The sequence below is a fragment of the Microcaecilia unicolor genome, chromosome 3 (assembly GCF_901765095.1).
Source record: "Microcaecilia unicolor chromosome 3, aMicUni1.1, whole genome shotgun sequence".
Lineage (NCBI taxonomy): Eukaryota > Metazoa > Chordata > Amphibia > Gymnophiona > Siphonopidae > Microcaecilia > Microcaecilia unicolor.
Genome location: NC_044033.1, coordinates 199,574,350 through 199,716,394, shown reverse-complemented (window position 1 = coordinate 199,716,394; position 142,045 = coordinate 199,574,350). Strand labels below are relative to the sequence as shown.

The 142,045-nt window shown below is 46.7% G+C and overlaps 4 protein-coding genes across 6 annotated transcripts in view; 3 read left to right on the top strand and 1 right to left on the bottom strand.

Moving 5' to 3' along the window:
- LOC115466075 (complement C3-like) overlaps nt 1–59,230 on the top strand; it is a 65,403-nt gene extending 6,173 nt beyond the window's left edge. For both annotated transcript variants that reach the window (XM_030197088.1, XM_030197090.1), the window contains exons 7-41: nt 994–1,081; nt 1,904–2,006; nt 5,915–6,032; nt 6,126–6,241; nt 8,027–8,185; nt 13,315–13,530; nt 14,320–14,523; nt 15,294–15,458; nt 15,644–15,773; nt 17,234–17,305; nt 24,406–24,594; nt 25,548–25,662; nt 27,388–27,476; nt 27,780–27,919; nt 31,183–31,395; nt 31,487–31,538; nt 31,814–31,900; nt 32,875–33,078; nt 34,020–34,077; nt 36,826–36,985; nt 39,170–39,265; nt 40,720–40,873; nt 41,151–41,320; nt 41,511–41,669; nt 42,234–42,293; nt 45,772–45,862; nt 47,917–47,974; nt 50,916–51,003; nt 53,649–53,735; nt 55,992–56,097; nt 57,198–57,287; nt 57,829–57,915; nt 58,150–58,233; nt 58,374–58,515; nt 58,976–59,230. In XM_030197088.1, the coding sequence (XP_030052948.1) occupies nt 994–1,081; nt 1,904–2,006; nt 5,915–6,032; nt 6,126–6,241; nt 8,027–8,185; nt 13,315–13,530; nt 14,320–14,523; nt 15,294–15,458; nt 15,644–15,773; nt 17,234–17,305; nt 24,406–24,594; nt 25,548–25,662; nt 27,388–27,476; nt 27,780–27,919; nt 31,183–31,395; nt 31,487–31,538; nt 31,814–31,900; nt 32,875–33,078; nt 34,020–34,077; nt 36,826–36,985; nt 39,170–39,265; nt 40,720–40,873; nt 41,151–41,320; nt 41,511–41,669; nt 42,234–42,293; nt 45,772–45,862; nt 47,917–47,974; nt 50,916–51,003; nt 53,649–53,735; nt 55,992–56,097; nt 57,198–57,287; nt 57,829–57,915; nt 58,150–58,233; nt 58,374–58,515; nt 58,976–59,117 (4,292 nt within the window). In that variant the 3' untranslated portion in view covers nt 59,118–59,230. The remainder of the gene's footprint in view (nt 1–993; nt 1,082–1,903; nt 2,007–5,914; nt 6,033–6,125; nt 6,242–8,026; nt 8,186–13,314; nt 13,531–14,319; nt 14,524–15,293; nt 15,459–15,643; nt 15,774–17,233; nt 17,306–24,405; nt 24,595–25,547; nt 25,663–27,387; nt 27,477–27,779; nt 27,920–31,182; nt 31,396–31,486; nt 31,539–31,813; nt 31,901–32,874; nt 33,079–34,019; nt 34,078–36,825; nt 36,986–39,169; nt 39,266–40,719; nt 40,874–41,150; nt 41,321–41,510; nt 41,670–42,233; nt 42,294–45,771; nt 45,863–47,916; nt 47,975–50,915; nt 51,004–53,648; nt 53,736–55,991; nt 56,098–57,197; nt 57,288–57,828; nt 57,916–58,149; nt 58,234–58,373; nt 58,516–58,975) is intronic.
- A 5,777-nt stretch (nt 59,231–65,007) lies between these two features.
- On the top strand, nt 65,008–86,833 carry SHFL (shiftless antiviral inhibitor of ribosomal frameshifting). The gene is made up of 9 exons (XM_030197094.1): nt 65,008–65,149; nt 68,259–68,400; nt 69,487–69,536; nt 69,932–69,973; nt 77,455–77,493; nt 79,686–79,841; nt 80,878–80,981; nt 85,884–86,032; nt 86,129–86,833. The coding sequence occupies exons 1-9, from the start codon at nt 65,120–65,122 to the stop codon at nt 86,350–86,352; spliced, it is 936 nt and encodes a 311-aa protein (XP_030052954.1). The 5' UTR covers nt 65,008–65,119; the 3' UTR covers nt 86,353–86,833.
- Nucleotides 86,834–90,776: 3,943 nt separating this feature from the next.
- ANGPTL6 (angiopoietin like 6) lies at nt 90,777–117,350 on the bottom strand. The gene is made up of 6 exons (XM_030197093.1): nt 116,522–117,350; nt 99,629–100,220; nt 98,749–98,944; nt 94,204–94,400; nt 92,745–93,015; nt 90,777–92,172 (listed from the first exon to the last, which is right to left on the bottom strand). Exons 2-6 carry the CDS (start codon nt 100,199–100,201, stop codon nt 92,096–92,098), a joined length of 1,314 nt encoding a protein of 437 aa, XP_030052953.1. The 5' UTR covers nt 100,202–100,220; nt 116,522–117,350; the 3' UTR covers nt 90,777–92,095.
- Nucleotides 117,351–119,048: 1,698 nt separating this feature from the next.
- Nucleotides 119,049–140,338, top strand: LOC115466076 (suppressor of SWI4 1 homolog). Of its 2 annotated transcripts, XM_030197092.1 has the most exons (13): nt 119,049–119,131; nt 126,902–127,072; nt 128,050–128,151; nt 129,990–130,040; nt 130,303–130,473; nt 130,610–130,686; nt 130,890–130,997; nt 136,856–136,979; nt 137,961–138,039; nt 138,304–138,433; nt 138,753–138,913; nt 139,340–139,582; nt 139,619–140,338. In XM_030197092.1, the coding sequence occupies exons 1-13, from the start codon at nt 119,114–119,116 to the stop codon at nt 139,750–139,752; spliced, it is 1,569 nt and encodes a 522-aa protein (XP_030052952.1). In that variant the 5' UTR covers nt 119,049–119,113; the 3' UTR covers nt 139,753–140,338. The 2 variants fall into 2 exon arrangements, with proteins under 2 accessions (XP_030052952.1, XP_030052951.1); XM_030197091.1 differs by having other exon boundaries at nt 139,340–140,338.
- Nucleotides 140,339–142,045: the final 1,707 nt, after the last annotated feature.

Sequence of the window (142,045 nt, the reverse complement as noted above, 5' to 3'; positions counted from 1 at the left end):
CCTGACTGGTTCTGTGGGGTCACCAGAGATCCAAATTAAACTAGGACTGCTGCTGAGCAACTCACCAGCACCAGAGCCCCATGCAAAACCATGTAAAGCTGAACATTGGATCTTTGTCAGAGCATGAATACAGCACAGACAGCTGCAGAGCAGATCTTCATCAGGGGCCCCATGGAGGTGTCACACTGATACATCTACAACATGAAAGCAGTACAGATAGCTGAAAAGTCCTGTACCAAGTGTCACATTAATACAGAGGTTCTCAACTCAGTCCTCGGGACGCATTCAGCCAGTTGGGTTTTCATGCAATGAATGTGCATGAGATTAATTTGCATGCGCTACCTCCATTGTATGCAAATCTATCTCATGCATATTCATTGTGAGTATCCTGAAAATCCGACTGGCTAGGTGTGTCCTGAAGACTGTATTGAGAACCACTGCACTCATATTAGGTAAAGCATGAACACAGCACAGATGACTGAAGGGGGAAGATAGACATAGTGAAAGGCATGTACAGGGTTCACAGGTTTTCAGGATATCCACAATGAATATGCACGAGATAAATTTGTATACGCTTCCTTCATTGTATGCAAATCTATCACAAGCATATTCATTGTGGATATCTTGAAAACTAGACTGGTTGGACGTGTCCCAAGGACTGGGATGAGAACCCCTGATATAGAGAGAGGGTGGAGAACTAGGGATAAGACTGATGGAGGGGCGCAGTAGAGCCAGGACAGTGAATGTTTTCAGTGGTGGCGAAGGTGCTCTGCCAAATGGGTTTGGTACACGTTCAAGCCAATCCAATCCTGGTTTTCCCTCCCCAGACCCCAGTGCATGCTGGGAGATGTAGTCCCAGTTTTCATTAGCAGTGCTCAGATTACAAATCCCAACATGCACTGGGGTAAAAGCAGACCCTGATGACCTTTGGAAAAAGGAAAGGGGGGGAACTGGAAGTGCTGTTAAAGATTCTGTTCCCCCTTTTCATTTCAGTCCTCCCCACCTTTGAAGTGATGCTGAAACCAGCAAAGAAGTTTTTTTACATCAGCGATCCAGAACTTACCATTGAGATCAGCGCAAAGTGAGTTGGGTGATAGAGCAGAGGGCAGCTGCAACCCAGGAGATCAGATATCTAATATCGCTGTGCCACATCCCCACCTCCGCCTCATTTGAAATGAACATAAGAACATAAAAGTAGCCATACTGGGTCAGACCAATGGTCCATCTAGCCCAGTATCCTGTTTTCCAAACACTGGCCAAACCAGGTCACAAGTACCTGGCAGAAACCCAATTGGCGGCAACATTCCAGAACCCCAAAGAGCAACAAGGTTCTGGAATCCCCAAGAATAGCAAGATTCCATGTAGAACCCCAAAGAATAGCAACATTCCATGCTACCAATCCCAGGGCAAGCAGTTGCTTCCCATGTCTGTCTCAATAGCAGACTATGGACTTTTCCTTCAGGAATTTGTCCAAACCTTTTTAAAACCCAGATACGCTAACCGCTGTTACCACCTCCTCCTGCAAAGAGTTCCAGAGCTTAACTATTCGTTGACTGAAAATATATTTCCTTCTATTTATTTAAAAAGTATTTCCATGTAGCTTCCTTGAGTGTCCCCTAGTCTTTGTACTTTTGGAACAAGTATAAAATCGATTTACTTCTACTTGTTCTACACCATTCAGGATTTTGTGATTCCTCCAACTTAATCCTAGTCTAGGGAGAGCTGGGAGGACCAGATCTGGTCTGTGTCTAGAAGCCCCTGGAGCCGGCTGATCATCCTGGGTGGGGGGCAAAGGGCAGCTGTGTACAGAGAGGATATTCCCTTCCCGTTCTTGTATTTCTCACATTGTTTCGTATTTCTCTCTCCCTTCCACTTACCCACCCCCCCCTGTGCCATGTGTTAGATATGTATACAACAAACCAGTTGATGGATACGCCATTGCGATATTCGGGATTGTGAAGGACCCTGAAAGGGTGACCCTGGAGGAGTCACTTACCAGGACTGAGGTGAGTGACAGCGGGCATAGGTTAGAGTCCCCGGCAATCCCCTCTCCCAATCTCCTCTATCAACCCAGTCCTCAGCCACACCCAGCCAGTCAGGTTTTCAGGATATCCACAATGAATATGCGTGAGATAGATTTGCATACAGTGGAGGTAGTACATGCAAATTTATCTCGAGGATATCCTGAAAATCTGGCTGGCTGGCTGGCTGGCTGGCTGGCTGGTGTCCCGAGGACTGGGTTGAGTACCCCTGCTCTATGGTCAGGCAGCCATCAGTTGATGCAAAGCATTTAGCATAAAGGATGATGGGGAGGGAGGGTTTTTTTTTCTCAGAACTGCCACTACCCTTCAATTTAACCATAAACCTTTCCCACCCCTACCCTCATCCTGTACAGTGAAGCTGAGGGATGAAACTGAGGCCCTGGTTCCCACTCGGTGGAATCCCTTTGCTGCTAGTTGACCACCTTGGGTGACGCCGTGATTCATGGACCCTAAAATAAAAGTGTCCCAGAAGCGATGACTTATAGCAGTGGCTCCCAGGCCTTTTCTGGGGGAACCCTGGGCCAGTCAGGTTTTCTGGATATCCTCACTGAATATGCATGAGATAAATTTGCATACACAACAATCTCATGAATATTCATTGCAAACTTCCTGAAAACGTGAATGCCTGGGAGCCACTGACGTTAAGTTTAATGAAAGTATATAAGTATTGCCATATTGAGACAGACCAAAGGTCCATCAAGCCCAGCATCCTGTTTCCAACAGTGGCCAATCCAGGTCACAAATACCTGGTAAGATCCCAAAAAAGTTCAATACATTTTATGCTGCTTATCCCAGAAATAGTGAATTTTCCCCGTCCAATTTAATAATGGTCTATGGACTTTTCCTTTAGGATGCTGCCCAAACCTTTTTTAAAGTCTGCTAAGCTCACTGCCTTTACCACATTCTCTGGCAACGAATTCCAGAGTATAATCACACGTTGAGTGAAGAAAACGTTTCTCCGATTCATTTTAAACTTACTACTTTGTAGCTTCATCGCATGCCCCCTTGTCCTAGTATTTTTGGAAAGCGTAAACAGTCTAATATACACCGTCACTGCCCCTCAGCCAGGGCCCCCTACCCGGCAATAAATACCTTCTCCGTCACAATAAATGCCTTTCTTCAGAGTGAGACCCAAAAGGATAGCTCCTAAACTGTAGACCCACATTTTAAACCATTGCCAGTCATGTGCGTGGTACCTTCGTTCTTCTCCCCTCATACCTCTCCCATGTACCCACTAGTGGCCAGGGCATCATACATCCACACCAGGATTTCTTTAGCCCACCCCCAGTATGCCTCTTGGTTTAATTGTTCAGAAAGCATGCACACAGCCACCTCTGGGTTGTAGGAGATGTTCTAGCACATTCTGGCACTTGGCAGCTGGGGTGGGATGGAGAGGATTTTCTCAATGAGTGAAAAGTGTGCCGGTGGGCTTGTTTTGCACTGGTGGCTTTTGCTAAGCTGGGCAGCTGGGTTTTCTTTGCTGAAATTTACAAATAAAACGTTGTAACTTCACTATAACTTTTCATGATATTGCCCTTCCTGCTTTAATTGCATGATGTACTCCTGTCATTGTTTTGTATGATGATTTCATTTGAAATTTTGTCATTCTTGCCTTCTGTTGAGCAATTATTTTTCATGTATTTTTATTTGGCTTACAGCAAGTTCTGATCTTTACTTTCTTTTTTCAGGCTGATTTTTTATCAGTTTATATTTGTTTTCTATTTATTTATTTATTTGTTGTCTTATATTTTTTTGTTACTAGGAGGAAAAGGCTTCTGATGCTCGGTATGCTTATTTACATTAGCTTATCGCTTTGTAAGCTGCCGAGCCGACTTTTTCATCAGCCTAAAAACCTCCAGGGGCAAAAGTTTTTAATTTATATTCTGGCTTTGCACTCCATTTCACTTCAAACGTGTACTACTACTGTTTCTGAACTTCACATATATCAGGGGCAGCACCGGTACTTATCTTTTTATGTAGTGCTATCTGTGTTGGTTTGCTTAACAGAGCGCCTCCGTTTTGTTTGCTTCTTCAGTAGACAATCCACACTGCACTATTTCTGCCGTGCCCCCTTCACTTTTTCCGTCTATCTTTTGCCCCTGGAGGTTTTTAGGCTGATGAAGAAGTCGACCCGGCAGCTTACAAAGCGATAAGCTAATGTAAATAAGCATACTGAGCATCAGAAGCCTTTTCCTCCTAGAAACAAAAAATATAATATAACAAAACAAAACAAATAAATACAAAAATAAAAAACAAATATAAACCAATAAAAATCAGCCTGAAAAAAGAAAGTAAAGAACAGAACTTGTAAGCCAAATAGCCCCTACCTGTTACACTTCTGGTGCTAAGTGCTGAGACCTCCAACCCCCCCCCCCCAAAACCCCACTCTACCCACATCTAGGTGCCCCCCTTCACCCATAAGGACTACGGTAGTGGTGTAGAGTTGTGGGGAGTGGGTTTTGGGGGGGATTTGGGGGGCTCAGCACCCAAGGTAAGGGAGTTATGCACCTGGGAGGTATTTGTATATATTTTTTTAATTTTTAGAAGTGCCCCTAGGGTGCCCGGTTGGTGTCCTGGCATGTCAGGGGGACCAGTGCATTACAAATGCTGGCTCCTCCCACGACCAAATGCTTTGGATGTCACCAGGTTGGAGATCGCCAGCATTTTTTTCCATTATCGCTGAAAAACAAAACCAGCCATCTCAAACCCGGCGAACTTTGGCATTTGGCCGGGCTAAACCGTATTATCGAAAAAAAGATGGCCGGCCATCTTTTTCGATAATACGGTTCCAGCCAGTTGTAGCGCCGCCGCCAAAATAGATTGCCAGCGATCTATTTTGCCAGCGACATTCAATTATGCTCCTCTATGTTACTCTTTCATGGTTACCATGGAGACCAGGACAGAAATGAAACAGTGTAAATAGCCTCCAAAAAGCTCAAGATGAATAAATAAAACTTCTCACAGAAACATGGAGCCAATAGCACTAGGCTAGACTCTATAACAAACTCCTTTGTAAAGATGCTGGAAGAAGGAATACCCTACACCCTATCTATTTACCAATACTTCTTTACTGTATTTGTCACTGTAACGGTACCCCTACATTGTATTTGTTGACACCAGAGTCTGTAACCACCTCTCCAGAACTATGTAAGCCACTTTGAGCCTACTAATAAGTGGGAAAAGGTGGGATACAAATGTAACAAATAAATAAATAAATTTGAGTCCATGTTTTTCTGTTTAAATTATATATAACCCTACAACAAGCTGAAGAACCTCTATCAACAATCCTCCTGCAAGTAAAAAAAAATCTTTTTTTAATTTTGTTTTATTTTATTTTGTTGCTGGGAGGAAAAACCTCAAATGTCCTTAGCTGGCGGCAATCAAACAAGCTTAATGTCAGCACATCTTGGACTATGGTCATAACCTCTTTTGATCCTCCCGCAAATATTCAAATGTACTCTTTTGTTATGTTATTTTTATAATATAATATTCTCTCAAAACACCAGTACTTGGCTCAATTCCAGATCAGACATTTGGTGCATTCTTCCTTAAATTATATTATAGCACTTAGCTTAAAACTCATGTCCCCATGAGCAAGCGATATCACTGAAGTGAGTCTATGGTATTTAAATTATATATATAAAACTTCTTCTTCAATAATTTAATGCAATAGAAGTTTCACTTAGCTTTGCTAAGAGAAACAATTGACTTCCCAACTTTAGCTCTACGCAGTTTCTCCATTTCACTTTACGCCACTTCTTCAGAAATAAATAAATACAAGGTGCGTACGTACAGCAGACTGAGTTCGTATATTTTTATAAAATTAATAAAAATGTTTGAACTGTAAATTTACATTTTTGTGTGCGCGTTAGATTAAAAATGGCCAAGGTTTCCTGAAATTAGCCGGCAACATGCTGCAACAAGCCTTCCTGAACAGCGAGGAGCTCCTGGGAGCCTCCATCTTTGTCAATGTGACTGTCTTCTCATCAGGTGAGTGACAATCCCCGCTGGGTACCACTGTCTGCATCCTGCGTGGTGTTTGCTATAAACTGACTCTGGCTCTTTCTTCCATCCCCCTCCCAGGAGGTGACATGGTTCAGGCAGAGAGATCTGGGATTCACATTGTCACCACCCCTTACAAGGTTTCTTTCACCAGGACGCCTCACTTCTTCAAGCCTGGCATGACTTTTAATTTCATGGTAACGTATCAGTCAGACATTTTTGAACCTCCCCCGTCCATCCATGCTTTAACATCAAACGCTCCTGTCTCTAAAGACCCTCTGCTGAAGAGAAGCAGCCTGGTGCCTTGTAAAAATCATTTGTGCTGTTCTCAAAGAATCGATCATGTGCTTGGCAGGAAGGTTGAACGTTGCCAAAGCTGGTGGTAGCGTTGGGTATCTGGGACCAGAGTCTTCATGGTTCTGTGACTCTGTTCCTTTTACTAGGCCGCATAGACGCCTATGCATGCCCAATACACACCAAAATGGAGTTTACCACCCAACTACCGCGTGGCTCTTGCGGTAATTTCATTTTTGGTGCACGTCCAATACACATGTCTGAAAAATGACCCCCTCTGCCTTCTCAGCTCATGTTAGTTCTGCACTGGGATAGATGGACTCTGGGTGGGATTGGAACTTGGGTCTGGTACAGTGTTCGAACCATTAGCCACGGCTACGGTGACATCCGATTAGTATTGGGGTGTTCCTAATTTATCCTCACTTAGGGTTAGTGTTATCTTTTTAACTTATGGGGAAGAGGGAAGTTGGAGGGTGTGTTTAATTGAACTTCGTGGTATCCTGGATTGTTTGTTGTTTAGGAAGGCTTTAACAACCTTCCTATTTGAAAAGTATTTTGGATTATGAGATATAAATCGTACTGATTCATTTTGAAACCCGCTCTGACTCCTGTTGGAAATTTGCGGGATAGAAAAGCTGGGAAGGGAATGGGCAGGTGGGACAGAGAAGGGCACCTGTTGGACAATGTCTTCTTGACCTGTATCTACCGAACTGCAGGCAAACCCCTTCAAAACCCGCATGGCAGGATCTGTGCTCTAGAACAGCGGTAGTACCTCTTCCCTCAGGGCTGGTGCAAGGTTACTGGGTGCCACAGACAAATCTTCAGTCTTGAGCCCCCACCCAAAGACCCCAAATTACCTCCCAGCAGTAGGGGGTGACTCTGGCACAGCGCTAAGTCCTTTAACACAGCCTCCCTCCTATCCCCCCCCCCATTCTTTTCCTAGTATCCTCCATTATCTCTCCCCCACCCCAGAAACATACCCCCAATTGTCTCTCTCCTCTACCCCATGCTCCCTCTGTTTCTCCCTCCCCCATCCTCAGACCAGTACCACTGTTGTGCAAGTCACTTTTCCACATGAACAAAGGTTTTGCTCCCTCCCTCCCATCCTATCCTTATCCCTCACCAGCTACAACCTCCTCCACTTCTCCTTTCCCAGCTCACACCCCTATGCCTCCTTCCCCAACCCCATTCCTCCTCCTGAAACTCCCCACTGCACCCCCAACTCCTTTCCTTTCCCAACCTCCACCCTGCTACGTCTCCCTCGGCATTTGCCCATTGCCCTCTCTGCCTCCTACCTCCCTGCCCATTGCTACTGTGGCCTCCCTCCTCTCCTCTCCTCTCCACTATTCTTCCTCCCTTTAATGCCAACACCATGAGGACTTTCATAACTCATTTTCCACATGCACCACTCCCTCGTTGGCAGACAAGGACTGTGGATCCCTGCCAGTTACGCTGCTCTGCCTGACAACCCCATTGGCAGGTGTCCAATGCAATGTGGTTTTGCTGCCCAGCCCCCACCCCCTTTCAAATTCTGATGCTGTAGGCCATTGCCTGGTTTTCCAAATGGTAAAAAGCAAGGCTCTTCCAAACCTCCCCAACATCACCATCACCTGTCTGCAGCTCCAATCTCCAATTTAGTTTAATTTTCAGGCTCATATTCTGCCTCCTTCCTCCCCCCACCCATTCAGGTTTATATCACCAACCCCGACGAGTCCCCGGCAGATAGAGTCCAGATCGAGGGGGACACCAGCGCCAGCTCCGAAAAGTTCAGCGGCGTCTCCAATGAGGAAGGAATAGTGCTCGTCTTCATCAACACAGGCGGAAAGGACAAAAATATGACCATAAGGGTACGTAAGAAGCCACTCATCCAGCAGTCCTACACGCAAGCTACCTAGAGATCTGCATCTGTTAGCACGTATTCAGTTCATTAATGCACACACAATTGATTTAGTGGCCACTGGTCTACAAATTAATATGCATGTGATCTCAAATCAATTCTTGCATACTGCTAATATCGCCTTTCCAGGGTTCAGTGCGGTTTACATTCTAGGTGAGACCAAAGTCAATAATGTTAGTGTGAGGTATGAAAACAGTTAAAGGCCATTGGATTAATGCATGAGACCAAAAACTTTATAGGAAAGGACAATGGATAATACTAGGAAGTAGAAATCATGATGGATTATTATGACACAGTCTTTGGGAAGAGAAAGGTTTCTAGCTTCTTCCTGAAGTTGAGGCACCTGTTTTCTGTTCTGATGGGAATAGGTAGAGAGTTCCATAATTTTACTCCAAGTACAGGGAATAGAAAGCTGAAAATCTGCTGATTTCGAATTGATTCTGATTGATTTCCACATGTTAAAAAGTTCTAGTGTGGGTTTAAAAATATTTTTGGTGGGTTTTTTGTTTAATTGTTTCATAGTGGTGTGTTTTGCATTTTATTATGCCAAGCAAAAAAAGTACAACGGATCTCCGAGATTGGGCTGACAAACTTTATTGAAGGACCCGATACAGGCCATGTTTCAGTGTAACACCTGTGTCAGGAGCCTATTAGAAACAATATAAAAAAAAACTTATAAAACTTGTGAAAAGATAAATCAAAATAACCAAAATATATGTGAACTAATATGTGATATAAAATTAGAATAATGTAATGTTTTTTAGCTTTTACTTTTTTTATTAGTATTATTAAGTTTAAATTGAATTTATAAGCACCAATTTGAAAAGAAAAGCACAAAATAGAATATCAAAATATTTCGATGCCAGAGAATGTGGTAAAAGCAGTTAGCTTTGCGAGGTTTAAAAAAGGTTTGGCTAGCTTCCAAAAAGAAAAGTCCATAAGCCATTATTAAGATGGACTTGGGGAAAATCCACTGCTTATTTCTAGGATAAGCAGTATAAAATGTTTTGTACTTTTTTTGGATCTTGCCAGGTACTTGTGACCTGGATTGGCCACTGTTGGAAACAGGATGTTGGGCTTGATGGAACTTCAGCCTGTCCCAGTATGGCAATACTTAAGTACGTATGTACTAAAGTAACAAATATCAATCAAGAAATAATCATGTGCTACTTAGGACATAATAAAAGAGGAAGAAGTGGAGAAAAGTACATAAATACTACAAAACTTTTTTTGTAAGTCTAAAGTGTCTCCACATGATCATTTTAAGTTTACATATATTTTATTATTTTAAATTTATCTTTTCATGAGTTTTATAAGTTTATCTATAGACGTGGAGGGGCATAATCGAACGGGGTGCCCAAGTTTTCCTGAGGGCGTCCTCGCAGGACTTCCTGGCGAAGGGGCGGGGAAACCTGTATTATCGAAACAAGATGGGCGGCCATCTTTCGTTTTGATAATACGGTCAGGGACGCCCAAATTTCCACATTTAGGTTGACCTTATAGATGGTCGTCCCTAGAGATGGTTGTCCCCGATTTTCGGCGATAATGGAACCCAAGGATGCCCATCTCAGAAACGACCAAATCCAAGCCCTTTGGTCATGGGAGGAGCCAGCATTCGTAGTGCATTGGTCCCCCTCACATGCCAGGACACCAACCGGGCACCCTAGGGGGCACTGCAGTGGACTTCAGAAAAAGCTCCCAGGTGCATAGCTCCCTTACCTTTTGTGCTGAGCCCCCTAAAACCCACTCCCCACAACTGTACACCACTACCATAGCCCTTTGGGATGAAGGGGGGCACCTACATGTGGGTACAGTGGGTTTGAGGTGGGTTTTGGAGGGCTCACATTTACCACCACAAGTGTAACAGGTAGGGGGGGGTGGGCCTGGGTCTGCCTACCTGAAGTGCACTGCAGTACCCACTAAAACTGCTCCAGGGACCTGCTGTCGTGGAGCTGGGTATGATATTTGAGGCTGGCATAGAGGCTGGAAAAAATATTTAAAAAATTTTTTTTTTAGGGAGGGAGGGGGTTAGTGACCACTGCGGGAGTAGGGGGAGGTCATCCTCGATTCCCTCCGGTGGTCATCTGGTCATTTAGGGCACATTTTTGTGGCTTGGTCGTAAAAAAAAAAAGGACCAAGTAAAGTCGGCCAAGTGTTCGTCAGAGACGCCCTTCTTTTTTCCATTATTGGCCAAGGACGCCCATGTGTTTAGCATGCCCCAGTCCCGCCTTCGCTATGTTTCCGACACCCCCCTGTGAACTTTGGTCGTCCCCGCAACAGAAAGCAGTTGAGGGCACCCAAAATCAGCTTTCGATTATGCCAATTTGGGGGACCCTGGGAGAAGGACGCCCATCTCCCAATTTGTGTCAAAAATGGGTGCCCTTCTCTTTTGAAAATGAGCCCATTAGGGTTCCTTTTCCAAAGCAGTGCTACCGATTAGCGTGCGCTGAATGCGAAGAGGCCCATTCAGCGCACTAAACAGTAGCACCGTTTCATAAAAGGAGTCCATGTATTTTTATATTTTTTAATATATTTTTAATATTGTTTCTAATAGACCCCCGACACAGGCGTTATGCCGAAACACAGCCCATGTCGGGTCCATCAATAAAGTTTGGATGCCAGCCCAGTCTTGGAGGCCCGTTGAGCTGCTTTTGCTTGGCTTGTTTTCTTGTGCTTCGGATTCCCTCTTTCCTGTTTGCCTTGTAGTTTATTAAGAACATTTTATTGTGATCCACCCAGAAATGTAACAATAAATATACTGACAGATTTCAACAAAACAAAAAAAAATGAATGAACATTGGAGGGAAAAAGCAGAGTTTTCCAAAAACGAGCAGAAAATATTTGGCCATGCACATCCTGAACGTTACTAGATTGTTTATGTTATGTTTCAACAATTTTTATTAATGACATCCCAGAAAGCACACATACATAATATTTTGCATCAACCGTCGTAGAAAGAAGATTAGCTTCAACAATGACATAATTAAACATGTTGTCATCAATCTTTTTACTTTTTTCCCCTCTCCCCCCTTCCCTCCCACTCTCAGATGTTCAATATTTACCTTGATGACATATTAACCGAATCAATCTTATTCCACCTTTTAAAGGTGCAAATATTCAAAACTTGACATAACTCCCCACACATCCATGTGCCGCATTCCGTCAGCAAACTTTTAACATTTTTATCCCCTTCCCATCCCTATCCTTCCCTCCTCCCTCCCCGTTCCCCCACCCTCCCCACTTCTCTCCGTATACCTCGTACTTCCTCTCTGCCTACCTGAACTTAGCTTCTGATAGTTAGATTGTTTATGTTAATATTGTAAATTGATTTGGGCATTCAATTTAAGCAGAAAGGCTGCAGAGAAAGGGTCAATATTCAGCCCCCAGTAATCAGTGGGGGGATTTTAAGTTCTGACCGCCATGGGCTGAAGTAGACTTGGATATCCAGTGCCAGGCTTTGCCCAGCTACCCAGCACTGAATGGGATTATCATGGCTGACAGAAGTTATGCAGGTCAAGTTCATATTCTGTGCAGAACGTTCCAGTTAATTGCCACTGAATATCAGCGTTTTGGCCAAGGGGAGTGATTTAACCTGGCAGGAGCCTCCCCCTGCCCAATTAAATTGCTCTGAATATTGACCGGTAAGTTTTAAATATTTCTGCATCAAAGCATCATCCAGACACCCTTTAGGGTTACCCAACCAACAAAGAATGGAACGAATACCGTGGACTACTCAATTGCTCTGGCAACCCCCTCCCTTCCCCTCCCCCCCCCCCCCCCCACACACACACACAATATCGCCATAGTAATAAAAAAACATTGTTTTTAAATGTTGACAGTTGTTTAATTATTAACTGTTTGTTTTTTATAAAGGAAAAAAGACACCTCAGCAGTCAACAGCTAACCTTGTGTATGGTCAACTGATTTTTGTACTGATTTCTTTTTCATTTGTTGGTCTAAAAACCTCCTCATTTTTTCTATATGGTGTGCTGAATCATTATATATTAATGAATTCAAGTTTGGTTATCAAAAAACAAGCATTCTTAAAAAATTAACAACAATTACATTTTTTTATAAAATTTTTATTACCAAAAGTCGGAATTGGTTTTTTTGTTGACCCTTTAAGGTTACCAGATTGCTCCAGGTCATGGAGGACAGATTGAGATTGAGCCCTCTGTGATCAAGACAGAGGATCTCTAATTAGAAAATGAATGCTATAAAAAAAAAACACAACTTAAAGGGTTGCATATGTACTTGTATGCCAAGTGGTGCTTAGATGGCAACTCTGGCTGCATCAACTAAGACCGGTGATGGGCTGGCTTGTACGGTCTGAGTTCCCCCCCCCCCCCGCATATAGCAATCCAGTTTGGAATGGGCTGAAGAGGACTTTGACGGAGACTCCAGTAATTTGAAACGTGAGGATAGTGACAAGCAGATTTTTACGGTCTGTGTCCCGCAAACGACAAGACGGATTTGGGTAGGCTTTGTCGGCAACTCTAGTAGTTGGAAGAGAAGGACAGAGCCGGGCGGACTTCTACGGTCTGTGTCCCAGGAACACCAAAGGAAGACCATGATCAAGTATATAAAATCATGTTCATTGCTGATTTAATCTTGAATTAATAATGAATATGACTTTTGGGCAGATTGGATGGACCATTCAGGTCTTTATCTGCCATCACTTACTATGTTACTATTATGAGCCAGTCTGGGTTTTACTTTCACTGCTCTCATGGAAGTAAAACTGGCTAAATCTGTCTTCATGACCTGGAGCCATCTGGTAACTTCTTTGTGTCTGATGCCCCCACCCCCTAGTCAGATTCCTTCTTTTATTTTCTCTTTTGCATGCTTAGAGTTTAGGGGAGAAGGGATGTCTCTTTCCGCCATTTTTTTTACTTGGATAATTTGGGATTTTAGCTCCATCAGTGACACTTTCTAAAGCAATTACTCCTCTTTGTATTAGCCCAGACTAGGGGTTGATGATTGTGGTGCTGGAATCTAGATCCATATCTTTGGAGATAATCATCATCTTTTTGTTTTTTTACACTTTGTTTTCTTTGAAATGAACCTGGTTGGGTACAGGTCAGGACCAAGGACCCCAGCCTCCAGGAGAACCAGCAGGCCGAGGCTAGTTTAGTGGTGAAAGCCTACACGCCGCAATCAAGCAGCTCCGGCAATTACTTGCACATCGGGGTCGAGTCAATGGACACCAAACTGGACAACTTGCTGAGGCTCAACCTGCACACGAAAAATGCAGAGCAAGCAGTGAGGGAGAAGATAAAATACATAACCATCCTGGTAAGCCCAGGAGCCAGGCCCTGGTGGTTGGGATCTAAGCTAAGCCAGGCCAGTTTCCGTGGTGATCCATGGACTCTCTGTTCTGGCGGCCATTTTCTGTGCTTCTTCTCTTCAAGAAAACTTCAGGGCATACACAACGCTGTACAGATACACATAACAGCCCCTGCTCTGTGCAGTGTACAGTCTAGTCAAGGCAAATAGAGAACACGAATAAGTGTTTGGGGAGAATTGAGGAAAATTATGTAAAATCTCAAGGCTGGTTAATAATGATTTATCTGGAGATAAGGACCAATTTATCTCATTGAACAAAACAGAAAAAATTGAATGTCTGCCCCACAAAACAATCTGTATATGGAAAATGGCAAATGGGGTGGGTAGGTGAGAGGCAGGGCAGGTGAGTTTCCAGATTAACATCTGCTTCCTGGTAAGTAATGCATTTCCAAGAGAGTAGTGTTCACACACTGTGATAGGCCACCAGAAGCCTAGTTGTTTTAATATATAGGCCATTCTTGGCACATATGTGGAAAGTTGAACTCCATGGCACATGGTACCTGTTCTGGTTTTTAAAGACTCCTCTGTCCTCCCACCATAAACATAGGCCTCAGTGCTTGCAAAAAAAAGAACTACAATTCCCAGCATGCACTTGGAACCAGGGCTGGCTTGGCCTGTCTCAGATGACCTGGAATTACTTAATAAGTCCAACAGACACTGCACAGATGCCCGTGCTGATAATTATTTTGATGTACAGGCTAACCCTTACCAGGTGTCCTTCCCTCCTTCCTCCACCAGCTGCTTAGCAAGGGGAGACTCGTCCAGCAGAAGATACAAACCAGGGAGCCTCAGAGTGAGCTGACCTCCATGTCGATTCAGGTGACACCAGACCTACTGCCAGCTTTCCGGATTGTGGCCTACTACTTCCTATCACTGACCACCCACACAGAGGTCGTGGCGGACTCCATCTGGATCCACGTGACTGAGAGCTGCATGGGTACAGTAAGTGTGGGGGTACAGGTAGGGTTACCATATGGCTCCAGAAAAAAGAGGACAGATTGAGCCAGTCCGGATTTTACTTCCATTGAAAGCAACGGAAGTAAAATACAGACTGGCTCTGTCCTCCTTTTTCTGGAGCCATATGGTAACCCTAGGTACAGGAGGAGACTTAGGGGTTAGAGTGCTGTATTCTCAGGAGGCATCCTAGATTTCAAAACTCACTTCTGCCACTGACACTGTGTGACCTCATGGGTGAGTCACTTTATCCACCTGTGTCTCAGTTCTAATCCTTGGCTCTGTCACTGACTCTCTGTGTATAACCTCAGTAGTATGTCATTTTATGTCTCTGTCCTTTAATTCTAATCCCAGCTCTGTCACTGACTCTCTGTGTGCAGCCTCAAGGTGAATTACTTTCTCTCCCTGAACTTCAGTTATAATCCTTGGCTCCGCCACTGACTGTGCGAGACCTCAGGATGAGTCACTGTATCTCCCTGTGCCTCAGTTCTAATCCCCGGCTCTGTCACCTACTTTCTGTGTGTGATCTCAGGGAGAGTCACTGTATCTCTATGTACCTAATCCCCGGCTCCGTCAATGTCTGTGTGTGATCTCAGAGTGAGTCACTTTACCTCTTTGTGCCTCAGTTCTAATCCCTGGTCCCGTCACTGTTTCTGTGTGTACAATGCTGGAAGGGGATGAAAGAATCCAGTACTGGCTCAGCGGGTTCCTGGTAACCAGCAATTGTCCTGTTTAAAGCATCTCCTTCTACTTGACAGCTGAAGGTCAGCGCAGTGAACGAGTTAGAGCAAGGGAAGATCTACAAACCGCAGGAGAAGTATAACCTGGTAGTCACCGGTGACCTGAATGCAATCGTGGGTCTGGTGGCTGTGGACAGAGCCATTTTCGTCCTCAATGAGAAAAACAGGTTTTCCCAAAAGAAGGTACAGTGACATATCTCCTCCAGTTACCTGCTGAGCACTGCAAAGCATCTGTGGCGGCAGCAGTGACAGCGGCGACAATCACACTGTCCCGTGGGCAGGGGAATCCTCTGGATTTTTGTTTCTGTGAGATCATGGCGGTTTCCTGAGTCTCAACCTGCTTCCTTTCCTGTCTTTTCCCCGCACAGGTGTGGGCTACCATAGCGAAGAGCGACATTGGCTGCAGCCCGGGAAGCGGTGCCGACAGCCTTGGGGTATTCAGAGACGCGGGTCTCGATGTGGTATCCAACTTGGGCTTTCAGACCCAGGCGAGGAAAGGTAGAATCAGAGAAGTGCTCTGCGAGAGTTCACCAACAGAATAAAACAACAAAAAAGCAAGGGTGACAAAGAGAAATCCCAAAGGTTGAATTCCAATTGAATGTTTTATTGCGTTGAAAGAAAGAAAGACTCTACATGAATTCATGTTTCGGCCAAACTTCATCAGGAGTCCGATCTCACGACTTGGCATCAAATAAAGTGGTGCTAAACATGCGAATACACCTTCATAGAGTTACAGCAAAATGAGTAGAAAGAAATATGGCACGAGCATCCAAGCTGACCGTGTTTCTTGAGATAAGCTTGGTTGCTCTTTACATATTTTTCCTACTCATTTTGCCGTATCTCTATGAAGGTGTATTCGCATGTTTAGCACCACTTTATTTGATGCCAAGTCGTGAGATCAGAGCAGTGGCGTTCCTAGGGGCGCTGACACCCGGGGCGGTTGCCGATGCGCCCCACCACCTGGGTGCAGCGTGAACCCCCTCGTCACCCCCCCACCCTGGCGAAAGAACCCCCCCACCGGGTGCACGCCGCTGGGGGGGGGTGCCGCGCGCCGGTCAGCTTCGTTGTTTCCATGCTCCCTCTGACCCGGAACAGGAAGTAACCTGTTCCGGGGCAGAGGGAGCATGGAAACAACGAAGCTGACCGGCGCGCAGCACCCCCCCCCAGCGGCGTGCACCCGGGGCGGGCCGCACCCACCCCCCCCACCCCCCCACCCCCCCCTTAGTACGCCACTGGATCAGAGTCCTGATGAAGTTTGGCCGAAACATGAATTCATGTAGAGTCTTTCTTTCTTTCAACACAATAAAGCATTCAATTGGAATTCAACTTTTGGGACTTCTCTTTGCCATCTTTGCTTTTTTTGTTGTTTTTTCCGTTGGTGTTATGCAAAAGCTTTTTTCTTCTTCTGCTTGCCTCGAGAGTTCACCCCATCAAATAATAAGTCAGAAATTGTGGTGGTCATAGCTCTAATTGTAGGAGAGGCTCACTCTGGGGGGTCTTCTCCTTAGGCGCGCTGGTGTTTTTAGCGCGCGTTAAAAATAGGCACGCATTAAACACCAAAGACACCCATAGGAATACACTGGCATCTTTAGCATTTAGTGCACGCTTATTTTTAGCATGTGCTAAAAACGCCAGCGCGCCTTAGTAAAAGACTGCCTCTATCTCCCTGTGGTGTGTGAATGCAGAACATCCCTTTTATACTCCACATGCTATAAGTGGGGTAATACCAGCTTTTCAAACATCCACAAAAAATCCAGGTATCAGTCCATCCATCCATCCATCCCAGAGCTGGCTGAACATCCTTTTCCTAAGCGACATTCAATTCGGGGTGCAGGGGGGGAGACGAACATCATTAATTCCCAGCCAGACTCTTTAATTACTTCACAATGTTATGTTAACATATAGCCCTCAAATGGTCTCTTTGGGTGACGGGAACTCTATCCTTTTCTCATTTCCAGAGTTGACCTGCCCTCAGCCACCCATGCGCAAACGGCGAAGCTTCACCATAGTGCAACGAAAACTTCACAAAGGTAGCCAGACAGTACTGCGCCCTCTCCTTGTCCCTGGTCTGATTTCTCTCTTTTTCTTTGACATAGCTTTTGGTGTTTTGAGGTGTCGCTGTTCTGTTTGTGATCAGAATTCTCCACAAGCAGAATCCTGGGGCCTAAAAAGTGAATGCAGCACAGACAACTGAAGCAAGCTGTCAGGGAAGGGGAGTGGAATGCCCTGAGACATCAAGTTAAAAATATGCTCCTTAGTCCACAAAATCATTCAAGGAGATGCACCAGCCTACATGTCAGACCTGATAAACTTACCACCCAGGAATGCCAAAAGATCATCCCACACATTCCTCAATCTGCACTACCCTAACTGCAAAGGTCTAAAATACAAATTCCTCCACGACCCTCCAGACCGGTCAAGACGCGTGGGTTATGTCCTCCTACCAGCAGAGGGAGACTGAGAAACACTGAGCTTTTGAATACTGTATATATAACCTGTGCAGAACATCCACTAGCCAGTATTTTCTCAGTCTCAGCAGAGGTAGATGGACAGCCTGTGCAGTCTTCAATAGTCTGGTGAGGTAGTTTGACTATTCGGTTAAGGGGATTTTCTCTTATTGCCAAATTTATTGGTTTTGACTATTCCCTGTACGTGTGTTAAAAAAAAAAAAAGTGCTTCGGGGCCCTGGGTCCGGTGGGGCCCAGTTTTTCCCCCTGGGGTGTTACACCTGTGTTCAGGTCCCTCCCCCTGTGCTGCTCTCTATGGAGATTCTGGCAGCTTTGTGCCTCGGCTGCTTTTATAATATTGTAGCCTTGAGTGCCCCCCACTTCTCAGCTGCCAAATTGGGTTGATGTCTCATTAAGAGCTATCTGAGGCTATATCTATCTAGGAACGGATGGCAGGTTCGATTACTGTTGGTAACGAGAGAGAGAGCAGTGCGAGTGATTGTTGTGGGGAAGCGGTGAGTGAGAAGTTTTGACGCCACTTCGCACAGCGTGTTGTGAGCTTTGGAGTTATGGCAGGCAAACTCCTCCGGTGTCGCGCGTGTTCGCGCCAAGGAGTAGAATCTCCGGGAGGTCAGTGCCGGTTGTGCGGTGAACCGAAGCAGGCCTCGCCGATGGCGGCGCCCCCGGTGTTGGTTGCGGAGGTTCCAGCTATTTCGGGGGGTGTCGGGGGCGGCAGGAGCGCCGGCAGGGACGGCGTCAGCGAATTTAGTTTTGGCGGAAACGTCCGCCATTTTGGATACCGCGCGTCCCGCGGAATCAGCTGTTTTTGGCCCTGCTGCTCCTGTGTCGGCTCCGAATGTGGTGCCTGAGGGTACAGGAGGCGTTGGTTTTCCTCCGGAGTTTGTTTGGACCCTCTATCAAGCCTGGAAGTCGGGACCCCCACCTTTAGGGGAGGGGACTAGTTCAGCACTGGCTAAGAGGCCTCGGTTTGAGTGGGACGACGAGGAGGGAGTCTCTCCTGTAGGATCCGAAGGTGCTTTTAGTGATATAGGGGATCCTGAGGGGTTTGAGGGCTCTCAGGATCCGGAGTTGGTGGTTCCTGGGGAGGATCCTTCTGTAGTGAGGATTTTTCACAGGGAGGAGCTTGTGGAGCTCATTGAGCAGGTCTCTTCCACTCTTAAGTTTGAACAGCCAGAGGCGGCTTTGGGGGAGGCTAGACAGGTGGATCCCTTGGTTAAGGGAATTCAGCGGCAGGCTAGGTCCTTTCCCATGAATAAGGACCTCCGGGATATGGTGTTTCAAGAGTGGCATTCGCCGGATTCTCCCTGTAAAGTGTCAAAAGCGATGTCAAGACTTTATCCGCTCCCACAGGAAGATAGAGATTCCTTTAAGGCACCCACAGTAGATGCTGTGGTGACAGCAGTTACAAAAGCCACGGCTATTCCGGTGGACGGGGGGACCGCTCTCCGTGACCCCCAGGATAGGAGGCTTGAGTCCTTTCTCAAGCAGAGTTTCGATTTGTCGGCCCTGGCCCTGCAGGCCTCGGTTTGTGGGGGGCTGGTTGCGCGGGCGTGTTTCCGATGGGCCGAGAAGCTTCTTGATGATTCGGTGGAGGTTGTGACCTCGGGGGTGCAGGAATTAGCCAAATTGGAGATGGGATCGTCTTTTTTGTCTGATGCGCTTTATGATTTGCTCCGTGCCTCAGCCAAGAATATGGCTATGCTGGTGGGGGCACGTAGGGCCCTTTGGTTGCGAGATTGGGTCGCGGACGAGGCCTCTAAAGCCAAGCTTTGTTCGCTTCCTTTTAAGGGGTCCATGCTTTTTGGTGAGGATTCGGATAAGTTGGTGCGTGGTCTCAGCGATGCCAAGGCCCCTCGTCTTCCGGATTTTCATCCCAAGGCAGCTTCCAGGGGTACTTCCTCCCGAGGTCGGTTTAAGGAGGCTCGTCGGTATAGGCCCGGGAGGACTAGTGGGTCCTTTAGAGGTCGGTTCTTCCAGCGCACCCAGTCCTTTCGTGGGAATCGGCGCAGAGGGCGTGATTTTTCCGCAGGAGGACAGGTTTCGGGGCATAATTCACAATGAAGGTGTGCGGGCCCAGTCTCTGGTTCGGGTAGGGGCTCGGCTGAGTCTGTTTTACCAGGACTGGGCCCAAATCACATCGGATCAGTGGGTTCTCGAGGTGGTGCGAGATGGATACGCTCTGGAGTTCGACAGCTCGCCTCCCGAAAGGTTCCTGGAGTCCCCTTGTCATTCGAGGCTCAAGCGGGCAGCAGTGCGGGACACTCTGGCTCGCCTGATCAGTCTGGGGGCGGTGGTACCTGTTCCCGCTGCTCAGCGCCGCTTGGGCTGCTATTCAATCTATTTTGTGGTCCCAAAGAAGGAGGATGCCTTTCGGCCTATCTTAGATCTGAAGGCAGTCAATGCAGCTCTCAGAGTCCCCTCTTTTCGCATGGAGACGTTGAGGTCGGTCATTGTCGCGGTGCAGGAAGGGGAGTTTCTCACGTCTTTGGATTTGATGGAGGCTTATCTGCACATCCCCATTCGGGCCGCTCATCAGCGTTTTCTGCGCTTTGCAGTGTTAGGGAAGCATTTTCAGTTTTGTGCTCTGCCTTTCGGATTAGCAACGGCTCCTCAAACATTTTCCAAGATCATGGTTGTAGTGGCGGCGGCCTTGCGGAAGCAGGGTATTCTGGTGCACCCGTATCTGGACGATTGGTTGATTCGGGCCAAGTCCCAGTCAAAGAGCGAGGTGGCCACTGCTCGAGTGGTTCCGTTTCTTCAGTCTCTGGGCTGGGTAGTGAACTTCGGCAAGAGTCACCTGGTGCCGTCGCAGTCGCTGGAGTATCTGGGAGTTCGTTTCGACACCAGGAACGGTCGAGTCTTCCTGCCGGGCTCTCGGATTCACAAGTTGCAGGGTCAGATTCGTCGATTTCTGGCGGAATCGGCTCCGAAGGCCCGGGAGTATCTACAAGTCCTGGGGTTGATGGCTGCCACCATAGAGGTAGTGCCATGGGCCCGGGCGCACATGCGCCAGTTGCAGTCAGCTCTTCTCAGTCGGTGGTCGCCTCTGTCTCCGGAGTTGGACATGCGCCTTCAGCTGTAGGTAATCCCGCGCCTCAGTCTCCGGTGGTGGTTAGATCCATGCAATCTGGAAAAGGGAATGCCGTTGGAGGCCCCGCAGTGGGTGGTCCTCGTCACAGACGCCAGTCTCCAGGGCTGGGGAGCTCATTGTCTCGGGCAGGTAGCTCAAGGTCGCTGGTCTCGGATAGAAGCGCAGTGGTCCATCAATTGTTTGGAAACTCGGGCCATTCGGTTGGCGCTACAGATGTTTCAGAGTCTACTGGTGTGGAAAGCAGTCCGGGTGATCTGCGACAACACCACCGCCGTGGCTTATGTCAACCGTCAGGGGGGCACAAAGAGTCAGGCGGTCGCGGAGGAGGCGGCGCTGTTGTGCCAATGGGCGGAGGTTCATCTTCTAGTGCTATCCGCGGCACATGTGGCTGGAGTAGACAACGTGGAGGCAGATTACCTAAGCAGGCATTCGCTAGACCCCGGAGAGTGGTCTCTGCATCGGTCGGTGTTCAATCGCATTGTGTCGGTCTGGGGAATTCCCATGATGGATCTCATGGCAATGGCCCGCAATGCTCAGGTTCAGAGGTTTTTCAGTCGTCGGAGGGATCCTCGAGCGGATGGCATAGATGCGCTCCTGATGCCTTGGCCTCTGGAGTTGCTGTATGTTTTTCCTCCATGGCCGTTAGTCAGTTGCGTGGTTCAGCGCATAGCTCGGCATCCCGGACAAGTGATTTTGATAGCCCCAAATTGGCCGCGTCGGCCATGGTACGGCGATCTGGTTCGGTTGGCAGTAGTGGATCCTCTGCCGTTGTCAGATGCAGTGGTGTTGTGTCAGGGACCGATAGTTATGCCAGATCAGGATCGGTTCTCGCTTACGGCCTGGCTCTTGAGAGGCACAGGTTAAGGAAGAAAGGTTTTTCGGCCAGAGTTATCGATACGATGTTGAGTTCGCGTAGGCAGTCCACTTCGTTGGCGTATGTCCGGGTCTGGAGAGTTTTTGAGCATTGGTATGCAGGTAGACAGGTTCTGCCCTTTCGAGCGTCGGTGACGGATGTATTGGAGTTTTTGCAGGATGGTATGGACAGGGGTCTGGCCTTGTCTTCCTTGAAGGTACAGGTGGCGGCTTTGTCGTGTTTTCGTGGGAAGATCCAGGGGAAGTCGTTAGCTTCTACTTCTGATGTTGTTCGGTTTTTGAAGGGTGTTAAGTTACTACGACCGCCCCGGCGATGGATGGTGCCTCCATGGGATTTGAATCTCGTTTTGGATGCTTTGGTGAGGCCGCCGTTTGAGCCCTTGGTTTCTGTTTCGGATAAGGATCTTTCCCTAAAGACGGTGTTCTTGGTGGCCATTACTTCAGCTCGGAGGGTGTCGGAACTTCAGGCATTGTCTTGTAGAGACCCCTTTTTGTCTTTTTCCAAAGAGAAGGTTTCGTTGCGCCCGGTGCCGTCCTTTTTGCCCAAGGTGGTTTCAGAGTTCCATGTGAATCAAATTATTTCCTTGCCAGTTTTGGGGCACTTGGCAGGGGATGCGGAACAGCGTCGACTGGCCAAGTTAGATGTGCGAAGAGTCTTGCGCTGTTATATTTCCAGAACTCGGCACTATAGACTTTCTGACCGTTTGTTTGTTCTTCATGGTGGGGCAAGAAAGGGCGCGGCAGCTTCCAAAGCTACGATAGCTAGATGGTTGAAGGAATCGATTGCCTCTGCTTATTTGCTGAAGGGTCGCGTGGTCCCTAAGGAGTTTTTGGCTCATTCTACCAGGGGAGTGGCGATCTCTTGGGCGGAGAGTAGTATGATTCCTCCGTTAGATATTTGTCGCGCGGCAGTTTGGTTGTCATTGCATTCCTTTGTTAAACACTATAGGATTGATGTGCATGCCAAGGAAGAGGCAGGCTTTGGGGCTGCAGTGTTGACCTCTGGCCTTCGTGGACCCCGCCCTTAGGATCTTTACTGCTTTGGAACGTCCCACGCGTCTTGACTGGTCTGAAGGGTCGTGGAGGAAGGTGAAATTAGATCTTACCTGCTAATTTTCTTTCCTCTAGACCCTCCAGACCGGTCAAGGCCCGCCCGTCTGTACTTCAGGCCAGGAGGTCTGTTTGGTCTGTTTTGTCGGTTGTTCTCTATTGGCAGCTGTTGAGTGTGGTTTCTATGGTTTCAGACTCTGGTTTTACCAGTTTTGTTGGTATGAGTCTGGTCAGGTGTGACCGTGTTTGATAGTCCACCTGTGGAAGCACACACGATAAAAGGGACACAGTGAAAGAAATGAAGAGAGTGTCCAGTTGGCAGTGACCACGTACAGGGTTTGTTCGTTGTAGTTGGTGTTTTTGTTTTCTCTGCTTTGTCAGGGTTATACTGGCTAGTGGATGTACTGCACAGGTTATATATACAGTATTCAAAAGCTCAGTGTTTCTCAGTCTCCCTCTGCTGTTAGGAGGACATAACCCACGCGTCTTGACCGGTCTGGAGGGTCTAGAGGAAAGAAAATTAGCAGGTAAGATCTAATTTCACCCTAATGCACGCGTCAAACTTTACCTACTTGAGCACACAGCTATGGAACACATTGCCGCGTAACCTAAAAACGATCTACAAACTAATTAACTTCCGCAAACTGCTGAAGACCCAACTCTTTAACAAGGCATACCACAAAGATCAACCAATGTGAACACACACAATTCCTCCACATCAGTGGCGTAGGAAGGGGGGGGGCAGTGGGGAGGTCCGTCCCGGGTGCACGCCGCCGGGGGGGGGTGTCGTCTCCGTTGGTTCCTTGCTCCCTCTGCCCCGGAACAGGTTACTTCCTGTTCCAGGGCAGAGAGAGCAAGGAACCAATGGAGCCGACGCAGCTCCCAGCGACGTGGACTCGGAGGCGGATCGGCCCTCCCGCCTGCCCCTCGCTTCTAAAGTAAGTAACAATGCGCTCCGGGGGGGAGGGGGCGCGCCGAGGGGGGGGGCGCTGTGCTGCACCCGGGGGGGGTGCGCAGCGGCGACCCGCCCCGGGTGTCAGCCGCCCTCGCTACGGCACTGCTCCACATATATTCAAAACTGTCTTATAATATCTGCTTGTTATGCTATTATCTTGCTTTATTATAATCATATTACCCAAGATTCCTCTGTAATACTAAATGTCTATTTTCTAATGTCTTCTATTTTTCAAGATGTATTGTAAGCCACATTGAGCCTGCAAAAAGGTGGGAAAATGTGGGATACAAATGCAATAAATAAACAAATAAATAAATATAGAGCAAACAGCTGAAGAGAGCTCAGGAGAGAGAACAGCAGAACCGAAAGACATCTAAGCATAAATACAGCACAACTGAAGCGAGACCTCAGGGAGAAGGAGACATCAGGATAGAAGACAGCAGCGTTCAGAGACACCCAGAGTATAAAAACAGCACAGACAGCTGAAAAGAGCCCTCAAGAAGAAGACAGAAGCATCCAGAAATACCAGAGTATGAAAACAACACAGACATCTGAAGCACAAACTCAGAAGAGAAGACAGCAACACCTGGAGACACCCAGACTTTGCATACAGCACGGACAACAGAAATAAAACTTAATGGATGACACAGCCACACGCTTGCTAAATTTTTCTACTTTCTTTATTTTTTTCAGTACATGAGTTCCCTCCTGAACTGCAGAAATGCTGTAAGGCTGGGCTCCAGGAGAGCCCCATGGGGCTATCGTGTGAGGAACGGGCAGTCCACGTCCTACTGGGGGAGTGTGTCCTTGTCTTCCTGAACTGCTGCCGAGAGGCAGAAAAGATGAGTCAGGAGGCTCGAGAGAACCTGGAACACTCCAGAGGTGAGCATCAGGAAGGTCCACCTTAAGAAATGGAATGGCGTAGCTACGTGGGGCCAGGGGGGCCTGGGCCCCCGTAGATTTGGCCCTGGCCCCCCCCCCCTCTCGCCGCCAACCTGCCGTCGCCTGCCTTTGCTGGCGGGGGACCCCAACCCCTGCCAGCCCAGGTCCTCTTCTTCTCGCTAAAGGCTTCCTTCTGTTTCTGACGTCCTGCACGTACAACGATCTGCAAGGCTTCGTTCTGTGAGGACCTGGGCTGGTGGGGTTGGGGTCCACTGCCAGCAAAGGCAGGCGACGGCGGGTTGGCGGCGGGAGGGGGGGTCGAGAGGGTCAGCGGCAGGGGGGGGCAAAGTCGGCAATGGCGAGGGGGGGGGTCGGCAGTGCCGGGGGGGGGGGGCTAAAATGTGCCCCTCATCTGGGGCTCTGGACCCCCCTCCCGCCAAAGTCTGGCTACACCCCCCATGGAAAGGGAAAGGGGATGGGATTTGATATATCCTCCTTTCTGTGGTTACAATGAAAGCAGTTTACATATTATATACAGGCATTTATTTTCTACATGGGGCACTGGAAGGGTTAAGTGACTTGGCCAGAGTCACAAGGAGCTGCAGTGGGAATCAAGCCCAGTTCTGCTGGTTCTCAAGGATGCAGCACTAACCACTAGACTACTCCTCTATATAAAATTTTGTAGTAAAACAAATCTGAAACAAACTGAAAATAGCATTCCAAATCATGGAAAGCTGCAAAAACTCCAAAATGAATCAAAACCTTTTTGCCTGAGAGAGGAGAGTGGGGTGGTACCTCCTCTGGTATTTTCAGCTGCTACAGTTTGTTGAAATCTCCTCTGGTATTTTCAGCCATTGAGCCCTCTCTCTAGAGGCTGCATTGGTGCTGTTTTGTTTCTAGAGGTAGCTGCGCATTTTGCCCGTGGAATTCTTAAGCTCTCCCTTCTCTTTCAGCTGAGGAAGAGTGTGAAGACTGCGCTGCTGATGACGTGGTGATCAGAAGTTACTTCCCAGAGAGCTGGCTGTGGGATAAGATTACTCTAGAAGAAGTAGTGGACCAAAAGTTGGGGTACTAAACAATTTTCAGCCTGTGACCTTTCTCTGTCTGCTCTCCTTTGATCTTATTTCTCAGTCTCCTTTCTTTTCAGTCTTAAAATTGTCATAGACCCTCCAATAATCAGTCCATAGTGGTCACAGTTTTAAAGCCACTGAATCGGAGCCGGATATTTATTGTCCAGGCTCTGTCTGGGCATTGGCATTTAATATCTAGGTCGGCTGTGGACCTGCCAATACTTAGTGCCAAAAGGTAGACCTGCTTTTTGTGCCATCCTATCGGTGTTGTTCAGTGGCATAGCTAGCATACTTGACACCCGGGGCTGACCTATTTTTAACACACACCCCCCCCCCCCATGAAAAAATTATTTTTAGCAATAATCTCTTCTGCCGACGATACCGGTGGCTCGGCGGGGGTGGATTGTAATAATAGTGCAGCACTGCAGCTGGAAGCAGAAGGCTCACGGCTGCACTGAAGACGGCGGTTGGCCACGAGCTGGGATGAAGAGAAGAACCAGGCACTGGGCAGCCACCTGTAGGAGACGTCACAGCTGCAGGAAGGGCGCACTGGCATGATTGGCACACAGGGTGCCGCAGGGGGAGGAAGACGTTTAGTGCAGATGGGCTGGAGGCGGAGCAAACTTCCTTGGGTGGGAGAGAGGAGCCGTACGGTGGGAGGAGACAATGCAGTGAGGGAGGCAGTGAACAGCAGCACGTGGCGGAAGTGGAAGGTGTGCGCCGGTGCCGCGGAATAACTGAGGGGAAGGGAACTCAACTTGGGGGAGGCAGGCCACTCCAAACAAGAACTGACGGCGGGACGAAGATAGGACACTGCGTGCGACACCCCCCTACCGGTTGCACCCGGGGTGGACTGCCCCCACCGCCCCGCCCTTGCTACACCACTGGTGTTGTTCGATTTGTAGGAACACTGGTGGCTGCATAACTGCTGGATCCTCCCTGACTGTACGCACGGACCACCTCAGCCCTAACCGCGCAGTGCTGAGGTGGTCGGCAAGGATATTCAGTGCTACCGTGTGGTTGCGTGCCGCTGAATATCTGGGGACAGTCCCCTGAGCGGGTTTAAGTGGGCAGGAGCCTCTCTCTGTGATTTTCCACTAAAGAGGAATTAACGATGTGCACTTTAATTCCGTTATTAAGAGTTTCGCTCCTCGAGTCTCACTCTTCAGGTTTATACGTATGTGTGATGTCTGCACAGCCCTCTGATAAAGACACGCTCGTATTCATGCTTTACGTGTTTCACTATGATGCCCGCATGAAGACCTGCTCTCCAGCTGTCCCTGCAGTATTTATATCGTACATGTGTCACTGTGTTGCCTGCAAGGGACTGATGAAGATCTGCTGTATTCTTGCTTTATACATATCGATGCAATGCTGGCATCACCCATTCTTCTTCTGTCCATGCCGTATTCATATTTTATAGGTATCACAGTGAGACCTGATGCTGATCTGCTCTTCAAGTGTGTGTGTTTGTGCATGTGCTGTGCATTTGTTTGCATATGTGCATGTGTGTGTGTGCATGCATATGTGCATTCTGAATGCATGTGTGTGTGTGTGCATGTGTGTGTACGTGTGTGCACGTACGCAGAAATCCTTGTTATCTGTGCTCAGGTAAGGAAGACCCGCTGCTCTGCTGCTGTAATGGTGAAAGTACAGTGGCAAAGCCCAGCTGTTAACTATGGATGGATTTCTGTTTTTCTGTCCCCGACCCCATCCTGTTTAGGCTCGGAAGACGTGTCTTGGAAAGCAGACCACTCCCGGACTCCATCACCACTTGGGAAGTGCTTGCTGTCAGCATCAAGACCGGCAGAGGTAACCCCCCTCTCCCCAGCCTCTGGGCTCCCATTCAAGGTTCCAGTTTAGCCCAAAGATGCTGGCCGAATCCTTGACGGCCTCACATTCTAGCTGTTGAGGTCCAGCCCAAATATACGAATGTGCTCACCTGTCGGAAAAGTCAGATTTCACGCTTTACAGACTGCTGTACTCCCACAATTTCTCTTCTCAGCAGTTCTTTCTGGGTATCGGCTCTGCTGTGGGAGCCCAGGATGGTTCCACACGTGTGTGTGTCTGTCTCTGTCTGTCAATAAGTCTGTCTCCCTCATCCACTCCTTCCAGGTCTCTGCGTCTCCAAGCCTTACAAGTTAATGGTGGCGAAAGACTTCTTCGTAGACCTCCGCCTGCCTTACTCCGTGGTCCGTAATGAACAGGTGCAGATCAGGGCTGTGCTGTACAACTATGGCAGCATTGACATCAAGGTGCGAAGAGGTTTTTAAATCCAGAGATATTATGCCGGAGTGAATGGGGTGGACTGAGGGGGAGCTGTTTATCCTGTTGTATGATTACTGTTCTACTACTACTATGACTCCTGAGACCAGGTGCCTTAGTCCTGATTTTACACCACCCCCATCTCCTCCCCCTATGCATGCAGTGGACTTAAATTAAGACAGGGATCAACCTATCTGTCCCATGTGACATCCTGAGGCCCAATAATGGCATCAGCCCTAGAAAGTATGTAAAAAAAAAAAAAAAAAAAAGAAAGAAAGAAACTAGAATCCAACACATCCTGACCTTTTATAATCTATTTCCTCTCTGCAGTATAAGAAAGAAAAACTATAATTTTTAACTTGATTTCATCCCTAACACAGAATGAAGGTTATACATTGCGCTGGGGGAATTTAGACAAGAATAAGACAGAGTGTAATATAAGCAAGGGAAGTTATTCATGTTTAAAGGGTTTGATAATAATTGGAACGTATTACTATTTCTGGGGATCATCTAGTAACGGTTAGCATGTGCTTAACCCTGCCCTGCGGCAGATGACAGGTATTATTACGTGCTAGCCATTAATAAATGACTTCTATTTGTTTCGGGAAATTTATAGTTTAAAATATTATGAGGTCGATATTCAAAAGGGTTAAAACCCCCTGAGCTGGCCATCTGGAAATATTCAGTGGCACTTAAGGGGGTGGTCACTTCTGAATATTACCTGAAACCACTTGGGCGCTGTCCAGTTAGTACCTGGGAGGTCCGTGGGCGGAGCAGGCACTTAACTGGTTAGCAGCAATATTCAGGGGCCAATGCACAAAAGTCCCCGTAAAAAACCCGTTGCTTTTAGATCCCCGAGTCTGAAATAGTGAGCGATGCTCAAAGGAAAACTCAAGCAAATGAGCTGCTTGCAATTACAGCGAGCAGCTCGGTAAGGAAAAAGCTAGCGCGTGCGCAGAGACAGTCACTCGCTAAGCTTGGATGCTATGAGCATGCCCAGAAGTGTGTGCTATGGACGCACCTCCGCGGCATTCCACGGCTACTACACATGGCTTTCATACACACATTAAGCCACCCGGGTAGTTAAAGTTTTTTTTTCTGGGGTTCCACACCAACTTTCACGCTCTGGGGAGGGGGAGGGGGTTATTGTTTATATGTGAGTGTATGAAAGGTGTGTGTGTAGCTTTTTTTCTAAAGTGTGGATGCCGTGGGTGGGCCTCAACAACATGTTTTGTTCCAAGACAACTTCTTCACACCCCTGTTACATGCGACACACACACACACACACACACACATGCAAATACTGCAGCAGACTGCTCCAAGAAGCCGCTGTCATGCTACGACAGCTCCTGGCCTGCCATTAAAATTTCCTCGTAAAAGGTAGGCGCTCCTTTCTGTGCATCGCTCGGAATGCACATTTAAATACTAATCAGCTCGTTGTAATAATTTTGCATACGATTCTCGGCTTGCTACCGCGAACGTTAAAAAATCTTGCAAAACTCCTTTGTGCATTTCTCGCTGAATACTGTGCTCGCTAATCCAGCTAGAATCGGTCAAATTTGCACGTTGCTGGCACGGTAAGTTTTGTGCATTGGGCTCTCAGATCATTAACTGGTTAAGTAAGCCGATGATGTTAGGACAGCTAAAATGTTCTCCCAACTTCCTCCACTGAGCTAACTGAGCAACGGTTTGAATATCAGACAGTACCCAGTTAACTTCTGGGTGATCGGTGACCCCAGTATTCAACGCTGGAAACCGGGCATGGCCCAGTGCCAACAATCCAGGCTTAATTCAGCCTGTGGCTGCAGTGTCGTTCCTTGGCTGGCTGCCACCCGGAGTGAATCGCCATTTCCCCCCCCCCCTGGTGCAGCGTGTCCCCCCAGCGCATCACCTCCAAGCCCCTCCCTCCGGTGCATTCTTCCTACTTGTTGGGAGCAGCCGCATGGCTGTTGGCTCCGCTGGTTTCCTGCTTCCTCTGCTATTACTTCCTGTTCCGGGGCAGAGGGAGCAGGGAACCAGCGGAGCCGACAGCCACACGGCTGCTCCCTGCACCCCTCCTGCTGCGTGCACCTAAGGCGGACTGCATCCACCACCCCGCCCTCATTACGCTACTGTGTGGCTGTCAGTGGGCTGCCAGTTTGAACACACTGAGTAATGTTACCTCAATTTTGGCGATATTGTGAAACACAGCGAAATTGTTAAGAACCCCTGATGAAGCCGTTGGTGAAACAGAGATCCCTGTTGGGAGTCATAGGTGCTGCTGTTTCCTTAAAACAGAGAATCATGGGACTTATTAATGGGCTTTGAAATTATGGAAGCTGCCGATTAATGACTGTTTTGTCACGGTAGTGATGTGAGTTTAAAGCCATGATTATGAATATGGTAGCACATTATTATTATATGAGAATGACTAAAAATGACAAATAATGAAGATGTATGTTGTGCTGGTTTAATATGAAAATAAGGGGAGTTTTTAATAGGACCCATGATTACAAAGGAGCCTTTAAGCATTAAGCAGACTCGTATAAAACTTTTTAGTAAAGTGAAGTCATTGCATGTGGCCATATGAGGTCCTTTTCTCCCCTATAACAAAGACATCTTTGATTCTTATTCCACACATATTGTTTACGGTCAGTGGGTTCAAATCACTGCCAGCCCCTGTATTTCCTGTGCTTACATGTGTCCATGGGTAGGCTTCAGGGGACCAGGGGGTCATCCTTTTTCTTGCTATGACTCTTATGGTGAAATGATTTAACTACTCAAGTGTGAGACACTCCTGATGATTTTACGGGTATATCAACAAGCCCTAAACACCTACCCTTTTCGGTAGATAATTCGATCAGTTTTGAAACTTTAAATCTAATGATCTGCCTTGGTATTGTTGGGAGAAGACCGAGGAAGGGGGACTTGACCAGAGGCAATGGCTCTCTGGTTGTGTTATTTTTGATTACATTGTTAGAATGATTTGGTAATTTCTTTGATTTGGAATGTCTGTCATTGACATCATTATTTATTTATTTGTTACATTTGTACCCCACATTTTCCCACCTATTTGCAGGCTCAAGTATGTTTTATTACTTACGAACGTTTGATCGTGACCCATGGGAAATACATGTTTAAATAAATAAATCAATGGGATCGCTTTTGTGGAATCCATTTATTTCTTTTGCGCTGTTTTATTTAGATGGTTATATCTTTGGCACAGTTCTCAACAAAGCATGAGATCAAATTAAAGTTGTCATTATCATTCCAGGTCATGGTCTTTTTTCCTTACAATGACAAAGTCTGTGCTGCAGCTGCGAAGGGTAAGCGGTACCGCATGGATGTCGTGATCCCAACAGCCTCCTCTGTCATGGTCCCCTATGTGCTGGTCCCCCTGGAGGTGGGTGTGATTAACATTGAGGTGCAAGCATTTGTGATGGGAATGTTCGTCACTGACGGTGTCAGGAAGCCGCTCCTGGTGGTGGTGAGTAACCCCGTTATTCAGTGCATGAGACCCCTCACTAGCCCCGCCCTTCATAATGTCTTTCTCCCTACTGTTTCCTATGCCATCACAGCCAGAAGGCCAGATCCAGAGGGTCTCCAAAAGCTATGTTCTGCAACCCAAGGGTGAGTCAAAATCCATTTGTGGCTAGCGAGCTTCGAGAGCCATGCGGCTGGCTTTAGAAATCTTTTACTGGTGACGGGGATTCCATGCGTATCACTTCATGATGGGGATGCAGACATTATGTATCGATTAATACCCTGTTCGGGAGCTGGGTGTCTTTCCCACGTCCCTAACTTGTCCCCGATGGGGCATTTGTCGTCTCGATCCCTGTCTCTGCATAATTATTGCTGTGCCATTCCCTGTGGCTCTAGAGAGCATTTCTGGCTAATTGTTTCAGATGGACCACAGGCATTCCAGATTTTGGGCTGGCAAAAGGAGGACCTCATCCCAGATACGGAGCCCACCAACTATTTCAGCTTTCAAGGTATGGGGTGAAACAGCTGTTAACATGTGGGCAAACGCTTTCTTGTATTTGCTTTTCTTACGTTTTGATAGACACACAATTCTGAGGACCAGAAATCGTCATAGATACAACCTACAGATACTAAATTATACCTTCATAGGTATATGAACCACAGCTCATTATTCACATTGGTTAATAGATTTGAGATCTCTATCCAATCTTTATAGACCACTCCTTACCATACGCCTTTACTTATAGACCATAGTTTTAGTTCTTTTATATGTTATTATTTTTATCTATATATGTACATTATGATGATATTTATGTGTATATATATATAATATATATATAAATATATATGTAAATGCCATTGTTTTATAAGCCTTTGTTTTTTTATATAGACACATTAATATACACATATGCAAATGTCATTCTTAGATATTGACTACTTGCTTTTATTTGATTTTATTATTTTTTTATATATGGATGTATGTTATTTATGAGATATATGTGTGTACAACTGCCATTTTTAGATGTTTTTTCCATGTGTTTCCATTAGTGTTAATACGTTTGATCTAGACATCAACAGCTGTCTCTTTCCTATAAAGTTTGATTAGTATTTATGCTTGTTGCTATGCCAATGATTTATACAATGTATATGTGCTGTATTGTCTAGGGACTCCTGAGGCAGGCCTGAGCAGCCGAAACACGACTCGTGTCGAGTCCAGTTTTTAGCAATTAAGTTTTGATGTGAACTCTTTGAGTCCATTAGAGGTTGTTGTTGTCATCATCCTTCTTGTCTCCTTCACTGTGCCTCTTTGCTTTGCTTGACCTGTGTGAAGGCTTCTTGTTCTTCTGTATTTGTCACGGCAAACCGTGAATACAAGCTGTACCTGCTTTCTAGTGCCCATGTGTGTGTCTGTGAGTGCACTGCTTGCCCTGTAGCTGCCCATCCTCTACTTGCCCTAACACTGTTTAGGGTGTGTATTTGGTAGGTGATATCCTGGGAGAGACTCTGCTGGGGACCCTGAGCAGCTCTTCCCTCGAAAACTTGATTCGTGTCCCCTCCGGCTGTCCTGAGCAAAACATGATCAAAACCTCTCCCAATGTGATCGTGACCCACTATCTGGATGACACCCGGCAGTGGCACCTCGTGGGCGTGGAGCGACGCAGTGAGGCCATCAAAAACATCAATAATGGTGAGTTGGCAAGAAAACACACTCTCACCAAGGGGGTGCAGAAAACCATAGGCTTCCGACACAGTGCAGTGGGAGGTGGGAGAGCATCTGAGCCAAAACCCAAAGCAATGGAAGCAGAAAAAATTTTTCATTTCTGATACCACTGTGGCACAAATTTTGCTTTCACTCTTTAACTATGCTATCATTCAGGGGTATAGTTATCAACATGGGCTACTGTTAAGAAGAGTTGTTTTACTGTTAACCCCCGTTATTAGTAACTAGGTCTCATTGCATAAAATAGGAGCTGTGCTAAAATAGCATGAGTTACTGGTAAAATAACCTATCTTAATGGTAGCCCACATTGATAAATTCTTCCCTTAGTGTGAAGAGTTTCAGTCTGGTAACCAGATCTGATATTGTTACATCAATAAAGCCTCATTCCACCAATAAGAGCCAACCTCTTCAGTGATGCCACAATGGCTTGATTGCCCTATATGGCTTTCTGATATTGTGATGTCATAAGGCCTCATTCCACCAATAAGAGCCAACCTCATCAGTGATGTCACAATGGCTTGATTGCCCGATACTTGGCTCACTTCTGATATTGTGATTTCATAAGGCCTCATTCCACCAATAAGAGAGAGCCAACCTCATCAGTGATGTCACAATGACTTGATTGTCCTAGGCTCACACGATTTTGATTTCTAGAGACATTTCTTTTTTATTTAAGGGCAGAAGTTATCAATGTGAGTTGCCATTAAGACGTGTTATTTTGTTTTTAACCCCAGTTATTAGTAACTAGGTCTCATTGCATAAAATGCAATCTGTGCTAAAATAGCATGAGTTTGTGTTAAAATAACACATCTTAACAGTAACCTGCGTTGATAATTCCCCCCCTTAAGGTATAAACTCTGAATCATATGTTTAACTTGAAATATTCACTTTACATTTCTGTCTTATAGGAATCACCACGCAGCTAACACACCGGAAATCTGACCATTCTTACCAAGGAAGCACCTGGTACTCTCCTGCCTTTGTTTGCTTGTTTATTTATTGGGATTTAATAACCGCCTTTATGAAGAATTCTTAGTTTGATTAATTAAGGTTGAATTTTGAATTTCTGACACAGAACTAGCTTACCAGTTAAGTTTTGGGCAAGTGGACCCTTTACCCCTCCATATCTCCCAGAAGTTTGATAGTTGAGGGTGGGTAAAATACACAGAACCATAACTATCAGCTGAAATGAAAGCAGATAGCTGAGATGAGGGAAGGGAAGAGAAGAATGGAAGAGCAAACGGGAGAGATTATTAGTCATGGGCTTATCTGAAGATATTCAGGATACGTAGGAGGAAGAAGAGAAGCCACCAAGCACAGATGCCCCATGGCCACCAACATCCACCCATCAAACCATTTACATTCACCCCCCTCTGTTAAGCTTTCACGTCCTTATTCAGTTTGTTCCTACTCCTGCTCCCACCACTCTCTACAGGAAAATGTTTTTCATATATTTCTTTTGTGGGGGGGGGGGGGAGGGTAGTTGAGGTTTTTCTGATCCTGTAATCTACCCATGCACCCTTCCCCAGCTCTGGCATGGTTACCAGGCATGGGATTTAAGCCTACCTGTTACAATGTCATTCTGATTTTTGATCAATTAATCAGTCTACCTACATGGCCCTGGCAACTCTAACTTCACTGTGTTACTTCCCCATTTAAATGAATAGAGAAAAGTGAAGGAAAGACAGGAGGATAGTCCCTTTCCCTATGCGTCCTTCTGTCTGTCCTACCCTTATCCCTTATTGGTCCTGTCTGTCCGTCCTGATTTAGATTGTAAGCTCTTTTGAGCAGGGACTGTCTTTTCTTCATGTTCAATTGTGAAGCGCTGCGTACGACTGGTAGCGCTATAGAAATGATTTATAGTAGTAGTAGTAGTAGGATTGTGAGAGGCCTCTGCAAACCATATCAGCCCTTAATATTATCCAGAATGGGATCTTGCAATCCTGCGGAGAGTCTAATTCATTCCAGAACCTTGTTTGGCTCCTAAAAAACAGTGCTTTATAACTAATGTTGGGTTAATTAGATACTAGTAAAAAAGGCCCGTTTCTGTCAGAAATGAAGTGTATGTTTGAGAGAGAGAGTGTGTGTGAGAGATGTAGAGTGTGATAGACAGAGAGTGTGTCAGAGACAGTGTATGTGATAGATAGAGAGTGAGTGAGAGTGAGTGTGCACCCCCTCCCCCTCCCTTTATGGTCTGAGGCCCCCCCTTCCACCCCCACCTTTCTGGTCTTAGGACCCCCCCACCTTTCTGGTCTTAGGACCCCCCTCACCCCCCCTGCAGCCACCCATGTCCAGCGACCCTCCTCTCCCCTGCTCCCCTCCAGCTACCCGTCCTGCAACCCTCCTCTCCCCCTGCCCCCTTGCAGCCACCCATGTCCAGCACTGACCCTCCTCTCCCCCTGCCCCCCATGCCCAGCGTCCCTGCTCTCCCCCTGCCCCCCCCCGTAGCCACCTATGTCCACCGACCCCCCCCTGCAGCCACCCATGCCCAGCGACCCTGCTCTCCCCCTGCCCCCCCTCCAGCCACCCAGGTCCAGCGACCCTGCTCTCTCACCTGCCCCTCCTTCATCCACCCAGGTTGTGTTTAACGAAATCTTCAGGGCAGGCAGGAAAGATCCACGTTCCTGCCTGCCCGCTGCTGGCGCTGGCGCTGCTGATGCTCCTCCAATGCCGGATCGCTGTTGAAAATGGCAGTCTCGCGAGACTTCTGTTGAAGTCTTGGAGGCTGCCCTTGTAAGTATCGGCGGCCATACATGGGTGGCTGGAGGGGGGGCAGGGGGAGAGCAGGGTTGCCGCTGGACATGGGTGGCTGCAAGGGGGCAGGGGGAGAGGAAGGTCTTAGGACATGGGTGGCTGGAGGGGGGCAGGGGAGAGGAGGGTCGCTGGACATGGGTGGCTGCAGGGGGGCAGGGGGAGATGTGCTTTGGGTGGGGGGAGGGGGGTGTTTGATGTGCTTGGAGGGGGTTCATGTGCTGGGGGGGCTTGGGTGATGCGCCGAGGGGGGGGGTTCTTTGTTTCCGCACTTGTAGTTTTTTGATGTGCCGCTCCCTGCCACTTGCTCCGAAGTGGCAGGGAGCGGCGCACTGACAGCTGATTCTCAGGCAGCTGTCTTGCCTTGGAATCAGCTGTGAGTGGCGTCATCCTGGCTACGGAGCCTTGCTCAGCAACTCCAGGAGCCACGGACACAGGCAGTCCCACATTAGTGGGTGGTGAGAATTATTATATAGGATAAGATTGGGTGCCAGTGTGCCAGCCCATCTGCCAATCTGAAGCTACAAAGCAGTAAATTTAAAATGAATCGAAGAAAATATTTCTTCACTCAACTGGAATTCGTTGCCAGAGAATGTGGTAAAAGCAGTTAGCTTAACGGAGTTTAAAAAAAGGTTTGAATAACTTCCTAAAAGAAAAGTCCAAAAGCCATTATTAAGATGGACTTGGGGAAAATTCGCAGCATAAAGTGTATTGTACTGTTTTGGGATCTTGCCAGGTGCTTGTAGGCCACTGTTGGAAACAGGATGCTGGACTTGATGGACCTTCAGTCTGTCCCAGTATGGCAAAACTTATGTACTTATGGCATGAACAGGCTAGGATGCAGGGATGTGTTGGGCCACTCTGGGCCTCCAGGTGATCAAGAACTTACTGCCATGTCCTCAGAAACTGATAGGGAAGTTTGGTTTCTTCTCCCTCTTCCCACCCTCCACTGTGGTGAGGCAGGTTAACCGCCTACGTGGTAAAGATCTGTGCCATGGCCAACTCCCTGGTGTTCATTGACACTGTGAAGCTGTGCGAGTCTGCACGCTGGCTGCTGATGAAGCAACAGAAACTGGATGGGCTCTTCCAGGAGGATGGTGTTGTGTACTCGAAACCAATGCAGGTACCGTTGCTTGTGTGGTGCTGTCTGTCAAGGAGTTGGCATGGCTCTTAATGGGTGTAACACATGCCCTTTGTTTTTTTGTTACACATAAAATAACCGGGGGTTTTGTTAATTGGAGGGGGGGAGTTTGGGGAAGATAGAAGTTACTATGAACCCCCAAGGAACTGTGCATCCCTCATACCACAGGACCAGGCCACGGTGGGTAGTGTTTAGCATAGAGCTGTTTGGTTTTGCAGATCAGCCAGCTTTATATATATAACGTATTCCCTTATTTATGATCTAGTAGGGCAATTAGCTAGCTTTTGTCTTCTTGGCCTTCTCAGGGACAATAGACAGGCTTGCTTAGCCCTAATAATAGGCCATAAATTTTAACAGGTGTCTGTTTGATTCAAACAGGCCCTAAACAAAACTCAGAGATTCTCAGTGAAGGACAATTATGAGTGATAAGTATTCGAGGGAGGGAGGTTGCAAAGGGCAAATGATGGATAATTGGGAAAAATACCAAAGAAGCAGAATTATGTGAAGGTGATAGAGGTCAGAGTTGAAGAATACCAGATAAGTAAGAGAAAAAATATAAGGCATTAAGTGACTGGACAAAAATTAAGCTTCAGTATTCTGGCTAAGCACATCTTGTACGAGTCAGATTCTGATAACTTCCAAAGGAAACAGAGAGAGAGAGAGAGATTTTGTTTTCCTTATACTGAAATTTGGACTGATATAAATAAGAATGCAATTTTCTGTAATTGGGATAAAAGAATTTTTATTGTAACCATTTATTTACTCTAATAAATTTTAGCATTATTATAAAAGAGAAAAACTAAGCTCTGGAGTGATTTTCCTTTGTCAGAAAGGCTTTCTTTTCTGAAGTTGTTCAGCTCCCCTCCCCCCTTTAGAGGCAAGAGGGGGTGGGCTAAACCCTGATGAAACTGGCAAGGGAAAAAGTTTTCACATACTAAATATGTCATACTAATGGAGGAAAAAGCCTCAACAGACTCCTGTACCTTAGACTCATAGGCTCATCAATTCACGGAGTGCTTGCTGTCATCATTGGGACAAGAAACCTCCACCAGTTATTGAAATATTGAAAGTTCACAAAACAAAAAAATTGATCTTTTGCAGGTGCACAGTATCTTCACACTATCTACGGCCAACAATGGCCGAAGTTTCATCTACTTCGTCAGGGTCTGTTCAACTCACTTCACTTCTATGGCTTGCCTCTGCATTTTTTTTGTTTTGTGACCTTTCAATATTTCAATAATTGGTGGAGGTTTTTTGTGCCAATGACGAAAGCAAGCACTCCGTGAATTTATGGGCCTATCAGCCTAATGTATAGGAGTCTGTTGAGGCTTTTTCCTCCATTAGTATGACATATTTAGTATGTGTAATGCAGTAAGCTACATTTTCATTTCAGCTAATCCAATAGTAGAGAGGAGTTTTGTTGTATAGCTCTTAAATTTGATCAAGGAAAAATATTTATCATAGTGTAGATACTGTAACATAGTAACACAGTAGATGACAGCAGATAAAGCCCAGCAGTCACAATCATTATCAGCTCATGATTAAACCAACTCTGAATGATTTAAAGAACGAGAAAATTATTATGGATAGAACATCATTCCTTGTCTCCAATGAGACTTAAAACCTGCTGCAGCCTGGCTCACCTCTCTCCTTTGGGCTGGAAGTGAATGTAACCCGCGCTCTCCTCTCTGGATGAGACATATCCCTTCTACAAGGATTTTTTCAGCTAGAAGAGCCATCAGGACGAGAGCCAAATGGGAAGGTGTTGGCTCCCTGATGAGAGCTGGATAGGAAATACTGAGCAAGGTCATGTGCTATGGATGCCAGATGTGTCATAGCTTGAGGGAGCATGCTGAAGAAAGAGGACCTGTAGGATGTATCCCTGATGAAAACAGATGGAAGGAGTCAGGGAAGAGCCCATTGGCTCTCAAATAAGGAAGAAGGGAGAAGACAGGGTGTAAAAGATGGGTCCCTGATGAGAACCAGATAAAGACAGGGGACATGTGACATTCAGATGACCTCATCATATTCTTCAGAGTAGCAGATTTCAAGGTCCATATGATGCCCATCTGCTCCTCCCTAAAGCAGAAATTGCGGGTGCTGGGCAAATGTTTACACATGTTACTGACATTTTTTTTCTCTATTTTCACATCTCCCTCCCTCCAGGGTGGGTACCCAGGATCGGAGCAGGATGCCTCCCTCACTGCCTTTGTGCTGATAGCTCTGAAGGAAGTGGAGCCCATCTGTGGAAACCAAATCGAGGTAACGGAATGCTCCCTCCCCCATCCTCTATCCGTGCCCTTCTGCACTTCAAGTCTAAAAGTAACCTTAAGTGTCCAGGTGACACCACCTGCTTTCCCCATCCACCATGAACAGCTCTCACTGCACCACCCCCCACCTGTGATTTGCTGCAGATCTGATGAGGTGACAGTGAGGAGGTTAATTGGGAGTGACTCCCCCCCCCCCCCCCCCCACCCCCCGAAGATCTAGTCCTGGGGTTTCCTCCATGGCTACTTGACTTGTTATTTTTTTATTCTCCTTTTTCTTTCGTCTTTTGGAGGAGTAGCCTAGTGGTTAGTGCAGCGGACTTTGATCCTGGGCAAGTCACTTAACCCTCCATTGCCCCAGGTACAAATAAGGGCCTGTATATACTATCAGGGGCATTATTGAAAGAGAAGGGCGCCCATCTTCCGAGACAAATCAGGAGATGGGCGTCCTTCTCTCAGGGTCGCCCAAATCGGCATAATCGAAAGCCAATTTTGGGCGCCCTCAACTGCAGTCCATCGCAGGGACGACCAAAGTTCACGGGGGCATGTTGGAGGCGTAGCAAAGGCAGTACTGGGGCGTGCTTAAGAGATGGGCGTCCTCAGCCGATAATGGAAAAAAGAAGGGCGTCCCTGACGAGCATTTGGTCGACTTTACTTGGTCAATTTTTTTTTCACGACCAAACCTCAAAAAGGTGTGCCAAACTGACCAGATGACTACCGGAAGGAATCGGGGATGACCTCCCCTTACTCCCCTAGTGGTCACCAACCCCCTCCCACCCTAAAATATATTTTTTAATTTTTTGCCAGCCTCTATGCCAGCCTCAAATGTCATACCCAGCTCCATGACAGCAGTATGCAGGTCCCTGGAGCAGTTTTATTGGGTGCACCACAAACCCACTGTACCCACATCTAGGTGCCCCCTTCATCCCTAAGGGCTATGGTAGTGTTGTACAGTTGTGGGGAGTGGGTTTTGGGGGGGCTCAGCAGCTGGGAGCAATTTGTGAAGTACACTGCAGTGCCCCCTAGGGTGCCCGGTTGATGTTCTGGCATGTCAGGGGGATCAGTGCACTACGAATGCTGGCTCCTCCCATGATCAAATGCATTGGATTTGGTCGTTTTTGAAATAGGCGTCCTCAGTTTCCATTATGGCCGAAAACCGGGGACAACCATCTCTAAGGTCAACCATCTTAAAATTTAGGTCAACCATGTCTAAGGTCGACCTAAATGTTGAGATTTGGGCATCCCCGACCGTATTATCGAAACGAAAGATGGACGCCCATCTTGTTTCGATAATACGGGTTTCCCCGCCCCTTCGCCGGGGCGTCCTTAGAGATAGGCGCCCTTAGACATGGTTGTCCCCGTTCGATTATGCCCCTCTATATAATCCACTTTGAATGTAGTTGCAAAAACCACAAAAAGGCAGTATATCAAGTCCCTTTCCCTCCTCAGACTATGGCAAATGTGATGAAAAAAGCTGAGACTTACCTGCAGAAGCGCTTGCCCCAGCTGTCTAAAACTTACAGTGTGGTGATTTCGTCCTATGCCCTGGCATTGATGGGCAATTCTGAAGCTGACAGTGTGATCGACAACTTCAAGTTCCCAAGTGAGTTCAAACCCTGCATGGAGAGAGCACAAGATAATAGATCTTAAAATTTCAGGATGTGTTTTGTGCCTGAGAAAAAAACACTCCCTGACCATGGCTATCCATTGCCACTCAGCAGTACTCTGAACATGGAGGGAGATTACCCAGGCATTACAAGGAAGGAATATCTCTTTTTCCTTTAAATAGGTGGAAAGAGATTGTTTCCCTGTAATGGAAAAAAAATTCCCTCTCCCTTCCCGGTCATCTTTTTGAAATATCCCTGGCCTTTTCCTTACAGGTAAACCTGCTTGGGTTGTGAACCGGGAGCCATTCTCCGAGTACACTATGGAGGCTACCGCCTATGCCCTGCTCCAGAAACTAGCAGTCGGCAAGTTCAAGGAGACCCACAAGATAGCTGAGTGGCTGGTGGAAAGGAGACAGTTTGGAGGGGGGTTTGGAAACACACAGGTGAGCAGGATGTTTTCTTGTGACTCCTGGGCTATGAAATGGGAGTCTGAGGTCACTTCCGTCAAACACATATGGGAGCAGGCCAGACCCCGAGCACTTTTGTAGCACTTGGATGAGTAGAGAGAATGACCGACTGACGTGATTGTTTTTAACAGAATTATAATTGTTGTCTGCTGCCTTTAATATGTAGAACACAGTTATCGTCATGCAAGCCTTGGCGAAGTACAAGACCTCCCTGTCCGTGGCAAACGAGATCAACCTGCACATCAACATGTTGATAGATGGAAGAAGCCGACCCAACTTCATCATCATAACTAAGAACGATGCGTACCTAGAGAGGACGGACCAGGTTAGAAAAGGGGAGAAGTGTTATCAACCTCAGCAGAAAGAGAGGTGGTGTCTGACTGCCAAAGCGCCCTGTGGGTTGCACTCTGCCCTAGTAGTGCTGGATTTTGTTTTGTTCTGCCTCCCTACTTGCCCCTACCCACCTTGTGAGCTTCTGGGCAGAGGTGATGGGGGGAGCAGAGGTACAAGGAAAGGATGAGAACAGAGTGGCCTTCTCATACCATTGGCCCAGCTGCCTGATGATGTCACCAGCCATTCTCACCTGCCACCCCTGAATTGTGACAACACTGTCCCTTTTATTAGTGCTGTGCCGCTGCTATTGGCTGCTGCAGTTGTGATGTCACCACTTCCCATCTGAGCCGCTATTGGTTGGCAAACACACTTATGTAGGCAAATGAGCATCTCCTCCTCCCCCACCATCTCCATCACCATCAGCAATGGAAACCTGGGGTCGGAGATCACTCTGTGGTCCCAGCTGTGAGATACCATCTGAAACAGTATTTGCACTGAGGCAATTTTAGATGGGTTTTTTAATATAGTCTTTTAATCTTTTTTTTTTTTTTTTAAGATTTCTGCTGCCAAAAACGTTAACATAACCGTGACAGGGACAGGAATGGGCACCTTGACTGTAAGTAAATGAAACATTCCTTGTCATCCACAGCGGTTAAAACAATGGGCCGATGTAATGGAAGTGAATTTTAAAGATTGTTTTTCAACTCTGTCTTGACCGATCAGTGCACTCAGGGTCTGTATTGTTGATTAGAAGTAATTCTGTTTAAAAATGATTGTTTAACTTTGATTGTGTGAAAATAAGTTGGAATGCAGAAGATAAGACACAGCTCTAATTAATTTGGTATGTGAAGGGGAGGATGGCACTTGTTTTCCAGGCCCAGCTTGGCCACCTGGACTTGGAGAGCATGTGACCAAGTTCCCACAGTATGGCTTGTTTATCTAAACAGAGAAGCATTCTGTAATTTTCCCTAGCTCTGAACATGAGTTCTGAGCCTAATAAAAAGGGGAGTTTCTTTCAGTGAAATCGGGAGCTCATCTGTGAGTAATGTAGGTACTGCGCAGAGGATCTGTTCCTGATCTAAAAAGCTCCTGGCTTTCGCTGTAATGGGCCCCTCCCCCAGCTGATAAGAGCCTGGATGATGTAAGGACCAGTGATGATTGTATGTATGTATTATTGCTTCTTTTCCTGGTCTAAGAACTCTTAGCATTGCTTAGATGTAGAAACCAGTGATGTAATGATTGTTTATAGCTAATCATTGTATATACCTTAATCATTGTAGAACTTAGCCCCTCTAATAAAGGTTTCATTTATCTAATATGAATCCAAAAGAATCCACGGTAGTTATTGAGTAGTCTGTGTCAGTGAGACAGGCTGTAAATCCATAGCAGTACAGCCGAGAGCTAGAGAAAAGAGGAGAAGATCCAAAACCTCACAGGTGTGTAGACATCAACAAAGTAGTGACGCAAATAGAACAAGGATGTTTAAAGATCAGGGACCTTTATTATAGTCACAAGAACGACACATGTAGGACCCGACACGGCCGTGTTTCAGCGCGTGAACCTGCCTCAGGGGTCATCAAACATGTAAGCTTATGTTGGTGGGAATACAGGTGAAAAATGTTTAAAAGAAAGTAGTCCTCTGTTAAGTCAATTGCAGTGCCTGTGGCATTCCTGCTCTTCTATGCATGAAGAGCTCCACAGGTTTGATGACCCCCCGAGGCAGGCTCACATGCCAAAACACGGCCATGTCAGGTCCTACGTGTGTCATTTTTGTGACTATAATAAAGGTCCTTGATCTTTAATTATCCTCATTGTATTCGCCTCACCACTTCATTGATGCCGAGAGGTAGGGAAGCCAGGATTCAAATCCTTCTCTTGTCAGTGACTTTCCTTGTGAACTTGGGCAAATCATTTTCACTTTCCATTGCCTCAGGTACAAAACTTAACAGGGGAAGCCCCCTGGGGCAGGACTGTACGTACAGTACCTCTATGAGTTTGCGTTTAGAAAGGCACATATTTGAATCCAAAGTAATCCTAGGAAGCTAGGTTTTCATGCGGGGGTGAGAGGCGCCCTGCCCCATCCTGGTTCCTGAATCTTAAACAGGAGGCAGCGCTGATACACGTAAGAGCCAGCCGCTGCCCCATGGAGCTTATGCACAGAGGTTTTAGGAGATTTCTTTATGTTATTATTTGTCTAGAAAAATTCTTCCTTTTAGATGCCCAGAAGGGCAGCCAGATGCTTTGTCTCCTCAAGGATCATTTAACTGATTTCCTTCAATCTTCTCAGTATAACATTACAGGACGAACTACCCTCCCGGTGTCATTTGTTCGTGAGTGTGAAAAAATAACAATTCTTAAGACACATTTTTAGTAGGAAGGTTCTGATTCTTCCTGACACGACCCGTAGGAAAGCTGTTCTTCATTTAAAGACTTGAGCTAGCTTCTTGAAGTCTCCCTGCAAGTGCTTGGTCGGATTTCCTGATTCTACTTCTATATTTTATGAATCTTCTCAATTTGAAGGATTAAAGAGTGAATAGAAATAATATTTCTAATTGTGTCAGATAGACGAGGGTTATTGGGCCTTAGAAATGATCAGGTGATAAGTACATTGTATACCTAGATTTCTTAATTTGTTTCCTTTTCTTATATTCTCTCTGTATCCTCACTATTGTTTATACTTGTATATTAATTAAAATAAAAACATAGCAAAAATGGTCAACACTGTGATCCCAACAGATGGGTGTGGGAAATCATGGGTTCAGTGAAGGTTCGCCTGGGCGGAGGAACACTGAGATCCTACGGAAAGAATACAGAGAGACAAAGGTAGTGGGAAATGGACCAGGCTGACCAGGAACAGCACTGTGTTTCGGCAGAAAGCCTGCTTCAGGAGTCTTTATGCAACATATGTTAGACCATGAAAGGGTAAATCACATTGGTACAAGCAGATAGTAGATGACGGCAGAAAAAGACCTGCACGGTCCATCCAGTCCGCCCAACAAGATAAACTCATATGTGCTACTTTTTCTGTATACCTTACCTTGATTTGTACCTGTCCTTTTCAGGGCACAGACCGTATAAGTCTGCCCAGCACTATCCCCGCCTCCCAACCACCAGCCCCGCCTCCCACCACCGGTTCTGGCACAGACCGTATAAGTCTGCCCAGCACTATCCCTGCCTCCCAACCACCAGTCCCGCCTCCCACCACCGCCTCTGGCACAGACCGTATAAGTCTGCCCAGCACCATCCCCACCTCCCGCCACCGGCTCTGCCACCCAATCTCGGCTAAGCTCCTTAGGATCCATTCTTTCTGAACAGGATTCCTTTATGTTTATCCCACGCATGTTTGAATTCCGTTACCGTTTTCATTTCCACCACCTCCCGTGGGAGGGCATTCCAAGCATCCACTACTCTCTCTGTGAAAAAATACTTCCTGACATTTTTCTTGAGTCTGCCCCCCTTCAATCTCATTTCATGTCCTCTCGTTCTACCGCCTTCGCATCTCCGGAAAAGGTTCGTTTGCAGATTAATACCTTTCAAATATTTGAACGTCTGTTTCTCCTTTCCTCCCTGTTTCTCCTTTCCTCCAGAGTATACATGTTCAGGTCAGCAAGTCTCTCCTCATACGTCTTGTAACGCAAATCCCTTACCATTCTCGTAGCTTTTCTTTGCACCGCTTCAATTCTTTTTACATTCTTAGCAAGATACGGCCTCCAAAACTGAACACAGTACTCTAGGTGGGGCCTCATCAATGATTTATACAGGGGCAACAACACCCCCTTTCTTCTGCTGGTCACACCTCTCTCTATACAGCCTAACAACCTTCTAGCTATGGCCACCACCTTTTCAGATGAGGGAGACCTTTGTCGGAAAATTGGAAATCCGGCATGAAATGAGCTGTCTCTGCTTCAGTCATGCCCTGTAGTAACAAGATGTTCCAGAAAGATGATTCACAAATAATTTGATTACTGTATCCTATGGATGTATCGTGCTCTGGATGAATTTGCATGCCCTCCCGCCCCCCAGGTTTATGAACCATCCTCCACTGCCAGGTCCCCTCTTTGCATGCATGTTTTCCCATCTTCTCCTCTCACTAGGTGATGACGGTTTACCATGCCCGCCTCTCGAAGCAAGTGAGCAAATGCAATTCCTTTGATCTGCGTGCCACTGTAGAGAACGTGCCAGCTGGTGAGTCGTCCATATGGCTTCATTGGGTGATGCACCAGGGGAAGGTTTGAGGGAGGTAGGCTTCTTTCTTTATGTTCCAAAAGCTGCTGGCGGCAGCGATTCCCATGTGCTGCCCTGCCCCCGGCACCGGACTCTTCTCTACTGCGGACACCTCTGTGGAAACAGAAAGTTGTATCAGAGAGGCGGCCGCAGTAAAGAGAAGAGGCGGTTGCTGGCAGCAGGGCAGCGTACATAAGTATTGCCATACTGGGAAAGACCAAAGGTCCATCAAGCCCAGCATCCTGTTTCCAACAGTGGCCAATCCAGGTCACAAATACCTGGCAGAAACCCAAAGAGTAGCAACATTCCATGTAGAACCCCAAAGAATATCAATATTCTGGAATCCTGAAGAGTAACAAAGATTCTAGAATTCTAAAGAATAACAAGATTCCATGCAGAATTTCAAAATGTAGCAACATTCCATGTGGAACCTCAAAGAGTAGCAAGATTCCATTCAGAATCCCAAGTACATAAGTATTGCCATACTGGGAAAGACCAAAGGTCCATCAAGGCCAGCATCCTGTTTCCAACAGTGGCCAATCCAGGTCACAAATACCCGGCAAGATCCCAAAAACGTACAAAACATTCTATACTGCTACATCATGACCTGATCCTCTTGTCTTCTTCCTATCACTTTGTAACTCCAATTGTATTTCTTCTCTGTTATGGTGATGCCATGACAGATCTTTGTAAGCCACATTGAGCCTGCAAATAGGTGGGAAAATGTGGGATACAAGCAGGGGTGTGCTGGTAAATTTTAACAACAGGCTCTTTCTCCGGACGTAGCCAGCTCTGCAGTTGGAAGGGCCAGGGGTGGCCAGGGTGGGGTGGGGGAGCAACACTTGCCTCTATCTCCTCTCTCCCTTCGTGCGGGCACGCTAGGCATACCTTTGCTGGCAGCCAATAAATGGACTGCCACCACTCCCAACGTCTTGCTCTGAGCAGCATGCTGGAACTTCTCTCACATGCTCGAGAAGTCCCAGCCTGCTACCCAGAGCTGGAAACAAGGAGCGGGGAGCAGCAGTAGTCTATTTACTTGGCTGGCGGGGCTCAGCATCCCCACCAGCAAAATAAAAGATAATTCAGCAGGGGGCCCAAGCCCACATTTTGGGAGCCAGTTGTTAAAGCAGCCATGGAGGGCCCTACTTTAACAACCGGCTCCCAAAATTCTTAAAAACTTAACAACCAGCTCTTGCAAGCCTGTGAGAGCCTGCTCCAGCACACCACTGGATACAAGTGCAATAAATAAATAAATAAATCCCAGAAATAGTGGATTTTCCCCAAGTCCATTTAATAATGGTCTATGGACTTTTCCTTTAGGAAACCGTCCAAACCTTTTTAAAACTCCGCTTAGCTAACCGCCTTTACCACATTCTCTGGCAACGAATTGCTGCCGCCGCCAGCTTTTGGAACATGAAGTAAGAAGGTAAACTCAGGGAACAGGGTGGAGGAACGAAAGGAGAGATGCCGTTTCTGAAAGAGTGATGCCTGAGGTCAGAGGCGTAGTTAGGTGAGTCGCCAGGGGTGCAGCCGCTCCCCCAATCAGACATCCGACAACGCCTATTTTTCATGTGATCTGTCACATTTAAAATACGCACTAGCACCGTCGGCAGTCTTCTCTCCGCTCCCCCCATGCCCTCTACCTGGGTACAGTTCTGCCTGAGGCCCCCGCCTCAGGTGGCCTAATGGTCGGGCCGCCCCAGGTAACAGGGGTGGATTTAGGGTAAAGAAAAGAAGTTAGAGGTTCAGCACTAGACAAACGAATGTCAGGCCTGAGCTGCAGTTTTTATATATTTAACTCTTTTTCTTTTATAAGAATAAATTCACAGTTTGCAAATAAATCTTGGAGAAAAAAAACAGGATAGACTCCATATCAACATTCAATGGCTGTGAAATACAAAACACTGTCTTGAGTGTTAATGACCTCCCTCCCCTTATCCACCCCCCCCCCCCCATCACTCTCAATGCCCCCCACCTAGAAATCTAATTTTTAAAGGTTCTTGTTTTTTTGACAGTGATGGACAGGCGGAAAGAGGGTATATACGAAAGCTTTATCCTAAGAATCCGTACCAGGTACAAAAATATACTCCTCAAGTTTTCTGTTTCTTTGTTTGGTAATCAATAGAAATCAAACAAAATAAAACATGGAAAAGAAAATAAGATGATACCTTTTTTATTGGACATAACTTAATACATTTCTTGATTAGCTTTCGAAGGTTGCCCTTCTTCGTCAGATCGGAAATAAGCAAATGTTGGGAGATGACAGTATATATAAATGAAACATCAAAGCATTTCAGTGACAGTCTAACAGGATGGGGGTGGATAGGTGAGAGACCAGGAGATATGCATGGGAACATCTTTGTTTTAATGCTCAAATTTGTCTTACCAACTACAACTACTTATGGTTTCTATAACACTACTTGACATATACGGTGCTGTACACAAACACGTTAGAGACAGATCCTGATGCACAGAGCTTACAATCTAATCAAGTCAGACAAACAGGACAATAAAGGATCGCGAAATGGCCAGAAGTTTCCCAAAATTCTCCCATGTGGGCATTCGCACTCCGAATCCCTGTCACCTTTCCCAGAAGCAAAACTTGCATGGCACTGTTGGAAGATTTAGAACCAACGTTCTATTCCCCAAACTGAAAGCATTTCTCGTTCCCTCCTGCTCCTCCTCCCTCCCATGCCCTTGCTCCCTGGGAGTGGCCATATGTATAGATGTACCAGAGGTGGTTCTACGTGATTGCTCAGTTTTTGAAGTGGGGCATATGGGGGTGTTCTGTAAAGCGGGTGCTAATATTCACAGGCCAATTACGCACATAAATGTTTACAATATGACGTATATGCAAATGTGCTTAAATGCCAAAGTTCCGCAAACACGCACATACCATATATTTTACAGTTACGTGCACAAATGGGCGGAGTCTGCATGCGACTACGCACGTAAGCCCAGCATTTAGGCTCACTTCTAAATTATCCACGTATGTGTATCTAGTTGCACCAGTAGCCTATGAAGCAGTGGCGTAGCCAAGGGTGGGGCCAAGCCTACCCACTTTGGGTTCAGGCCCACCCAGTAATAGCACACCTATGATGTGGCTGGCAGGGATCCCCAAGCCCCACCAGTCAAACTCCCAACAATTGTCTCTCCTGCATACCTTGTAAATAGCAGATCTTCGCCTGCAGCGGCCCCACAGCCTTCCCTCTGATATATTCCCGCCTATGCGGAAACAGGAAGTTGCATCAGAGGGAAGGCTGTGGGGCCAACATGAGCAGTGTGTATGAGTTACAGCTCGCTGGCGGTGAAAATCTGCTATTTAAAAGGTATGCAGGGGAGGGGGGATGTTTGAGAGACGATATGGTATGCAGGCGAGAGAGGGAGAGACCAAATCACTTGTGGGATAAGGCAGAGTTCTTCAGCCCACCCATCTTTGGCCTAGGCCCACCCAAAATTGGGTGTCTGGTTACGCCCCTGCTATGAAGGAAAGTAGGCGCCTGTTTTCCTTTATAGACTAGACACCCTCTAGACATCTAAATATTGTTGCATTCTTTAGGTGGCCCATTTACTACAGGGTTGGCCAATCCAGAACTACCAGTAATTCCCACCCCCAGTATGTGCCATTTCCAGTGCTACAAAATATTTTCAATTTTGTAGTGCCAGTGCTTACCTGGTAGTAATTGGGCAGTGCTGCACACTACCTAGTTTCCGCTGGGTTAGCATGGGAGCCCTTACCGCCACTCAGTGGCGTTCCTAGCCTCGACGACACCCGGGGCGGATCACCGATGCGCACCCCCCCCCCCGGCGAAATGACCCCCCCCCCGGGTGCACGCCGCTAGTGGGGGGGGTGTCGCGGCGCGCGCCTGTTGGCTGCGAGTTCAAATCGCTACGCTAAATTCTCTCGTTCACTGCAGCTCCCTCCCTCTGCCCCAGAACAGGAACCTGCTCCGGGGCAGAGGGAGGGAGCTGCAGCGAACGAGAGAATTTAGCGTAGCAATTCGAACTCGCAGCCGACAGGCGCGCACCGCGGCACCCCCTGGCGGCGTGCACCCGGGGCAGACCGCCCCCACTGCCCCCCCCTTGGTACGCCACTGCTGCCACTTCAATGGGTAACGGTGTTCCCCCCCCCCCCGGAAAATGGCTGCACGGCAAGGGGTTCTCTTACCGCATGGCCATTTTTTTTCCCAAAAAAAGATAGCCTTTTATTCGCTGTGGTAAAACGGGGCCTCAGCATGCGTCAAAAACATTCATTGATGCTAGTGCAGGCCCCCCCCTTTTACCGCAGGTTAGTGAAAGGAGCACTCGATGTGTTCTCAAGAGGGATCGTGTTCTGAAAAAGAGGTACCAGGTTGCGGCCGGCAGGGGGCTCCACCTTCCATAACTCGGGGCAAACGAAGCAAACTCCAAAAGGCTTGGGCTCGGCAATCGAGGGTTCCAGGTCTGTGACTTGGCAGGATAATCACCATGTCTGATAGTGATGCCACAGGGAGTCAATCAGATGCTGGCTGAGGGTTGAGCGGGGTTGGGGGGAGGGGAAGAGGATGTCATCAGGAGTGCCAAGATGGCCGCTCCCAGGAGCACAAAGGAACGGAGCTGAGGAAGTTAGGGCCCGATATTCAGCTGCAGGCGGGCAGTGCATTTGCTGTCCGCAGCTGGCGTTGAACCTGAATATTCAACGCCAGACCATTTCCGGCAACTGGCACTGACTATCCAGGTCTATTTTTAGCCATTATAAAGTTAACCAGCTATGCCAGTATTCAACACTAGCTCACTGGTTAACTTTTAGTGGTCAAAGATAGGCCTGATATTTAATGGCCTATTTTGACTGCTCAACTACTACTACTACTTAACATAGCCGGTTTGATGCTGAATATCCATGGTTAGATGCTTAAACATTATTTCACTGGCCAGGAGCCATTCCTGGTCAGTTACATAGTTTTGAATATCGAGGGGGGGGGGGCGGATGATTTGTTTTGTTTTGCACAAATCCTTGAGTAGTTGCCTCCCTTAGGTACACAGGGGAATATGGTGCCACCATGACACTTATTGAAATCAACATGCTGACTGGCTTTGAACCGGACAAGAAAGACTTGAAGAAGGTACGTGCTTATTGCATTTTAGTAATTAAATGTTCACCTTGCTTTCCCCTTTTACAAAGCTGGCGGATGGAGGTCTAAAACGGAAGAATGTGCACATGGCTAGGGGCTATGGTCTGGGTGTGTTTTGGGCAGGACTAGGACAGGCCCTAAAAAATGAATATTTATTCCCATTTCAGAAAGGGAATGAACGTCTGTGTCCAACAGACCTACACTGGGATTTCTACCTGCTACAGAGATTTCACCATTTCAGAGAAATGCTCCTGTTGAGCTGCATTGCACTACAGGGATAAGGCAGGACCAGTGGTGTAGCTACGTGGAGCCACAGGAGCCTGGGGCCCCCCCCAAAAAAAATTTCCTCTGGGCCCCTGGTTTTCCTGGCAGGCATCCCCAACCCCCACCAGCTGAAACCTTGTCCAGCACCAGTCTCTGGCACCGCTGCGTTGCCTACCCTGATCTGTCGTCCCATCATGTTCTGCACACTCCTTTTAGTGAAACTGAGCGGAGACCGGCACTGGACAAGGCTTCAGCTGGCGGGGGTTAGGGACCCCCGTCAGCCAAGGTATTTGCTGCGACAGTGGGTGGGGAGCAGCAGGGCAGCGAGGCGGCGGGGGGGGGGGGCAGCAGACCAAAATGTGCCCCCCACCTCGAGCTCTGGCTACACCCCTGGGCAAGCCCCCCCCCCCCCCCCCCATTCCACCCTAATCCACTCCAAAAGCCAAACCGACAAGGGATACTGGGCTCTGTGACAGCTGCAAGAAAAATAAATAATGACTTAGATAAATGTTTGTTACTAGTCCCACAACATAAACCTTTATGTGTCTCTTATGACCTGTTGGTATGTTAGATGTTTATTTTTCTAAAATGGATCTTTAGACCACATGTAACCAGTGCATAAATGTCCATTTCTACATATACTTTAGAACAGACTGTTGTCAGGAGTTCCTGTTCTAAAACACTTGTCTTGATTTCAACATCCTTTTTAAAATGCTGCTCCACCTCCCTTAGCCACACCTGCGGCTTGGCGCTGAATTCAAGTAGACCGTGCACGTCTGGGGAGCCTTTAATTGGAGCAGCAGCAGAATGTCCCTGGCATCTAAACTGTGAACTTTCAAGTTTGTAAAGGGCTCTTCCTTCAGAGGACCACAGGAAACCAACTTTTTGGTTGATTATCCTATGGATCTAGCAAAAAGGTGTCAGGCAGCCTGCAAACAGCTCTCACTGTTCTTTAGGTGTAAGGTAGCCAGTGATTTAATTCTCCCCCCCCCCCCCCCATAAATTGTGGCCCTTGTATTCTCTCAGTCATGAACAGCAGGAAAACCATCAAGTACCAGGCACTTTTCTATCTAAGCCATTGTAAGAGCCCAGGAGGTCGAAGCAAGACTTCTCAGCATCACCGTTTTGGCATCACCATTTCAGCACCGCCAAAATGGAGCAGAACTTAAGGCCACGAGAATTTTGGGAGAATGGAATTTTGGACACAGTGCAGGCAAAAGCCTATACTTCTCTCCCCCCCCCCCCCCTTCCCCCAGCACTGCATCCAAAATTCCAGCTGCCCCAAATTCTTGCAGCCTTAAATTCTGCACTGTTTTGGCAGCACTGAAATGGCGACGGCAAAACGGCAAAAGTTCACATTTCCCCAGGAGGTCCACCTAGTGATAGGACACGGTAAAAGTGTAGTGAGATTTGGTGTGGCTTTAGACATGGTGCATGAGGTCAACCTTTACACATTCCAGGAAGGGGGAATGCCACAGTTATTACCAGATTGCATTTGACCAGTGGGGTTCAGGTTCCGCAGTAAAATCGATCGTTCATGCGGATTATCTTGTGAACCTGAAGGGAGGGAAACTGGAAAGGATGATGTGGAAATGTGTTTTCACAGGAGGGTGGGAGACATTTGAACTGGATTTCCAATGGAGTTGTACAAGCTAGAACAGTGACAGAATTCAAGTGTCTATAAGACGGACAAACATATTTACTCAGCGTTAGGTGGGTAGGGATCCAAAGATTCTTATTGCAATAGCTTCTTTATCATTGGTATGATATGTTTGATTTTGGGAAGGGGGAAGAGGTTCAAAGAGGTGTGGCTTGTTCAGACTATTGGTACTTGTGGTAGTTTATTCAACAGGTAGGTTACTAAAAACTGGAGGGGAGGGAAGGGAGGTTTGGAAGAGCTGGATAGTGAAAGGGAAAAACCGTTAAAACATCAATAAAGGATTTTATCCTCTTACACCTCAGTAATATATCTTGCAACTTAGCCCGTTGAATAAAGTATTTGAAGACTAGGTTTATTTGCTGTATCCTCCGTAAAATATGTTGAAAATAAAAACGGAGGACAAGGGGGGGGGGTTATATGTTGGGTAGGAGATGAGGGGATAAATATGTGAAAAGATTGACGATAGACTTCATCTTGATGTCTTGATTACGTATGTTCTGATATTAGACACCTTGTATATATATTTGTTTTGTTATGTTTCCTTTGCAATGTCATCAATAAAAATGGTTGAAACGTAAGACAGACAAACAGGGCCCTTAGGAAGGGAGGGGGAAGACAACAGATAAAGGAAGGGGAGAGGAGCTGACCAGTCCATCTCTGTTTCCGTAATGCTGCCTCGCTGACTTCCTGTTGTCCACTTCTTCACACTCAGCTCACCAATGACGTGGAAAACTACATCTCCCGGTTTGAAACCCGGACCACCGCCAACAACGGAACCGTGATCATTTACCTGGATAAGGTGAGGGGAACAAGCTGGCAGCAGCCAGTGGGGTGGTTTACGGGACACCGTGGAATAGTTTTAATGGGGGGGGGGAGAGAGAAGGAGCAGGTGGAAGAGGAGAAAATGTTCTGATTGAATTCATGCCATTTGCTTACAGGATACATGAGAATTTGGGGGAGGGTCCCAGGCCAACACTTCCTCCTTCTATTTAGCTGTACAAATTCAGGAATCAAATACTTGGGGGTGGGGGAGAGGGATAAGGAACCTGTTTCTTTTATTCTTAGCTGAAGCCATGGACCAAATGACACAGCTTCTCAAAATCACAAAGGGGCCCTTTTTTACTAAGTTTATTTATTTAATTGTTACATTTGTATCCCACATTTTCCCACCTATTTGCAGGCTCAATGTGGCTTGCATAGTACCGTAAAGGTATTCGCCAATTCCGGTATGAACAAATACAGTAATGTTGTGGTAGAATAAGGTTCGTGTGTACAGACACATTAGGGAATCGTACAGAGGAAGAGTTATTATATGTCCATTACGAGCTTTGGTTTCGTTGTGTTGCAGGGTACAGGCATTTAAGTTGGGTCGGTAGGGTATGCCTTTTTGAACAGGTTAGTTTTTAATGATTTCCGGAAATTTAAGTGATCATAAGTTGTTTTCACGGCTTTTGGTAATGCGTTCCATAGTTCTGTGCTTATGTAGGAAAAGCTGGATGCATAAGTTGATTTGTTTTTGAGTCCTTTGCAGCTTGGGTAGTGGAGATTTAGGTATGTTCGTGTTGATCCTGTTATGTTTCTGGTTGGTAGGTCTTTGAGGTCTGTCATGTATCCTGGGGCTTCACTGTAGATAATTTTATGAACCAGCTGTGGTAAAAAGCGGCCTTAGTGTGTTCATACACGGGTTTTTCCCCCAAACAGGCCATTTTTAATGCGTTTTAATGGCCATATGCTAATATTGAGATTAGTGCACAGCCATTAAAAAATTAGCACGCGTGTGCTTCCTGACATCTATTGTATAGGCAGTAATGTAGCTGCGCTAACTGATTAGCACAGGAACCCCCCCACTCAAAAAAATGTTTAAAAATATTTTAGTGCATGGTTACCACGTGCATATTTGACACTTACTGCAGGACACCATTTTAAGCTGTGTTAGGCGAACGTTAGTGGAAAGGGCCCCAAAGTGACCAAGCTGTGATTACTGCACCTGATCCACCATCCCAAAGGACAATGGTGGGGAGGGGCACATTTGTTGGGTTAAGACAGCAGCCTGACATTAAAAGTGATAAAGTTTCATTTGAAATTCTTCTGCTAGAGGGGTCGACAGAATGTTCCCATTCTCCACCCCCACCTGTCCCAATACTTTCCCCCTGGACCCAGGTAGCTGAAAAAGGCCCCATGCCACCCCCTTCCCTTCCCACATTAAAATTCCAGGGATCTTTGTGAATGGGGGGGTCAAGTCATCTGAAAGAAGTTAGGACCCCCCCCCCCCCCCCGTCCCCCTTACTCGGGAATTAATTTTTGTCACCACTGCTTTTCTCTGGTGGTGAATTTTGGGGGGCAAAAACTACGTACAGTGGAGGTTCGATGATTCCTACGGAAAGTAGTTGGGTCAAGGAGAAGGAAGTAGGACAAGTGGGCTCTATCCAAACACGAGGGAGACGTATGAGTTTCCAAATCTTTATTGAGGAACAATCAAACAACTCGACACAGCTGCCATGTTTTGGCGCAGATGCGCCTGCGTCAGGAGTCTTATAATGAGATAACCTGGTGTTTCCTTGTTACACAATATAATTACAAGGAACAATGCACAGTTAAAAATCCAAAGTAATGGCAATAAGCGAGGAGTCCAGCAAGGAGTTCCAGTTAAAGTGTCGAGTCGTTTGATTGTTCCTCAATAAAGATTTGGAAACATACGTCTCCCTCGTGTTTGGATAGAGCCCACTTGTCCTACTCCCTTCTCCTTGACCTGATGGTGTATTTTGGGTGTCAAGGGCTGGTTTTGTGTTTGTTATCTTTTGGAGTCAACTGGGGAGGGATGAGGGAGTCCTCCGATGACTCATTTGAGATGCACTGAGGCTTTGTTGAGGTCTGTCCCCAGGAGAGTGTGGCGTTTGCTGTGTAACAAGTAGCCAACAGTTCTCTAATGAGTTGTCCGATGACCTGGTAAAGGTAGGGACCCATGGCTAGTCTGTGCAACCTCTGGAAAAATGTTTCCTGCTCCTACATGATGTGGCTGACCACTGATGTGTTGACCCTTTGGCTTTACACACAGGTCTCCACCGATCAGGACACGGTCATTGGGTTTAAGATTCACAAGTACTTCCCAGTGGCACTTCTCCAGCCAGCAGCCATCACCATCTATGAATATTATGACCAAGGTAGGTAGGATTGAGTTTCTCATGCTGCCCTGTACGCTTAGGGGTCGATATCCACAAGAGAGACATGGCTAAAATCGGGCTGTGGCCAGTCAAATCTACCTACTACTACTACTACTATTTAGCATTTCTATAGCGCTACAAGGCGTACGCAGCGCTGCACAAACATAGAAGAAAGACAGTACCTGCTCAAAGAGCTTACAATCTAATAGACAAAAAATAAAGTAAGCAAATCAAATCAATTAATGTGAACGGGAAGGAAGAGAGGAGGGTAGGTGGAGGCGAGTGGTTACAAGTGGTTACGAGTCAAAAGCAATGTTAAAGAGGTGGGCTTTCAGTCTAGATTTAAAGGTGGCCAAGGATGGTGCAAGACATAGGGGCTCAGGAAGTTTTACCCTGTTAAAACTCTGGTTGCTTAATCGTCTATATTAATGGGGTTGAAACCACAAGCTGCACCCTTTGAACCAACTAAAAAGAGGTGGTGTTAGCACTTCATTGATAGGTGTGTAAAAAAATGAAAAATTCATCTCATTTTTATCTCACCCCCTTGGCACTTTCTGATTACCAGTCCCCTAGTGTTTGGAGATGATTCAGAAATCCTAGATTAGGACTAGATGGAGGGAGGAAGTGGTCAACCATAAAATCAAGTAGGAAATGTGAGACCTTACCTACTAGATCAGATACAGAGGCATCTCAGCCAGTCTCCCATCCGCAGCCGAAAGCGGGGTGAGCGTGGAGAGTGGTCCCTCCCCCACCAGCCCCTCAAGTTCCCTCATGGTTTCAGGATACAGAAGACACTCCTCCCCCTGTTAAACAATAGTCCCTGACTTATCAGCCTCTCCCCTCAAATGTTACCCCCCCCCCCATTTCCTTCCACAGGGTCCCACAGTGAAGAGTGGGGGGGGGGGGGTAACTGCACCGTGTGAACAGCGAAATTTCCTTATACATCAGATTCTGACACAACAGACCTCAAATTGCTTTTTTTCAGAAAAAAACAAAAGGTCTAAGTGCTATTTTTCAAAAAAGCTGATGAGATATCCTTATTGATAGATATCTGAACATTACAAGAAGCCCTTTTATATGGATTTTCTTCCCTTCTACAGCCAAGCGATGCACCAAGTTCTATCATCTGCCGAACCAGAGCGGAGAGCTGAGGAAGCTGTGTCAAGGGCAGGTTTGCGTCTGCGCCGAAGGTATTGAACGCCGGACCCTGGCTGCAGTAGACAGAGCAGGATCAGAGCATCTCAACGCACAGGGAAACCGCAAGGCCTCTCTCTCATTTTCCCATGCCCCCTCTCATTGCAAATACTACAGAGACCCCCAGTTCTACCATCCCCCGTGCCCATTCCAGGCTTTAATGAACTGCCATACCATGTTGAGGTCAAGTCAACACTCTATACCAGTGAAGTGGTCCCTTATGTGGTAGGGCAGTCCTAAGTGTGCTGTGGGGGTCGATCTATACATCTGCCCCCATTTTCATATCTCCCCAGGTCCTTTTTATTTAGTGGAGGGGGGAGGGAGAGGAGGAAAGTTGTGGTATTAACTGAATTACCATCATCTGCAGAGAAAAAAAGGGAGAGGTTAAATTTTGATTTGAAAAACGTGAGGCCAAAACTAATCCTAAGTGACTTAAATTGACCCTTGCCTGTTAAAAATAACCGAGTCATTTGGTTAGAAACTTGTGATAGTTTTAATAGAGGTCTAAATGTTTTCCCTCTCTTTTGGTTTCCCCAGAAAAATGCCCCTCACAGCAGGACACTGACGACATCCCTACGGTACTGGATCTGGTGAACGAAGCCTGCAGATCAGGAGTGGATTTTGGTAAGAGTCTCCCCACCCCCACAGAAGGACAGGCGTGATGTCACACAGAGCAGGGGCTTGGGGGAGGTATCCGATGTCATAAATGACATCACACATGACCTCCTCTTTCCCTATGGATGGTCCCGCTCCCTACTCGGCATTGAGGTTCGAGTGTATGAGTGTGTGGAAAAGGGAGACTCGATCCTGAAGGAGCCAGAGCTCTTTCTGAAAAAATCTTGTCTTTGGTCTCCTCAGTTTACAAGACCAAACTGGTGAATTCTGAACAAAGGGACAGTTATTTTTACCATGATATGAGAATTCTTGACGTCATCAAGGAAGGTAAGTGATTTATACAGCTTTCAAGGAAGCTCTGGTTGGTTCTAATTTTGTTTTGAAAAACCTCCTTTTCCCCAAAAATACTTTGATCTGTGGTGCCCCATCAGGACAGTGACACCGTTCCCTCCACTTTACCCCCCCAGGTACAGACATGAAGGCATCAGAAACATCAACCAGCCGAAGATTCATCAACCACATGGCGTGCGAAGAGAAGCTGAGACTGGAAGCCAACAAGGATTATTTAATCATGGGCATGACTTCTGACCTCTGGGAAACACAAGCTGAGTGAGTGACAGAAACTTCCAGAAGGGTCTGTTCAACCATCAGGCAAACTAGGTTGCCACCTAGGGCAGCAGCTTCAGGGGGATGGGGGTGGCAAAATGATAGATTGGGACAAACATACAAACAAAAAAAATCATTAGCACATACGATTACAGTTTGAAGAATTTTTACAGGATGACTTTAGGAAGGGTGGTGAACGGATAATCACAACTGTGGAGTTTAAAGAATCTTGAGGCCTAAATTAATGGGGGGGGGGGGGGTCCAAGACTGAAATTTTGTCTAGATGGCTAATATCTGTCCATGATGGGCAGCTTTTTCTCGAAATCCATTGTTGAGGAAGGGAGAGAGGAAGAGATATTTCATGTTGTTTGTAAGGGTTCAGACCAATATTTTGTTTGCATTGTTTAAATCCCCTTTTTTTAGATTTTCTCTCTCCCACTCCCCCTTTTTTTCATTTTCTTAGGATGACCTACGTTCTGAGCAGCAGTACCTACATCCGCTGGTGGCCGGAAGAGGAGCTGTTCCAGCAGGATGAATACCAAGATTTTGGCCAAGTTTTGCAGCTCTTCACAGACCACATCAAAACGTTTGGCTGTGAGACGTAACTTTCGCTTGTCCATCCGCACCCCGCCTTCGCTGACCGGGTTGCTTCTTTCTGAATCATGCAGACTTTCTTTTGATTTCATAAGTGTCAAATAAAGTTTTTGTAATCATTTTTTTCCACAAATTTATCATTTGTACTTGAATCTGATCTCCACATGTGGCACGGCACAGCTGATCGCCAGATCTGTCGTGCCGTGGAGTCTCACCTTTCTATAAAAACACTTCTTGAGGCTTTTTAAGAGGATAATTAAGGAACATCCATGCATTTCCACACTACAGAAGTTGGTTAGGTAGGCCTTTAAGCATAGGCGGTCGGTGGCGAAAGGGGCGGGGTTTACATCCATAATTGTCTGACAACACACAGAAAAAAAATAAGTAAAAATAAAATAATCACAATTAATACCTTTTATTAAATTTAGATATTAGATATGTATCATATGTCAAAGAATAAAGTGGTTGCTCAAAGCATATACTAACCACAATTGCTCAACTGCAAAACACTATGCACAACTTTGTGCAAAAACACACTCATAACCTTACTGTACCATAAATATTACACTGGGCAGAACCTAATACACCAATATACCACCCAGACCGTCAACAATATTGAAACAAGGGATCATAATATCACAATTCTCATGTAGAGCCACAAAACACCCTTTTAGGGTGGATAGTGTTCACAATGAGCTCCTTTTATTAACGACCAAAATTAGCAAATAAAACAAAACCAAAAAATATGCTGATATCTTCTTATTTGACTTTTTGGCTAGTTTTCAGAGGCCAAAAACTCCTTTAAGTCAGAACGAGCATACTGTCCTGACCTGGAGAATTAGGTTTTGATCTCCGAAAGCTAGTCACAACAATGTATTTAATCCAATACAAAGGTGTCACCTTATTTTTTTTTTTTAATTTTTGTAACTATTTATTAACTTTTAAAGTGGACTAACATGGCTGCCACATTACTTCATCCTAAATTTAAAATAAAATTCTTTTTTCTACCTTTGCTATCTGCCCGTTCTAATTGTGTTGGTCCTGGTCTCTGGTTACTGCTTCTCTGTTTTCTTTTAACTCTCTTTCCATGGGTCTCCTGTCCAAGTGCCATTTTTTTCTCTTCTGTCTTCTTCACCTCTTCCATAACAACTAAAATCAACACTTATCTGTTCCTTTCAGCTTTCTTCCATATTTTGTTACCTAGCCATTCAGATTTCACTCATATTATCGTGTCTTCCATCTCCCTTTTTTTTTTTACTGCACCTACCTACAAGTTTTCATCTCTTTTCCTCACTCTGGCCCTACCATTCTCCTTTCTCTTATTCCTCAGTCTTTCACTAGCTTCTTCATCTCTCCCACTGTCATTCAGCGTCTCCTCTCTCCTTACCTCTGCCATCCAGCATCTCCTCCTTTTCTGTTTCTATCACCTGCCATCCAGCATGTTTCCTGTCTCTCTTTCTCCCACCACCATCCACATTGCATCTCCCCTCTCTACCCCTGTCATCCAGCATCTCCTGTTTCTATTTCTATCACCTGCAACCCAGTATCTTCTCTCACTCTCCCACCACCATCCAGCATTACCTTTCTCTCACACCTGCCATCCTGCATCCCCTCTCTTGTCTCTCTCTCACCCCTGCCACCATAAAGTATCTCATCTCTGTCTCTTTCCCTTACCCCCACCATCCAGCATTGCCCCTTCTCCCCCCCATGCAGTTTTACTTCTACCTCTCTCACCTCCTCTCTGTCTCTCCCTGTAACCAATATCTCCTCTGTTTCTTCACATACCTCATACCCCTATCATCCAGCAGTGCCTGCAATGCCCATTGTCTCTCTCCTCTACTCTCCATCACTATTCAGTCCCTCCCAGCCGTTAGCTATCACCTTCCGTTTTTCCAACACCACCTCCGCCGGTTTTCTGCATTGATTTGATCGCCTGTACGTTCGCTGTATTGGCGGTGCCTTGGCTTCGGCAACTGGATCGCAGATCGGGGATTGTGTCTGCGCCGGTCAGCTGGCTCCTGTCGGGCCTGAGGGGGTGGCGGTAACCGTTACCCTGCGCATCTCGGTTCGTCACTGGCTGTTGCCCCATCTTGTGTGAAGTCGGCTGCAGTTCCTGTTCCTCCCCACCTATTCACTGCCACCTGCAACTGCAGCACTTCAGTGTTCCTTCTTCTTGTATCTCTGCCACCGGTCCCGCGCTAATAAGCAATGATAGAAGAGCGCGGGACCCGACTCTACAGCGTCGCTAGTGCTTCCTGTGATGGTTCTGCCTCTTCCGATGTAAACTTCCGGGACCGGCATAAGAAACGCTAGTGGCGCTGCAGAGAGCCGGGTCCTGTGCTCTTCTATCTTTGTATATGAGCGTGTGTCCGGTAGCAGCAATGCAGCGGGAGGGAGTGAAACATTTGCAGACCAGCCTCCCCAAGCCTCTTATATGGGGCGCCTATGCCTTTAAGGACAGGGGCCACTACATGAAGTGGGTCAGAGGTCAGTGTATGGGTCAGAGAACAGGAATCAGAACTTCTATGTCCTGCAATGACTCTCTGTGTGTGATTTCAGGGTGAGTCACTTTATCTCTCTGTGCCGCAATTCTAATCCCCGGTTCTGTCACTGACTCTGTATATGCGACAGGGCCGACTCCCATGTCCCCCTCTGTACTGCTATGGATTTACAGCCTGTCTCACTGACACACACTACTCAATAATTACCTTGGATTCTTTTGGATTCGTATTAGATAAATGAAACCTTTATTAGAGGTGCTAAAATCTACAATGATTAAGATATATACAATGGTTAGCTATATACATACAATGATTAGCTATATAAACAATCACTACATCACTGGTCTCTACATCTAAGCAATGCTAAGAGTTCTTAGACCAGGAAAAGAAGCAATAATACACTATACATACAATCATCACTGGTCCTTACATCATCCAGCTGATGATAAGAGCTGAACTTCCAAAAACAAGAACCATCCTCCCCTTTGCATACCAAATTAATTCTTATCTTCCAACTTGTTTTTGTATTTACAAGGAAAGTTACTTTTGGTCAAAGACAGAAGATTTCAGAGTTCATTATCGATCAAAGCAGGGTTGAAAAGCAATCCTTTACATCTTCCATTACACCCTCTCCTCTAGGGTCTTCATATCCAGGTCTTCAAATCTCTTCTGTGACCCCAATATCATTTTTGTCACTTCCTTCTGAACTGCTTTTTATGTCCTTAGGCAGTTATGACCTCATGAATACAGCGCAGACCACTGCACAGAGGATTAGAGGAAACGTAGCAGCACCCTGAGATACTCACACAGTTCAGCAGAATTCAGGGGGAGAGGAAGGGGTACCCAAAGTTTGAATACAGCATTGACTGCTGAACAGAGACTTCAGGGTGAGGGAAAGGGGAAACAGCAACATCCGATGACAGACGAACAGCAACCTTGGAGGAAAACATGGCAGCACGCCGAGACACCCACGCAGTTTGGCAGAGACTTCAGGGGGAGGGGAAGGGGAGACAGCAACTCCCCAAGATGCCTAAAGCATGAATACAGCACAGACTGCTGAACAGAGACCTCAGGAGCGAGAGATATGCTCAGAATGGCCTATTTCAAAAACAACAATTCTAATTAGGCTGTAACTAACTGATTTAAAATTTGATCTAAGTAGACGTTCAGATATTTGAAAGGTATTAATCCGCAAACGAACCTTTTCCAGAGACGGGAAGGCGGTAGAACTAGAGGACATGAATTGAGGTTGAAGGGGGGCAGACTCAGGACTAATATCAGGAAGTATTTTTTCACGGAGTGGGTGGTGGATATGAAAACGGTAATGGAATTCAGACATGCATGGGATAAACACAAAGGAATCCTATTTAGAAGGAATGGTTCCACGGAATCTTAGTGTAGATTGGGTGGTGACGCCGGTAATTTGGAAACAAAATGGGAGCTGGGCAGACTCTACAATCTATGCCCTGGAGTGTAAATTTTAAGGGGCTTCAACGTTAGCTCCAGAACTTAGTACAAGAACAGTGCTGGGTAGACTTCTATGGTCTGTGCCCTTAGAATGGCAAGAACAAATCAAACTCGGGTATAAAGTATCACATACCCTGTAAAATGAGTTCATCTTGTTGGGCAGACTGGATGGACCATACAGGTCTTTATCTGTCGTCATTTACTATGTTACTATGTAAGTAAAATATGGTATTTTAATTGAGTTTTCATGGACACTCCACTCAGTTGTTCATGTGTAGGAAAGTGTGTGTGTGGGGGGGGGGGGAGGTACTTGTTACTGGTATGATTGGAGAGGAAACTCCAGGGTCTCCAGGAACAGGTTAATCTTTACCTCCAGCATCTGTTTGTTTGGCGAACTTCTGCAGTGAACGAACTTTGTACCCCAGTTCTCTTTCCAAACACTGTTTGGCTATCCCAGCATTAAAGGGCGCTACCCCCACTTCCTGTATCTGATAGAGCAGGTTGGCACATGGGCTAGACCAGAGATGCCCAGATGTGGGGCAGAGTACCTTTCTGCAGGGTGGCTAAAAGTGTCACGGGGACCCATTCCTGATATGGACAGACTGGACAGACTTCCTGCAGCTGGGCAGTAGCCAAGGCAGTGCTGCTTGTTACTGGTCTGTGAAAGCTTTGCTCTGGGAGTGACTGGGACTCTGGGAGGAGTCTCGTCATCTGGGGTTGTGACCTGTTCTGGGCAGTGTTTTCTTTCAATCAGGGACTAAGATTAACTGCTCCAGGCAGGGAGTTTTGCTGATGGTATAGCAACCCCCCCCCCCCCCCCAGGCAGTGCCTTAGGCAGGACAGCAAATGGGGCTGATTCCCTTGTTGCAGGCAGTGACAGGGGGCAGACTACCTTCGCCAATGCACTGCCTATCCATCAGTCTCCTCCCTGCCCCTACCCCCTTCAGAATTTTTTTAAGTCCCTTATAGTTTCTGGCAAAATTTCATTTTTTTCTCATTCTCTTAAACCCCCCTCCCCCAGCTAATCAAAAAATGTGTTAAAGGATTTTGCTAGGTACTTGTGACCTAGATTGGCCACTGTTGGAAACAGGATGCTTTGGTCTGTCCCAGTATGGCAATACTTACGTACTTGATTCTTTGTGGTTAATTTGGTAACATTTATCTCTGATGCCCCCAGTCACTGCCTGAAACAAAGCACTCCATCACCGCACCTGCCCGCAGCAAGACATTCTGCCCCAGTAGCCAGGGCTGGTGTGGGGGGTGGGGTGCAACTAAGGTAACTGCCCTGGGCTCCCTACGCCTGTCTGAAGATGCAGAAGACTCCTAGTTCATCACAGGTGCATTCCCTTCGGGGCATAGGAGCCAACTTTTCAAAATTATTGGGGGTGCTAAACCCAATGGAAATAACCCCTTCCTGGACACATACAAGGAATTTTCTCAATATTGAGGGTGCTCAAGCACCCACAGCGCCGGCTCCTATGCCTCTGGGTGTCTCTTGCTGATATAGTCTTCCAGTAAACTTTGGGGACCCTCCCAATCATGGCTAAGACCAGTCCTGCCAGTTACTGCCCTGTTCCCATGAGCACCCCCTGACTGGATCATTGCAGACTGGTAACAGTCTGTGCCACCCTGGCCGCTGCCAGCCCGGGTACCGTACTGTCAGGTTTCACTGCATTGCTGCCTTCCTCATTGACACAGCCCAGGATCTCCACACCAGAACCCATCGCCATCCTGCCAGGCTCTGCTGCCCTCCTCTCTGTCCTGGGTGCTGTGTTAGCCAACTATGAACACAGCACAGACAGCTGTTCTCTCTCTGCCCCGATGTTGGGCAGCCAGGCTCCCTGCACTGCCCTCTGCCGCCACCAGGTGTCGCCCACGCTCCGGCCTCGGCCGGGAGCCAGAGAGAGCGAAAGCGAAAGCAGCGGCGGGAAGGGGAAGGGGAAAGGGAAGAGCAATCTCCGGCGCGGGAGGGACCTGTCGCCCGTTCCGGTCGTCAACCTGCACCGAGCTCGGGGCTCCAGCGGCCCATCCTGCAGCCGGCGAACATGCATGAGAGCATGGAGGAGGCGGTGCAGGTACTGGGGGGACGAGAGATAGCCAAAGAGTGGGGGAAGATAGAGGGAGAGGCGAGGGGAAAAAACAGCCGGAGAGAGAGTGGAAGAGACAGCCAAAGATGAAGGCAGGGAGGAGAGACAGCCAGAGATAGAGGAAGAGGGGGTAGATAGAGATCAGAGAATTCTCCATTCCTGACCCCCCCCCCCCCTTCCTCAAGGAGGAGCTAGTTCTCACCACTACGCCTGTTGTGACAGACCCAGTGACCCTCCAAAATGAACCACGATCCCGCATTTACAGCAGAGCTACTGAATACCCCCTACCCAATGGCCAGGTCCCCAAAAAAGGGGGTTTCAAAGCCATAGCCTGGCCCCAATGCACATGGTCATGATGGGGTGGGGAGTGGGGGGGGGTACTAGCTGGACACAGGGACCCCCTCCATGTATCTTGGGGTGATACAGGCAGGGAAGCTCAGGGAAATAGCTATGAAGCATCCCCTTATCCCCCCCCCCCCCCCCCAATATTTTGCCCACCCTACACAGATGTCTCTTGCCTTGCACACTGCAGTGGCAGTTGCATCTGGCTCTTAAGGTATGACATTTTGCCATTATGGTATCTCCTGAAGGTCAGGCAACTGGTCTGAGAAATGGATTTCTCCTGCAACTCAATCTCTCAATGCCATATGTCAGTTTCTACCACTTTCCCCGAGGTCACTTGCGCAGCCACCTTTCAGACTGTGAGGGTGATGCAGTCCTCAAAGAGGCTGGAGTAAAATAGGGGGATTATCATCTCTGCAGATACATCTACCTGAGATAGATTATGTGCAGAGGATCCTGTCTGAAGGGGGGGGGGGGGGGCTGGATTTAGAATCAGTTACATCTTGATGTCCTTTCCAGCCCCATCCTTCCCAGGCTCTGTATGATCACCTCCTGAGATGCAGCCCTGTCTTAATCTACCTGGGGTCTCTTCCAGTCCCCTCTTTCTCTATATATATTGGTTGTAGATGACCTCCTGGAGTTCCTTCCAGCCCTATATGACTCTAGAAGATCTCGCAGGGTCCCATCCAGCCTTATATTTATTATTTTATTTATTAGGATTTATTTACCGCCTTTTTGAAGGAATTCACTCAAGGCGGTGTACAGTAAGAATAGATCAAACATGAGCAATAGGCAATTACAGCTGTAAAATATTCAAGTAACAATACAAAATATGGCATGGTATACTACTGGCAATGACAACACAATACGTAATAGAACATTATAATGGGTAGTGAAGGGTAAGGCAAAGTTGTAACATATAGATGAGTAAGAAAGTAGTGTTATATGACTAGAAGATCTCACGGAGTCCTTTTGATCTCCTGCCATCCCTTCCAGCCCTCTTTCTCTCTATGACTCTAAATGACCTCCTGAGTCCTTTCCAGCCCTACCTCTCTCTCTGACTTCAGATAAGTTCCTGGGGTCTCATCTCTCTGTGACTCCAGATGATCTGGTGTCCCATGTTCCAGCCCCATTTCTCTCTTTTATTCCAGATGACTTCCTGGGGTACCTTCCAGCCCTCTTTCTCTCTCTATGACTCATTGATCTCCTGGTGTCCCAAATTCCAGCCCTATCGCTCTGTATGACTCTTGATTAGAGAGTGGCATAGAGACAGAAATTTCACCCACCCCAATGGAATCTAACCCATACCTGTTAAGATTCAATCCATCTCCACAACTAATCTCCTCCATTCCCACCCTTACCCGCAGGAGTCGACGCTATTATTTACTTGCTCGCAGCCCTCTGTTTCCCCCCAACTCCAACAACCTCCTGTGGTTTTTTCAATGATATTCACTATTCAACCATTGAGTGTTCCAAGCCTTATTCTGGTGCTCCAGTTGCCTCTCAGTGCATTCCAAGCCTCAATCTGGAGTTGTCAGAGATTTTGACTACACTCCTGCGGGAATCACTTGGCAACTTCTTCCATCTCTGTGGGAATCCCATGACAACTTCTTCCATACCTGCAGGAATCTCGCAGTCCCCATTCCCGTGCAACCCTCTACTGTAGATGACTTCCTGGGGTCCCTTCCGACCCTCTCTCTCTCTCTTTGACTCTAGATGACTTCCTGCAGTCTCTTCCAACCCTCTCTATGTCTCTGGATGACATCCTTGGGTCTCTTCCAGCCATGTCTCTGTATAACTACATGATCTCTTGAGGGCCCTTCTAGTCTTACCTTTCTGATTCTAGGTGATCTTCTGGGGTCCCTTCCAGCCCTGTCTCAATATGACTCCAGAGGACCTTCTGGGGTTTCTTTCAGCCCTATCTCTGTGCAACTCCGCATGACCTCTTGGAGCCCTTCCAGTCTCATCTTTCCCAGATTCTAAATGTCTTCCCGAGATCCCTTCTAGTCTTATCTCAACATAACTCTAGATGCTGAGGTGCTTCCAGTCTTTCTCTGATTCTCAGTGACTTCCCAGTGCCCAACTTTCTTCAATTCTGGATGGTGTCAGGACTCATTCCAATCCTATTTCTCTGACACCAGGAGACCATAAGCCCCCTTTAGCTGCATCTTCTGATTCTAAATGACCTGGTGTATTCTTTTCCTATTCTCTGTTGGTGGGCTGGTTTCATGGCCAGCCTTATATTTTTATTTATTTCAATCTGTGAACTGCATCTATCAAATGATGCAAAGTAGGGACACGTACACAAAATTACATAAAAATATTATCCCCACCCCTACTCAAGACTTCTTAAAAATTATGCTATAGATTGTCTCTGGTTGCAGCTGGGACACTCTGCACCCTCCCTCCTCCCCATTTTGTTCGGGCTACCATGATGAGTTTGTAAGGCATTCTGCAGGACAGAATATGTTGCCTGATTATATTAAAGGGGTTCTAGTGGTCCAGACTCTCCATTTAGTAGCCGGACAGTTAAGGTTCGAGGGGCTACTCAATTTAGGGGAAGGGGCTCTCCATTGCTGTTCTTGAAAGGACCCATTTTGTGCTGAAGAAGGGGAAAGGGGTGAGGTCAAGTCAGTAAGTGGTCCAACTGTGGGACAAGGGCGTATTGACATCAGCCTTGTTCTCTTTTGGCTAAGTAGCAGAAAGGTAAACGTGGTTCCTGTTAAAAGCATTTCTCCTTCCCCTCTCCCCACAGCTGGAGAAGAGTGTGCGGAGGCTGCGTGAGAAGTTCCATGGGAAGGTGACCGTGGAGAAGGCCGTGGTCCTGATGAGGAGGTTTGCAAACAATCATGACATGGTTTGCAAATACATTATCTTGTACAAGGACCGAAACACGGGTGAGCACATCCTTCCAAGGGGTGGGGAGAGGGGTGCTCATCACAACATTGTTGGGTACATGTTGGGGTGCTCCTTCCCAGAACCCCCCATCCATCTGCTCTTCTAATTCCTCCCTCCTCCCCATCTTAAGACATCTCTCCCACTACCTCCCATGTCCCTCCCCTCTTCTCTGTCCTCCCCTCCCCCATCCATCCTCTTTTCTAACCTCTCTCCCCCCTGTTCTAAGACATCTCTCACACTACCTCTCCTGTCCCTCCCCTCCTCCATGCATCGCTCATCTAACTCCTTTCTCCTCCCCATCCTAAGACATCTCTCCCACTACCTCCCATGTCCCTCCCCTCGTCTCTGTCCTCCCCTCCCCCATCCATCCTCTTTTCTAACCTCTCTCCCCCCTGTTCTAAGACATCTCTCACACTACCTCTCCTGTCCCTCCCCTCCTCCATGCATCGCTCATCTAACTCCTTTCTCCTCCCCATCCTAAGACATCTCTCACACTACCTCCCCTGTCCCTCCCTTCTTTTCACCTCACCCCCCCATCTATCCACTCTTCTTCCTCTCTCCTCCCCATCCTAAGATGTCTCTCCCTCCCCTGTCCCTCCCCTCTTCTCACCTCACCTCCCCCATCCATCCACTCTTCTCTGTCCTCCCTGACCTAAGATATCTCTCCCACTACTTCCCCTGTCCCTCTGCTCTCTCTTTTCTTTCACATCCCCCTGCCTTTTCCACTCTTCTAACTCCACTCTCCTCTCTATTCCAAGATCTTTCCCTCCATTTCCCCCCATCTGCCCACTGTTCTAACTGCTTTCTCCTCCTTTTCCTAAGACATCTGTCCCTTCACTGCCCCATCCCTCCCTCTCCTAATTCCTTTCTCCTCTTTATCCCAAGATCTCCCCCATCCCTCCCTCTTCTCTATCCTAAGCCTTCTCGCCCTCCGGCTCCTCTCTTTGTACCACTCAGGCGTGAGTCTGTTTTTAAGAGAAAGTGAATGGGAGGTGATATGGGAAGAAACAAGCTGGTAACGAGGGAGAGAGAGAAAGTGTAGATAAAGGATGTTAATAATCATAACACTCATGTTGTTGATTTAGAAATGGACAGTGATGAAGCGGACACCTTGAAGAATGACCCGATAGCCCAGGTAAGATTCATTTATAGGTGTTCTTATCAGACTCAAACTCCCTTAGGAGCACAGGGCTTACAAACATGACTCTAAAGGGTGCCCGACCCAAAGAGCTAAGACAAAGTACACATTTGGTTCATTCCAGGCATCCTCCCCTTCCACCCCTCCCTTTTTTTTTCTGGCAAAAATGTTTGCTGATATTGACCCTCTGCTTGAAGCGACTTTGCACAGGGTTGGGAGAGGAGAGCTGGAACAGGGGACAGCCAGGTGTTCATTGTCGTGTTTTAATTGACACCACTGCCTTCAGACAGATGTACCACATCTGCTCAACATCAGGCACATATGGGTGCAGGTCTCACTGGTGACTTAGGGCTGTCCAGGAAGAGACTGATTTTTGTATTTTTCCCCCACAGGGTGTGGTGAAGAAGCTGAAAAAAGAGGAAGAGGAAAAAAAGGTGGGTTCACCCCCCCCCCCGATACCTTATCTGAAAGTCTGCCACAACATTCCCTGCCCCCACAGTGTCTTCTTTCAATAATCCTACCCTCGGTACACCCCCCCCCCCCCCCACACACACACACACACAATTCACATTATCTGTCCCCTCCTGTATCTTATTTATTTATTTTACTTATAAAATTTATATCCCGCCTAAACCTAAGCGGGTAACAACGTAACATTCACAAATTTGCATATAACACAAACAATGACAATACCCACTGATTCCCAACCAACCAGAAACTTTTTAAAAAGTCGACGCAAAACATTTTAAAAGGCCTGAACAAAGTTTATCCACTCCTACCCTAGCTGAGATAATATTTAACCATCTCTCTGACCCCCATGTGCAACTTTCTTTAAATTAGTCACCTTACTTCTCTTACTTATCTATATGTTACATCTTTGCTTCACCCTTCACTAGCAATTAAAATGTTCTATTAAGTATTGTGTTGGCATTGTAAGTAATTTTACTATGCCATACTTTGTATTGTTATTTGAATATTTTTACTGCTGTATGTCTATTGCTTATGTTTGATTTATTCTTACTGTACACCGCCTTGAGTGAATTCCTTCAAAAAGGTGGTAAATAAATCCTAATAAATAAATAAATGAATCTTCAGAAACTTCTTCAAATGTCCTGCATTGGGACAGTAGCGCAGATGACTAAGCAGTGCATTCCACAATTCAGGACCTGCAACCGAGAAAGCTGCTACCTGTGTGCAAGCATACTGCACGCTTATCAATGAACTAGTAAAAAAAGGCCCGTTTCTGGCACAAATGAAACGGGCGCTAGCAAGGTTTTCCTTGTAGTGTGTATGTTTGAGAGAGTATGTGTGAGATTGACTGTGTGTGAGACAGTGAGAGTGAATGTGCGAGTGTGTGTGTGTGAGAGAGAGTGAGACTGCTGGGTGCGAGTGTGTCTCCTGTGGCTCCCCTGTATCCACCGTGTGATTCTCCTCTCTCCCCTGCTCCCCCTCCAGCCACCCAGCGATTATACTTTTTCCCTTGCCCCCCTGCAGCCACCCACTGATGGCGTTCTCTCCCTTGCCCCCCCTGCAGCCAACCTGCGAGTCTCCTCTGTCCCTTGCCCCCCAGCCACGCAGCGAGTTTCCTGTGTCCCCTGCGCCCCCTCCAGGCACCCAGTGAGTGTTGTATGCCCCCCTGCAGCCACGCAGCGAGTTTCCTGTGTCCCCTGCGCCACCTCCAGGCACCCAGTGAGTGTTCTATATTCCCTGCCCCCCTCCAGCCACCCTGCATTTGTTGTCTGTCTCGTGGCCCACCTCCAGCCACCCAGTGATTATCCTATCTCCCCTGCCCTCCCTGTAGCCACCCTGCTATTGTCCTGTGTCCCCTGGCCCCCCTGCAGCCACGCAGCGATTGTCCTGTGTCCCCTGCCCCCCCCCCCCCCCCCCGTGCAGCCAGGCAGTGATTTTCCTGTGTCCCCTGTCCCCCTGCAGCCACCCTGCGATTTAGGTGTGTCTCCTGCCCCCCCCCACCCGTCCAGCCAGCCAGCGATTATATTGTGTCGCTGCCCCCCTGCAGCCTCCCTGCGAATGTCCTCTCACCCTGGCCCTTTTGGCACACCCCCCAGCGTCCGTCACCGTTCCCTTCCCCCCGATGTGTGTGTTGCCAGTGCACCCCCTTCCACCCCCACCGGTCGCCGGCACTCCCCCCTCTCCGAAGGCCCCCCCACCTCACTGACCTGCCGAAACAGAAGATTTTAGCATCATGTCAATGCCCCTGCAGTAGGAACCGATAGAGTAACGTGCCCCGCCCTCGACGTCATCGCGTTTTGACGCGAGGGCGGAGCAGAGCTACAGTGCAGTAGAACGTTGGAGGTGAGAATGTGCTCCACCCTCAACGTCATAACATTTGACGCGAGGGCGGGGCCCAGAGACTGTGATTTTGTGTGGCTTCAGAGCTTCGAACTTACAAACCTAGCTTCAGTGACATCAGTGCAAATAGAACGTTGAGGGTGAGTTTTATATACAGTGGGGGAAATAAGTATTTGATCCCTTGCTGATTTTGTAAGTTTGCCCACTGACAAAGACATGAGCAGCCCATAATTGAAGGGTAGGTTATTGGTAACAATGAGAGATAGCACATCACAAATTAAATCCGGAAAATCACATTGTGGAAAGTATATGAATTTATTTGCATTCTGCAGAGGGAAATAAGTATTTAATCCCTCTGGCAAACAAGACCTAATACTTGGTGGCAAAACCCTTGTTGGCAAGCACAGCGGTCAGACGTCTTCTGTAGTTGATGATGAGGTTTGCACACATGTCAGGAGGAATTTTGGTCCACTCCTCTTTGCAGATCATCTCTAAATCATTAAGAGTTCTGGGCTGTCGCTTGGCAACTCGCATCTTCAGCTCCCTCCATAAGTTTTCAATGGGATTAGGTCTGGTGACTGGCTAGGCCACTCCATGACCCTAATGTGCTTCTTCCTGAGCCACTCCTTTGTTGCCTTGGCTGTATGTTTTGGGTCATTGTCGTGCTGGAAGACCCAGCCACGACCCATTTTTAAGGCCCTGGCGGAGGGAAGGAGGTTGTCACTCAGAATTGTACGGTACATGGCCCCATCCATTCTCCCATTGATGCGGTGAAGTAGTCCTGTGCCCTTAGCAGAGAAACACCCCCAAAACATAACATTTCCACCTCCATGCTTGACAGTGGGGACGGTGTTCTTTGGGTCATAGGCAGCATTTCTCTTCCTCCAAACACGGCGAGTTGAGTTCATGCCAAAGAGCTCAATTTTTGTCTCATCTGACCACAGCACCTTCTCCCAATCACTCTCGGCATCATCCAGGTGTTCACTGGCAAACTTCAGACGGGCCATCACATGTGCCTTCCGGAGCAGGGGGACCTTGCGGGCACTGCAGGATTGCAATCCGTTATGTCGTAATGTGTTACCAATGGTTTTCGTGGTGACAGTGGTCCCAGCTGCCTTGAGATCATTGACAAGTTCCCCCCTTGTAGTTGTAGGCTGATTTCTAACCTTCCTCATGATCAGGATACCCCACGAGGTGAGATTTTGCGTGGAGCCCCAGATCTTTGTCGATTGACAGTCATTTTGTACTTCTTCCATTTTCTTACTATGGCACCAACAGTTGTCTCCTTCTCGCCCAGCGTCTTACTGATGGTTTTGTAGCCCATTCCAGCCTTGTGCAGGTGTATGATCTTGTCCCTGACATCCTTAGACAGCTCCTTGCTCTTGGCCATTTTGTAGAGGTTAGAGTCTGACTGATTCACTGAGTCTGTGACAGGTGTCTTTCATACAGGTGACCATTGCCGACAGCTGTCTGTCATGCAGGTAACGAGTTGATTTGGAGCATCTACCTGGTCTGTAGGGGCCAGATCTCTTACTGGTTGGTGGGGGATCAAATACTTATTTCCCTCTGCAGAATGCAATAAATTCATATACTTTCCACAATGTGATTTTCCGGATTTAATTTGTGATGTGCTATCTCTTACTGTTACCAATAACCTACCCTTCAATTATGGGCTGCTCATGTCTTTGTCAGTGGGCAAACTTACAAAATCAGCAAGGGATCAAATACTTATTTCCCCCACTGTATATAGATTGGTTGCCAGTTTTTTGGGAAGTCAGATCTCAGCCCCCTTGCAGATAGAAACAACTTGATCACGGACTGAAAATACCATGCAATCTTGCCATACGCAACATGATGGAGAAAATACAAAATCTTCAAATGAATCCTATATTGCACAGGCAGCCAGTGCAGATGCTTCAAAGCGGGAGTGATAGGCTCACACTGTGAGAGCCCCATAACCAGGGCTTTTTTGAGGGGGTACTTGGGGGTACTGAGTACCGGCACCTTTTCCATTGTCTGCTAAAATTGACCCGTGGAACCAGTGGTGTGCTGGAGCCGGCTCGCAAGAGCCGGTTGTTAAATTTTTAAAGCTGTTGTGAGCCGGTTGTTCCGGCAGGCGAGCCGGCTCCCAGGGGCGGCGCAACACGGTGGTAATGCGTTACTCTCCCTTCCCTGCTCAAAGCGTTCTATCTCTCTCCACTTCTTCTTCCCCCCCCCTCCCCCCCCGGGCTCTCTCCCTTCAGATCTGTCCTAGTACTGTCATGGCCACGAACCCACCTCTCTTCCCTTCCGCTGCTGCTGCTTCAGTGCAGTGGTAACGGCACTACGGCAGCAAAACAAAGTACAACTATTGTCGGCTGTCGCGGATCCGCACTAGATAGACTCGCAGCTGCCCTGGAACAGGAAATGACGTCGGAGGGGGAGGGACTAGCAGCCATGAATCTGCACAGTGTGGCTCCGCGATTGCTCTACTTTGGAGTAGTCAAAGATGAAGTATTAGCAGCAGTGGGGTGTCGGAGGGAGGGGAAGGGAAAGAGGTCGGATGCTGGAAGGAAAGGGGAAGACGGCAGTGGGGACAGGAGCTGGATGGGAGGGTCAGAGTGAGAGAGGGAAGGGACACATGCTGGTTGGAAGGAGGAAGAGAGGGGCTGGATGGGATCCTGAAAGAAAGGGTCAGAAAAAAGGGGGAGGAGGGAGATCTGGAAGAGACAGTTACTGAATGGAAGAATGGAGAGTGGGAAGGGACAGGTGCTGGATGGAAGGAGTGATAGAGGGGACAAATACTAGAAGGAATGGTCAGAGAGAAGGGCAGGTGCTGGAAGGAAAAGTCAGTGAGATGGGTTAGAAAGGGGACAGATGGTGAAAGGAAGGTGGGAGAGAAGGGACAGACTCTGGAAAACAGGGAGCGAGAAGGGAGAAAGGGGGCAGACATTGGATGAAAGGGGAAAGAGTGCACACTGGATGGAAAAAGTAGAGGAGGCACACACTAGGTGGAAGAGGGTTAGGGACAGACACTGGATGGAAGGGGGAGGAGGAGCATTCTATTATTTCATAGTTTGTTTGTTTTTTGCTAACTCTCCCCCCTTTTCCAGCACTTCTCTTTCCTCCCTACTGTTCAGCACCCTCTTTCTATTTTCACTCCTCTGCCCAGTATATTCTCTCTTGTTTTCTCTCACTCCCCTCCAGCATCTCTCCCTAACACTCCATCCAGCTGGATGGAAGGGGACAGGCCTCTAAAGGGGTTGAGTGAGGGCAATTGCTGGCTTGGAAGAGGGAGGGAATATTGGATGATGCTAGACATGAGGTGAGTAGGAAGACGGGGAGATGGTGGACAAGGGGGAATGAAAAAACAGAGGGGGGTACTGGACATTGCACAGGGTTGAGGACCGAGAAGGGGTATGCTGCACATGGGAGGAGTAGGGATATAGGGGAGATGCTGACATGGAAAGGAGAGAAGGACAAGGAGGAATGCTGCATACGAGGGGGGAGTAGGATGTCAGGGAGAGGTGCTGGATGGAGGTGAGGGAAAGAGGAAATCCTGGGCGGAGGGGGGTAAGAGAAAATGAAAGAGAATATACTGGTCAGAGGAGTGAAAATAGAGGGTGCTGTACAGAAGGGAGGAAAGAGACGGTGATGGAAGAGAGGGGATAAGTGTAGGGGCACCTAAAGCTTGCTGCACTGGATTGCACCTTCACAGCTGCCACCATGTCCACCCCACCCCGGCATGTAGGATACAAGCATCTTAACACCTCCTCCTTCCCTCCCCCATTCCACCCTCTACCCAAACGGAATAGTGGCTGGAAGGAAACATTGGGGAAATGCTGGAGAGGAGGCGGGTAGACGTTAGAGAGAGGTGGATGGAAGGAGAGATTGGCAGAAGATGCTGGAGAGGAGGCGATCGGCCATGTGAAAAGAGACATCAAGAGAAGATGCTGGAGAGGAGGCCAAGTGGAAGGGGAGATCAGGGGGAGACACTGGATATGGTGGAAAAGTAGATGGAGGATATACTGGCCACAGAAGAAGGTGGAAGGGGAGATCCTGGAAAAGTAAAGAAATAAATGGAAAGGAAGCCCTGGAAATGGAGTTAAGATAGCAGCAGAATCGGATACTGGGCCAGCATGATCAGAAAAAACAAAGTCACCAGACAACAAAGGTAGAAAAAAAATCATTTTATTTTCGTTATAGTGTTTGGAATATGTCCACTTTGAGAATCAGGTGCTCAACATTAAAAGTTTATATTTATTTACTTATTTATGGCATTTTATCCCACATTAAACATGAATTAGATTGGAACCTGGGATCATTTAATTTTTTTTTTCCTGGAGTAATGCATTGCCCCCCCCCCCCCCCCCCCAGGCTCTCTACCCGGCTATAGCCAGCTCTGCAATTGTGGAGGGGGCACAGAGGTGGACCGGGGAGAGAGCCTGTTGTTAAACATTTACCAGCACACCACTGCGTGGAACCCAAGTTTTAATGATAGAGCTCAGGTTCTACACACCAATTCTGTGTTGTCATAGATTCTGTGACTGGTTGCAGGGGGCCTGGCTATTATGGGATGGGACCCTCAGTGATCACCCCACTCCTGAAGGGTGGCCTAGCATTTGAGTACCGGCATCTTTTTTGCTAGAAAAAACACACTGCCCATAACCACCCTCACGGCAGGTATCTGCAATTTTCACAACTGGTTTCCCCAGGTGTAAAGAGGTACAATAATCTATCCTCGATATGACCATGCTTTGCAAAACAGTGCAAAAATCAGAAGTCAGCATTGGTTTCAGCCGATATAACAAATGTAATTGAGCAAATGATGTACCAATGTCACCAGTAATCTAAGGTTCCATAGTAAGATGTGCATCCAAAAACCCACCCCCAATAATTTCATCTCATTCCTGATCTGCATTTCCACACCACACACTTGTCACTGACTGAGGCTGTCTATCATCCCTCGTTTGTCCCACAATCATTATCTCAATTTTGTTCAGATTCAAAGCCAATCTGTTTGCCTCCATCGAGTAGCTATCATGTATGTTGAAATTTGACTTGTCAAATCAATACCCCACACCGTTATTGGGGGAAAAAAATCTTCCACTCCTAAATATTTAAGCACCCGACACAATGGTACTAAAAAGATGTTAAACAAAAGAGCAGAATGTGCCTATCCATTCGGTACCCCCTCCGAACCACTGTGTCTTGTTCAATAATGCTGTTATAATGTACCTGTGTGCCCCTGTCCCGTATCCCTCTGATTCACGTTATTATCCGACCCCTGCTGTATACTGTTCGATATTGCTGTTATTATTTTCCCATATGCCCTCGGTATCACTCTGATTTACGTTATTATCCAACCCCCACTGTTTACTGTTCAATGTTGCTGTTATAATGTTCTTGTGTGTCCCCTGTATCACTGCAATTCACATTATTATCTGATCCCCCCTGTATATTGTTCAGTAATTTTGTTTTAATATTCTTGTGTAATCTCTGTATTCCTCTGATTATTTTATTATACAACCACTACAGGGTTTGTCTGAAAACACTATCGGACATCACCCGTTCTTCTAGCAATCCAATAATTATTCTTTTGTCCCATGTTCCTCTTTTCTTCCAGAAATCCCAAAAAAAGATGGATCAGGACAAGGACATCCAGGTGAAACATTTTTCCAGATTAAATGCCCTGTATGAAAAGTGAATACCCTTTCAGCCCTGTGTCCGGATGGGTTAGTTCTGTGCATACACTTACTGGGATGAGCGTCACTCGAACGTCTGGGTAGCTGGTTTACTTGGGTTTAATACTGTCTTGCACAGGAAAACACATGAATAAACAGAGGCCTTTGGGTGAGTCCCACAAGGGGCAGTGGATTTAGAAACTGGACAAATGATAGGAGACAGAGGGTGATGGAGGAGACAGAGCGGTGTGCCTAGAAAATGTGGTTTATGCATCATTTTCAGATTTTTTTTGCCAAGTTTTGCACATTTTTTAGCTTATTTCAGAAATGAATGCATTAATTCACATTAATTCAGAGGTTTTGTAGACATCAGTTGGATTTAATGCCTGTCCTGTATGTGCATAATTTTTTTGGAAATGAAAACAGAACCCAAGGGTACATCCCTAGTAATGGAGCACCTCGCATTCGGTCCTGGGGCAGGGTTTCCCCAACATCCCTATGAGTGATATTGTGTAGGGGTTTGAACAGACGTTCTCCCCTTTCCTGGATGACACCAAGATTTGCAAGAGAGTGGGCCCACCAGAGGATGTATGAAGAAGGAGAAGAGACCTAAGAAAGCTTCACATCTGAAATTCAGTGCAAAAAGTAGCGTCTTGAATTTGTGGGGGCCAGAAATCCAAAGGGACTGTACATGACTAGGGGGTGAAGAACTGATGTGTATCGACCAGGAGAGAGACCATGGGGTAGCAGAAAAATGTGATGCCTGGCCAAAACTGGAGAAATGCTGGGGTGCACAGAGAGGGGTATAACCAGCAGAATGGAGGAGGAGATGTTACCCCTTTGCAGGCCGTTAATGAGGCAAAGTTATCAACACAGAGTCCTGTTAAGATTTTACTATTAACCCCAGTTAATTTTACTCATTTTATTAATTTTACTATTAACCCCCGTTATTAGTAACTAGTCTCATTGCATAAAATGGGACCTGTGCTAAAATAGCAGGAGTTATTTTATCTTAACGGTAGTCCACGTTGATAACGTCCCCCCCTTAGTGTGGTGTTTGGTAACCAGAGCTGATATTGTGATGTCATAATGCCTTATTCCACCAGTAAGAGCCAAACTCATCAGTGATGTCACAATGGCTCGATTGTCCTATAGTTGGCTCACTTCTGATATTGTGATGTCATAATGCCTCATTCCACCAATGCCTGAGCCAACCACATCAGTGATGACACAATGACTTGATTACCCTACACTTGGCTTTCTTTTATTACATAGTAGCAGTGATTCCGATTTCTAGAGATGTATTTTTTCTTTAAATAAAGAGGGATGTTATCAACGTGGGTTACCGTTAAAATGTGTTATTTTACTGTTAATCTCAGTTATTAATAACTAGGTCTCATTGCATAAAATGTGACCTGTGCTAGAATAACAGGACTTAGTGGTAAAATAACCTGTCTTAACGGTAGTCTACGTTGATAACTTCACATTCTAGACGCCGTATCTCATACAGGATATAGACTGGCTGGAGCCACTCCAGAGAGCGATACCAAAGTGTTACAAGGTACAGCAAAAGCCCTATGAGTTGAAACATAAGGACCTTAAATGTGTAAACCTTAGTGAAAAGGAGAGACCGGGGGAATATGAGCGAAACATTCAGATACCTCAAAGGTGTACATAATGCACTGAAGGGGAACCTTATTCAGAGGAAAGGAAACTGTAGAACAGAGATGAGGCTCTGAAGAGGTGGAGAGTAATGGGGACAGCATAGTAACCAGTCTGGGACAAGCAGAAAGGATCCTTAGCTGCCGGAAGGCCAGAGATCAAGTAGGAAGTAATCTGTGTAACGACCGGATGACTTACATGCTTGTCCTCCCAATTGCTATTCCTAGGGTTTCACAACTCCCACTGCAGAGTGGAGTGTGCCATGCTGGCTCATGCCATGATCCAGGCTGGGCCATGGGCATTGCGCCAGATCACGAGAGCCAACCTGGCCAGTCCCGGTTTTACAGCACACAACCCTACCTCAGGTCGCCTCAATGGCAGAGTAGCTCAACCTAGGCTATTCTGTTTCAAGGGTGGAGGGGAACCTGAAATTTGATGGGCTTGGGGAGGCTGCAAAGGGATGATTCAGCGGCCTCTAACTTTTCTTTCTCTCATCTGCTGGTGCCCTCAGGAGATTGCAGACCAGCTGAAAGTCCTTCCCCTGACAGAGAACAATGTCAAAATGTTCAACAATGCCAACAAGAACTTGATCCCCTTTTGTGACAAGCAGTTTGCCTGCAAGCAGTGTGACAGCATGTGGTGGAGGAGAGTACCAGAGAGGAAGCAGGTAAGGGAGAGACAGGCCCAGAACATGCAGGGGAAAAGAAGAAGGATTATCATTGGTTGTTTTTACCCGTTTGGACTTGGGTCCTGTTTCCAGACCAGTTTCCAGCTCCAGGTTAGGGTGATGAGTTGACCCAACTCCAGAGACGTGTCACCGCCAAAGGGGCAAGCTGAAGGGGCTTGTCCCGTTGTGAGTGGCAAAGGAGCAACTTCATGCCTCTGGCCTTCAAGGCAAAGGTCGTTAGGGTGAGATGTTACTCCTTTAAGGAAGTTTTAGCTAAGCTGAACTCAACTTTTTTTTTTTATGTGTACCCCACCTACAATGTGAGCTAGTGTGGCATATATATTTTCAACTAAGTAAATAAGCAAAACATGGTACCTGGTCAAAATAGCCCCGACAAAAAAGCTCCAAACAAAGAAAGCTCCCGACATAATAGTCCCTGAGATAACAGCCACTGTCAAAACAGCCTGCCCACAATATAACCCTTGACAAGTTAGCCGCAAGACAAAAGGGCCCGATCAGGCTGCCCAGAATATATGTTGATGGAAGAATAGTTTCTTTAAATAGCAGAACAGATCATGAATACCAGTTTGTAGCTATAGAATTTTGTTCATTTATGTATGCTTTATGTAATTGAATGCTGGTAGCATTCTTTATCAGTGAAGATTTCAGTTGTAGTTTATTATATTTTTTGTGATGTGTTATTTTTTTCTTAGGGGCTATTTTGTCAAGGGTTGTTTTGTGGAGGGGCCATTTTGGCAAGGGCTATTTGTTACAAGGCTGTTTTGTCAGGGCTACTATGACTGGGTGCCGCAAACATATACTATGATTATGTATTGCATACTGGTTTGTAACTTGAATTCAGTTTGCTGTTGCCCACTTTGGTACAGCTGGGAAGGTAGGATATAAATTGATTCTGCTCTGAGATTGCAGAAAATGAGACTTGAATTCGCATCCCAAAGTGTCAGCCAGGATGTCATTTTCTTTTCTGGCTGTGTGTGTACTCAGCAAGGTTGTCCTTCCCTCATTCCCACCACAGGTATCCCGCTGTTTCAAGTGCAAGCGGAAGTATGACCCCGTTCCCTTGGACAAGATGTGGGGCCTGGCTGAATTCCGCTGCCCCTCCTGTAACCGGATGTTCAGGTAACAGAAAGAAAAAACTGATTATGGTTGTAAAAATCTGTTTCCATCATTTAGTGTTTTCTCTGTTTATTTTCTCCCTGGTAAGCTCTGACATAGTGCTGAGAAATTCAGCGTCACGTCATGGGTCATTTTTCTTTTTCTCTCTTATTTTTTAAGAACAGTAAACAGAGACCTTCATTTCCTGATAGCAACCCGTCTTTCCTTTTACACTGTGATATCACCATGTCCTTTCTCAGCAACCTCATACCCCCCCCCCCCCCCAACCAGTGACTACTCACAGATCATCTGATTAATCGGGATCATTTCAAATCTCTTGTTCTTGGTGATTTGAGTCATTAACAAGTTTTATTTGGAGCTCGTACAGAGATGTGTTTTTCATGAGGAATAATTTGCAAATTTAAAATGTTTCATAAATAATCAGGGTTAGCCCAGGGCTTCTTGTTGGCACTGTTAGGGATAAGGTAAAGTTGGAGTTAATATGGATGAGGGGTTTTAGAATATTCTCTTCCAATTGATGCCATGTAAGCAGCTTAGGGGGGAAGTTATCAACGTGGGCGGGTTATTTTACCACTAAGTCCTGTTATTTTACCACAGGTCAAATTTTATGCAATGAGACCTAGTTACTAATAACTGGGATTAACAGTAAACGCATCTTAATGGTAACCCACGTTGATAACGTCCCTCCTTAATTAAAGAAAAAAATAAATCTCTAGAAATCGGAATTACTGCTGTTATGTAATAAAGCCAAGTGCAGGGTAATCAAGTTATTGTGACATCACTGATGAGGCTGGCTCTTAGGCATTGGTGGAATGAGGCATTATGACATTACAATATCAGAAAGCCAAGTATAGGACAATCGAGCCATTGTGACATCACGTGGTTGGCTCTTATTGGTGGAATGAGGCATTATGACACCACTTCAGGCACAGGCAGCTCCTTGTGACTCTGGGCAAGTCACTTAACCCTCCATTGCCCCATGTAAGCCGCATTGAGCCTGCCATGAGTGGGAAAGCGCAGGGTACAAATGTAACAAAAATTAAAAAAAATAAAATAAATATCAGAAGTGAGCCAACTATAGGACAGCCATTGTGACATCACTGATGAGGTTGGCTCTTATTGGTGGAATGAGGCATTATGACATCACAGTATCTGGTTACCAGAAACACCACACTAAGATTTTCTCTCCTCTCATGCCATCCTTGACCCCCTTCAATCCGGTTTCCGCCCTCTACACTCAACAGAAACTAAAGTCTGTAATGACCTGTTCCTTGCCAAATCCAAAGGTCACTACTCCATCCTCATCCTCCTTGACCTATCCGCCGCCTTTGATACTGTTAATCATAATCTACTTCTTGATACACTATCCTCATTTGGGTTCCAGGGCTCTGTCCTCTCCTGGTTCTCCTCTTATCTCTCCCACTGTACCTTCAGAGTACACTCTCATGGATCTTCCTCCACCCCCATCCCACTCTCTGTTGGGGTTCCTCAGGGTTCTGTCCTTGGACCCCTTCTCTTCTCAATCTACACCTCCTCCCTGGGCTCACTGATCTCATCTCATGGTTTCCAATATCATCTTTATGCCGACGACACCCAGCTCTATCTCTCCACACCAAACATCACTGCAGAAACCCAGGCCAAAGTATCGGCCTGCCTATCCGACATCGCTGCCTGGATGTCCAACCGCCACCTGAAACTGAACATGGCCAAGACTGAGCTCATTGTCTTTCCACCCAAACCCTCTTCTCCTCTCTCTATCTCAGTCGATGGCACCCTCATCCTCCCCGTCTCATCTGCCCGCACCTTGGAGTCATCTTCGACTCCTCTCTCTCCTTCTCTCTGCCCATATCCAGCAGACAGCCAAGACCTGTCGCTTCTTTCTCTACAATATCAGCAAAATTTGCCCTTTCCTCTCTGTGCACACCACCCAAACTCTCATCACTTCTCGCCTTGAGTACTGCAACCTACTCCTCACTGGCCTCCCACTTAACCATCTGTCCCCCCTTCAATCCGTTCAGAACTTGGCTGCGCGTCTTATCTTCCGCCAAAACAGTTATGCTCATATCACACCTCTCCTCAAGTCACTTCACTGGCTTCCGATCAGATACCGCTTACAATTCAAGCTCCTCCTACTAACCTACAAATGCACTCAATCTGCAGCCCCTCACTACCTCTCTACCCTCATCTCCCCTTACGCCACTACCCGTAATCTCCGATCACACAGACAAATCCCTCCTCTCAGTACCCTTCTCCACTACCGCCAACTCCAGGCTCCGTCCTTTCTGCCTCACCTCTCCCTATGCCTGGAATAATCTCCCCGAGCCCATACGCCAAGTCCTCTCCCTATCCATCTTCAAATCCCTACTCAAAGTCCACCTCTTCAATGTCGCCTTTGGCACCTAACCATTGTACCTCTACCCCATGAAATTTAGACCATGAAATCCAATTTTTGATTGTCTGCACTCCTTGTCCTTTTTGTCCTTCTTGTCCTTTAGATTGTAAGCTCCTTTGAGCAGGGACTGTCCTTCTTTGTTTTTGTACAGCGCTGCATAACCCTGGTAGCGCTCTAGAAATGTAGACTACCGTTAAGATAAAATAACTCCTGCTATTTAGCACAGGTCCCATTTTATGCAATGAGACTAGTAACTAGGGTTAATAGTAAAATAGCACATCTTAACAGGAGTCTGGGTCATAACTTTGCCCCTTAATCTCTTCTCCCCCCTCCCCAAACTTATAATTCCCTAATGATAATACTGAGTTAAGAACAAGTAGATGTAACCTGCTTGTTTACTCTTTCAAAAAATACAGAGACTAAGGGGCACGCAATTAAGTTACTAAATAGTAAATTTAAAACAAATCAGAGAAAATAGTTCTTCACTCAACATTTAATTAACTCAGGAATTCAAATAACAATACAAAGTATGGCATAGTAGACTACGTACATGTTAACACAATACGTATAGAACATTTTAATAGACAGTGTAGGGTATAAGCAAAGATGGAACCTATAGATAGGTAAGAGAGTAAGAGGAGTCAGAAAATAAGGTGACTAAATTAGATGATTAAAGAAAGGTGCACATGAGGTCAGAGAGATGGTTAATATTATCTCAGCTAGGGTAGGAGTGGATAAAAATGTCCTGCTGCAGTATGTGCAGCCCGAGTCAATCCTTGTGTATGTGAGACTAACAAGTTAGTTACTTCTTCCATTAAATAAAATAACCATTAAAATAAAATATTACCAATATACCATATTTAAGAAAGGTCTGAAGACACTACTGTTTCAGATCTATGTGAAAAAGAAATAATTTCATTCATAGCTGCTTTCTGTCTTTTTTTTTTTTTGTAATTATTATTAGTATGTTATACTGTTTTAAGGTTAAAGTATTTTTTGCATTTATAATATGTAACTTCCTAGACTATTTATTGTGCTCTAGAATCTTACTGTAATCCGCTGTGAACTATATTCATGGGAAACGGCGGACTATAAAATGAACAAACTGTAACTGTAGGGTTTTAAAAGAAAAGTCCATAAATCATTTTTAAGATGGACTTGGGAAAATCCACTGCTTATTCCTGGGATAAGCAACATAAAATCTGTTTTACTGTTTTGGGATTTTGCCAGGTACTTGTGACCTGGATTGGCCACTGTTGGAAACAGGATGCTGGGCTTGATGGACCTTCGGTCTGTCCCAGTATGGCAACACTTATGTACTTGGGATTCTGAATGGAATCTTGCTACACTTTGGGGTTCTACATGGAATGTTGCTACACTTTGAAATTCTGCATGGAATCTTGTTATTCTTTAGAATTCTAGAATCTTGCTACTCTTTGGGGTTCTACATGGAATGTTGCTACTTTTTGACATTCTGCATGGAATCTTGTTATTCTTTAGAATTCTAGAATCTTGCTACTCTTTGGGGTTCTACGTGGAATGTTGCTACTCTGAGATTGTACATGGAATGTTGCTACTCTTTGACGTTCTGTAATGTTGCTACTAACAGGGTCTCTGCCCAGGATACTGGGCTTGGTGAACCTTCGGTCTGATCCAATATGGCAGTGCTTATGTACTTATGTTCATTTTATCTTTCAGACCAAATATTTCTAGTTTGAATGTTGATCGAACGCCAGCAGTGGTGTAGGCACTGTGGGATTATATACATTGATGGGGAGCTTCTTTGATTATACATTATTCATGCAGCACTTTGGGAGGACAGGTCACAGCGTACCACTGTCCTTTCCCTGAAGGACACTGGTACACTGAAAGGCTGAAGCTTCTAGGGCTGTGAGGAAAGGCCGAAGCGTCTAGGGCTCTTCAGCTTGGAGATATGATAGAAGTCTATAAAATAATGAGTGGAGTGGAACGCTTAGGCGTGAATAGTTTGTTTACTCTTTCCAAAAATACTAGGACTAGGGACATGCGCTGAAGCTACAAAGCAGTAAATTTAATACAAATCTGAGAAAAATTTTCTTCACTCAACGCGTAATTAAACTCTGGAATTCGTTGCCAGAGAATGTGGTAAAGGCGATTAGCTTAGCGGGGTTTAAAAAAGGTCTGGACGGCTTCCTGCAGGAAAAATCCGTAGACCATTATTAAATTGACTTGGGGAAAATCCACTGCTTGTTGAACTTTTTCGGGATCTTGCCAGGTATTTGTGACCTGGATTGGCCACTGTTGGAAACAGAATGCTGGGCTTCATGGACCTTTGGTCTGTCCCAGTGTGGCAAGACTTATGTAAGAGCTTGCCAACTGTGTCAGTCTTTTTCCTTTCCTTAGGGAAATGAGAGTTGTAAAGTCACAGTGATAGATGGCTGAACCCGGGGCTTGCTTTGGGCTGTCCTAAGTGACAGAGGTCTGGCAGCAGCATGCACTGTTCATGGTCTCTCTTTTTTTTTGTCTGTCCACAGGGGGTTTACGCAGATGGGGATACCATGCCCCTGCTATATCTGTAGCATCCCAGTGCTACCAGACCGCATCATCCCACCACGCAGACCCTCAGGGCCCCGGAGCCGCAACCCGCACAGTTGCTATGCGGAAGACTGTTACAATCGCAGAGGTGAGAGGGGTTTCTTCCCTCCCCTGCTAACTATGTGTAATATAAATATATTGTGCTAACCTTGTCCCCCTCTTTTCTGTTTCTCCTTCTGAGTAGAGCCTCATATTCCTGGGATCCACTGCGTTCACCCCCGCAGTCGGTCAAGGAACAACCTACCAAAGGTTTTGTATCCAAGCAGCAACCATGTGTCCTCCGGCTCCACCGTGGCCACATGCCTCAGCCAGGGCAGCCTCTATATCGGTGACCTCGATGACATCATCATGGATGACCTCCAAGAAGAGGACGAGAACTCGTCGGAATCAGACAACAGCGACACCTAAAGGAAGGGGAGAAGGGGGTGGGGGCTTGCAAAAAGAGGAGCCAGGTGTGGTGGAACCAACCTAGCTGCTGAAGGTCAGTCTGCGCATCCTTTCTCTTTTGAATGCGTGCATGCAGTTTGCTGGCTTGAGATTTCCTGCTATGCCAGGAAGGTAGGGCAGCACTCTGTCCCACCCTACCCCCAGTCGCTGGCAGAATTATATTTTGGTTAACTGCTTTTTATACTTGTTTGCAAATTAATGCTATATGTTGAGTCCTGGGATGGGAAAAGGGAATTTAATATATATTTGTAAGTTTTTTTTGTGTTATCATGATTTAGCTTTGAGTAAGAATGCTCGTGGAACAATATAGCCTGGGAGGACACATAGATTTATCTGTACAAAGTCAATCGAAAAAGCTTTTTCTATGGGAAGTAATCATTCCAGTGATACTAATATAACAGTCTCCTGGGTGACTGTTATCTTTATTAAGTTCTGTTTTTTTGTGTTTTTTTAAAGAACAGTTACAAGTATGCCTTCTTTCCCAGCCTTCTTCTGCTTCCATGAAAATCAATTGTAAGATTGTAGTGTTTGTCATGTTTTTTTCTTGTGTTCCTCCGCTTTTTCATTCATAGACATCAAGGGAAATTGGACCAAGTCAGAGAATCTGGATAGCCATCTGGACCGGGTGCTTGCCATAGGGGAAAAATTGCTATTTTTAAGGATGAAAGGGATTAGCTGGGAAATTTGACAGTGGTGTTGTGCCACTCCGTAGGGCAGGTAAGGCATTCCATTAAAATTATTCTGCAGGGAGGAAAGCTGAGGAGAGGTACTCAACTCCAGTTCATCAGGGACAGTCTAACCCAATTCTGGTTTCACCCCCAGTCGCTGTTCTTGGAGTTGTAGTTTTACAGTTCATCTAAAGAAAAAATAAACAGAAGTAACCGTGAAGCCCATGGAGGTGAGGGCTGGAGGTGAAACCAAGGCTGGCCTCAGGGAGTCCCCCCAGTGGTCTGATGGTACCTCTGTCTTGTGCTGTTTACATGTTATCTGCGGGAAGGCTATTTTGATCAATTCCCGGAGAGAGTCCGGCCCAGCTTCGTGCCCATTTCAAAATATTCCTGGGTTAGGGGTGTGGAGGGTCGAAGAGGTGTTTGTTTCTATGTGTTCTTTAAACAGGTCCTACTGAATTTAAGGACCATAAGTGACACCAAAGCACAACACTGGTGTTTGACAGATTCCTGTTAGCGGGGGTTGGGGAGATCCAGTTTACAGAACAGCCACCCCCTTCCCCTCTCCAATTAATATATAATGCGTTTTCTTTCCATTGGTATATAAAGGTTAGTTCCGAGCAGGTATTTGGGTTCGAACAGCTGTTATCAATGCCAGAGCTCATCTGGAGTCGGTGGTTTTCCATTTAGTGGTGATATTCAATGCTGCTGTATCCGGATAATGCCGCCAGCTCATCGCCCTGTCCAGAGACTGCAGCTGAATATCCAAAAAAAAATAAAATTTTTTTTTTTTTTTTTGCCCATTTGTGGCTAGTGTTTTAAACAAACTCTTGACCCCAAGGGCTGAAAATTGGGAGGGTAGGGGGAAGAGCCCATTTTCTGTTACACCTGTACAGTTTCTGTAATGTCTGGGTTTATCTTTTAATAGTATATGAAAATAAAGACATAGATATGTGTAGATGTATAAAAAATATATATCTACATCTATATATATATATATGTGTGTGTGTATAGATTTTTATTCCTGTTTTATTTGTTATGAAAATCACTGTTTTGTTTGGTCTCTCTACATAGAAGTGTATAAACTTATAGTATTAAAAAAAAAACAGGAAATAGATGATGCTATCGTATTGATTATTGGTTGAACTAGGAACTATTGCTCTCCCATTGGGCATTAGTTCAGGTGTACAGTTTTATCATGTGATCAGCTCTGGACCAATCAGAATTTTTATCACTGGTCTTAAGGTTTTCTATTGCATACTGTAGGTAGGTAAGTCCGCTAGACTAATGCTGCTTATACAGATTCCACGTGTCCAGTGCATTGCTTTGAGACTGGGGTACCGCCTTCTGATTTCTGATCTGTAAAAGGGGCATGGCCATATCTTAAAGTCTGTAGATAAATAAATTGCACAGATGTTGTGGAAGTTTCCTGGCTGCAGTGTTTGCTTTGTAAATTTACAAATGTCTTTTGTCTGTGCTAACGTGTTGTGTGTGGTGTGGGGGGGGGGGGGGGTATTTGTAAACCAAGCCAGCATGAGGATTTTCGGGGAACAGTCACCTTAAACTATCAGGAGACCATTCAGGGGACAGGGATCCCATTTGATGAGTTTCGTACGGGCTGAGAACAGCACAACAGAGTTCTTTTCACCACGTTAATTCAGCTCAGGGCAGTGCACCAAGCTATTACCAGCTAGCTCCAGCTTTTGTGATAAAGCTGAAAGATCTTCCTTCTGGGTCAGATTTGGAAGATGCTGTCATCCCCTCCCTTCCTCCCAATTGCGTAGCCAAGGGTGGACCTGGGTGGGCTCAGGCCCACCCAGTCGTACCACACCTATGATGTGACTGGCAGGGATCCCCAAGCCCCACCAGTTGAAAACTCCCAACAACTGTCGCTCTGGCATACCTAGTAAATAGCAGATCTTCGCCTGCAGCAAGCAGCGACTGATATGAACTGCTCACACCGGCCCCACAGCCTTCCCTCTGATATATTCCCCCTATGCGGAAACAGGAAGTTGCATCAGAGGGAAGGTTGTGGGGCCAACATGAACTGCGTGTATTAGTTGCTGCTTGTTGCTGGTGAAAATCTGCTATTTAAAAAAAGGTATGCAGGGGAGGGGGGGATGTTTGAGAGACCATATGGCATGCAGGCGAGAGAGGGAGAGACCAAATCACTTGTGGGACGGTGCAGGGTTGTTCTGCCCACCCATCTTGGGCCCAGCCCCACCCAAAATTGGGTGTCTGGCTACGCCTCTGCTTCCCCCCATAAAGTCTGGGGAAAATCTTCAAAGGAGAGAGGTTCTGAATGAGGAGCTAGTGGTCTTCAAGGAGAAGAGTTGTTTAGACTTGGCAGAATACAAATGTGGTTGTATGTTCTTTTCATTTTTGATACGCTGTCTTTCAAAGTAGGGTAAGGGCATGACAAGGCCAGTGGTGGATCAGGTCAGGCACAGTCTGCCCTTCATTACAGGGCAGGGAGATACCATGCCTTGGCACCTCCGGTTTGGAGTGAAAGGGATACAGGGAGTAACAGTGTACTTTGGGATGATTAATGGGGTTTTACCCTACTAGGGATGAACGGGGCCAGTGAGAGGTTAAACAGGACATACAGTGGTCTTGTTGGGCAGGACTGGATAGACTGTACAGGTCTTTATCAACCGTCATTTACTATGTCACCGCATGCTCAGAGCTTGGGCAGGGGGGAGCTGTGTCTTCATGCCTATTTAACACTGTACACGGGGGTGGTATGCAGGCAGCAGTGTTAGCACCACGGACCTGATCATTGCAAATTGGGCCCAACACCTAAAACTCTGCTCCAATTGCAAATCGCTCAGTAGTGATTATGGTAACAGATCGTGTTGGTATTACTTTGGGGGTACCAGTCCAACAGCAAATATTTTTTAAAATGTTCTGTTCCACATTCAACCAGGGCGGTTAACATTTTTTTGTAAACACCAGCCACCATGGCTGAATGAATCCGAACATTTGGTGCCGGTATCCAGATAGGCAATCAGTCTCAGGGCTATCTGGATACCTTTATTTATTTTATAACTCGCATATCATACCTACGCAGCATAGAAAAAAAAGCATACGTAATCAAACACATTAAAACAATATTCAGCTCCACACCGAGAGAGTTAACCATGCAGAGGGTGGCCTTTTTTGCTGCCCTAACTGCATCCGGATAGACATCCGGTTAGGGGGATTTTTTTCTCTACAGTCGTCTAAAGATAGCCATAGGAAGGATATGTGCTAAGAGCTTGATTCTGTACTGGTAATTATGTATGTAATGGAGTCCCATTTAGAATATTGAGTTCATTTCTGGAGACATACCTTCAAAAAGATATAAACAGCATGGAGTCGGCCAGAGGGCGGCTACTAAAATGGTCCAGTGATCTTCATCATAAAGCGTATGGGGACAGACTTCAAGATCTCAATATATATACATAAGACATAAGCTTTGCCATCTGTTTACATTTTTATACTTTGGAAGAAAGGTGGGAGAGGGGAGATACGATAGACATTTAAATACCTCCATGACATGAATGCACAGGAGGCAAATCTTCAATTGAAAGGAAGCTCTGGAAGGAGGGGACATAGGATGAAGGTGAAAGAGGACAGATTCAGAAGTAACCTGAGGAATACTCCTTCACAGAAAGGGTGGTGAATTTGTGGAACGGCCTCCCAGTGGAAGTGGTGGAGACGAAAACAATACCTGAATTCATTTATTTATATTTTATTTATTAAAAAAAAAACCATTTATAACCCGAATATCACAGTTCTAAGTAGGGTATAATAAAACACATAGAGGTAAATATTTAGCCAGCAGTGGTGAGAGTTTTGCTGACCGCTGCCGGCGTTATTCCCGGAGACTCATTGCTGGGCCATGTCCAGGCTTCAGCAACTGATATCCAGTTTATACGGCACCAGCTAACACAGCCAGTTAAGTTGATATCCAGAACTTAACCAGCCCAGGGTTGCCACATAAAGACAGGGCTGTGTTTTATGCGGTTACCCTGGTCCATTAAGTGCTGAATATCAGCCCCAAAATAGCCAATTTTCACTTAAGCACTAACCGCTAATTGTAACTGGTTAAGTGCCGCTGAAAATGAGCGGACGGCCCCAAACAAGCGGCTGTTTGTCGACCAGATAGAAGGGACAAAACCAAAACATGCATCGTAACCAGTAATAAAGTGTCCAGCAGTAAACATAACCACATTACCATATACTCATCAAAGTAGCTGGTGAAATTACAGCAACATCTGTACCAGGCTGGAAGGGAGAGGGCTGAGCCCCCTGAGTACATGCTAGGACTTTCAGTTTTTATGGAAAGCAGAACTAAAAGCAAGATACAAGGGGGCTCTGTGAACCCCACTTCGCTCTTCCCTTAGAGCCTGGGTAATGAGTGGTCATTATGAGACAGACAGGGCTATTGGGGTTAGCAAAGTGGTGAGGGAACAGGTCGACCGTGGTGGAAGCTCATAGATAGGGGGGGGGGGGGGGGGTGGAGAACTCCAGCATGCTTAATTCTTCCCAGGGAGGGCTTCCAAGTTTTGTGCGGCCTTTTTGCTAGCACCTGCAACTGCTGTGCACAAGCATCCAGGGGACGGGTCACCGCTCCAGCCCACCATGTTTTATAACTCTTCCACCGCTTCTCTTGCAAGAACCGTAGCAGGCAGATACAGACCATATTAGGAGTGTCCCCGAGTTTAGCACCTCCACAATCACTCAGTTTCAAGCACAAGATGATGCTATGAAACAGCAGCAGGGAGCCTCTGTCGAGGGTTTTATCCATATCTCAGTCTTTCCAGAAGCAGGTTGGCTAACTTCTTGTTGACCAAGAGAAAAGGTCCACGCTGGTGCTCCTATTAGATGGGGGGGAGGGGTTGAGGGAGGGGACAGGAGGGTTCATCCCAGCACTACCCATTGCTACTTGTTCGGTTTTACCATCATGAGCACTGTCTTCAAAGAGTAGCCCTCCGCGGAACTCGGCCCAATACACGCCATCCTGGAAACGGCTTCGGTAAATGACCCCCTTATTACCAGACTCCGTTCAGGTTGGAATGGGCGCACATGTTATACCACAAGCCTCCCTTCTGGTAATGGGCACAGTTCCCTTTAAAAAAAAGAAAGAAAGGTGGGAATAAATCAGATAAATGGAAACCTGCCATTCTGAACAAAACAAAAGGAGTGGGAAGTGACCAATGACTCCAGAGACTGGGACAGGAGGGTAAAACAAGAAAACCTTTATTACAGACTTGACACAGATCCGTGTTTTGGCCACAGGCCTTGCCTCAGGAGTCTCTGTGAGATAGTCAAAAGGAATGCATCTGAGAGATGGGGGGTCTTGAAAAAGACCTGAAAGTTTGCAATCTCAACAGCGTGTGATTTTGCTCTAATCAGCGGAGCTCAGATGGGAAAGCGGAAGTCATACAGCTCTTTTTGCAGAGTGTAAACCTGCCATTCTGACATCACAGTATTCCGTTACTGTGACATCACTAAGCCTCTTTCTACAGCTGTTATGACCTCATCTCTCTCCACACATAATACCTGCCAAGCTATCACAGATTTATCAAACTTCTTATGACATCAAATATTGCCAACGGCTGAGATAATACCATTGGCTCCCATGCTGTGCCTGACAGCATGTCATCATGACATCACATTGTCACCGTGGCATCTTGTTACCCGAATAGGCGTCCCGGTCATTGTCCAAGGTGCTGAACTGCTTGTCGGCATGCCAGGAGAGGGAGTCGCCAGCATTGCCCTGGTACTGGCCCAGCCGCAGCCGGTAGAAGTCGCTCTCTGGTCCCACGGTGAAGTAGTCGTATTCGGCTTGGACCTGCCGGCCCTTCCAGTCCTCCAGAAGGACCAGTAGCTTGTAATTATCTTGACTGGTCAACCAGTAAAGGTTCTCCAGTCCCAGCCAGTGCTCCCCATCCATGTTCCCAAAGCCTTGCTGGGAAGAGAGAGAAACAAAAGATTGAGCTTGGGGGGGGGGGGGGGGAGGAGGGGAGCAGCTGCTGCTTACGCAATACAGATTCGCTGCAGTCTGATAAAATAAATGTTAAACCGCTTTGGCTGTATCACAGAAAGGTGGTGTAGCAAGTACTTGAACCTTGACCCTATATATGTTAGCCAAAGAGGATCCCATATGTTTATTGTTTATAACAAATTTACTAGACTGCCTAATTTGGGGTGTACGGTCAGGGCCGTGCCTAGGGTCTCCAGCGCCCCCCTGCAGTTGGCGCCTCCACCGCCCACCGCCCCACCGCCGCCCCCCCCCGTTGGCACCACACCGCTCCCCCCCCGAAAATGATCGCTACACTGCCCGCCCTCTTCTCCCCCCCAGATCCTTTTCCTTTTTTTTTTTGTTTAAATATACCTCTGTCCGGCGGCAGCGTAGCGTCAGTGAGAAGGAGGCGGCGCTCCCCCGCCCCGACGTGTCTACTAGTCTTCTTCCCTTGCTGAGTGTCCCGCCTTCTTCTGACGTCATTTCTGACGTCAGAAGAAGGCGGAACACAGCGAAGGGAAGACTAGTAGACACGTCGGGCGGGGGTAGCGCTGCCTCCTTCTCACTGACGCTACGCTGCCGCCGGACAGAGGTAATTTAAACAAAAAAAAAAGGAAAAGGATCTGGGGAGAAGAGGGCGAGGTAAGCATGGTGCGGCGGGGCGTCCCCCAGAGGATGGCGCCCCTCCTGCCATGCTTACCTCGCTTACCGTGTTGGCACGGCCCTGTGTTCGGTACACAAAAATTAATTAAAAGAGCTTCATTTAAAACAGGAAAAACAAAATCAGGATCACAAGTACAGTTAAAGCCAAAGGTGATTTACTGAGTTTTCACAACAGGGGGTCACTTTCACTTGTGACATCTATAGGAACCCAGAAAACATATAGGTGACTCCATTTTATACAGGGTCCTTCATGCTTATCTATCTCATAATAACTCCTACCACGGCTCAATGTGTACCTTGAGGGATCCCCCAGGTAGGAGACATCAACAGGTGTTAGGTCACTGCTATCATACGTTAGTGACTAAATCATAGCCCCCCCCCCTACCACATCCATCTGCTCACCTCATCCCCTCTGCTGTGCTGTTTCCCCACTTAGCCGGGGGAGGGGTAGAAAGGGGACCCGCCTCTCACCTTGTACTGCTCCCAGGTGGTGAAGAAGTTGACAGAGCCATCCTGCCGCCTCTGGATCACGGTCCAGCCGCCACCCTCTCGTTCCTGCTCACACCACACCTGCATCATTTGGTTCCCAGCATCAGGCCTCACCAGGTACAGGCCGCTGGCTGCAGCCTGCCCATTCTGCAGAGCGTCCCAGCAGTCTCTCCAGGGACCTGTAGCGAGAGAGAGAGACAGCTAAAAGCATTACTACTGTGATGAAACACACTTCATACCGCAGAGTAACAAACAGATCCGATATCACAATATGCCACAATGGCACAGATCATAAGAGCATTGGAAGTAGACAGATAGTTACTATGTACAGTGCTATGTACACTAATGGCATTGCATACAACTGGAAGACTATTTGCTTTGCTCATGAGCTTTGGATAGCAGCTCTCACTCCAGCCCTCCCTTCTATTATCAATCAAAGCTGATTTGGATGTTGCTGTGCTGATCATCATTAACATGGTTTCAACAGCCAAGAAGAAAAGGCTTGTAAAAACAGACAGGGGGAAACGCCAGAGCGTAAACTCATGATAAATACAACAGCCCTGAGCAAAAGGAGAAAAATGGAGGCAGGGCTCAGACGAAGGGTGAGACATGGACAAATCCAAGTAGGTTGCTTGCTGCCTGGCTTCTGCCCAAAGTGTCTTCCTAGCCAGAGAAAAAAGGGCTGGGCTGGTCACGAGAGGCTCTTCATGAATCAGAAATAACACAGCCTCGTCACCGAAACAGAGCTAATCCCTACAAGGGCTTTGCACTCAGGTACAGTATGGAACTCCAATGCAGCAGCTGAGAGACTCTAGGACTGCCATCTGGGCAAGCATGGTGGGAGCACCTATTGTTCTGCAAGCATTCCCCATGGTATGCAGGTCTCCAGGAGGGACGAAGCTGCTTCTAGAGGTCCCACAGATGGGCCAGGAAGTGCCACCAGTGCCCCCAGAAGAATGCATGAAAAGCTTTTCAGCAAAAGAAATGGAGTTGGTGGGGGATGGGCTGGAGCGTCACACTTGAAGAAAGGATCGGATAAGCCCCCCCCCCCCCCCCCAGGAGCCTTCATTGGTGGGGGGTGGGGGGAGAGATATTACATCAAGAAGGCAAAAGACTTGGAGGATCTATAGCTGCCCTGGTTTACCCCATTGCATGCTGGGTCTTGTAGTCTTCATTTTCTTAAGAAGGCATACAGTAGGGAAATCAGAACTACAAGTCCCTGCATGCAATGGGGTAAAACCTGGCCTGGATTATTCCTATCGAATCTGGAGCCAGTTGGCAACCTTACCCCAGAATGCACCCCACAGAAGTGCTGGACCACATTCCTGTTTGAGACATGCTCAGGGTGGTTTTGGCTGAATTACTCAAAAGGGAAGTCTCTCCAGTGTGCTGCAGTTGTAACCCCCCCCCCCCCCCCCCCCCCTCCAGAAGCAGATTCTGTGAGAGAGAAGCTGAGAAGGGCTACCCAAGGCTCGGCCTGCTCTCAATTACAGCAAGTATGCATTAGTCTGGCTGATTTTTTTTTAAGGTGGTAGTTATGTAAAGAATCCCCCTAAAAAGCCAACACAGCAAGTAGTGGGGGGGGGGGGGGGGAGAGAGAGTGCTGAGGAGATGGGGGTCGGATTAGAAGGAGAGCTGGGAACATGTTGTTAATCCCTGAACATCTGCAGAACAGGAGATTTCAAAACAAATGAAAGTCCATTCAGAGGGAAGAGAAATTGCAAAATATCAGGGGGACAGAGCTGCAGCTCCAGTCAACTAAGGCCCAATGCACTAAACTTTAACGACCCTTTAACGAAGAATTTTTGAACCGTGACATGCATTAAAGGCCATTTTCTGACGATGGTAGCAGAAAACGAAAACGGAATGCAGATGAGCAAATTGTGTAGAAACCCTATTGAAACGAGATGCACTAAAGTTTTCCGCCTGCCCTAACGCTGGAAAACTGCCGGAAAGATAACGACAGGTCTGTACCTGTCGTTAGGGCTGTCCAACTAAAATCTTCAATGTAACACCCCCCCCCCAAAAAAAGCGAGGGGGACGAAAACGCATGTCAGGGGCATCCTTTATTGACGCCCGAGGTCGCTGCTTCTCCCCGCTCCCCCTGCATCAATCTAAAAGTGAAAAAAAAAAAGGATCGGGAGGGGGCAAAGGCGCTTGTCAGGAGCATCCTTTATGGACGGCCTTGCCCCCCCCCCGCACGAGGTCGCCGCTACCCCCCGCTTCCTCCCCCCCCCCCCCATTTAAATTAAAAAAAAAAAAAAAAAATTCAAAACTTTAGCAGCCCTGGGCCCCCCTCCCTTCCTTTCTCTCAACTCTTTCTCCCCACAGCTCCGCCTCCCGCCATCCTCCACCCCCATGCCCCGCCCACGCCGCCACCCCTGAGGTCGTCGCCGCCGCTCCCTCCCCTCCACTGGTCCCCCCTCCTCCTTACCGGGCCCGCGCAGCGCCTCTCACCTCTGTGTGAAGGCGCAGCACAGGTAAGAAGAACAGCTGATGCCTCCAGTCTTCGCATCTCTCCTTTCCTCCTGGGCCCGCCCCCATCTGACGTCCAGCCCCCCCCCCCCCCCGAACCCCCAGAAATCATGGTGGCTGCCTCCGGCCAAACACTGTCCCACCCTCCCATCCAGCGATGGGGGGGGGGGGGCTGGAGGTTCAATGGGTCTCCAGCCCCCCCAAACCCCCAGAAATCGTTGTGGCCGCCTCCGGCCAAAGGCTATCACACACTGTTATCCATCGAATATCCACTGTTGTCCATTGAATCCCTGGTGGTCCGTGGTGACCCTCCCGGCCGGCCTCCCTACCTTTCGTTGGAGGAGGGACGCAGCCTGCCTGCCTCCCTCCTCTTCCTGTCGACACCACTGCAAAATGGAATCGCTCCCTTACATGGTCTGGAGCCCCGCCCAGCGCATCCTAGGATGCAATGGGCGGGGCTGGGCGCCGCCATTTTGCAGCAGCATCGACAGGAAGAGGAGGGAGGCAGGCAGGCTGCGTCCCTCCTCCACCGGACCTCCAGCCCCCACCCCCCCATCGATGGATAACAGTGTGTGATAGCCTTTGGCCGGAGGCGGCTACAACGATTTCTGGGGGTTTGGGGGGCTGGAGACCCACCGAACCTCCAGCCCCCCCCCCCTGTCGCTGGGTGGGAGGGTGGGACAGCGTTTGGCCGGAGGTGGCCACCACGATTTCTGGGGGTCGTGGGGGGGCTGGAGACCCACCGGATTTCCAGCCCTCCTTGGGCATGGAGGGGGTCGGATCGTCGGGGGGGGGGGGGGACTGGAGGTCCACCAGACCTCCAGTCCCCTGGTTGCGTTTGCTTTGGGGTGGGAACAGGGGCCTGCCAGCATGCAACTGCATGCTGGACAGGGCTCACCATTCCTCCCCAATGATCCGCAAAGTCTAACGCCAGCTCGGAGCTGGCGTTGATTTTGCCGCGGCCAGCAACCCAATCTTTGGCGTGCTGGCCGCTGATCATTGGGGATGAATGCGTTAAGCGCTGATTAGCATGCATTTGCAAGCTAATTGCGCTAGAAGCCCTGTTTAGCATGCATTTGCATGCTACTTGCGCTAACAGCCCTCGAGTGCGTTGTTTCAGGCGCTCGAGGGCTCTGATCATGGGTCGGCAGCTAACTCCGGTGCTAGTATGGCGTTAACAGCCTGTAGCGCCGGAGTTTGCTTTTGATCATGAGGGTGAATGAATTCCTTCAAAAAGGCAGTAAATAAATCCTAATAAATAAAAAATATAATTGGCATTAACATCCAATTATTAGCTATAATTGGTGCAAACTGGCACATCATCCTCATCCCTAACTGTAGGCGCCCTATAGAGAATTACCCCCTTTATGGGCAAGAAATGCAGGCGGCCATTGTAGGCATGATGATTCCCTGATAAGAGACTAGAAGGAGGAAAAACAGAAACTCCGCCTGTGATGGCCCCCTGAGGAGAGATGGATGAAAGACCCCAAAAAGAACAGCCTGCCTGCTAGATTCCCACTGAAAGGAAGAAGGAAAGAGACCATGCTTGATGATTCCCTGATGGGAACCAGATGGGAAGGAACAGAGAGAGGCTGTGCATGCCCTGTGATCTCCATAGAAAGCTGGATGCAGTGGAATAAGTGCTGTGCAGGATGACTCCCTGATGACAGCCAGATGGTAAGTCTGAAGGAGAGAGGCCATGAAGGATGTGTTCCTGAGGAGTGCCAGGAGGTAGAATAAGTGCAAAAAGACAGGTACAAATCAAGGTAAGGTATACACAAAAAGTAGCACATATGAGTTTATTTTGTTGGGCAGACTGGATGGACTGTGCAGGTCTTTTTCTGCCGTCATCTACTATGTTACTTACAGGGGAAAACATTAAGTGGAAATGACCAATGAAAAGCAGTGAGAGACTTGCAGTGAAGGTTAACTTTAACAAGATGGGCCAAAGTTGTTCCTTTCTCGGAGAGGGGCTGCTTTTTAAAACAACACCAAACTGAACTAAGCTCTTCCCCCCACCCCTCACCGTTACCCACTGTGGAAGCCACTCACCGGAGGAGTTTCTGCCTTTGGTGCTGGCTGAGGCTCTGGAGATCGTCGCCTCCTTCTGGGCACGCTGCTTCCGGTCCTGGGAAGAAGAACTCCCAGCTACTGCCTGACTCCTCGGCACCTCAGAGAGGGTCTTATTGGCGTTCCCCACCCCTGAGTCATAGGGGATTACGTTGACCAGTGGTGGCTCGATGGGGCCCTGGAAAAAAGGTGAGAGTCACAGCCATTACTGTCTTTCAGTGTGGAAAAGACCCCCTGCCTCACCCACAAAGGGGTACCCTAACATTCACTCTGTAGAAATAGGAGCTGAAGGGAGGAGGAGGAGGGGAAACAGGCCTAAACAGTGAAATATCAGCGGAGAAATGTACGAGTTCTAATCCCTGGGTCTTCATGCAAGGTGAACCCCTGTCGAGAGCCTACAATGGAAAGAGACATGCCACACCTGATGGCTCCTTGATCAGAGCAGGACAGGAAGGAGTGAATTGAGAAACCATGCACAATAACTCCCTGATGAGAGCCTGATTCAGAAAGAGTTTAGGATTGAGAGGAATAGCCGTGAATAAGGAATGCCAGACAATAACAGGACAGAAAGAACCGAGGAGAAAGGAATGAGACAGGTTATGAGTGACAGCTTCCTGATGAGAATCAGATGAAAAAGCATGGGGAGAGAGGCAGTCAGCAGTGAAGGAGAAGGCACAGTGATGGAGGTTGTCAGCAGCGGAGGGGAAGGAGTGAGGATGGAGGTTTTGAGCAGTGGGAGGGGAAGGAACAAGGATGGAGGCTGTCACCAGTGGAAAGAATTGAGTGCGGATGGAGGTTATGTGCAGTGGAGGGGAAGGAGTGAGGATGGAGTCTGTGTGCGACCGCTCCCTGGGAATCTCACCTGGTCCACACGTCGATCGTTGGCACTGCGCTGGCACTCTCTCTCCAGCCGAGCTATGGCAACGCTCTGGTTGTTAATCAGAGAAGCCAGCTGCCCATACCTCTCTTGCAGGTCCCGGTACTGGGCTGCAATCTCCAGCACCTCAGCCGTGGTGTTCAGCACCCGGCCCTCCAGCTGGCTGATTGCGGCGGGACCATCCTTGCTCAGGATGATTTCGTGAAGCAGCTGGGCGTAGATCTGACTCATACGGGTGCTCATGCTGCGGTTCTCCTTGCGTAGGAACTTGATCTCGCCAACAATGGCGCTGTCCGCCTCCACCACCCGCTTCAGCTGCCCGATTTGGAAGTGCTGTCTCTTCAGTTCATCCCTCAACTCCCAGAGCTCGCTCTGGTTCACCGCAGGCGGCACGTCCTGATACCGGGCGCTCACACAGATGGCTCCTGTTATTTTATGCTGGGGGACGATGAACGTGTAGGAGCACTTGCTGGGAGCCACAGGATCCTCGACCTGAGCTTCCGAGAGCAACACGCATGCCAAAAACAGTGCCTGAAGCAGACCACGGACCTGCATCATTCTGACAGCAGGGGGCAGTCTGAAAAAATATATATATTAAACAAAATTAGAATTGTTTGATTTCGAAAACTTTAGTGACTTTGACTAATAAATGATCTGGAAAGACGGAGGTGGGTCTCTGGCTAATCTTTAGGTGAAACTTAATTCACCATCCCTTATGGTCAGTTCAGGAGTCCAGAGGCCAGCGCACGAGGGTAATCTGGGGCCGGACTTCTTAGGGGTCAGTTCATGGGCCACACTTGAAGCGGCTTCGCCATACGGGAAAGTTGGACTGGGAAGAAAAGGCAGGCGAGAATGTGCCACTAAGACCAGTCATGACGGCTCCCTGAGAGAGACAGAACCTACTCCATGGGTTTGCAGCTGCCAGGTTGCAGATTTAAATCCCCAGCTCTCAAGCTGGATAAGTCAACTGCAGAGTTGCTAAATAGAGCTACAGCTCCCCAGAGAGCACCATCCAGAAAGGCAACAGGGATCTAAAAGGCTGGATATTTGGGTATTTCGACTATTACAAAGCTCTGTGGATGCACATGGGAAGGGAGGGGTGGCGTATTTAGCATTTCTTATTTCACTTTAAATGAGACAGGATATCCCTCCCTTGTTACCCCTTAGGAAAATTAACCTTTCTATTAACCTTCTCACCTCCTGCTGTCTCCACCTTGAGCAACCAGAAATCCCCTGGGCTTTATCCCAGACCCTCATAGGGCATATTTTGCAACATAGATGTAGACTCACAGTCTGCCCATCAAGATAAACTCATATGTGCTACTTTATGTGTATACCTGACCTTGATTTGTATCTGCCATTTTCAGGGCACAGACCATAGAAGTCTGCCCAGCGCTAGCCCCGCCTCCCAACCACTAGCCCCGCCTCCTAACCACTAGCCCTGCCTCCTAACCACTAGCCCCGTCTCCCAACCACTAGCCCTGCCTCCCAGCCACTAGCCCCGCCTCTCACCACCGACTGCCACCCAATCTCTGCTAAGCTTCTGAGGATCCATTCCTTCTGAACAGTATTCCTTTATGTTTATCCCAATCATTTTTGAATTCCGTTACCGTTTTCATCTCCACCACCTCCCACGGGAGGGCATTCCAAGTATCCACCACTCTCTCCGTGAAAAAATACTTGCTGACATTTTTCTTGAGTCTGCCCCCCAGGTAGAAATGCTGCCACACATTTCTACCTGCTCTGAGGCTGGTGCAAATGGGCACATGTTCTCTGTATGTGCACTTCTATATGAGAAAAGGCTAAAGTAGCTAGGGCTCTTCAGCTTGGAGAAAAGATGGCTGAGGGGAGATATGATAGAGGTCTATAAAATAATGAGTGGAGTGGAACAGGTAGATGTGAATCACTTGTTTACTCTTTCCAAAAATACTTGGACAAGGGGGCACACAATGAAGCTACAAAGTAGTAAATTTAAAACAAATCAGGGAAAGTTTTTCTTCACTCAACGTGTAATTAAACTCTGGAATTTGTTGCCAGAGAATGTGGTAAAAGCAGTTAGCTTAGTGGGGTTTAAAAAAGGTTTGGATAGCTTCCTAAAAGAAAAGTCTATAAGCCATTATTACAATGGACTTGAGGAAAATCCACTGCTTATTTCTAGGATAAACTGTCAAATCAACAAGGCACTTCTCTGCTAATAGTCTCCTATATGCAAAACAAAAAAAGTAGAGGGTTCTCACGGAGTACCACTAAAACTACTTCGTGTTAATTAGGGAAGAGTCTTAATTAGACTCTTCCCTAATTAACACGAAGTAGTTTTAGTGGTACTCCGTGAGAACCCTCTACTTTTTTTATTTCTAGGATAAGCAGCATAAAATGTACTGTTTTAGGATCTTGCCAGGGGGGCAGACTCAAGAAAAATGTCAGAAAGTATTTTTTCACGGAGAGAGTGGTGGATGCTTGGAATGCCCTCCCGTGGGAGGTGGTGGGAGGAAAACGGTAACGGAATTCAAACATGCGTGGGATAAACATAAAGGAATCCTGCTCAGAAGGAAGGGATTCCCAGAAGCTTAGCCGGTGGTGGGAGGCAGGGCTGGTGGTTGGGAGGCGGGGATAGTGCTGGGCAGACTTATACGGTCTGTGCCAGAGCCGGTGGTGGGAGGCGGGGCGGTTGGTTGGGGGGCGGGGATAGTGCTGGGCAGACTTATACGGTCTGTGCCCTGAAAAAGACAGGTACAAATCAAGGTAAGGTATACACAAAAAATGACACATGAGTTTATCTTGTTGGGCAGACTGGGTGGACCGTGCAGGTCTTTTTCTGCCGTCATCTACTATGTTACTATGTTTTTTAACCTGGATTGGGCACTGTTGGAAACAGGATACTGGGCTTGATGGACCTTTGATCTATCCCAGTATGGCAATGCTTATGTTCTTATGTACTTGCCTGACATTACAACCCTGTCAGCTTCACCCAAACTGCACCTCCAGGGACACCTACACACAAATCACATGAAAGTAGGCACACAATTTCTGCTGCATGTATTTTATAGGGGCAATTCCACAAAGGGTGTCAAGATGCAGTGCACTTAGCGCAAATTTTATCATGGCATCTGGGCACCCAGATTGCATTACAGAATACTAGCCTAAATTAGCATTTATGTGCCAATAGCAGGCATGTAACTAACAGTATTAAATAATTTGCATGCATAATTGTTGTATTGCACAGATCGACAACACTGCTAGTTTATCGTGATGATTTTAAAAACCCAAATAGCAGCAAAACCATGTATATCATCATATCGACAATTCAAAAAACTCAAAAAATACTAAAAAATGTAAAAAAAAGGGGGAAAAAGTCTCAACAAGTACGACAACCCTCATAAACACAGTTAGTTGTACGTACAAAAAGTCATCGTAGACTGAAAAAAACCCCATAGACAAAAAATTTTTTTACATATATTTTTAAATCGCTTTTCACATGAACAGTCACAAAAAATCTGTAGAGCCTTGAATACTCTTAAAACAATGTCAACATGGTTAAATAAAGTGCACCAAAACACTTAGCTTTATAGTGTCTGTTGCTGTGAACTCTGTAAAAAAAAATTTTGTCTATGGGGGTTTTTTCAGTCTACGATGACTTTTTGTACGTACAACTAACTGTGTTTATGAGGGTTGTCGTAATTGTTGAGACTTTTTCCCCCTTTTTTGACATTTTTGAGTATTTTTTTTAGTTTTTTTAATTGTCGATATGATGATATAGATGGTTTTGCTGCTATTTGGGTTTTTGAAATGCATAATTGTTGGACACGCCCATACACTGCCATGCACCTCCCCCTGTGAACACCCTCTTATGTGCTAAGCAATTAGCACTTATACACATAACTGTAACAGTCATGTGTTAGGTGCTAGTATTTTATAATGTAAGTACACATATTTATGCCTAAATTTAGACGACATGTTATAGAATGGTTTATACACATACTAGTAAAGAAAGCCCGTTTCTCAGAGCAATGAAACAGGAGCTAGCTTGTTTTTTTTGGGGGGGTGCCTCACATACGCAAAGCAGGAGCATGGCCATAAAAATGGATTTCTTCTGTCAGCGCTGTTCGTGTTGTCGGTGCTGCAGTGTAAGTGAGTGGTTATGTCTTCATTGGTGCTGGCGCTCCGTTTCGTCCAGTGTCAGTGCTCCATCTTCGTCGTCATCACGTAGTGATGCGAGGGCGGGGCACACACTGATGGGGAAAGCGGCTATCTCGACGCCTCAACTTCCAGTGGGGAAAGCTGATCTTGACACTTCAACTTCCAGTGGTGGCTTCATTTAGAACGTTGGGGTTGTGAATTATATAGATAGATAGTCGCACATTTTATAACAGCCCTTCTCTGTGCACAAACCAGGCTTTACACTGGATAAAACCGCCTAAAATTGAACCCACAAGTCCACTCGCTCCAGGAGGACATTCCGCGCTTCTACCAGCTTTCTGTGAAAAAATATTTCAGGACGTTTTCCCTACATTCCCCCCCTTGGAGCAGATGTCACGTCCCCTTAATCCCTTGAACAGGGTTTCCTATATGTGGATTGTGAGCATCTTCGAATGTCTTCTGCTCAGTTCATATTGATTTCTGCATGCTTACTACTACTACTTATCATTTCTATAGCGCTACAAGACGTACGCAGCGCTCTACACTTGAAAATTAAGAGACAGTCCCTGCTTGACAGAGCTTACAATCTAATGCTTAGATTTCAACACCCCCAAGTGCATGATATGGCACTTTTTTTTTTTTTTTTTGGGGGGGGGATATTAAATCCAAGTATATCCAACTCTTTGACTATGCCTGCAGCAAGTGAGTGATGGAAACACATGTCATGGTTACTGCGATCGATCGATGAGCACAGGGGAGATTCTGAGAATTTCCTCGGATGCCAGGATGCAGTTAAAACCCAAGGGGCGAGAAAGAAGGGGGGGATTGCTTTCATCTGAAGGCTTTCTCTACATATGTGCTAAAAGTTATAAAAATAAAAAGGGGAAGGGGAATGCCAAGAAGTGATATTTCCAGCTAGAGCTGCCTGGTGTAGCTGTATTTCTATGTCTTTGAAATGAGTCTTTTATTAGCTACATCACAAACACTGGGATTAACTACACAGATTCCTCAAATAACAGTTCCAGTAACCAGCTATTGTCTCAGATTGTCTGAACTGCCGAAAGAAAGAGAGCAAAAAGCCCACAGTGGTTTTTCTGTACCTCCCTGAAGAAAGCTTGGACCAGCCAGAGCCAAGGAAACTGCTTTCCACAAATGGTTCCAAACCAGAGCTGGAGCCGAGTGCAGGATCACAAATAATAAAAAGAAAAAAAGCTTGACAGGAAGATATTTTAAAGAAGAACAGATGAGTGGCCAGGATGCAGCGCTCGGGATACAAGTTGTCAGAAAACAGCTGCAGAGTCTCAGTTAAACTGTCAGCAAATTCATTGCCGGGGGTCCTAGTGCTTCAACGGAGCCTTCAAGACTGGTAGCAGCAAGCTACCAACACCCCTAACAAGCAATAATCCTTTTATCCAAAATAACTTGTTAATATTTCCATTTTGACACAAACCATAGCATACTCTAATTTGCTCCTCAGGCTTGCTACAAACTGGTTTCTGTTCCCCACAGAGGACTTTGTTGTGGTCTGTCGCTAGCCATCCATGAGAGACCTTCACCACCTCCCAGCCAGCTCCAGGGCCTGGGAGTGCTGCTGTCCAGTTTGTTCTTGGCTGGGGCAGAGTGATCATGGTATGAATGACACCTCAGTGGTTTTGGCAGCACTATGGGGGTTACTCTATGAAGTAAGTGCTTCCTTTTGGGCGCCCCAGTGCTGCACGGTGAACGTCTATTCTAAAATGCAGCAGGATTCTGTAAGTTATGGATGTAACCGGGAGCCCTGCTCCAGCTCCCCTTGCAGTTCCCACTATAACACTGACATGCACCCTTATAGAAACTCGATCTCAAAAGTGAATTTACAAGAGCATCTAGTTATTTATGAAATTGCCCTTTACTTGTGCCTTTTAGACTTCAGTGCAGTGCACGGAAGGAGGTTTTGTGAAATTATTGAACGATCATTACAAACGATCATGAAATCTAGGAATAACATTGGCATACTGGGTGGGGGGGATACATGAATGCGATGTTCATTCTGTTTTTGGTTATCAATAGAAATCAAACAAAATAAAACATGGAAAATAAAATAAGATGACACCTTTTTTATTGGACATAACTTAATACATTTCTTGATTAGCCCTTCTTCGTCAGATCGGAAATAAGCAAATGTGGTAGATGACAGAATATATTTCTATTGATAACCTTTAAGAGTGGACTAACAAGGCTACCACACCATTCTGTTTTTGAGAAGCCTCTAGGCATTTCTTCCATACACAATAAAAAGCGAAGAGGAAAGGGGTAGAAGAGAAAGTGTCGGGGGGGGGGGAGGGGGATTAAAAATTGTAACGTAATTATCCAGCCGATGGTGGTCAGTGATTTTTTTTCACCACTGCTGGCATTATGCCCACATAGTCAATGTCAGGTTATTCAATATCTGGGTTAGTGCACACGGACGGCACTTAACCAAGGATGGGTCTGTTTTGTATGTCGTCCTATTTGGCCGGCTAGCTTAACTGGGTAAGTCCCGAATATTGGCACTTAACCAGTCCTACTACTACTACTACTACTATTTCTATAGCGCTACAAGGCATACGCAGCGCTGCACAAACATAGAAGAAAGACAGTCCCTGCTCAAAGAGCTTACAATCTAATAGACAAAAAATAAATAAAGTAAGCAAATCAAATCAATTAATGTGAACGGGAAGGAAGAGAGGAGGGTAGGTGGAGGGCGAGTGGTTACGAGTCAAAAGCAATGTTAAAGAGGTGGGCTTTCAGTCTAGATTTAAAGGTGGCCCAAGGATGGGGCAAGACGTAGGGGCCTCAGGACGTTTATTCCAGGCGTAGGGTGCAGCGAGACAGAAGGCGCGAAGTCTGGAGTTGGCAGTAGTGGAGAAGGGAACAGATAAGAAGGATTTATCCATGGAGCGGAGTGCACGGGAAGGGTTGTAGGGAAGGACGAGGTGGAGAGATACTGGGGAGCAGCAGAGTGAGTACATTTATAGGTTAGTAGAAGAAGTTTGAACAGGATGCGAAAACGGATAGGGAGCCAGTGAAGGGTCTTGAGGAGAGGGGTTAGTATGAGTAAAGCGACCCTGGCGGAAGATGAGACGGGCAGCAGAGTTTTGAACCGACTGGAGAGGGGAGAGGTGACTAAGTGGGAGGCCAGCAAGAAGCAGATTGCAGTAGTCTAGACGAGATGGGTGACAGGGTGTGGATGAGGGTTTTGGGGTGTAGCGTGCTCGGAAAGAAAGGGGCGATTTTACGGATGTTGTAAAGAAAGAAACGACAGGTCTTGGCGGTCTGCTGGATATGAGCAGAGAAGGAGAGAGAAGAGTCAAAGATGACCCAAGGTTTCGAGCTGAGGAGACAGGGAGAATGAGAGAGCCATCAACAGAAATAGAAAACGGGGGGAGCGGGGGAGGTGGGTTTGGGAGGGAAATGAGAAGCTCGTTTTGGTCATATTTAATTTCAGGTGGCGTTGAGACATCCAGGCAGCAATGTCAGACAAGCACGCTGGAAACTTTGGTTTGGATGCAAGGTGAGATATCAGGGGTAGAAAGGTAGATTTGGGATCATCAGCATAGAGATGGTAGAAAAGCCATGGGATGAGATTAATGAACCAAGGGAAGAAGTTAGATAGAAAAGAGGAGGGGACCAAGAACAGAACCTGAGGTACGCCGACAGGCAGAGGGATAGAAGTAGAAGAGGATCCACCAGAGTGAACACTAAAGGTGCGGAGGGAGAGGTAGGAAGAGAACCGGAAAGGACAGAGCCCTGGAATCCAAGTGAGGACAGGGTATCGGAAGTATGCTGTGATCGACAGTGTCAAAAGCAGCGGAAAGATCAAGAAGAATGAGGATGGAATATTGACCTCTGGATTTAGCCAGTAATAGGTCATTGGAGACTTTAGTAAGCGAGTTTCGGTTGAGTGGAGAGGGCGAAAACCAGATTGTAATGGGTCAAGAATAGCATGTGAGGAGAGAAAATCAAGGCAGCGGCGGTGAACAGCACGCTCAAGTAATTTGGAGAGAAAAGGAAGGGAGGGAGATGGGTCGGTAATTAGAGGGACAAGTAGGGGTCAAGTGAAGGCTTCTTAAGGAGAGGTGTGACCACAGCATGTTTAAAGGCAGCAGGGACAGTTGCAGTGGAAAGTGAGAGGTTGAGAATGTGACAGATAAAGGAATAAGAGTAGGAGAGATGGCATTAAGAAGGTGGGTGGGAATTGGGATCAGAGGAACAGGTGGTACATTTTGAGGAAAAAGGAGAAGTGTAGTTTCCTCAATAGTAACTTCAGGAAAGGAGGAAAGGGAATGAGGGGAAGGAGAGAGAGGGGAACGGACTAGTGGAGGGAGAGGTGGTGAGGTAGAGAAAGCAAGGTTTATCTTTGAACCTTGTTGTGAAAGAATTCAGCAAGGGTCTGAGGAGATAATGAAGGGGGAGTTGGGGGAGGGGGCACCTTGAGGAGAGAGTTCAATGTGGTGAAGAGAAGTCGAGGATTAGAGCCAAGAGAGTTGGTCAGTTGGATATAATAATCCTGTTTGGCACGTAAAAGAGCAGATTGGAAGGAGGTCAGCATGAACTTAAAGTGTAAGAAATCAGCAAGGGCCCGAGATTTCCGCCAGAGGCGTTCAGCGGAGCGGTACAGGAACGTAGGTAGCGGATATTAGAAGTCAGCCAAGGTTGGGGTTTTTGTACGCCTTACAGGGCGGGTCATCAAAGGTGCAAGAGTGTCTAAGGCAGAGGATAGAGTATTGTTGTAAGAAGAAACAGCCTCGTTGACAGACGTGGATGGTGCCACAGTAGAGAGGAGGTTTGAAACATGGGAGGATAGAGATGAAGGGTCAATATCGTGAAGATTCCTAGATAAATTAGATAGGATAGGACGGGACTGGGAGGGAGGAGATTTAAGTGTGAAAGTTATAAGGATGGTGATCAGAGGAGGGATGATCAGAGGCAAGGAAACTAGAAGGTGAACAGTTGGAGGAGAAGATGAGATCAAGACAGTGCACCATTTGATGAGTGGGGGAGGTGGAGCATAGTTGGAGATTAAAGGACGACGTTAAAGCGAGTAACTTGGAAATATAAGAGTTGGAAGGATCATTAGCAGGAATATTAAAGTCACCAAGGATGAGAGAGGGGGAGGAAGGATCATGGAAGAAGGCAAGCCAGGCGTCAAAGTCACTGAGAAAGGATGAAAGGGACTTATCAGGGGGACGATAAATGACCGCTATTCGAAGAGGCAGAGGAGAGAAAAGGCGGATAGAGTGACTTCAAAGGAGGAAAAAACAGTGAGATTGAGGTGGAAGAACAGGTTGAAATCTGGAGGAGGGAGAGGAGAAGTAGTCCAACACCGCCCCCACGGCCAGAAGGGCGAGGAGTATGTGAAATATATAACCGCCATGGCACAGGGGCTGCGACTGAAGCAGAGTCATCAGGGCAGAGCCAGGTTTCTGTTATGGCGAGCAGATGGAGGTGACGCGAGATAAAGAGGTCCTGGATATAGGGGAGTTGTTACAGATAGAGCGGGCATTCCATAGGGCGCAAGAGAAGGGCAGAGAAGAGGAGGGGAGTAGAGGACTAGAGATCAGGTTAGAGATGGTCACGGTGAGATCTGTAGAGTTTGGAAATAGTTGGTGAGGAGGGCCAGGATTGGGATTGATGTCACCAGCTGAGAGTAAGAGAAGGAGTAAAAGAGAGCGGAGGAGAGTATGAGAGGTGTGGCCACGAAGGCGGCGAAGGCGAGAGGTATTTAGGTGGAATGGGGAAGGCAAAATTGGAGGGAAGAAAGGAGACGGAGATTAAAAGCCAAGAGGGAGGCAGAGGGTAGGAGAGAAGGTGAGGTTGATGAAGTCAATGGATGGGAAGTGAGTTCCTGTAGCGGGGAGAGGTAGGGGGTGAGGGAAAAGATTAGGAAGGGACAGAGCTAGGAAGAGAATGTGAATAGGGGCCATAAACGATTAAGGTACTTTAGCAACTGGAAAAAGATTAGATACAAAGAGAAAAATGCGCGGCACCTAGAGCGGAGGCCCTGAGTGGATCGGGGTGGACCTGGGTGTCACCCCGGAGAAGGCTGTAAGGATATGCAGATGAGCTGCAAGTCCTCCACAGCACCTGAAAGGCAGCCGGTGGTAGAGGTGGGCACCTCTCAGCTGAGGAAAGGCTTACCAGGGGTTAGGCCGAAGCCAGCATTCCTCCCCCTGAGGGTCCCAACTCTGCCCCCAGACTACCTTCCCCCCTTCGAAATAACCGGTTTGGGCTTAGGCAGTTAGGGCTGATATCCAGCCGCATTGTCCAGTTAAGTGCCACCAAATATCAGGCGATAGCACCGCACAGGTGACTGCATCCGACAAGAGATCATAACTTCACTGGCTACCAGAACAACACAGGGCAAAATTTTAAAGTTTTATGTCTGAGCATTGAGCCTGCCATGAGTGGGAAAGCGCGGGGTACAAATGTAACATAAATAAAATAAAAAATAAATCTTCAAGGCCCTTAAAGGAAATGGCCCTGAGTACCTGACCCTCTACACACCACAAAGGACACTAAGGTCCTCTCAAGGACTATCACCAACCACACCCTCTCCAAAAGACATTACATGATGTGATACCCACAAACGAACCTTCTCCAGAGTAGCACCCCCCCCCCCCTACACACACACACACCTACCTCTTACTCTGTTACCTATCTATATGTTTCGACCTTTGCTGACCTTTAAGAGGCTGCTTAAATCACACTTTTTTCAGGAGGTCTTTCCTCTAGTATTCTGAATTGAGTATCTGGGGTCTGGGGCTCTGACCACACCGCAGGCCTTTGTTTGTATTTTGCTTAGTTGTTTTTTTGCTGCCTGTTTATTTCTTTTCTTTCTATGCAGTTGGTGCAATTTTCATTAATTGCATTATATAATTTTTTAAATGTTCTAATCCACTTTAATGGTTGTCCTTAAGGGGTCTATCAAATAAAATAACCTTTAACCTTAAACAGTGCACACAGTTAGGCACTGTTAAAATCGGGTAATTAAATTTGCTGATGACACAAAGTTATTCAAAGTTGTTAAATCACAAAAGGATTGTGAAAAATTGCAAAAGGACCTTATGAAACTGGGAGACTGGTCATCTAAATGGCAGATGACGTTTAATGTGAGCACGTGCAAAGTGATGCACGAGGGAAAGAGGAACCCGAATTATAGTTACGTCATGCAAGGTTCCACATTAGAAGTCACCAACCAGGAAAGGGATCTAGGCGTCATCATTGATGATACATTGAAATCCTCTGCTCAGTGTGCGGTGGCAGCTAAGAAAACAAACAGAATGTTAGGTATTATTAGGAATGGAAAGCAAAAATGAGGACGAGGACGTTATAGTTCCGGAGAGGTGGATTACAGACTCCGCAGTAGACAATACAGAGTGTATAGTATAATTAGAGTTAGTGTGGTTAGCCCCATGCAGGTTGCATGGGGTGGGATCATGTGGCGAAAGTTTTGTGTACTGTCCGTTTCCTTGTTTAATTATTACAAACTTCAACATTGTAACAAACTTTAAAATAAGACCCGATACAGATCTGCATTTCAGCACCTGCCTCAGGAATCAACAGTATCTGAAATCTATCCCGGAAAGGATATGCTCTTTGTCCACTGGCTCAACCCACTACATCTTTGTAGCTCCTGACACAAGTACTTCTCATCTGTCCTCACAGTCTTTGTATTTCACCTGCACCAGCACTGCCTAAAATGTAAAGACTTACCCCCTTTCCTAATAGGTGTGATACTGACCTCCAGAGCTTCACTCAAATATCTGGTGGTGGTGATAAAGGGGCCTCAGCAAAGCTGACAACTCTCAATCTAAATCCAGCAATTCCAGCTTCCGATGGATCGTTCGTTCATCCTGGACCAGGTCTACTTGACTGGATGAAATCGTGTTCGTTTTCTGGTCCAGAGCTTGTACTTCTGTCTTACAATCTAATAACTCTTTTTCTTGGGACCAAGACCTTGCTGAGGAGCCAAGCAAATTTTAACTAAATCAGAAGCAGACATGTCCAACGAAAGACAAAACTGTCCTTAGAGAGTCCAGAGAAACCTGACCAGCTTTAGCTAAGGGAGGTCTTAGTTGATATTATCCAAAACTGCCACAGCTGTACCTGTCAGATTAGGGCTTATACCCCGCTCGGAAGCATCCTCAAAGGATCTTCGCTTTCTCCAGCAGAGTAGCTGTCATCTACTCCTCTGAAAAGAGAGAGAAGCTAGGGGCTGCCTGGGGCTTTCCCAAAACAGTGGTGTCTCTTGCTGCTCGCGGACTAATTTCTTCCAAGTCTTTCACAGCAGTGATGACTGTTGCAATGCCCAACCATCCTGGTTCCAGGTTCCTATTCCAGTCATCTGGAGAGAGTGTTGTGTTGAACTCAGACCCCGGGGGGTGGGGGGGGGGGGGGGGGGGGGGGGGGGAGCTTCCTTCCCTGCCTATACAGTGAGGCTATCACTTCCAGATTCTTGAGGTGCTCAATCATGATTGTCTTGGAGTAAGGTTGATGAAGGGACTTGGGGGGGTGTTCCCTTATTTCCCCCTTTCTCTTTTGCAGTGTAAAAACAAGGAAAAATAAGAAAACCAGCAAGAGTCCAGCAGTATCAGACAGAGAGCTCACTTGCAGAGCTCCTGCACCAATGCCATTTTCTCCTCCAACCCACCCCCAGGGTGAGCTTTTCCTAGGAACTGAAAACAGCATGTTCCAACTGTGTCCCCTACACTCTGAACAATAACCAGCACCATGCCCCTTCAATCACTCCTCACCCTGTCACCACTATGACTTGAGGGTTCAGGGGATGGATACAGTGATACAGAGCCTGTCACCTCTAGGACTGGAGGGTTAAGGGGATGGACACAGGGATACAGAGCCTGTCACCTCTAGGACTGGAGGGTTAAGGGGATGGACACAGGGATACAGAGCCTGTCACCTCTAGGACTGGAGGGTTAAGGGGATGGACACAGGGATACAGAGCCTGTCACCTCTAGGACTGGAGGGTTCAGGGTATGAACAAAAGGATACAGAGCCTGTCACCTCTAGGACTGGAGGGTTCAGGTAGGGTTACCATATGTCCGGATTTACCCAGACATGTCCTCTTTTTGAGGGCATGTCTGGGCAACCGGGCGGGTTTTGCCAATCTGCCCATTTGTCCAGAAATCCAGACAAACGGGCAGATTGCTAGCCTCCCCTCCCCTTACTTACTACTGCCCTGGTGGTCTAGTGACCTCTTCCGCCTTCGGGGCAGGAAAGAGCCCCCTCTTTCCTGCCTGGAGCGCGGCCCTGCATGCATCCTTCCTATTCACGATCTTGGTGCCAATTCAAAATGGACGCCGAGAGTTGAAGTGACCTCGCGAGACTTCAACTCTCGGCGGCCATTTTGAATCGGCGCCAAGATCACGAACAGGAAGGATGCATGCAGGGCAGCGCTCTGGGCAGGAAAGAGGGGGCTCTTTCCTGCCCCGAAGAGGTCACTAGACCACAAAGGCAGTAGTAAGGTAAGGGGAGGGGGGTGACGGGGAGGGGGAGTGATGGGGTATGTGACAGGGGGCGGAGCGGGGGTGTGAAAGGGGGCGGGGCATGTGTCCTCCTTTTGTAGGTTCAGGGGATGAACAAAAGGATACAGAGCCTGTCACCTCTAGGACTGGAGGGTTCAGGGGATGGACACAGGGATTCAGAGCCTGTCACCTCTAGGACTGGAGGGTTCAGGGGATGGACACAGAGATACAGAGCCTGTCACCTCTAGGACTGGAGGGTTCAGGGGATGGACACAGGGATTCAGAGCCTGTCACCTCTAGGACTGGAGGGTTCAGGGGATGGACACAGGGATTCAGAGCCTGTCACCTCTAGGACTGGAGGGCTCAGGAGATGAACACAGGGATAGATGTGTCCCAAGGATTTGGTTGAGAACCCTTAGATTGGTAAGGTCTTTGGGGGTATGGACACAGTGGTACCCGGTCAAAATAGCCCGGACAAAAAAACTCCCAACATAATAGACCCTGACATAATAGGCCCTGTAAAAACGGCCTGCCCACAATATAGCCCTTGACAAATTAGCCCCCTGACAAAAGGGCCCGATCAAGCTGCTCAGAATATGGCACTGCATTTTTTTCTAGGGGGCTATTTTGTCAAGGGCTATTATGTTGGGGTGCCACACACAGTGTACCTACTTATTACCACTACACAGCTGCTGAAGGAGCAACACATCTCAGTCAATCTCAAGGGCTGGTTCCCACCATCCCAATCAGTCCTTTAAATACAATAGTCTCTGGCCCTACCACTACCTTAAAGTGAATTCGGTGAAGAGCCAGAAGCCAACGAAGACTTTTCAATAAGGAAGCCCCAAGTTCCCGCCCTCATAGCCATAGCTTTTTCTGCCTGTTGTAATGTGCCAGTCAGTGTATTGAGAAGACCCCCTACAGCAGACCCTGCAGCGACAAGGAGAGACGCTGAATGCATAATAAATACAAAGCATAAGCAAGAGGTTTTCCTTGATAAAGCCGACACAGCAAAACGGGACCCCGTCGGATGGACAACACAGATAAGTGCGATATGCTAAAAAAATAATTACATTAATGATATGTAATAATAAATACAATTAAAAATTAAAAGTAAAAATTAGCAAAGCATATGGAGGTTTTTTTTTAGCCAATGACGAGATGGAGCCCTTGGAGTCACAAAAATTGAAACGGTGACAGAGGACATACAGAGGCTTTCCTCCATAAATTAAATATAGTGGAATTAAATTAAATAGATATAGTGGAATTAGAAAAGGTGCCGAGAAGGGCGACGAAAACGATAAAGGGGATGGGACAACTTCCCTATGAGGAAAGGCTAAAGCGGCTAGGACCTCTTCGAGCTTGGAGAAAAGGTGGCTGAGAGGAGATATGATAGAGGTCTATAAAATAATGAGTGAGTTGAAAAGGTAGATATGAAAGCGTCTGTTTACGCTTTCCAAAAATACAAGAACTAGGGAACATGCAATGAAGCTACAAAGTAGTAAATTTAAAATGAAAAGGAAAAAATTTTTCTTCACTCATCGTGTAATTCAACATCTGGAATTCGTTGCCAGAGAATGTGGTAAAGGCAGTTAGCTTAGGCAGAGTTTTAAAAATGTTGGACAGCTTCCTAAAGAAAAAGTCCATAGACCATTATTAAATTGCACTTGAGGAAAATCCACTATTTGTGGGCTAAACAGTATAAAATGTTTTGTACTTTTTTTGGGATCTTGCCAGGTATTTGTGACCTGGATTGGCCACTGTTGGAAACAGGATGCTGGGCTTGATGGACCCTTGGCCTGTCCCAGTATGGCAATACTTATGTACTATGTACTAAATGAATTTGAGAGCATCACTATATGGAGATCACAAGTAAGTTGTTGTGAAGTAGTTTTCTTGAGAGTGTGGTAGAGTCCTTTCAATTATAACTGTGATATTACACATGCAAAAGCAAGCGGTGGTGTGGAGGTACATGGGTTAAAAAACAAAAAAAAAATCTTGTTCTTTTCAAAGCCATCACACAGAGAGGGCATCTGAGTTTAGTAAACTGGCTTTCCTCCCTGGAGGTGGCTGCACCCGAGTTTCAGAACGGAACTGTCTACGATACATTTACTCCATGTTATCATCGCAAGCCACTGGACTGGGATATAAAACACACAGAAAGAGTCATCAGGGAAAATCTTTCGCTTGAGAATCCACTGCATTTGGAAGAGCCATGGTTTAGGAGTCCTCTTTGAGGGAGTTTCAAAAGTTAAAATAATAACCCCCACCTCCAAGAACATTGAAAGGAATTGCAAAGAGCCTTTGGAGGTTTCAAAGATTCTAGAAGCCTTGAGAGGGGGCACTGCCAGAATCATCATTAGCCCTTCCAGTGACTAGCACCAATGCAAGAGAGAACGATGAAGAAGATCACGCCAAATGATCTGAAGTCAAAGAAAGAAAGAGTGGGGAGGGGAGTGAAGAAAGTTACTCAGAATCAAATGCTCGTGGCTACACTGTGTAAGGGACCTGCCACCATTGCATCAGTTTTCCCTGTCTGTGGGGTGGGCCTGGTCTCCTTTCTCTGTGCACACCAAAAGGAAACTAAACCAGGCCATTATATCAAAGCAATAAACTTGTAATCCACCCCCCCCCCCCCCAAAATAATAATAATAATAAATAACCTAAAATAAGGATTTAGGAAAGAAATACAGTGTTAGTCTAGAAAATCAATGAGGTTTAGAAACAGCAGCAGTAGACCTTGAGCTAACCTGGAGAGAGAGCCCTCCTCCCCTACCCCCCCCCCCCTCAAAAAATTAAGAAAGTTCTGTGAAGACAGGTAAGGGAGCCAAAATGGATGGTGTGCACTGGGAAAGAGGACCAAGGGTGGGGAGCTTGTTGCCACAGGCAGGTCATGAGGTAGGGGTGGCATTATCCTTTGATTGTATCAGAAGAGCAGAGAGGATCTCTTTACCAAAATACAGTCACACAGATTAGCCCCACTCCCCCCCCCCCCCCCCCCCCACACACACAAAACAGCTCATTTGCACCTCTAAATATATAATTTTGACAACACCTTTCAAATTCTCAGGCCAGTAAACCAACCTGAATCTGACCCCTCCATCCCCCAAGGTAGGTGTGCATCCCTTCCATAGATGCTAGAATTCTGCCACATTTTTGGGTCTTACAACCCCTCTGGAAAGACTGGTCCAGGTGTCCCCCATTCTCCTGGTGAAAACATATTGAACTCCTTCCTTACCAGTTTCCCTCCCTCCAGCTGAGTAAACAGATTCCTTCTGGTGTCTTTAAATGATGCTGGAGATGAGGGTTAGATCCAGAGTTGAAAGCTGCCCAGAGGTACTCAAACCGTGCCTGCGGGTCACAGTTTTTTGTGGTAGAGATGGAGGTCTCAGCAGTGAGGTTAACATTCAGAACCAAGGTTGCTTCTGTAGCTGTTGGGAAGTGGAGTGGTTTTGTTCCCGTTTTTTCCAGGACAGGTATGGTTTTAGGACTGGTCTGCACTGTGCAATGTCCAGGAATGAGCACCTTTTCTCCCCAACTGGCTGCAAAGACAAGGGTCTTCCTGCTGTCAGTCCTGGCTGCACAGACCAGGCATCTCCCCAGCTGGCTCCCAAACCTTTGGAGGGGGGTTCTCCCCAGCTGATTGCACTCCAGCCATTAATCGTGTCTGCAGAGATTAGGGATCTCCCCAGCTCATTATCAAAACTGGAGAGGGGGGTCCCAGCCAGCTGCACAGAGCAAGAGTTTCCTCTGTGTATAATGATTCCAAGCTCCACAAAGTAGCTCCACACGATTCCCACTCCCTCCCCGGATCCCTTATTTGGGGAGCTGATGGTGGTGATGTCACAGGTTAACTCTTGGGATTTCAGGCTTTTTGATTTCCTCAAACAGAACCTCTGAAAAGAAGGAACCTTTGCTCCAACCAGGTTATCAGGGACATGCTAGGATGCTCCTGGTCCAGTCACATCTCAGAGCTTTGTAGGTCCTAGTCCTTCTTAAGGAATTTAGAAATATGAGTCCAGAGATGGGGGACAGTAACCTGTAAGAAGCCATAGTGTTCACTGTAGGAGAAATACTAGAAAAAGAAGCCCATCCATCTTTATTATCAGTAGTATTTTCTTGGCACAAGATTATTTGAGACACTTCTAGAGTACACTCAGCAGACTGTAAAAAGTTATTTTCTTTGCAAACTCTTGGCAATTACAAAGATACAATTGTATGATAAAGCATGGTGTCTATACTAAAAATCAATTTGCCAGCCCACTAGATCTCTGGCCGGGAACAGCCCCTGCTGTTCCTTTGAACTGTCTGGGAAATGAATAAGATCTAGAAACAAGACCCAGGATAAAAACAGAGGAGACTGCCAAATGTAGAAAGCACTGGAGCTGAAAACACTAGAGGAGACTCCAGGAAAATGCAAGGGCTGAAAATACCAGAGGAGATTCTAGCACAAGGCAGAGAGCACAGGGTTGAACATAGTACAGGAGACTCCAGAAAAAATACAGAAAAGCAAAAAGTGTAACTATGTGTTTCAAAGTAGCTTTCTGGGCTTTTCTCCTTTGTGTCACTGGTTTCTCCAAATTGCTTCCAGAAATCAAGTTTCGCCAGATAGAAGTCTCTTGTATCACTGTAAGATTTGTCTAATTTTGCTGACACTGAGTCTGTCATGCTGGTAATAAATACATCCCGTCTCTGTTTATATTCTTCCCCTCCAATTCCAAACAAACTTCAGGTCAATGCACGAATGGTCATTAAATACCCTGACCTCTACCCACACAGAGAGGATTATCGGTCCCCAGCAGGGTCTGCAGTGCATCCTTAGACAGAATCAATTGTCCCAGGCACGCAGATGTTGGAAAGGGCTTGAATGTGATAAGCGAACTTGGCTGTGGATATAAACAATATATCTCCTCTGTAAAGTAACATGGACTCTCCGCTATCAGTCTAAAGTGCAGCCCCTTAGCTCTCTGCGTTTGGCTAGTTACTGCGCTTTCTGTATTTTCCTGAAGTCCTCTCTGGTATTTTCAGCCCCTGCACTCTGCATTTTGCTGGAGACTTCTGGTATTTTCAGCACTATGCTGGTGCCCTCTGGTACTAATTTTAACACCTGCACTTTCTGAATGTTGTTTCACATCTCTTCCGGTATTTTCAGACCCTGACTTCTCTGTATTTTGTTGGAAAATACTTTGGCATTTTCAGTCCTTGCACTCTGCATTTTGCTGAAGCTACCTGGTATTGCACTCTCTATGTTTTGCCAGAACCTTCCCTGGTATTTTCAGAGTCTGTGCTCGCTTCATTTTCCTGGAGTTTCCAGAGATGCCAAGTTACCCAGTTCCAAAGTGGAGATTTTGGACAGTCCTGACTTTGAATTCACATTCCAAAGCAGTGTGGGATTTGTAGTTCCTGAACCTGCCCATTGAAATCAATGCTGCAAATCCCATAATGCACCAGGATGGGTGGACAGAAATCCAGAACTTCAGCCTGGAACTGGGTAACTTGGCCGCTCTGATTTTCCTGTGGTATTTATAGCCTCCTGCACTCAAGTTTTGCTTCCATAGCTGTCCAGTTCCAAGAAAAAGACTTTTCCTCCACTTCTGAGTTTTTGACAACTCCATCTTGTTGCCACATGGGCGCTACTGCAGCACTAATTTCAATAGGTAGAATCTGGACCCCTCCCTCAAGCGCAGTGAGTAGGCGGGGCCTCGCTCTCCCAGCCCGGAAGTGGAACCTTAGATGGTGCTGACAGTTTCCGGCCGGCCTCATTTCCAGGAACACGGACACGGAAGTGCTGGGTAGACAGACACAAGACACGTGGTGAGAAGACAATAGCATGGGGCGCTGGAGCAAGGTAAGCGTACGGGGTCTAGGGAGGGAAGGAAATCATTGAAGAGTTTTTTCCAGTTCCGAAATGTGAACACGTAGAACATTGTACAAGTAGGGAGACCGATTTTACTGTAAGAGCATAACATAAGCGTTGCCATACTGGGTCAGACCGAAGGTTCCATCGAGCCCAGTATTCTGTTTCCAGTAGTGGCTAATCCAGGTTACAAGTACCTGGCAAGATCCCAAAATAGTACAGTATATTTTATGCTATTTATTTATGCTTACTTAACCCCAGCCTTGGCTGACTTCTAGAATCCACTACCTACGTTCTGTGCCCGCTCTGCCAATGCCTTTGGCTGAAATCCCGTGCACATGCTGACTTCATACATTTCAAATTCTTGCTGACCTCCTTCCATTCTGCTCTTTTACTTGCCAAACAGGACTATTACATCTAGTTGACAAATTCTCGTGGCTCAAACCCTCAACGTCTCCTTGCCACACTGAACTGGGACGGTGTAAAAGCCAAATCTGCGGGATCCCTGGGATCTTCCGGATCCAAGTACGTCCTTAAGACTGGAGCGCGTCTTTGTTTTGACGGCTGCTGCTGCTTACAGTATGCAGCAATCACCGGCCATAACCCAGCGCTGCGATTCTGTATTCCCCTCTTTCTGTGGCAAATCTTTAAGGAGGTGTAATAGACTGGAGTGGAAGTGAGCCTATCTAGTTCACTGTAAGTAAGGAATACATTTGATTAATCTCTGTTTCCACTCCCTGCGCAGCCATCATTGCCGTTCACTCAAAACACAGCAAGCAAACCTGTGAGCTGCTGCATCCATGTTGTCGTTCTTCAAAAATTCATTGTAGCTAGTAGAAACAGCAATTATAAATTATGTAGTTTGTGCTAATTTTTCTTCATTGTGTTTCTGTACAATTCAGATGGCCAGATTTCAGTGACAATATTCTGTTTCCTGATAGGTTCATCTTAACTGGTTGTAATCTGCCTTGGGAAGCCTGGTGTTTATAAAGACGATGGAATATCTACTATAATAAAAAGCACCTCCAACATTCTGAAGCTGACTCCGTGGCAGTGAAGGGTTGTAGGGTTTGTGCTGACTGTAACACTGTATCCATCTCCTGTTGTGACATTAGCGTACTTCCTGGTACGTCACATGCATGAGGATGTCGTCGTCCCTCCCAGTTCCAGGCCCCCTCCATCCGATTTTTAAAAGTCATCATCACTTACCAAGTCAGGGTTACGGCAGACGGCAGCAGCGGTAAAACGCTGCAGGCTCGGCCCTTCTCTCTCAGCTGTGGTCCCGCCCTTGCAGAAACAGGAAATGAGGGCGGGACCACAGCTGAGAGAGAAGGGCCGTGCCTGCACGCCTTTTACTGCTGCTGGCGGCCGACGTAACCCCAATGAGGTAAGTGAAGATGACTTTTAAAATTTGTAGGGAGGGGGCCTGGAAGGGAGGGACAATGACCCTGGAACTGGGAGGGATGGAGGGGGGACCCTGAAACTCAGAGGGAGGGAGGGGACGACCCTGGAACTTGGAAGGAGGGAGGGGGGGCGCCCCTGGCACACACTCTCAATCTCACACAAGCAAAGGCCTCTCTCACAGACACACTCACACCCAGTCTCATTCTCTCTCTGTCACACACACACACTCGCACATTCATTCTCTCTCACATAGTCACTCTCACACACACTGTCAAACATACACACTCTGAGGAAAACCTTGTTAGCGCCCGTTTCATTTCTTCCAGAAACGGGCCTTTATTCCTATTGTTTTTAATTACCTCTTCTTATAGACCTCTTTCTGACTCCGTCACATGGGGGGCTAAAGATACTTATTTCATATATCAGGTTCTGTATAGTTTCTCTAACCTCCATTGTCACCCAATCATAAGGGGGTGGCATTAGGAGCTGTAATTGAGAACTAATTCCCATAACTACTGCTTTCTGTCCAAAACTGAGTGTCACTTGTATGTGATCTACCTTGTAGGCTAAATGTTAGGTGAAGAGAAGAGAAGATAGACTCAATAAAAATAGAGGCAGAGATAGGTTTAGATAGATAAGTACATTTTATTTCTTACCCAAAGACAAGCCTTCAAGTTGATACAAATACAGACATCAGACAGATTCTGGGTTAATCTGCACAGCGCCCTGCCGTCTGAGAGAAGCGTTGGAGAGGACTCTCAAACTAAGGCAAAATCTCCCATCTTTTATACCCTATCCTCTCCATAGAAGTTAATGGTGAGATACCTAGCTCCTAATATTTTGCATTTCTGAGAGCATACTTTCCCATGCGGTCTGCTGCCTGATGTGCCCACCTCCTTCCGTTCTCAGCTACTGCTAATTATCAACATGTTTTGGGAAGCGTTGAGATAACAGTTTCACATCTTCCGGCTGCAATACTTTTCATACTTTTCATACCTTTCATACCATTTCATGAACTCTGTATTACCTCTGTATCATTGTATACCAAAACTAATAAGCTCCATTTTATTCATCTGATCTTTCATTACAGATGCTATATTTGATTTAAAAATTGTACCAATTTGTGTCAGAAGTCATTATTCAGACCTGCTCTTTGCAGATTCTCAAATATTAAATCATTTACTTGTTGTTTGGCCTAATCAGTACTTTTTCAGTTGTTTTCGGCTGCATAGCTTTGGCCATCACTATTCCAGTGGTAGCCTTAAAGCTAGGCCATATATTAACACTATACAGCACTGGAAATAACAAAGCAGCTTCTGCAGTACTGACAAATATATTTTGAAAATAACCCTTCCCCCCTTCACATACCCTTGAAAATTCCACCAGCCCAGCCCCCATAACGCCTCTTAGATCTTCTCTCCACCCCCCCACCCCCCAAATCCCCTTACAAGAGAGAATGCAAATCTACTTTGCTATTGTTTTTGACAAATGGAGATGGCTGCTGTAGTGGGACCGGCTTCAACTTTATAGTCGTACTGTCTCCTGTGGACCAGATAAGCTCATCCCATGTTCCCTCATTTAACCTCAAGGAGATGAGTTTTCAATTTTGGCACAGTATAAGACATCACAAGAACAAAATGTAAGAAAACCACTGGACTGCATTAGGGGCTATTAGCCCATATAGTTATGTTTAAACAAAAGAGATCTGCATGAAACAAAATATTTATTTTTATTTGGAGTTATAAAACCACTTGCCCCTGAAACATGTTCCAAAACAGAATAATCCATTTGTGTATCTAAAAGACAAACTTCTACAAAACAGATGAAAATGTGATTCCATGTGCCTCTATGAAAGGAGAGTTTAATTCTACTTCCATTTAATTTCAATATATTCCATCAAATTTATAAACACCAGGCAGATTACAACAGTTAAGATGAACCCATTAGGAAACGAGATATCCTCACTGAAATCTGGTCATCTATATTGCACAGAACAGTGAAGAAAAATGACTACAACTACCATTTACCATACATTTTGAAGCTTTTTTTAAATGGTATTCATAGTAACGTGTAGTAAATGACGGCAGATAAAGACCTGAACGGTCCATCCAGTCTGCCCAACAAGATAATTCATTTTACAAGGTATGTAATATTTTGTATCAGAATTTGATTTGTCCCTGCCTTTCTCAGGGCACAGACCATAGAAGTCCGCCCTGCACCGGTTTTTATTCTCCAAATGCCGGTGTTGCCACCCATGTTCACTAAAATTCCATAGATCCATTCGTTCTAAACAGGATTCTTTTGTGTTTATCCCACGCATATTTGAATTCATTTACCGTTTTCATCTCCACCACCTCCCGGGGGAGGGAAATATCCACCACCCTCTCCATGAAAAAATACTTCCTGACATTACTCCTTAGTCTGCCCCCCTTCAACCTCAATTCATGTCCTCTAGTTCTACCATTTTCCCTTCTCTGGAAAAGGTTTGAATGCGGATTAATACCTTTCAAATATTTGAACGTCTGTATCAGGTGACCCCAATTATGTCTTTTATCTTCTACCTTGTAAAACCTGCCAATCCAACTGAAACAGCTTTAGGCTTGTTACAGATGGATCAACAATAAAGAACTACAACGCAGATGCAGCAACTAATAGGCTTGCTTGCTTTGTTTTGAGTGAATGGCAGTGACGGCTGCGCGGGGGAGTGGAAATAGAGATTAACCAAATTGGCTTCCTTGCTTCCACTCCTGTCTATTAAACTTCCATGCAGCGGCTCATAGGTTTGCTTGCTGTGATTTGAGTGTATGGCAATGACAGCCGCACGGGGGAGAGGAAACAGATTAACCAAATTGGCTTCCTTGCTTACAGTGGACTAGATAAGCTCACTTCCACTCTTGTCTATTTAACCTCCTTGCAGCAGCTCATAGGTTTGCTTGCTTTGTTTTGAGTGAATGGCAATGACGGCTGTGAGAGGGAGTGGAAACAGAAATTAACCAAATTGGCTTCCTTGCTTACAGTGGACTAGATAGACTCACTTCCACTCCAGTCTATTGCACCTCTTTGTTTAACTTTCTAAAAGATTTGTGCAGCGCTGGGTTATGGCTGGTGATCGCTGCATACTATAAGCAGTAGCGGCTGTGAAAACAAAGAAGCGCTCCTTTTGTCATTAAACCTTATTTTAAGCTTGAGAACGCCCGATCCGCTAAGTTACACCCCCTGTGACGTAATGTTACCGTCGCACGGAGGATCGCAACTTTTAAGGCGGACAAGGTTGGTAAGGAAATAGGAGGATCCCGGGAGAATAATCCTCGGCGTTAACTACATCAACTGTCGTTTTCTTAAAAACATTTATTTTGGAGGATATATGTAAAATGTCCACATGTAAACGACTGGGCAAAGAAAAAAATTAACTTCTAAAGGTTTTTAAATCGAATTCAGGAGGATCCCGCTGTATCTGTTTTTTACCTTTTGCCAACTGAACTATTTCTTCAAAGTGCCTTCACCTCCAACCCCCCTTTCACTTTCCCCCTAGACTCTGGCTGAGTACGTTTCATGATAAGGTTCACAAGATTAAATTTGAATTCTCAACCAGGTCACCTCCACCTCTCCTTCCCTTAGTCCATTCTCTCAACCCTCCAACCCCTGCCTCCTTTTCTGAAATCACTGTAGAGGAAACTACATATCTTATTTCCTCCTTGAAACTAACTACCTGTTCCTCCGATCCTATTCCCACCCATCTACTTAACAATATCTCTCCTACTGTCATCCCTTTTATCTGTCATATCCTCAATCTTTCACTGTCAACTGCGACTATTCCTGATGCCTTCAAAATGCTGTAGTCACACCACTCCTTAAGAAACCTTCATGGGACCCTACCTGTCCTTCCAACTATCGCCCCATCTCCCTCCTCCCTTTCCTATCCAAGATACTTGACGTGCTGTTCAGTGCCATTGCCTTGAATTTCTTTCATCTCAAGCTATTCATGATCCACTTCAATCTGGCTTTCGCCCCCTTCATTCAACTGAAAAAGCGCTTGCTAAAGTCTCCAATGATCTGTTCCTGGCCAAATCTAAAGGTCTCTATTCTATCCTCATCCTTCTCGATCTATCTGCTGCTTTTGACACTGTTGATCCCAGCCTACTCCTTGATACGCCATCCTCACTTGGATTTCATGGCTCTGTTCTTTCCTGGTTTTCTTCTTATCTCTCCCAGCACACCTTTAGTGTATACTCTAGTGGATCTTCCTCTATTTCTATCCCACTGTCAGTTGGTGTACCTCAGGGATCTGTCCTGGGCTGCCTTCTTTTCTCCATCTATACTTCTTCCCTTGGTACTCTGATCTCATCCCATGGTTTTCAGTATCATCTTTACGCTGATGACTCCCAGATCTACCTCTCCACACCAGAAATCTCAGCCGAAATCCAGGCCAAAGTATCAGCCTGCCTGTCTGACATTGCTGCCTGGATGTCTCAGCACCATCTGAAACTAAACATGATCAAGACTGAGCTTCTTATCTTTCCCCCTAAACCAACCTCTCCTCCTCTCCCATTCTCTGTTTCTGTGGATAACACTCTCATCCTTCCTGTCTCATCAGCTCGTAACCTTGGGATCATCTTCGACTCCTCCCTCTCTGCACATTTTCAGCAGACTGCTAAAACCTGTCATTTCTTTCTCTATAATATCACCAAAATTCGCCCTTTCCTTTCTCAGCACACTATCAGAACCCTCATCCACACTCTTATCACCTCTCGCTTAGACTATTGCAACTTGCTTCTCACAGGTCTCCCATTTAGCCATCTCTCTCTTCTTCAATCTGTTCAAAATTCTGCTGCACGACTAATATTCCGCCAGTGTCGTTATGCTCATATTAGCCCTCTCCTCAAGTCACTTCACTGGCTTCCTATCCGTTTCTGCATACTCCTCTTATTGACCTATAAGTGCATTCACTCTGCAGCTCCTCAGTACATCTCCATTCTCATCTCTCCCTACATTCCTCCCCTGGAACTCCATTCACTGGGTAAATCTCTCTTATCTGTACCCTTCTCCTCCACTACTAACTCCAGACTCCGTTCCTTTTATCTTGCTGCACCATATGCCTGGAATAGACTTCCTGAGCCGGTACGTAAAGCTCCATCTCTGGCCGTCTTCAAATCTAAACTAAAAGCCCACCTTTTTGATGCTGCTTTTAACTCCTAACCCTTATTCACTTGTTCAGAACCCTTATTTTATCATCTTCACTTTAATATTCCCTTATCTCTTGTTTGTCCTGTTTGTCTGTCCTAATTAGATTGTAAGCTCTGTCGAGCAGGGACTGTCTTTTCATATTCAAGTGTACAGCGCTGCGTATGTCTAGTAGCGTTATAGAAATGATAAGTAGTAGTAGTAGTTATCCTAGATATAAATAATGGATTTTCCCCAAGTCTATCTTAATAATGGCATATGGACTTTTTTTTTTTTTTGAAGGAAAGTAGCTAAATATTTTTTAAACCCTGCTAAGCTAACTGCTTTTATCACATTCTTTGGGAATGAATTAAAGAGTTTAATTATACATTGTGTGAGTATTTTCCCCGATTTCTTTTAAATTTACTACTTTGAAGCATCATTGTGTACCCCCAAGTCCTAGTATTTTTGGAAAGAGTAAACAAACGATTCTACTGTTCCACTCCACTTGTTATTTTATAAACCTCTATCGTGTCTCTCCAAACTGAAGAGCCCTGGCCAGGTTAGCCTTTCCCCATAGGGAAGGCATCCCATCCTCTTTATCAATTTTGTCACCTTTTTCTGTTCATTTCTAATTCCGCTATATCATTTTTGAGATGCAACAACCAGAATTGCACACAGTATTTGAGGTCACACAGTGGAATGGCACAACGGTAAAATGTCCTCATTTTTGTTCTCTTCCCCACTCCCCCCGTTTATAAATAGTTAAGCTCTGGAACTCATTGCCAGAGGATGCGCTAACAGCAGTTAGCATATACAGATTTATAAAAGGGTTGGAAAGTTCCTGGAGGAAAAGGCCATAGTCTGTTATTCAGATGGACATGGGGGACGCCACTGCTTGCCCTGGGATTGTTAGCATGGAATGTTGCTACTCTTTGGGATTCTGAATGGAATCTTGCTACTTTTTGGATTCTGTGTGGAATGTTGCTACGCTTTGGGATTCTGAATGGAATCTTGCTACTCTTTGGGGTTCTACATGGAATGTTGTTACCCTTTGGGATTCTGCCAGTTGCTTGTGATCTGAATTGGCCACTGTTGGAAGGAAGATACTTGGTTAGATGGACCACTGGTCTGACCTAGTATGGCTATTCTTATGTGGGATATTTTTATGTTTTGTTTTTAATTCTCTCCTTTCAGACTAAGAGCCAGAAGAAGGCACGAGCCAATGCTGTTCACACGGCACAGGAGGAGTTCAGCTCTGTGCCGCACTCCTTTGTGTTCCACCGGGGACAGATTGGTAAAATGGTACAACAGCTGGTGCTTAATGTCAGGCAGGCAATGGAGCCCTACACAGCCACGTCGCTGAAGGTGAGTGCCACTCATCGGCAAATATTAAGCCCGGGGTGGAAAACAGCACGGAATTGCTATCGTACTTTCCAGGTTGCAGCAGCAGCGGGATTGGAACCTGGGGTCTGCAGGCATGTTGCAGCTTTGTGCTCCTGGGAGTAGGCTTACACACAGATGAGCTCACAAGACCCCCCTGCCCCACCCCAGTCCCTGATACTAATCTCATCATTGTCAGCAAGACTAGCACAAAGGCTTGACTTGGAAGTTAGAGCTGAGGTTCTTGTGAGTTTTCTGCATTTGCCTCTCTGCAAATATATATGTTTATTCGAGGTGATTGCTCTTTTTTTTTTATTGTGAGGGTTCTGGTTGAGCTCAGACCGTTGTATCCCTGCTGAGTTTATAGATGCGGAGAGTGCCTTAGTCCATTTCTTCCCTCACCACACAGCCCTGCTCCCATTAGAAGGGCAGTGGCATGGTGGGGGTGAGGGGGTGTCTTTGGATGCAAGTAATGAACGTTTGAATGATGCTGAGATCCTCTTGTGATTTCTTTCAAAGCAAACGCACTGATGCATCCACAAATGGGGGTAGCGGTAGCTGAACAGAGCTTGAAATTAACATCTGTTGATCTGCTGACAGAAGGTCAGCGGTGTTGGTGATCTAGCATCAGTACATTCTTTACATATCAAATATTGTGTGAGCGTAAAGCAAAGGACGTACTGCTAATAGGCTGGTGGCAGAAGTGGGATTAAAATCCTTGTCCTGTGGGTCGTCAAGCTGTGTACTCCCAACACCATTTTATGGTAGAAGCAGTAGGATTAGAATCTCTGCCCTATGGGATTTCTTGATCATATGCGCTTAGGAGTAGATCATACCACATGGTATCAGAAGTGAGATTAAATCTTTGCATCACAGGGTGGCAGGTGCCTGAGGAATCTGGTCTGTTTCTCCTTTTTTTTTTTTTTTTTTTTTTTTCTGATGTTGGTCTCATGCCCGTGCAGGTGCAGAAAAAGAACACTCTGAAGGACTTTGTCTCTGTGGTGGGTCCGCTGGGTGTAACACACTTCCTTATCTTCAGCAAAACGTCCGAGAACATAAACTTTGTAAGTACCTCAGAAAAACAAAGTTCATTTCTGTCGTGTTCTTGACATAGAAAGGAGCCTTTTATCTATAGAAGGAGCCCTTTACGCCCTCTGGGAAGGGAAGGGAGGACAGATTTCAGATTCTCACAGTTGGAGGGGGTCTCCGGATGCAAATGATGAAGGTCTAGTGAAGCTGAAGTCTTCTGTGATTCCTTGCAAAGTAAACGCACTGATGCATCCGGCGACCAAAAGAGACATTTAGTGACTGTTCTTGGTGTTTGGGCACAGGAGGTTACGTCCTTCCTGTCCAGAAGTAACGAGACATGCTGTTTTTCTTGTGAGTTATGCATGGCTGGTTTCATGCAAAAGCACAATAACAGCCCATAATGCTGTGGTAAAAGCCCGATGAGGCCCCAGAGTAATCCACACCTTCCAGCATAGTTCAGGTTTTTATGTATATGATTTAAGTACGAATGCTTTCTTTAATTTTTTTATTGAAATTTGCCACTAATACAGCAAAGCAAAACATTAAGAACAAAACACATACTGTGTACAGCAGTAACAGAACAAAAATTATATAAACATTTTCACCATCCCTTATCCACCCCACAAATAAAGTAACCAATGACATGATATTCATCATCTGCCAGATAACCAAAAACACAGGGTGGTACAAATACAAAAATGTCCAAAAGTTGTCATAATAACAGGGAACTTGGATTCTCATAGTCCCCCATCCGTAAAAGAGGACCCCTTACCATTACATATATCCTAGACCTCTCTTTCTCTCCCCCCCCCCCCCAAAAAAAAAACAACAACCCACACACACTTAGACGCATCGTAAGTGTAAGTGGTAGCACAGAGCTAATAATCACCTTAGCCAATGCTCAGCTGTAGAAGGAGTTAAGAATCGGACTACAGGCCTGTGCTGACAAAGATTGTGTAGAAGAATACCATGTAGACAAAAAATGTTTTTCCTTCCTGAATGGAAGTCGGGCGTTTTTGTGCTCCAGCATCTTTTCGCCAGCTCCAAAAAGTGGGTGGATCAGCAACTGTCCAATCCAGTGGTTCCCAAACCTGGTCCTGGAGGCACCTCAGCCAGTTGGGTTTTCAGGGTATGCACTATGAATATTCATGAGAGATTTGCATGCAGTGCCTCCACTGAATCTCTCTCGTGAATATTCATTGTGTATATCCTGAAAACCTGACTGGCTGGGGTGCCTCCAGGACCAGGTTTGGGAACCACTGGTCCAGTCAGTCCTGCCTTACAGCATAATAGACATTTATCACTGCCCTGGAAGCCACCCAGTAGGCGACAATTGGGAGACATTGTCCTATCGATCTAAGTACGAATGCTTTTTAGTACACTGTCCAGGTTATCATTTTAATTGTCTTTATTTGAAATGGTTCTTTATTGAATTTTCCCAGATTTTTACCACTTTTGTGTATTTGAATTTAAATGATATATCAAGAATAATTCTTGCTCAGAAAAACGCATAACGAAAAAGCTAGAATAGTAGACAAAGCTATGCATATCAGACCACCATATCAAGGGCCTAAAAGAATCCAGAAAGGTATACTTCTAAGAAAAGCTGTTATAACGAAGAGGAGTGGTCAGTCTCATTCGAATGACCGCCATGTTTTATATTACTGGATGCTTGGATTATTGACTACCTAGAGTCCAGGAAAGATTTTAGCACCAGGGTTCAAAAATATGTTATCAGAGTTTTGTAAATAGATAAAATGGAAATAAAAATTAGTTGTTGGTTTAACAGAGGTTGTCTGCTGTATTTTGGGGTTGGGAAATCTGGAGACAGGACTCCCCTGAACATGTCTGTGCTTGTTTGCTCCATTTGCAGAGACTCATTCGTGTCCCACAAGGCCCCACATTAACCTTCAGAGTCAAAGAGGTGAGTGATCGCTGTTTAGTTAACTGTAGAGATCACAGGGACTGGCGAGGGGGGGGGGGGGGCTGCGAAACCGCATGGCTGATCTCACAGGTTTTGGACCTCTGAGGGCCCATGATTAGTGGGAAAGCCCAGCCTGGCTAGTAATTGGCTGACAGGTTGGCCTGGTGCCCCACAGCAAAGTCTGCCATTTTTTGAGTTGAGCCTTCTGTGGTTTATAATTTTGTTTCTTCCCTGGTGACTGTCTTGTCTGTTTATCCGGCAGTACTCTCTGATAAAGGATGTGGTCTCCTCGCTAAAGCACCATCGGATGCATGAGCAGCAGTTCACGCACCCGCCCCTTCTCATCCTCAATAACTTCGGCCTCCCAGGCATGCACATCAAACTGATGGCCACCATGTTTCAGAACCTCTTCCCCTCCATCAATGTTCATAAGGTGAGTGGGGGGGGGGGAGATCTTGTGATTCGCAGGTGCAAAATGTAAGTTGGAGAGCACCTCCTAGTGCCTGCGATGTAAGTACCAGGCAGACATGCCTCGTTGGCTCATTCTTTCCGTATGTTCCCTTTCTCAGATAAATCTTAACACCATTAAGAGATGCATCCTGATTCACTATGACCCCAACTCCCAGCTGATTAGCTTCCGGCACTAGTAAGTTATTCCTCTGTTTCATTGCTCAAACCACCTCGTTTCACTACAGTATCCTTCCTCCTAACCCCACATGTTTTCCGCCTGTCCGTTTCCAGCGTGCTGCATTGTATGCTTCCTTGATTGAGTGGATTGAACTTTTCTGGAGGATGGTGAGTGCTGATGAACCTCCCTCTCCCCTTCTCTCTCTCTTTTGTGCCTTGCAGTAGCCTCAAGGTGGTTCCCGTGGGCATGAGCAAAGGTGTGAAGAAACTTCTGCAGGAGAAATTTCCAAACATGAGCCGGTGGGAGGACATCAGCGACTTGCTGGCTCCGTAAGTGCCACTCACCTTTTCTGGTTTGTTTTTTTGTTTTGTTTGTTTGTTTTTTTAATCACAAGTCAAAACCACTTGTCTAGAAATATAGAAAGAATTTCTATAAGATAAAGAATGGAAAATCAATTAAGGAAATCCAGATTTCTTCCTTACACCACAACTTAGGTAACACTGGGGGGCGTGAATAAAAAAAGTTAAGGAGAAGAACAGGTAACTTACCGCTCACCCTTTCTGGACATCTCAGAAGCTTAGCTCGCCTGAACCTTGTACCCACAGCTCTGAAAACCAAAGCAACCCCTGCATCACAAAGTCAAGGGTTGGGAATACAGACGTGTGAGATGTGCAAAGATCAGTTCACAGGCGAGGCCCCAAATTTGTGAAGTTAAAAAATATATGCATATTTTATTGAAAAATTCAGAAAAAGTGCAAAACATAAACAGGAAACTAAAAATAGAAATCCACAAGGCCCATGAAAACAGGAAAGTTACGTAAAATGCTGATAATACCATCTGAAAAGGTCTTATCAACCTCCACAAGAAACATGGATTCAGCAGCTTTACGTTCGAACCAACGTATCACGAGAATTGTGTGCCACCAAACGTTCGTGTTCAGATGGCTGGCATTTTCCAGTGGGTGGAAATCATCTGTGTAGTTATGTTTAACACTTTTTATTGAGCAAAACAATGATACCAACAACATAACTCGATTTTATAGGTTTCTATATTTTTTCTCCCGTATTTTCTTTTTACTGTCAGCTCTGTCTTGAGCTTTTATTTGTAAACCGCTTAGCCGCTGTTTTACGATTGGCGGTATATCAAGTCTTGTAAGCAGTGCTTTTTTTGTAGAAAAAAAGGTGCCGGTACTCATTGTGGGCGGGGTCATCACACATGGCACCGCCCCTATTATAGCCACACCCACATTAGTCACACCCCTTGTACCAGCCATGGCGCATATAAACAGACATCATTGAAAATATTATACTAGTATAGGAGAAAAAATAATTTGATTTTTTTTCATTATAAATAATTTCTGTAAGCTGTTACAGCTCCAGTATACCCGGTGCAAAATAAGACAAATTCCAACACTAAAATGAAAATAAAATGATTTTTTCTACCTTTGTTGTCTGGTGACTTTGTTTTTCTATCCATATTGGTCCCAGTCTCTGATTCTGCTGCTATCTGTTCTCTTAACTCCATTTCCAGGGCTTCCTTTCCATTTATTTCTTTACTTTCTTCCTTTCTTCTTCTTTTGTTGCCCTGCATCCATAAGTAAAAGCTGGGTCCTCCTCCATGGAATTGACTGGAGGAGGTATAACATGGATCCAGCTTTTGCCTATTTTCTCCATCCATGTGCAGTTTTTCTCCTCTTCCCTTTCCCTCATCTCCATCCATGTGCATCTTCTTTTTTCTTTCCTCCCCTGCATTCATGTCCAGCACTTCTCCTCTCTCCTCCCCTCCATCCAAGTCAGCATTTCTCCTCTCTCCTAGCCAACTCCTCCATCCATCCATGTCCAGCAGTTCTCCTCTATCTCCTGCTCTCCTCTCCATCCATTTCTAGCATTTCTCCTCTCTCCCCTCTCATCCATGTCCAGCAATTCTCACTTCCCTGTCCTCCCCTCCCTGTCCATCGATTCTCCTCTCTCCCCTCCATGTCCAGCAATTCTCTCTTCCCTGTCCTCCCCTCCCCATCCAGCGATTCACCTCTCTCCCCTCCATGTCCAGCAATTCTCTCTTCCCTGTCCTCCCCTCCCCATCCAGCGATTCACCTCTCTCCCCTCCATGTCCAGCAATTCTCTCTTCCCTGCCCTTCCCATGTTCAGCAATTCTCTCTCCCCTGCCCTTCCCATGTCCAGCAATCCTCTCTCCCTTGCCCTTCCCTCCCATCCCATGTCCAGCAATTCTCTCCAATGCCCTTCCCTCCCATCCCATGTCCAGCAATTCTCTCTCCCTTGCCCTTCCCTCCCATCCCATATCCAGCAATTCTCTCTCCCCTGCCCTTCCCATGTCCAGCAATTCTCTCTCCCCTGCCCTTCTCACCCATCCCATGTCCAGCAATTCTCTCCAATGCCCTTCCCTCCCATCCCATGTCCAGCAATTCTCTCTCCCTTGCCCTTCCCTCCCATCCCATATCCAGCAATTCTCTCTCCCCTGCCCTTCCCATGTCCAGCAATTCTCTCTCCCCTGCCCTTCTCACCCATCCCATGCCCTGCAATTCTCTCTCCCCTGCCCTTCCCTCCCATGTCCAGCAATTCTCTCTCCCCTGCCCTTCCCATGTCCAGCAATTCTCTCTCCCCTGCCCTTCTCTCCCATCCCATGCCCTGCAATTCTCTCTCCCCTGCCATTCCTTCCCATGTCCAGCAATTCTCTCTCCCCTGCCCTTCCCATGTCCAGCAATTCTCTCTCCCTTGCCCTTCCCTCCCATCCCATGTCCAGCAATTCTCTCTCCCTTGCCCTTCCCTCCCATCCCATGTCCAGCAATTCTCTCTCCCTTGCCCTTCCCTCCCATCCCATCCCATGTCCAGCAATTCTCTCTCCCCTGCCCTTCCCTCCCATGTCCAGCAATTCTCTCTCCCCTGCCCTTCCCATGTCCAGCAATTCTCTCTCCCTTGCCCTTCCCTCCCATCCCATGTCCAGCAATTCTCTCTCCCCTGCCCTTCTCTCCCATCCCATGTCCTGCAATTCTCTCTCTTGCCCTTCCCTCCCATCCCATGTCCAGCAATTCTCTCTCCCCTGCCCTTCCCTCCCATATCATGTCCAGCAATTCTCTCTCCCCTGCCCTTCCCATGTCCAGCAATTCTCTCTCCCCTGCCCTTCCCTCCCATATCATGTCCAGCAATTCTCTCTCCCCTGCCCTTCTCTCCCATCCCATGCCCTGCAATTCTCTCTCCCCTGCCCTTCCCATGTCCAGCAATTCTCTCTCCCCTGCCCTTCCCATGTCCAGCAATTCTCTCTCCCTTGCCCTTCCCTCCCATCCCATGTCCAGCAATTCTCTCTCCCCTGCCCTTCTCTCCCATCCCATGTCCTGCAATTCTCTCTCTTGCCCTTCCCTCCCATCCCATGTCCAGCAATTCTCTCTCCCCTGCCCTTCCCTCCCATATCATGTCCAACAATTCTCTCTCCCCTGCCCTTCTCTCCCATCCCATGCCCTGCAATTCTCTCTCCCCTGCCCTTCCCATGTCCAGCAATTCTCTCTCCCCTGCCCTTCCCATGTCCAGCAATTCTCTCTCCCTTGCCCTTCCCTCCCATCCCATGTCCAGCAATTCTCTCTCCCCTGCCCTTCCCATGTCCATCAATTCTCTCTCCCCTGCCCTTCCCTCCCATTATTTCCAGCGATTCTCCGCCTCTCTCCTGCCCTCCCATCGACGTGCAGCGATTTTTCCGTCCCTCCCCTGCCCTCACCTCTCCCATTTCCAGCGATTCTTCGTCCCCCATCCGTCCTCCTTCACTGCCTGCCAGCCAGCGTCGGAGTCAGAAGCGAACGGTGCAGGCAGCGATTGGCTGGCAGCGTCGTAGCTTCCCTCTGCAAGTCCCGCCTACAACTTCCTGTTTACGCATAGGCGGGACTTGCAGAGGGAAGCTACGACGCTGCCAGCCAATCGCTGCCTGCACCGTTCGCTTCTGACTCCGACGCTGGCTGGCAGGCAGTGAAGGAGGACGGCTGGGGGACGAAGAATCGCTGGAAATGGGAGAGGTGAGGGCAGGGGAGGGACGGAAAAATCGCTGCACGTCGATGGGAGGGCAGGAGAGAGGCGGAGAATCGCTGGAAATAATGGGAGGGGAGGGGAGGAGGAGAAAAAGGTGCCGGTACGCCGTACCGTTGCGTACCGGCACAAAAAAAGCACTGCTTGTAAGTAAAATGCTTAAACTCCCCAAACACATTCCGTCCAAATCCTCTCCCTCCCCCTTAATTGCTTAACTACACAGATGATTTAATGAGTTGACTAAGGACAGCCAACGATCTAAACACAACAAGCAGGTCGACTGCCTCTGACACTTGCAGAACTTCCTTCATTTCCGATATCAATTTTTTTAGTCTTAAATTGAAAAAGAGAAAAAAAAATGTACCTGGTAGTCATTCACTTGAGGGGGACTTTAGTGACTGGAAGGTTAAAACGTCATTTTTGATGGGAATTAGTAAAAGAGGGGCAACCCTTGAAACAAACAATCCTTTAGAAATCATTGCTGAGAACATAAAAATAGCCATACTGGGTCAGACCAATGGTCCATCCAGCCCAGTATCCTGTTTCCCAACAGTGGCACCTCCTTCCACAGGGAACACAGCTCCAGCCCCCTCCACCCTGGACACACAACCACGGATTCTCCCTTCCTGTATGGAACACAGCTCCAGTGCCTACCTTGGCAATTAAGCGACACCAACTTCCCCAGGGAACATATAGAGTAACATAGTAGATGACGGCAGAAAAAGACTTGCACGGTCCATCCAGTCTGCCCAACAACACAGCTCTACCGACACACTCTTCCCCTTTCTCAGGGAACAGAGCGCCAGTCCTCACCCTGAGCGCACACACAAACTTTCACTCCTTTTTCAAGAGGACACAGCCTTACATGTCCCCTTGCAAGTGAGGGCTGCAGAGGAGATCCAATCTCTCAGCAGTTGTAATCGCTCCACTTCTGGCCGTCTTTCTCTGGGTGCTCTTACCTCCACGGGACAGATGTGCTTTCCTGCTCCCCTTTCACCCAGGGCTCGGCTCCAGCACACACACAAGATAGAAGCTGGCACCGGCACTTTCCGCCCCGCTGGCATCTCCTCCACCAAGCGACACTCCTTCCATCTGTCAGCACTGAGCGCCCAGGTCTTTGGGGTATGTGCTATCCTGGTGGTATGAAAAGTGCCTCTGGCCTTGCGGGAGGCGAAATGCAACGTGTTTCTGGAACTGGTGGGGAGCTTCTTATTTTTCCCCCTAAACCAACCTCTCCTCCTCCCCCATTCTCTATTTCTGTGGATAACACTCTCATCCTTCCTGTCTCATCAGCTCGTAACCTTGGGGTCATCTTTGACTCCTTCCTCTCCTCTGCACATATTCAGCAGACTGCTAAAACCTGTCGTTTCTTTCTCTAAAATATCACCAAAATTCGCCCTTTCCTTTCTCAGCACACTACCAGAACCCTCATCCACACTCTTATCACCTCTCACTTAGAGACTACTGCAACTTGCTTCTCACAGGTCTCCCACTTAGCTATCTCTCTCCTCTTCAATCTGTTGAAAATTCTGCTGTACAACTAATATTCCGCCAGTGTTGTTATGCTCATATTAGCCCTCTCCTCAAGTCACTTCACTGGCATCCTGTCCGTTTCCGCATACAGTTCAAACTCCTCTTATTGGCCTATAAGTGCATTCACTCTGCAGCTCCTCAGTACCTTTGCACTCTCATCTCTCCCTACATTCCTCCCCTGGAACTCTGTTCACTGGGTAAATCTCTCTTATCTGCACCCTTCTCCTCCACCGCTAACTCCAGACTCCGTTCCTTTTATCTTGCTGCACCATATGCCTGGAATAGACTTCCTGAGCCGGTACGTAAAGCTCCATCTCTGGCCGTCTTCAAATCTAAGCTAAAAGCCCACCTTTTTGATGCTGCTTTTAACTCGTAACCCTTATTCACTTGTTCAGAACCCTTATTTTATCATCCTCACTTTAATATTCCCTTATCTCGTTTATCCTGTTTGTCTGTCCTAAGTAGATTGTAAGATCTGTTGAGCAGGGACTGTCTCTTCATGTTCAAGTGTAAAGCGCTGCGTACGTCTAGTAGCGATTTAGAAATGATAAGTAGTAGTAGTAGTAGCAGCCTGTGGTTGGTTGTGACAATGCCCCCCTCTTTTTCCCAACACCTTTCCCGGTAGAGGTGCCAACCTGTCGGAGAGTGAGGCCGAGCTGGATGGTGAACACAATATCACAGAGCTGCCCCAGAGCTATGCAGGCCGTGGAAACATGAAGGCTCAGCAGAGTGCAGTGCGGCTCACAGAGGTGAGTGCCATCCAGTGTGGGGGCAGAGGTTATGGTAATCCTGATGTCTCTGATGCAGATAGGTGATTGAGCGCCATTGTTTTAATGCTACCATTTGGATGCCCGTGACTTTTGGGTACCGCCATTCGGGCATCTAAAAGTCCTTTTGTTTCCTCCTCCCCGTCCAGTTGGAAGCAGGGCTTGTGCCTGCTCACTGCAGCTGGGAGTCCGTGGGCAGAAGGGAGATGTGGGCTGCCCCAGACGGTGCCAGTGACGGAGGACAGTTCTTCAGGAAGCCTGTTCTGTCCTCTGCCCCCAAAATAGCCGGTTTTCAGTTCACCGCTAGCCAGTTAAGTGCCGTTGAAAATGACCAGTTAGCCCCAAACAGGCCACTTAAACTGCCAGTAACCATTTCTGGCTGGTTAAATTGCTTTGAGTATCAACCCCAGATTTCCTAAAGCTTTCAGACCTTGTTCCAGTCCTACAGTCTGAGACTTCCGTATCCCTGTTCAGTTTATAGATGCTGAAGGTGCCCTAATCTGGAGGAGTGGGGGAAGGAGGCTTGGATGCAAATGATGAAAACTATATTGATGCTGATATTTTCCAGTGATTTCTCTCAAAGTAAACGCACTGATGCGTCCACAGATGGGGGTGGGCAGAGTTCGAGGTAGCTGAGCAGATCTTGAAATTGGCATGTGTCGGTTTGATGAGAGTCCTGGATCAGCAGTGCTGGTGATCCAGTGTCAGTATGCTTCGTACTGTTTGAGCTTAAAACAAAGTGTGTATATTGCTGCTCAGGACTTGGCCAACCATGATGGGGAGGTGTAAGTAACCTGCTAGTGGCAGCAGTAGGATGAAAATCCTTGAAACTGTGTTGGAAGCGGTGGGATTAGAATCTTTGCCCTGTGCTATTTTTCAGTCATGTGCTCTCAGGAGTGGATCACAGCTCATGGTGGCTCTTAAATTTTTTTTTTTTTTTTTTAAATTTCCTCTTATTGAAAGATTGGCCCCAGAATGACGCTTCAGCTCATAAAGATTGAAGAAGGCCTGAACGATGGAAACGTATTATACCACAGCTTTGGTAAGTAATACTTCCGGAAAATGGCGCGTTCCTTCACAGGGGTTTGATTTCTCTCGCTGTGGAAGGGACAGCAGTAGGGGCCTAAGACTTGGGCGTTTCCTGCCAGAGGAGAGAGCAGGAGATTTAGGATATCTTTACTCTGACAGAGGCTGCGTTTACCGCCAGTGGAAGCAGTTTAGGTTCACATTGGGTGGGAGGAAAGTGTCTTAAGTCCTGCAGTGCAGTCATTGTTAACTTTGGTTTTTGTTGTTTACAATAATAAAGTGCACAAGACCGAAGAAGAACTGAAGGCAGCGCTGGAGAGAAAGGAGGAGAAACTGAGGCTGAAAGCTGAGAGGCGGAAGAAACAGGAGCAGAACGTTGCCCAGAAGAAGGCCCAGCGGGAGGACAACAAGTAAGGGGGTGGAGGGAGATGGGGACGGCAGCAGAAGAGCAGGAAGAAGCCCAAAGGGACAGGGGAGATGGGGAGCAGGTTTAGTTAGCATCTCTCTGCTACTCTGTGCTCTGCCTTGGTCATGTCATTCGCTCAGTTTTTCTGCTGCTTCGTTTGAGGGTGCCAGTGTGTACCAGGCCGGCCCACTCCTTCCTTCCCTATCAATTGGATGAAAATGCATATTGGAGTGGAGCGTGTTCAAGCATTGGGTAAAAAGGCGGCAGGAAGTGCGGTGGCGGTCTCTTTATAAATAAGATGTCTCTGTCTCCATCGCTCTCAGAAAGAAGAGCCTGGAGGGCATCCGTAAGAAGCAACAGAGTCCTGAAGAGGACAGTGAAGTGGAGGATCCGGGGCTGGATGACCAGGCTGCTGCTGCTGAATCGGAAGAGGATGATGATGCAGAGTACTATCGGCAGGAGGTCGGGCAGGAGCCTGATGAAGGTAAGGGAAGGCAGTACAGCCCTGTCAACTAGCCAGATAATACTGTTAGGCTTTCTTCCCACAGCCACGCTAGCAAAAGACGTCACAGACGCACAAGTTTCCCATCAGCCGATACAGTGTGTCATAGTGGTGATTCTCAGTAGACATGGCTGCCTTTGATCATAGAGGTTTAAAAATCCCTCGAGTCTTGTCAAATAGGTGGGAAAATGTGGGATACAAATGTAACAAATAAATAAATAAATATGAAAATTACAGTGCTCTGTAGATTGTAATGTTGCTCTAATGGATTGTGCATACAGCATCCTGCAGTAACAGAATCATTTTTCATTGTTTTCTTTAGCCTCCAGCATTTTCCTTAGAGCTTAACGTGTATTTTTTTGCTGTATTTATCCTTATTTATTTTCCCCTCGTCCCTGTTTTGTGCAGATCTGTTCCCCAAAAGTCGTAAAAGGAAGGGTGCACAGCTATACCGATCTCCCCAGACCAGCAAGAAGTTTAAAGCCGTCAAGCCCGGCCAGAGGGAGAGGAGCCCCAGCAAGCGCAGAGACCCCCAGCAGCCCAAGTTCAAGAAACAGAGGCTTCTGAGCTCAACGTTTCCAGACCCCAGTATCAGAATGAAACTGGGGGCCTACCAGGGCCCAAGGAGCAGTGCGACCAAGAGGGGAAAAGGAGGACCCCGGAGCAGAGGGCCTGTGAAGGGAAAAGGAGGACCCCGGAGCAGAGGGCCTGTGAAGGGAAAAGGAGGACCCCGGAGCAGAGGGCCTGTGAAGGGAAAAGGAGAGCGGGGCCAAGCCCACCAAAAACGACCTTTCAAACAGAAAAATAAAGCAAATCGCTGAAGCGCTTAGTGTGGGATCCTGCTGCTTCTGACCTTTGGACTTTACCTTCTCCAAAGACAGGGTGAAGAATTGAGATCTGTCATTGCAGCATAGAGGAGAGGGGTGTGAGTCACAGTGAATCTAGAGTGTTGGGGAGGAAGTATACATTTCCCCCTGCCAGGCCAGGATCATGCACTATCCTCTCCCCCCCTCCCCCCCCCCCCCCCCCCCCCCGACTGGACCTGAAGAACATATATAGAGAAAAACCATACTGAGCTTGGTTTAACAGATGCTGTGTGCCCTGGGGTTTGGAAAACTGAGGAGCAGGGGGGAGAGGGGAATATATCAGGTTTATTAATCTGTAACAGATTGAAACTGTAAATGAAATGTTATGTTCTCAGTCTTGAGAGCGTGCTTTAAACCCCTCTAGTAATAAAGATGAAAAACATAAGCACATGAACTAGCTTGTGCTTGGGGGAAAAGAGGGTTGGTGTGCTGTTCAAATTTTATAAAACTACTTATAAATTCATAGCAACTTGTTGCTTAAGCTTTGTAGACATTTGTTTGGAGGTTGGTGAAGAAAGAATAAATATAAAAATTTGGATTTGGAAGGTGAGAGAGAAAAAGGGAATGTGTGAAGCCAGTTGTACCTATGTCTGTTTTAAAATTCCCACCTTAAGTATTTACCTTATCCCTTATTTATCCTGTTTGTTGGTTCTGATTAGACTGTAAGCTCTGTTGAACAGGGATGTTCATGGTCGGTGTACAGCGCTGTGTTTGTCTATTAGCACTGTAGAACTGATAAGGAGTAATACAGAGTTCCTGCAACCAGTAAATGGAGAGGTGAGTTTCAATCGTGTCTGGTTATGGGCTGGATCCCTTTTTTGCACTGACAGTTTGCATTGAGGTGGAGGATTTACCCCTTCTGGCTCCTGCCTCTGCATGATTCATGATCTCTTGACTGTCTCAGGCTTCTTAGAATGGCACATATCTGAGCTAAACTGGCATCCCCTTAGCACTGGCACTACCCCAGAGAAACCCCTATCAACAAGTGAAGAAATCCAGGATGTGCACAATGGCTCATTGCTTAGGACAGAAACAGCAGCTTCCTGTTTTTCACAACTTTTATTAGACAGGGAAGTGTAGAGTTGGGAGACCTTGAGCTGCTAAGGCATAGCCCTGGCTTATTTCATTGGTTGTTGTGAAAGACTCACAGTACCAGTGGAGGAGAATATACCAACCTGCCTGCAGGAGCAGAGCACAGGGGAAGTGTGCCTGGGCTTACCCCTCCCCCTCAAGGGAAACTGGCTGCAGGGTATAGTGTGGGCATCAGAAAATGGCGGAAGGAATGGATACTCAGGAGCTTAGCTGGTGGTTGGGAGGCGGGGATAGTGCTGGGCAGACTTATACAGTCTGTGCCCTGAAGAGGACAGGTACAAATCAAAGTAGGGTATACACAAAAAGTAGCACATGAGTTTATCTTGTTGGGCAGACTGGACGGACCGTGCAGGACTTTTTCTGCCGTCATCTACTATGTTACTATGTATGCTTCCCAGACAGGTTGAGGTGACTCTGCTGTTGGTATCTAGGGCTGCATCGGGAGGTGTCCTGTGCCAGGGTAGGGGCCATTCTGTTGCCACATGAGGCATTTGTATTTAAACTAAGCGCTGTTGAAGGACAGCTGAGTCTTATTATATAAATATACACAGGGCCACTTGCTGATAGGGTAGCAGAGACAACTGTATAAGAAGTGGTGTGACTAAAAACTCAAGCGTAGGAAGCAATCTTGGGTTCTAATCTCACCTTGCTATTGTCTCAGTTCTTATCCCTGGGTCTTGGGCTGAGTCTGTATCTCTCTTTGCCTTGGTTTCTGCTGCCACCCCATCTATGAACAATGCAAAACAAATGGGAGCTCCTAACCCCCCCCCCCCCATTCAACCACTGATCTGAAATCATTTGACATTCCAGCCTAAGGAAGGCCTATCTGTGCCCCACACTGCTTGTGAGTCCCAAATTGGTGGGGGGGGGGGGGGGGACGCCAGCCAGCCAGCCAGGTTTTCAGGATATTCACAATTAAATATGCTGGAGACAGGTTTACATAGCAAAGAGCAGTGTCTTCAAAATGACTTCATGAATATTCATTGCAGATATCCTGAAAATGTGATTAGCTTTGGGACACTTCTGCATGAATTTGATTCCTATTGAGGGGGAAAAGGTGAAATTAGGTCTTACCTGCTCGTTTTCTTTCCTCTAGACCCTCCAGACCGGTCAAGACGCTTGGGTTATGCACGCCCACCAGCAGAGGGAGACTGAG

What these genes read in the sequence shown, in the direction of transcription:
- SHFL (XM_030197094.1), top strand. Translation starts at nt 65,120, where the DNA reads ATGCATGAGAGCATGGAGGAGGCGGTGCAG. An exon ending in AGAATGACCCGATAGCCCAG is followed by an intron (nt 69,537 to 69,931) that starts GTAAGATTCATT and finishes TTTCCCCCACAG; the next exon opens with GGTGTGGTGAAGAAGCTGAA. An exon ending in AAGAGGAAGAGGAAAAAAAG is followed by an intron (nt 69,974 to 77,454) that starts GTGGGTTCACCC and finishes CTTTTCTTCCAG; the next exon opens with AAATCCCAAAAAAAGATGGA.
- ANGPTL6 (XM_030197093.1), bottom strand. Translation starts at nt 100,201, where the DNA reads ATGATGCAGGTCCGTGGTCTGCTTCAGGCACTGTTTTTGGCATGCGTG. An exon ending in CAAAGGCAGAAACTCCTCCG is followed by an intron (nt 94,401 to 98,748) that starts GTGAGTGGCTTC and finishes CTCTCGCTACAG; the next exon opens with GTCCCTGGAGAGACTGCTGG. An exon ending in TGACCGGGACGCCTATTCGG is followed by an intron (nt 92,173 to 92,744) that starts GTAACAAGATGC and finishes TTTTTTTTAAAG; the next exon opens with GGAACTGTGCCCATTACCAG.
- LOC115466076 (XM_030197091.1), top strand. An exon ending in ACACAGCCACGTCGCTGAAG is followed by an intron (nt 127,073 to 128,049) that starts GTGAGTGCCACT and finishes ATGCCCGTGCAG; the next exon opens with GTGCAGAAAAAGAACACTCT. An exon ending in ATCAGCGACTTGCTGGCTCC is followed by an intron (nt 130,998 to 136,855) that starts GTAAGTGCCACT and finishes CTTTCCCGGTAG; the next exon opens with AGGTGCCAACCTGTCGGAGA.